This window comes from Schistocerca nitens, chromosome 1, assembly GCF_023898315.1.
Source record: "Schistocerca nitens isolate TAMUIC-IGC-003100 chromosome 1, iqSchNite1.1, whole genome shotgun sequence".
NCBI lineage: Eukaryota > Metazoa > Arthropoda > Insecta > Orthoptera > Acrididae > Schistocerca > Schistocerca nitens.
The window spans coordinates 1,176,480,381-1,176,624,559 of NC_064614.1; the positions used below are offsets into that span (position 1 = coordinate 1,176,480,381).

General features: G+C 41.7%; 1 protein-coding gene across 1 annotated transcript; it reads right to left on the reverse strand.

Moving 5' to 3' along the window:
- Positions 1-28,995: 28,995 nt before the first annotated feature.
- LOC126238990 (GTPase Era, mitochondrial) lies at positions 28,996-77,932 on the reverse strand. The gene is made up of 6 exons (XM_049947826.1): positions 77,429-77,932; positions 76,526-76,650; positions 66,955-67,129; positions 39,181-39,393; positions 38,772-38,952; positions 28,996-29,193 (listed from the first exon to the last, which is right to left on the reverse strand). Exons 1-6 carry the CDS (start codon positions 77,675-77,677, stop codon positions 29,018-29,020), a joined length of 1,119 nt encoding a protein of 372 aa, XP_049803783.1. The 5' UTR covers positions 77,678-77,932; the 3' UTR covers positions 28,996-29,017.
- Between the last annotated feature and the right edge of the window lie 66,247 nt (positions 77,933-144,179).

A 144,179-nucleotide genomic window follows, 5' to 3' on the forward strand; every position in this document is an offset into this window, starting at 1 on the left:
GAAAAAATTCCAGTTTGTAGAGAAATATCAACAAACATTTTGACCAAATTTGCCATTAATATCTGTAACACATCCCAAGAAAAAAATTCTCAAAGAACATGCTTTTTTCGGGCCAAAGATAGTAAATCTCCCCTTAAGGCGACAAAGACGCCACTATCAATACCGCACTGAGATTGGACGAGGTCGTATAATACGGCTACGAGAAGCTAGATGTTACTTCAACGAAGGTTGCCCAGAAAGTTATAAACCGCATTTTTTTCTTCAACAATTCTTTAATGAACGTAATGAGAATTACACACACGAAAGAATGGTGTTTTATCTACACACCCTATTTTTCCAAGTAATCTCCATCCCGTTCTATGGCCTTGCTCCAGCACGAAACAAGGGCGTATATGTCCTGTCGGTATCAATCCTTGTCCTGGTGGCGGAGCCACTGCTTCACTGTATGAACTTCCTTTGCTGACGGACAGATGACATCATCAGCTCGCTGCAACATGTCAGGTGTGACAGCCGTGGATGGTCTCCCCGACCGCTGCAAATCGTGGAGCTCCGCCGAACCGCCTTCTGATGACCTCACCCTCCTTGCCCAGCGACTAACTGTACTTCTGTCGACAGTAGATGCTCCATAGACTTTGCACGAGCGTTCGTGAATACTCCCCACAGTTTCTTTCTCTGCGGTGAGAAATGCAACGACGGCACATTGCTTGTAACGTACATCACCCACATACATTACTTTCAAACTGTCCTACAGCTACGCTATCTGTCGGAAGCGACGGAAACTTGTCTCACTCAGGAGACTTCAAATAATACATACAATCGCACCAAAAAGTATTGGCACAGTTACATTTTAGTGGTTGTAGGTTAAACGAAACATATATTTCAGAACAGAACTCAGACATGCACCACCTTACATTACATAGGTTACAAATATGTCCAAATCACCTGTCCGTAAAGTAACATACAGTGTTATGAAAATAAACATCGCTCTTCTGCATCCAAAAAAGTATTGGCACACGTGTATGAATCAGTGTGTTCGTTTTCTTCATTGATGTTCACCTTCTAATAGCTAGTGTGCATCCCTTTAGCATCTATAACAGCACGTAAATGCCTAGGAATGCTTTGTATTAAATTCCGGGTGATATCAGGGGTAATTTTCGACCATTCCTCCAGGAGCACTTTCTCCAAGTCGTTTTTACTGGACGGACGCCTTTTTCTGACTTGTGTGTCAAGGTGAGCCCAGAGGTTCTCAATGGGGTTCAAATTAGGGTTGTGAGGTGGTGTTAGAACCCTACTGGGGGCATTGTACAGTAACCACTCCCGGGTTTTCATGGCGGTATGTTTTGTCTCGTTGTCTTGCTGGAAATGAAACTCCCCAGTAAGGCCCAATGTCTGTGCACTAGCGTGTAAATTACCTCGCAAGACGTCGATGTATCTCATATGATCCATTGCACCGTGAATTACAGCTACATTTCCAACGCCGGACGCCGCCATACAGCCCCAGACCATGATACCGCCCCCACCGTGTTTGACTGTGGGATGCATGTGTTTGATGTCGATGTGCGTGTTCAGCTTGCGCCAAACTTTCTTTCTTGCATCAAATCCGAACACATTGAACTTCGATTCGTCGCTAAATATCACAGTGTTCCAAACCTCCATCGGCTTGCTGATGTAGTCCTTGGCAAACTGCAGGCGTTTCTGCCGGTTATTTCCGATATGTATGGCTTTTTCCTGTGAGAACGTCCATGCATGTCAGCCTCCTTCAGCACATTTCGTATAGTTTGAACACTAACCGTCTTGTCGGACGTTGTCTGAGCAACCTCAGCAATAGTTGCTACACTTGTAGCAGGTTTGCCGGCCGCGGTGGCCAAGCGGTTCTAGGCGCTTCAGTCCGGAACCGCGCGACTGCTACAGTCGCAGGTTCGAATCCTGCCTCGGGCATGGATGTGGGTGATGTCCTTAGGTTAGTTAGGTTTAAGTAGTTCTAAGTTCTAGGGGACTGATGACCTCAGATGTTAAGTCCCATAGTGCTCAGAGCCATTTGAACCTTTTTTTTTATTTTTTTTTTTTTTTTTAGCAGGTTTCTTCCGAGCAAGTGCGATGGTGCGGCAACGCTCTGGGGTTGTAGGCACTTTTGGACGTCCAGGAAGACACTTATCCACTGTTGTTCCAGTCTCTTTATATTTATGAATGATGGCTCGTACCGTGGTGTAGCTAAGAGACACCTCTGCTCCGATTTGTCGATAGCTTCTCCCTTGTGAATGGAGCAATACCAATCTCTCACGCAACACCACTGAATGTTCCTTCTTCTGTGGCTCCATGCTGACCACTATCGCGCAATACAGCAACACACTAGCGACTGGGCCGTCAACAACACGCATTGTCTACTGCGTCAGCAGATGGCATTCCGGTACCTGAAAACCCAGCAATATACCGAGAAGCCACGCTCTGTGCCAACACTTTTTATGTGCAGAGGAGATACAGGTTAGCCTTGACACTGCATTTCTTTGTTAATGGTAGGCACTGTGGGCAGAATTGTAATGTCTGGTATGTGAGGTAGCACGTACATGTGCTGTGTACCGGAAGGTTCGGCGTTTGTAACCAACAACGATAAATACGCAAGTGTGCCAATACTTTTTGGTGCGATTGTACGTAACGTTTGGCATTCATAACATTGCTATCGGCTGAGAAAAAAAAATGCGGTGCATTACTTCCTGGGCTACCTTCGTATGATACTGCAGGGCTGGCCGGTGTGGCCGAGCGGTTCTGGGCGCTACAGTCTGGAACCGCGTGACCGCAGGTTCGAATCCTGCCTCGGGCATGGATGTGTGTGATGTCCTTAGATTAGTTAGGTTTAAGTAGTTCTAAGTTCTAGGGGACTGATGACCACAGATGTTAAGTTCCATAGTGCTCAGAGCCATTTGAACCATTTGATACTGCAGGAAAACTTGGCAGGAATGTAGACACTGCACATGATTGTTGGCAGCGGTGTTAACGAGAATGTACAGTCGCAAGATGACCGGGCTCCAGAGCCCAGACGGCTACGTTGCATATCGAGTGGGAAGACCATCGTGTTCGGCGTATCGCTCTGGCGCATCGTACTGCGTCTGCAGCAGCAATTTGAGCAGCAGTTGGCACCACAGTGACACAGCGAACTGATACAAATAGATTACTTCAAGGACAGCTCCGAGTCATACGCCCTGTAGCGTATATTCCACTAACTTCAAACCACAGCCGTTCGCGACCTCACTAGCGTCGAGCGAGAGCTCATAGGAGGGCAGGATGAAGGTCTGCTGTGTTTTCTAATGAAACCTGGTTCTGCTGCGGTGCCAGTGATGGCCGAGTGTTGGTAATCAGGAGGCCAGTTAAGGTCCTTCAAGCAACCTGTAGGTGTGCTAGACACACTGGACCTACACCTGGAGCTATGGTCTGCGCTGCGATTTCATATGACAGCAGGAGCACTTTGGCGGTTATCCCACGTAGCGTGACTACAGATTTGTTCGTCAGTCTGGTGACTCGACGTACTGTGCTGTCATTCATGAACAGCATTCCAGCAGTATAACGCTCACCCACACAACCGCTGTTGTAACCCAACATGCTCTACAGAGTGTCGACATGTTGCCTTGCCCTGATCATTCTTCAGATCTTGTCTCCAATCGAGCACATACGAGGTGTGGCTAGAAAAAAACCGGACTAGTACTGGTGAAACAATAAAACGAATGCAATAAGGCTGAAAGTCGCGTGGCCTGTCACGTGACTCTCGCTCCGCCTACTGCTCGAGTTTCATCTGCCTCCTGCACTCAGTCTGCCCGTGGCGTCTGTTTTAAGTAGTTGACGTTTTGTCTGTGCGTCGGAAAATGTCGAGTGTACAGAAAGAACAGCGTGTTAACATCAAATTTTGTTTCAAACTAGGAAAATCTGCAAGTGAAACGTTTGTAATGTTACAACAAGTGTACGGCGATGATTGTTTATCGCGAACACAAGTGTTTGAGTGGTTTAAACGATTTAAAGATGGCCGCGAAGACACCAGTGATGACACTCGCACTGGCAGACCATTGTCAGCAAAAACTGATGCAAACATTGAAAAAATCGGTAAACTTGTTCGACAAGATCGCCGTTTAACAATCAGAGCAGTGTCTGAGTTAACAGGAGTTGACAAGGAAAGTGTTAGGCAGATTCTTCATGAAAGTTTCAACATGAACAAAGTGTGTTCAAAAATGGTTCCAAAGTGTCTCACAATTGAACAGAAGGAACGCCGAAGAATGATTTGTTCTGACATCCTGGAAAACATTGAAAGTGATCCCACCTTCTTACAAAATGTTATTACTTGCGATGAATCGTGGTTTTTTACTTACGATCCCGAAACTAAACGCCAATCGATGCATTGGGAAAACTCCTGGTTCTCCACGACAAAAAAAAGCACGAATGTCAAAATCGAAATTCAAGGCAATGATAATTGTTTTTTTTTTTATTTTTTTTTTATTTTTATTTTTTTTTTTTTTTTTTTTTTTTGACATCAAAGGGATTGTGCACATTGATTGGGTACCAGAGGGACAAACAGTGAATCAGCGTTACTACATTAGCGTCCTGGCTACCCTACGTGAGCGAGTACGCAGAAAACGGAACGATTTGTGGAGAAAAAAGTCATGGATCCTTCACCAAGACAATGCCCCAGCTCACAGTGCGTTGTCAGTGAAGACGTTTTTGGCAAAACACAACATTCCCATCTTAGATCATCCACCCTACTCACCTGATTTGGCCCCCTGTGACTTTTTTCTTTTCCCTAAAGTCAAGTCAGCTTTGAAAGGAACTAGATTTGAGACTGTTGAAGCAATAAAAGAAAAAGCGACGGAAGTAATGTATGGACTTACCGAAAATGATCTGCAGCATTGCTATGAACAGTGGAAAATTCGTATGGAGCGGTGTAGAGACCGAGGAGGAGAGTACATTGAAGGAGATAACATGAAATTGTAAATAATCGTAAATAAATGTTTTTTCCAGCATCAGTCCGGTTTTTTTCTAGCCGCACCTCGTATGGGACATCTTCGGACGACAACTCCAGCGTCATCCACAACCAACATTAACCGTCCCTGCATTGACTGACCAAGTACAACAGGCATGGAACTCCATCCCCATAAACTGGTATCCGGCACCTGCGGAACTCAAACGCATGCACGTTTGCATTCAACAGTCTGGCTGTTACACCAGTTATTAATGTGCTAGCATTTCACTGTTGCAATGGCTTATCTCGCGCTTACATTAGCTTGTGACCTTGCAATGTTAATTTTGTGTTGGCAGAAGAGCCAACTCCGTGTTACGAGTGGAGGCCGAAATGCACGCGTTTTAGCTCACGCAGGCTGGCGTGAGGAGGGAAGAACTATACTGACATGAGACCTGGAACATGAGAAGGAATGAGAATTCAGAAAGCGGACATAATTAGTTTGATACTTAACTTTAATCCATTAATGATGAACGTCGCTCTTGACGGTACATGAGTCACAATATTATCTGTTCAGAATTCATTCTTGAAGATAGTTCTTATAGTAACTGAATATGGCGCCTTGCTAGGTCGTAGCAAATGACGTAGCTGAAGGCTATGCTAAACTGTCGTCTCTGCAAATTAGAGCGTATGTAGACAGTGTACCATCGCTAGCAAAGTCGGCTGTACAACTGGGGCGAGTGCTAGGGAATCTCTCTAGACTAGAACTACCGTGTGGCGGCGCTCGGTCTGCAATCACTGATAGTGGCGACACGCGGGTCCGACGTATACTAACGGACCGCGGCCGATTTAAAGGCTACCACCTAGCAAGTGTGGTGTCTGGCGGCGACACCACAGTTAACCACTTAAATACGTAACCTAGACCAATGTATTCCAGAAATTTCATTACTCTACATTGTTTAATTTTTGGTGTTGCGATTTGTTTTCCGCCGTATGCTAACAAGGGGAGGCCGCGACGTTTGGAACGCGGATTTACTGCAAACTTCGTACACTCGTAGTACTCCGTGAGGACAATAAAATGTGTAAGCAGTAGGGTATACTTCTCAAGCGTTATTGACAAAATCGCAAGATAATTTTCGTCGTCAAATAGATACCTGTGCGTGGCCATTTTTACGATGAAGCGGCGGCAAGCTGAGTGGTTGGCGTTCAAGCCCCGTGATCGATGTATCGAATGGACTTTTATTAAATTTACAATGTTATTTGGCAGTCTACAAATTTTTATAATCACAAATAATATAATATTCATAACTAGCTACTAGTAAAGGACCAAACGCATGAAGTGATACTGAAAATGTATGCTTGTCCGTGTGTTCAAAATTGTTCGTATTTAATCAAAAGAGAACGAGAAATTGCTTCTCGTGGAGACGCTATTAAAATACACTCGATACTGCATGACCAATCATCAGCGACTATATTTAAGGAAATGCTGCGTTATGCATGGTTTGCTTCCAAATTATCGGCTGAAAGAGAGGTTTTTGAAAATGTTAACGAGGTTTGTTTTTCCACGGAAAACCTCAAAAGACCTTGCGTATGCGGAAACATAGGATTTATTCAATGCAGCTGGTGCCGTTTAACTTTATGTTTTCCATTTTTTTTTTTTTTTTTTACGAAAAATACCATCCTGCAACTTGTACTCGTAATGGCGAAAGCTACGATTAATTGTACTTCTTTCGAAAGCCGTCTGTGCCGGTCAAAACTTGCAGGTAACAAGTCGTTTCGGGCTCCTTCCAGGTGTGGGGGACTTTTCAAATCACGGACAAGCATACATTTTCAGTATCACTTCATGCGTTTGGTCGATTACTAGTCGATAGTTATGAATATTATATTATTTGTGATATAGATTGTCAAATAACATTGTAAATTTAATAAAAATTCATCCGATTACACATATTTTTCCCTTTATATCAATTGTAATATAAATAGTAAAGAAAATGACTGTGTTGAAAATTAAAAAAAACTGACGAACGGGATTCGATCCAGCGACCTAGCGATTAAGGGGCTTGAACGCTAACCACTTTTTTATTTTCTTTAAAATCTCATTTTGTCCGCTTTAAGTTCGTTGCATCTGCTCGTGGCGGACGTCATAACACATCCGTTGATGTTCGTTGTTGATCGATTAACTCAGTTTTTTTTTTTTATTACAGAGGGCACGTAACCCTCCGACCGAACACGCTGAGCTACCGTGCCGGATCCACTCGGTTGCCGCCCCTTCCTCGTACAAATAGCCACGCATATATATAATGCTTGAGAAGTACGCGCTACTGCTTACACATTTTGTTGTCCTCACGGAATACTACGAGTGTGTGAAGTTTGCAGTAAATCTGCGTTCCAAACGTCGTGGCCTCCCCTTGTAAGATAAGCTTGTGTAAATATGGGTATATTTTCTTTCATTCTAACTCTTCACCTCACTTCCCACCCACGAGCAGCCGCCACAGACATCACAGACATTACTCTGAGAAAGTAGCGTCCTACAGCTGGAGCCTGGTTGGATGACGCCGTGGTTGGAGGCGATTGTGACGTCAGAGCGGCACCTGACGATGATGACACAGCGCAATCTGTCTTCGCGTACGGCGTCCTAGTTGCCGCAGCTTTCTCTCACAGCGCACCTTCTGCTAAGTCATAGACTCGACGTGCGCGTGTTTTGCCCCCTGTATATATACGAGCGCTCCGTTTGTTCCTACAATTTTTTTGTGCTAGACAGCCAGAACCCATATATGAAACGAGTTTTTTCGTTCTTGTAATACAAGAACAGAACCGTCCTTTTCGTGCCAATTTTTGTGTACTCCTCTGCCTCCTTCCATCAATATACGACTGGGACATAAAATACCTGTACCTATAACGTGTCAGTCTTACATAGTTATAAGTGGAAAGGTGTACTCTAGGACCTGCCCCGTAACAACATACAAGGTCTTCGTTTCAACTGAAGACATTGAAATATCTCGAAAACCACACATCGGATCCAAAAAAAAAAAAAAAAAAAAATGTGATTTCAATTTGCTTGTCTCGGAGGTGGACGTCCAATGATACCACATTCGACCTCCACTCCCAACGCGTGCGTGGGTGGCGGGGGACGACTTTGAAATCTTCAATGGGAACCCCCATTATTTATTGCAGATTACGATTCTACGGCAAAATCCACGTGCGTTTTGACTGAAGCATTTGCTTCGTTACGGCACACAAGGCGCTGTAATCAGAGGAATAGAAACAGTAATTTACGACATGCTACTCAATGGCCTTTAAATATCCAGTGGCACGTGAGACCGCACCACTATGCTGCGAGGGTAGGACAGGGCAGTATTTCTTAACTTCTAATCGGAAATCCCATTCGCAGCGTTGTATTCCTGCGACATATCGTACAGTGGACCATTCGACGCGCCACCGTGGCCGTACAGCGAGCTGTGAGCTCACGTATCGTGCAGGCGTAGAATGGATAGCGCCTCTAAACATTGCAATACTTGCGCAGTGTTTATCACGTGCGTACCTATCCATCACTTGGAGAACAGAGGTGGAAGTGGACGATGAATGTTTCAAACACACAAGAAAAATTTGGAATGATCCTGATTTACGTACAATGTAGAAGAAATGTTGAGACTGCTGCTGCCTTTTATGCCGAGTTTTCTCCAGAGAAAGTTCGCTCTCGTTCGTTCTTTTACAAGTTTGTGAGCGCCTTTATATCTGATGGCTGCCTACAGACCGGCAAAATGAAACGAAGCAAACGTGTTACAGAAGAAGCAAATAATATAGTTGTACTAGCGGAGTGGAACACAACCCACGGATGAGCGTCCGGCAATTACACCGTGATTCTAGTATGTCCGTAGGTCGTATTGTCACAGTACTGCATAGTCGCATCATCCATACAACGTGCATCAAGAACTTCATGGCGCCGATTTCCATAACCGGGTAGTGTTTTACGAATGGGCACGTCAACAAATGCAAATGACACCACGTTATTTGCCGAGGTACTACACTACTGGCCATTAAAATTGCTACACCAAGAAGAAATGCAGATGATAAACGGGTATTCATTGGACAAATATATTATACTGGAACTGACATGTGATAACATTTTCACGCAATTTGGGTGTATAGATCCTGAGGAATCAGTACCCAGAACAACCATCTCTGACCGTAATAACGGGCTTGATACGCCTGGGCATTGAGTCAGAGCTCGGATGGCGACTACAGGTACAGCAGCCCATGCAGCTTCAACACGATACCACAGTTCATCAAGAGTCGGCCGCCGCTTCCCACGCAAGCGGCGGGGAGGAGGTTCAAGTGTGGAACCATTGGGTGTCCCCCTCTGAGACAATCAAATTGAAATAATAACTTATTTTGATCCGATGTGTAGTTTTCGAGATATTTCGATGTCTTCAATTACAATGAACACCCTGTACGATCAATTACATTGCCCAATAAAAAAATTAATGTTTAGTTCACTTCATGAGTGAAATCATAATAATTTTGGTTCGAGAAAAACGAATATGACATAGAAAAACTTTTATAAGCTCTAGTTTCAATGATGCACAGTAGCTGCAAGTATTTTAACAGATTGACAGAAAACTTGATAGGTCTGAAGAGAATTGCATGATTATTTTATGAAATTGTTCCCTTTTGGCTTCTTCTCGTGTAGCATCCTGTCAATATAAATCAAATCGGTGAGGGGAATTTCGTACGGTCACCTTGTGGGCACAACTTAGATCAGGTTTTCCCAACCTGCGTGTCGCGATGATTCACTTCTTTGCGCTAAGGAAGAAAAACCTCTTGCGAGCTGAGCCTACCCCCTATTCTCCCAACCAAACATGCTGTTCGATTATTTATTATTAGTTACTTTGGAGCAATGAACTGCCGAATGTGTCGCGAAATTTTCTTCTATCTACATCTAGATGCTTACTCCAAGTCACCTAACGGTGTGTAGCGTAGTGTACTTCTGGTTCAACTGTAATTTTCTTCCTTCTCCCTTTCATTTCCGTCTGGAGCGGTGATCAGTTCTAAAATTTTACGTGCTGGAACGCACCTCTTCAACCCCTCTCCCAGAGATAAAAATCAAAAGTTCCTATTTTTGAAAACTCGTGATAAAATTTACAGTGACAAATCATTTTTTGTCAAAATATTGTTCTGAAATTCAGGATTTCAAAACATAATTTCGTATGGTCAAAACACTAAAATCACAAGATATAATATATATATAAAAGGTGCTACAGCCTGTGTCCATAGCAGTACGAGCAGCGTCACTTTGCCCCCTAGTTTCGCTCGGTACAAATCGGCAGTCGGCACTAGTCGGTAGTCTTCGTAGCTATGACGTCACGTTTTCACCTGCTGCCAGCAGCGACGTTCAAATCGCTGAGGTTGCTGGCAGACGTAAGCAATATGCGATGACTGCACACTTTTACGTGGCCCCTGAGCGGAAGGTGCTGGGACCAGAAGCTTGCTATCGGTTCGTTGTACATTGGCTGCTGAGACAAGCTCCGCCCCTCCCAGAGCAGCCAGCTTATAGTGTATACAAGAAACGAACATGTAATGGGTTAGCCGGCCGGGGTGGCCTAGCGGTTCTAGGTGCTGCAGTCTGGAACCGCGCGACCGCTACGGTCGCAGGTTCGAATCCTGCCTCGGGATGGGTGTGTGTGATGTCCTTAGGTTAGTTAGGTTTAAGTAGTTCTAAGTTCTAGGGGACAAAGATGACCTCAGAAGTTAAGTCCCATAGTGCTCAGAGCCATTTGAACCATTTGTAATGGGTTACTGCGTTGCAGAATGACAAGAAAGTTGATGGCGAGTAGCTAGAAGGAACAGCTGCTGCCTATCCGCTCATTTTTGTAAATAATATTAGCAATCAGTATGCACAACACCGCACGCGGATCACACCCATTTTCACAACGTTTACTGTTACGGCGCACAGTACTGTAACGTAGCTAAGGTGGGCAACGAACGGAAACATTCTGGAACGGCAGGAAGTCAGCGGACTTCCGCTGACCACAAGGGTCCAAGTGAAAGTGTGAGAACAATCGGAGACCATTTGCAGCCATTCATGGATTTCATGTTCTCAGACGATGACGTCATGTCGTTGGGCCACAATTATTCGCGACTGGTTTGAAAAACATTCCGGACAATTCGAGCGAATGATTTGGCCACCCTTATCGCCCGACACGAATGCCATCGAACACTTACGGGACACAATCGAGAGGTTGGTTCGTGCACAAAATCATGCACCAGCAACACTTTCGCAATTATGGACAACTGCAGAGGTAGCACAGCTCAATTTTTCTGCAGGGGGCGTCGAATGACTTGTGGTTCCCATGTCGTGTGAAGTTACTGCATTACGCCGCGCAAAAGAAGGTCTGACACGGTAATATAAGATTAGTTATACCCATGGCAAAAGCAATGTATGTAAAATATGCTGCATCAGCAGTCTCATCAGTTAATCAGATACATAATGTGGAACATACTATTGGCTGCTAACTTAATGCTATAAAGAACATTGCCATAAAAACTACAGTTAAAACAAGACGATTCTGCAGCATCCAACAAAGATGCAATTGTGATGTAGGCGACTTGGTATAATCGATATATACCACAACGCCAAGGATTTTACATCTTTGATGTAACTGGCACTGTAATAGTATTAAGGTTGTCCATAGAGGGCACAGCTATCACACATCGTAATTCACTGTTTTTATTCAAAATATAAATAAGTTGTAGACACAACTACTATCTGTTAATCAGATATTTAAATGAATCAATTTTATGTTATTAGTGTATTTCCTACTTTTATACTTTGACGATGGCGTCATATTATGAACGCTGATTGGCAGTTATGAAGTAGTGTGACAGGAAGTAGGCGGAGCCTCTGCATATTTAAGCTCGTGCTCAGCACTCATAACCATCAGTTGACTGCACAGCAGCAAGGGGAGCTCCACCTACCAGCCCAAAGGAGCCAATGGGTATAACTAATTTTATTTTATTTTGTTAAAAATTTTGACATCATTAGACTTTTTCATTCATTTAAAGATTGGTATCTAGTATTTCTTAAAATTTATTCACAGGTCTGAAGATGGTTTTATAAAAAAAAAACCGAAACCGGTTACTCATTAAAACAGACATAACGTGATCAAGACTGAACTTTAATCTAAATATAACAATTAATTGATCACTGTATTCCAGAAATGTTTACCAAAATAGGAATTATCCTATGACTTCTGTCATCTTATTGTATGTTGTCCAAATCTTCTACGAATGAACGGTATAGTTATTTCAACAGTAACCTTCTCCTTGATACACAAAGCCTCTCTTGTGGCGTTTGTCACTGGGGTTTGTGCACACCGTAATGCTCTCGCGCTTACTAACCGACCCCGTCACAACGCGTGCCGCTGTTCGTTGGATTTTCTTTCTCTCTTCTTTTAATCCTACTTGGTAAGGGTCCCATATAATACACAGAATTTACTCCTAGATACTTCATGGTTGTTGCGACGGAAGGAGGGGGAGGGAGATTGAGAGAGAGAGAGAGAGAGAGAGAGAGAGAGAGAGAGAGAGAGAGAGAGAGGAATTATTGTGACTCTACAACTGTTGACATTGAAAGTAATTTATAATGAATTAGCTGCAGTTTATAATTTATGGGCGTCTATTTCCCATGATGACATTTGATGATATTTGGTATTCCGTCTTCAGATGTTTACATTTATTTACATGGCTTGAATGTTGTTTCTTCACTAGCATTCTGCAACGGATGTTTTCAGGACAGCTCTTGTAAAACGTCGTAAGCAAAGAAACAACGTTCACGACGCGTAAATGAATTAAACACGTGAAGGCGGGGTGAGAGTTAAATGGATGCACGCTCAAAAATGTGTTTTGAGACATAATTCGCTGGCGTGGTGAGTTGGGAGGGGTGCCATTGATATCGGCGCGTTGCCGCAAAAATGTTGATAGGACCACATAGTTTTGCCTTTATGCGCTATGAGCGCTGTTATCGCATAACGTGAGAGGCGGCCCGCGAGCTTAATTTTAATATTAATAATTAAGTAGCCTGTAATCAGATCCGCAGTCACCAGAGGTAGGCTATGCCTGTACTAGATCATTTACATGTATTGTAAACAGTAATAGCCTTGTACCACTTCCTCATGGTGCTCCAGGATCGTCTGCCAATTTCACCATAGTGAAAATAAAGTATTTGATTCCCTTCAGGGGCGCCGACTTATAAAAAATATTGGGGGGCCCATACTGGGGGCCTTGCCCCGGAAAATTTTCTAAATTTTAGATGAAAAATAGTGAGTTTTAAAGTTTTTTAAAAGCATTTTAGAGTCACATGATCAACGTTAGAACCCCGAAAAATAGACTCTCGATAACTCGACACTCCGGGAAACTCGACCAGTCTCACACATTTTTTGGCTTTGAAAAAAGAAACAAAACATAAAATGGTTCAAATGGCTCTGAGTACTATGAATCTTAACTTCTGAGGTCATCAGTCGCCTAGAACTTAGAACTAATTAAACCTAACTAACCTAAGGACATCACACACATCCATGCCCGAGCCAGGATTCGAACCTGCGACCGTAGCGGTCACACGGTTCCAGACTGAAGCGCCTAGAACCGCAAGGCCACATCGGCCCGCCAACAAAACATAAACATGCACAGTATTTTCGTAAAAAGCTATTTTAATTTACAGTAATAATCTAGCTTACAGGCTACTGAACCATGAACCTTGCCATTGGTGGGGAGGCTTGCGTGCCTCAGCGATACAGATAGCCGTACCGTAGGTGCAACCACAACGGAGGGGTATCTGTTGAGAGGCCAGACAAACGTGTGATTCCTGAAGAGGGGCAGCAGCCTTTTCAGTAATTGCAGGGGCAACAGTCTGGATGATTGACTGATCTGGCCCTGTAACAATAACCAAAACGGCCTTGCTGTTTTGGTACTGCGAACGGCTGAAAGCAAGGGGAAACTACAGTCGTAATTTTTCCCGAGGGCATGCAGCTTTACTGTATGATTAAATGATGATGGCGTCCTCTTGGGTAAAATATTCCGGAGGTAAAATAGTCCCCCATTCGGATCTCCGGGCGGGGACTACTCAAGAGGACGTCGTTATCAGGAGAAAGAAAACTGGCATTCTACGGATCGGAGCGTGGAATGTCAGATCCCTTAATCGGGCAGGTAGGTTAGAAAATTTAAAAAGGGATATGGATAGGTTAAAGTTAGATATAGTGGGAATTAGCGAAGTTCGGTGGCAGGAGGAACAAGACTTTTGGTCAGGCGAGTACAGGATTATAAATACAAAATAAAATAGGGGTAATGCAGGAGTAGGTTTAATAATGAATAAAAAAAATAGGAGCGCGGGTAAGCTACTACAAACAGCATAGTGAACGCATTATTGTGGGCAAGATAGATACGAAGCCCACACCTGCTACAGTAGTACAAGTTTATATGCCAACTAGCTCTGCAGATGATGAAGAAATTGAGGAAATGTATGATGAGATAAAAGAAATTATTCAGGTAGTGAAGGGAGACGAGAATTTAATAGTCATGGGTGACTGGAATTCGACAGTAGGAAAAGGAAGAGAAGGAAACGTAGTAGGTGAATACGGATTGGGGCTAAGAAATGAAAGAGGAAGCCGCCTGGTAGAATTTTGCACAGAGCATAACTTAATCATAGCTAACAATTGGTTCAAGAATCATGAAAAAAGGTTGTATACATGGAAGAACCCTGGAGATTCTAAAAGGTTTCAGATAGATTATATAATGGTAAGACAGAGATTTAGGAACCAGATTTTAAATTGTAAGACATTTCCAGGGGCAGATGTGGACTCTGACCACAATCTATTGGTTATGAACTGTAGATTAAAACTGAAGAAACTGCAAAAAGGTGGGAATTTAAGGAGATGGGACCTGGATAAACTTAAAGAACTGGAGGTTGTACAGAGTTTCAGGCAGAGCATAAGGCAACAATTGACAGGAATGGGGGAAAGAAATACAGTAGAAGAAGAATGGGTAGCTTTGAGAAATGAAATAGTGAAGGCAGCAGAGGATCAAGTAGGTAAAAAGACGAGGTCTAGTAGAAATCCTTGGGTAACAGAAGAGATAATGAATTTACTTGATGAAAGGAGAAAATACAAAAATGCAGTAAGTGAAGCAGGCAAAAAGGAATACAAATGTCTCAAAAATGAGATCGACAGGAAGTGCAAAATGGCTAAGCAGGGATGGCTAGAGGACAAATGTAAGGATGTAGAGGCTTATCTCAAGAGGGGTAAGATAGATACTGCCTACAGGAAAATTAAAGAGACCTTTGGAGAAAAGAGAACCACTTGCATGAATATCAAGAGCTCAAATGGAAACCCAGATTTAAGGAAAGAAGGGAAAGCAGAAAGGTAGAAGGAGTATATAGAGGGTCTATACAAGGGCCATACAAGGGCAATATTATGGAAATGGAAGAGAATGTACATGAAGATGATATGGGAGATACGATACTGCGTGAAGAGTTTGGCAGAGCACTGAAAGACCTGAGTCGAAACAAGGCCCCGGGAGTAGACAACATTCCATTAGAACTACTGACAGCCTTGGGAGAGCCAGGCCTAACAAAACTCTACCATCTGGTGAGTAAGATGTATGAGACAGGCGAAATTCCCTCAGACTTCAAGAAGAATGTAGTAATTCCAATCCCAAAGAAAGCAGGTGTTGACAGATGTGAAAACTACCAAACTATCAGTTTAATAAGTCGCAGCTGCAAAATACTAACGCAAATTCTTTACAGACGAATGGAAAAACTGGTAGAAGCTGGCCTCGGGGAAGATCAGTTTGGATTCCGTAGAAAAGTTGGAACACATGAGGCAATACTGACTCTACGACTTATCTTAAAAGAAAGATTAAGGAAAGACAAACCTACGTTTATAGCATTTGTAGACTTAGAGAAAGCTTTTGACAATGTTGACTGGAATACTCTCTTTCAAATTCTGATGGTGGCGGGGGTAAAATACAGGGAGCGAAAGGCTATTTACAATTTGTACAGAAACCAGATGGCAGTTATAAGAGTCGAGGGGCATGAAAGGGAAGCAGTGGTTGGGAAGGGAGTGAGACAGGGTTGTAGCCTCTCCCCGATGATATTCAATCTGTATATTGAGGAAGCAGTAAAGGAAACAAAAGAAAAGTTCAGAGTAGGTATTAAAATCCATGGAGAAGAAATAAAAAGTTTGAGGTTCACCGATGACATTGTAATTCTGTCAGAGACCACAGAGGACATGGAAGAGCAGTTGAACGGAATGGACAGCATCTTGAAAGAGGGTATAAGATGAACATCAACAAAAGCAAAACAAGGATAATGGAATGTAGTCGAATTAAATCGGGTGATGCTGAGGGAATTAGATTAGGAAATGAGACACTTAAAGTAGTAAAGGAGTTTTGCTATTTAGGGAGTAAAATAACTGATGATGGTCGAAGTAGAGAGGATATAAAATGTAAACTGGCAATGGCAAGGAAAGCGTTTCTGAAGAAGAGAAATTTGTTAACATCGAGTATTGATTTAAGTGTCAGGAAGTCGTTTCTGAAAGTATTTGTATGGAGTGTAGCCATGTATGGAAGTGAAGCATGGTCGATAAATAGTTTAGACAAGAAGAGATTAGAAGCTTTCGAAATGTGGTGCTACAGAAGAAGATTAGATGTGTAGATCACATAACTAATGAGGAGGTATTGAATAGAATTGGGGAGAAGTGGAGTTTGTGGCACAACTTGACAAGAAGAAGGGATCGGTTGGTAGGACATGTTCTGAGGCATGAAGGGATCACCAATTTAGCATTGGAGGGCAGTGTGGAGGGTAAAAATTGTAGAGGGAGACCAAGAGATGAATACACTAAGCAGATTCAGAAGGATGTAGGCTGCAGTAGGTACTAGGAGATGAAGAAACTTGCACAGGATAGGGTAGCATGGAGAGCTGCATCAAACCAGTCTCAGGACTGAAGACCACAATAACAACAACAACAACAACATAGGCTACTACAGAGCAGTGAATACACAGCTCTGAAAAGATTGAAATTATATTTAAATAAATCCTAAACTATCATTAAAAGAATAAAAGATAAAATATTGTCGCACAGTAATAGCACTTTGATTGATAAGTGAAATTCAAGCTTACTCTGAATACGGCTCATGGTTCATTAAGTAAAAACAATATCTCAAAGTTAATTCTTTAATACAGTTAATAAATTTAATACACTGTGCCTAATACTTTCAGTCAAAAAGTATGTAAATAGCGGGTTTCAATTGGGTCTTACACCCTAAAAATATTTAAGTATTTGAAAATAACTAATACAGTACTATATTAATATACAGTAGTAATACAGTACTAAACTAGTACTAATATTTCGAAACTGAAAATTTAACATTATGAAGGGGTATTTAATTCTCTATTTTATAAGAATTTTTAATATTGCTCTAAATGCCATTATTAGGGCTAGAGTGTCTTTAGAAAAGTGCAAATGTCGACCGCCTGACTGGATTACTGAATATGAAGTCGTGGATGTCTGGTCGGATATTCAATTCATCCTAAACACCTCGGTGGGCATGAAGAACAACCAAGTTGTTCAATCGCTTCTGTCCCATTGTTGACCGGAGATATGACGTCTAGGGCGCTAAATGACCTTTCTGCTGTTGCTGTCGTGATTGGAACTACTTGGAGAAGCTTAATGCACTTCACTACTTCACATATCTCCAACTGCAGGCTCTTGTGTAATGTACTTTCTTACATCCCGCAAGTTTTTGAGCCTAGTTGTTTTTTATTAGCAAACTTATGCAAGTGTAAGTGCAGTCTCTCAATGTCTAGGTCATTTTTGAAAAAGTAATTTGATTTTTCCAAATTTGTTTCACCTCTGTTTACTAAAAGCAAGCACTATTGTTCAAAGCAAACCGCTCAGTAATGCAAGATTGCAACGTTTCACATACTTCAGTGTAAATAGCTGTGTAGTACTCCTGTGGGAGTTTGAAAGTGTGTGGTGAGCTGGCTTCATTGTTTTCATACTTCTTTGGTATACTTCAATTCCGAGGAAGCGAAGGATTATCAACTTGTGAAGGTTTTTCTTTTAAACACAATTACCGAAAGTGTTCAAAACTATCTCGCCTTCCATTCAACATACAAATCAAGCCCTCATATATTTTTTCCAGATCAGCAACACTTAGATGAGGGCATTGAATTTTTTTCATTGACACCCTCTGCTGGGTTCATTGCATGGCAATAAAGACGTAAAAAGAAATAAGTCTTGAATTGTAACCCATTTGGTAACAAATTTATCCATAGCAAACTTAATTCACAATATACTAAGAGACTAAAGTAAACGAATAAAATATAGTCATACAAAATAGTCCACTAGACACTGGCCCGCTGGCGGCAGAGTTTACCCGAAGGTTCGTGCACCGGGACAAATTCTAAGTGTGTCTGCAGCACCGTAGCACTTTCATGATTCACATCACTCGTTTTCAGATAACCTGCTTACTATCGTAATAATTATTTGTTTTAACTCATCATTGAATGTATTTTAAAAGGTAACTATCGTCAAACAAGGAAAATAAAAAATTCCGACATAATTTTGTGATTCTACAAAGACATAATATAACTAATCCCTGCATGTGGGATTGTATGGTCAAGACTCAATATCAAGTGTGGGCATAAAATGATAAATGGATCATTCTGCCGCCCACCAATCTCATTTCCTGATGTAACCAAAAACTTTAGAGAAAATCTCAGTTCACTTGTACGTAAGTTCCACAGTTGTACTGTAATCATCGTTGTAGACTTTAATTATCCAACAATTAATTGGGAAAATTACAATTTTCTTAGTGGTAGACATGATGACATCCTGGTATAAATTACTAAATGCCTTCTCTGAAAGCTAACTGGAACATATAGTTATGGACCCCACTCATGATGGAAATATATTGGATCTAATGGCAACAAACGGACCTGACATCTTTATGTCCACATTGTGTCTCAATGAGGAACTTGATACTTTCAGCACAGGGCAGGAGTGTGTAGAGGAACTATGGCTCAAGTTTAAAAGAATAGTTGACCATGCACTGAATAGATATGTACCCAGTAGAACAGTTAATAAGGTGATGGAACCTCCATGGTATACAGCCACTGCATAATAAGTTTAAAACAAAGCGTAAGGCTGTGGATAGGGATCCTGAATAAAATACGTTTGGCTGTCAAGAGAGTTGTCACCTTCAGTGACTACCATAGCAGAATACTGTCAAGTGACATTTCACAAAACCCAAAGAAATTCTGGTCGTTTGTAAAGGCTGTTAGTGGCACCGAAGTTAATGTCCAGTCCCTAGCGAATGATATAGGAACTGAAATGGAGGGTAACAAAGCAAAAGCTGAAATGATTACCTCCATTCTCAAATATTCCTTTACAAAGGAAAACACAGGGGAAATGCCCCAATGTAATCCTCATACCACTGGAAATATGAATGAAATAAGTATTAGTGTCAGTGGTGTTGAGAAACAGTTGAAATCATCAAAACTGAATAAAGCTCCGGGGCCCATTGGAATCCCTGTCAGATTATGTACTGAATTTGTGGCTGATTTAGCTCCTGTTCTAACTATGAACTATTGTATACCCATCAAACAAAAAAACATGCTCAGTTCTTGGAAGAGAGCACAAGTTACACCAGTCTGCAAAAAGGGTAGTTGAAGTGGTCCACAAAACCACTGCCCAATATCCTCAACATATATTTTTTGTAGAATCTTAGAATGTATTCTGAGCTCAAATGGAATGAGATATCATGAACAGAAGGACTGCCTCAGTGGCAACCAGCATGTATTCTAAAAACATCGATCATGTGAAACTGAACTTGCAATTTTCTCGCATGACATATGGAAAGATTTGGATCAAAGCAGTTAGTTAGATGCAGTATTTGTTGATCCCGAAAAGCATTTGACTCAGTACCACACCTACGTCTATTGTTGAAAGTATGATCATATGCGGTATCCAGTGAAATTTGTGACTGGACTGAGGACTTTTTGCTAGGGAGCATGCAGCATGTTATCTTGGATGGAGAGTCATCATGAGATGTAGAAGTTCATGTGTGACCCAGGGAAGTGTGCTGGCACCCTTGCTGTTCTTGTTGTATATCAATGACCTTGCAGGCAATATTAATAGTAACCTCAGGCTTTTTGCAGATGATTCAGTTATCTGTAATGAAGTACTGTCTGACAGAAGCTGCATAAATATTCAGACAGATCCCAATAAGATTTCAAAGTGGTGTAAAGATTGCCAGCTTGCTTTAAATGTTCAGAAATGTAAAACTGCACACTCCACAAAACGAAAAAACGTGATATCCTATGACTATAATATGAATGAATTACTGTAGTAATTAGACAACTCATATAAATAGCTGGGTGTAACACTTTGTAGGGATATGAAATGGAATGATCACGTGAGTTCAGTCATTGGTAAATCAGGTGACAGACGACCATTTATTGGTAGAACAACGGGTAAGTGCAATCAGTCTAAAAAGAAGATTGCTTACAAATCAGTTGTGAAACTGGTCCTAGAACATTGCTGAAGTGTGTGGGACCTGTGCCAGATAGGACTAACGGGGATATTGAATTTATACAGAGAAGGTCAGCGCAAATGGTCTCAGGTTTGTTTGTTACAGGAACAGAAGTGGAAGACTCTTGAAAGCAGATGTAAACTATCCTGGGAAAGTCTATTAACAAAGTTTCAAGAATAAAGAATAACTCTTGGAATATACTACAACCCCATACATATTACTTACATAGGAATCGTGATAATAAGATTGGAATAATTACTGCAGGCACAGAGGCACTCAAACAGTCATTCTTCCTGCACTCCATACATGAATGAAACAGGAAGAAACTCTTAATAACTGGTACAATAGGGTGTATCCCCTGCCATGCACTTCATGGCGGTCTGCAGAGAAGAGATTTAGATGGAGACGTAGATGTACATATACAAGCAACATTCTCTTTAGAGATGATGTTCAAAGTGACCACTTTGCATTTGAAAATACTTCACCACTCACAGAATCATACTTTCTTTGACTTTACACAGCACACCTCCATCCACCATTGCCGAAGCAGCATGCTTGCACACTATTAGGTCATGTACCTTCATGGATGGAGTACTATAAACATGTTTCTTTAAGTGTCCCCACAAATAAAAATCTAGGGGATTATGGTCTGGTTAACATAGATGCCAGAACATTGAACCTCCACAACAATCTATTTCTGTAGAAATGCTTCATTTAATCAGTTACACATATTCATTCCAAAGTGTGCAGTGCACCATGATAATGAAACCATAGCTGTCACTGAATACCAGGTGGAAAGTTTTCTAATGTGCCAGGCAAAGTACTACAAACAATGTATGATACAGGGATACATTCAACTTGTCCAGCAATAGGTAATGGCCCAAAAACACTCCTACCCTGATTCCAGCCCATAGGTTTATGCCAAAGTGTGCCTGAAAGCCGTGTTCATTGGTGACATATGGGTTGTGTTCTGATCAATAATAGCTGTTCTGGAGGTTGAAAATACCTTCACATGTGAAGCTAGGTTCATCAGTCCATTTCACATTATTTATAAAATGTTTGTTATCTTCCACTTGGTACAAAAGCCATCCACAAAACCTTACTCAATGCAGATGGTGTTGAGTTAACGTATATTGATATGGATGCAGTTCTTCACCATACAACATTTCAATGAGTCTTTGAGATACCTGGAATGGCCTTGCAATATCACAGGTACTTTGCCGAGGTGATTGGTGAACAGCTTCAAGCAAGGCGACCTCAGTTTATGGAGTATGTCTAGTGCTTGAACAACTTCTGTCCATTACTTGTGCATGAACATTACGAGTTTCCTAAGATATTGTTCCAAGTGACAAAAGATATTCTTATGGGGATGGCACCTTTGATGGTACCGAGCAGCATACACATGAGCAGGATCTATACAGATAGAACTAAGTGGGGGATTGCCAGTCTTTCACCTTCTGGAAGAAGGTTGGTTGTGAACATTATAAAGGAGAGAGGTCCTGCTACTTATGCTTATCAACAAGCAGACAACTCTGTCATGAGTGCTTTCCATTTTATTTCTCATGAAGCGTTGTTATGGCTCATGAAGAAATACACAGATTAAAATGCCCAAAAAGTCCTAAAAGTGATTGGACTGTGTCTCTTGAGGAACTGGAAAAACTGATTACCATCATATATGTTCAGCTCCATACTTGGGGATCTACAGTCATCAAAGATATTACGACAAGGAGAGATTTCAGGAGCTTCTCAGGTTTCTCCATGTTGTTGTTGTTGTGGTCTTCAGTCCTGAGACTGGTTTGATGCAGCTCTCCATGCTACTCTATCCTGTGCAAGCATCTTCATCTCCCAGTACCTACTGCAACCTACATCCTTCTGAATCTGCTTAGTGTATTGATCTCTTGATGCCTCAAAACATGTCCTACCAACCGATCCCTTCTTCTAGTCAAGTTGTGCCACAAACTTCTCTTCTCCCCAATCCTATTCAATACCTCCTCATTAGTTACGTGATCTACCCACCTTATCTTCAGCAGTCTTCTGTAGCACCACATTTCGAAAGCTTCTATTCTCTTCTTGTCCAAACTAGTTATCGTCCATGTTTCACTTCCATACATGGCTACACTCCATACAAATACTTTCAGAAACGACTTCCTGGCACTTAAATCTATACTCGATGTTAACAAATTTCTCTTCTTCAGAAACGATTTCCTTGCCATTGCCAGTCTACATTTTATATCCTCTCTACTTCGACCATCATCAGTTATTTTACTCCCTACTACTCCCTTACTACTTTAAGTGTCTCATTTCCTAATCTAATCCCCTCAGCATCACCCGATTTAATTTGACTGCATTCCATTATCCTCGTTTTGCTTTTGTTGATGTTCATCTTATATCCTCTTTTCAAGACACTGTCCATTCCGTTCAACTGCTCTTCCAAGTCCTTTGCTGTCTCTGACAGAATTACAATGTCATTGGCAAACCTCAAAGTTTTTACTTCTTCTCCATGAATTTTAATACCTACTCCGAATTTTTCTTTTGTTTCCTTTACTGCTTGCTCAATATACCGATTGAATAACATCGGGGATAGGCTACAACCCTGTCTCACTCCCTTCCCAACCACTGCTTCTCTTTCATACCCCTCGACTCTTATAACTGCCATCTGGTTTCTGTACAAATTGTAAATAGCCTTTCGCTCCCTGTATTTTACCCCTGCCACCTTCAGAATTTGAAAGAGAGTATTCCAGTTAACGTTGTCAAAAGCTTTCTCTAAGTCTACAAATTCTCCATTTCAGTACAAAATCAATCCAAGCTTAATAACTGCTAGCCAACAATTCACTCTCATATCTGAAATTTAGGTAACATTCATGGAAAACTATGTTCTTTCTTATCCCCCTGCAGAAAATACAACCACAGATGAGCAACTGCTACCGAGTAAAAAAAAGGTGTAGTTCACTATATTCATACCCATCAAACCCGACAAATAAGGTCTCAAGTACTGGATTTTTGCCGATGTATAAACAAAGTATATACACGGTGATTAAAAAACATGTTTACAAACTGACAAGGCACATCAGGCATGCAACAAGGATAAGTAATTACATAAGAACTGATGGTCACAAAGGCCATATGGCACTACTAACACATTACAGGACATGCACAAAGTTTTGTCCAGATACATCAAGATATGCCTGACATTGATGCTGCATTGAATGACACACTCTCTCAAAGTTACCTGGTGTATCTCGAAGACATCCTGCTGCTGCAATAATTCTGCCCACTAGGTCCTCTGGTGATGTAACAGGTGTTTCATACACAAGGACCTTCAGATAACCCCAAAGGAAAAAATGGATTAGGGATTGAATGGGTGATCTTGGTGGCCAGGCAACTGTTCCACTGCAGCCAATCCAGTGGCTGGGAAATGTTGCCTGTAGATGTGTCCTCACTTGTCTGCTGAAATGCTTGCGGGCTTCGTCATGTTGAAATGGAATGTGATAATGAATAGGCATGGGAACATCATTCAGCATGTCCAGCAGAACCTTACACAGGAATAAGAGATACGCGTGACCATCAAGTCGGTCCAGGAGAATGTACAGGCCAGTTAAACAGCATGCAATGATGCCAGCCTACACATTCAGTTAAATTTGCATTGTGAGGCATGCATACATTTAGCACGTGGCTTCAAATCCACCTATATATGCATGTTGTGAACATTCATCACATCCTTGAGTGAGAACACAGACTCATCAGCAAAGAGGACACTCACTGTGAAGCTTCAATCTGCAGCAGATTCCTGCAGAAACCACCGTGCAAATCCCAAGTGCTTTTTGCAATCTCTCAGTTGCAATGCCTGGACATGTTGTAAATAAAAACTGCAGTCCTTTGTCGTATACAGTGTGCCAGATGGAGGGTTGGGACTATCACTTGCACACGGTACACTTCGTGTACTTGTTGATGGCATTCGCTGCACCCTTTCAAGAACACTTTCTTATGCCACAATTTTCCGTGTTGTTCATTGATGACCAACATCCATCTTGTGCACATGGAATGAGCCAGTTTCACACAATTGATGACGCAGGGTGGTGAATAATGTGTGGCATAGCGCCTTTCTATTGGGATATTTCCCAAGATACAACTGCGTGGCTTCTCGTCCTTTGCAACTGGACATTCTAGTGGCTTGATAGACCCCTGCACCATTATGGTATGTTGTAAACAATTGCCACATATCATGTGAGACAGCATTATGAGTAGATGGCAGAGTTTGAAAGAGACCTTACTGCATGTCACCATTTGGCCAGATGGTCAAAATGTGTAATATCTAGATTCATGGAGCATTTGGATGTGAGAGTGGCCCAATGTTGGACTTAAGGGAAACATGGGGGCAGGCAACTCGTGGCCAAGGTACTGGTTGACCACACGTCTGACCACCACACAGCAAGACCTCCATACTGTCAACAAAGCACGCTATAGCCCATTCACATCTGCACCTGTCATCCAAGAAATAATGGACTCCGAGTCTCTATGAACTTTGTGTGTGATACTGAACTACTCCCGTAGCCAGGAATATCCTAGACCTGCCCCTGATACAATATGTGTGGGGAATCTTGGACACTAAGTCCATACCAGTGCCAGCATCCGTAATATCAAGGACCAGTTACAACAGTTGCATGCCACACTGCCTCAGAAGAGGATACAATGGCCCTTAAGTTATCTTCTCTAACAGAATCAGCACGTGCATCCAGGCCAGAGGAGGTGCAACATCATACTAATAAGTGGTCTCATAGTGTCAAGTTCTTTGTAAATTTGACTTGATTTTATAATCACTGATATAACAACACACACTCTTAATCTGTGACATGTAATTTTGTTGCCCCCCTTCTGGCCGTTTCACTTTTTTTCACGCATGTGTGTGTATTTCAAGATGATCTTTCTTCATGTAGTTTTGTTACTTAGTAACATACAAAAGTTCAATTTTATTTGGCATAGAAAATGCATGTAAATGCAAACATGAATATTAAATGATCCTTCTGATTATCTCTTCCTTTTCAAATAGGTATTCTCATTGCATTTCAGAAGGAAGGCTTTCATAAACCAGTTTATTTCATTTCATAGGGTTGTTAATGGGGAAAATGCCAGATTGCATCATAGATCTGAGCCTCCTGGCTCAGATGTTAGTTCCAAGATTGAGGGATGGCAAGGGATTATCACACCCAATAGAACTATGCCTAGTAAAGCACTGCAGGTGTTCAACACAACCTTCCATCTGACAACTGCTTTACATTTTATGAAGTAAACATTTTTTCCACAGAGCTGAGCCATTGTTCACTTTTAAGCACATCTTGTTACATCAAGTTTGCTAATAAAGGAAGTTCATAAATGAAGGTCTCCCTCAAAGAAAATTGTATATCACATTTTTGGCAATACAGAGTTTTCACTGGGATAAATAGGTACATCACACAAGACATGCTACCATGGCAACAGATGTCTTTCTGTTTACAAGTTGAACTATTTGTAGATGTAAAGTTGGCCATCCTGGAAGAACGTTGTATATCAATGAAAACAGCGCATGTAGCTGAAGTAAGTTTCACTCCAAAGGATATTGTATAGTTAAATAAAAGAATAGAAATGAAAGGAAAATGATCAAACTGGAAACAGAATGTCAAGAAAAATAAGAGGAACAGTGGAAAATCTCACACTTGCACATTTGGTAAAGATGTGCATGAAAAAACTACATTAAATGTGGCAAGTGCAAGAATGCTGTGTGTCATTATAATGTAAAATCTGTGTGCTAGCATAATTTGTTTGGTCTGGTCACTGGTTTGGGCAAAACACCAAAGGACAATGACACTTTCGAACAACTACCTTGTTTTGGCAGGGTATTTTACAATGGTACAGCAAATGTTTATTGTCTTGAAACATAGTTTTTTGCCCTGGGGCAGTACTTTTGCATTAGTCCAAAAAAAAAAAAAAAAGAAGAGTAATTGATGTCTTGATTACCTATGAATGGAGGTAAGTAATATCTGAAGCTTGTTTAAGTACACCTTTCATTACAAAGGAAATGATCCAGAACAACTTTCTTGCCGTCAGTGCTCTTGAAGAAACTGGAAGTGTGACCCAGACTTGAAAATTTCTATTTACTTGGTTGAATATCAATGCAGATAACCCAAATTCAGTGTACCTGCATCTTAGTTATAATGTCATTCATTTCTGTATATGTCACTCTCTACTAAAAACAAAAGAGAAAGATCAACCTCTAGTTAACATATCTGTACTTGTTATGAGGTTTCCTACATCTTTGTAACTACTCTGCAATTCACTCTTAAGTGCCTGCCAGAAGGTTCACTGAAACAATTTCACATTAGTTCTCTACTGTTTCACTACCTAACAGTGCATGGGAGAAACGAACACACAAATCTTCCTGTGCAAGCTCTGATATCTCTTATTTTATTACAATGGCCATTTCTCTCTATGTAGATGGGTGGCAACAAAATATTTTTCATACGAAGAACATTAGAGATTTAATGAAATTTCAAAGATCTCGTCACAACAAAAAATGCCTTTGTTTTAATGGTTGCCATCCCTACTCGCCTATCATACCTGTGACAGTCTCCTCCATATTTCAAGCTAATACAAAACAAGTTGCCCTTCTTTGAACTTTTTCAATGTCTCCCATCAATCCTAAATTCCTCTGTCACATAAAGACCTTCTTCCTCCAGCAGAGAACAGTTCAATTTATTCGTCCTGTGTTTAACTTTTTCTTTGTTACTGTTTCTTGTCCAGTATGGTACTGGTTTTTTTGCTTGAGGGTTAATCAAATAAATAATTGTATTATTTCAATATTTAAGATAAAATATTCTGTCACTACTTTCCATTATTTTTGTCACTGTAAGAGAAAAATCATATTTTTTATATGCAACGTTATTCCATAAAGTACTTTTACCGGCTCTGCAACATTCTTACAGGGTGACAATTGTGAATAGTTTTCACAGGATTGCTGCCAGACTTCGTGTAAAGTCCACAATATTTCCTCGGAGCAACTGTCAAACATCTTCAGGTGGTTGAACCTTGCTGGTGTGTATGTACCTAGCCACCAGTGAGGTTCAACCACCTGAAGACTATTTAGAACATATCCACTGGGAAAGCCTGAAGAGTCACAACAGAGTGACAATTATTGAACTTCATGAAAAAAAAAAAAAAAAAACACACACACACACACACACACACATTAGTTACGAACTACAGTGTGCACACACTTTATTCAACATGTAAACATCACTACAGATATTTGGATTTAGGTTATGACATATTCGACATGCCTGCCATCATTGGTGATGTGGCACAGATGAATAGTGAAATTCTCATGACCTGCTGAAGTGTTGGAACATCTGTGCTGTCCATGACCTCCTGAATGCCTGTTATCAGCTCAGCAATGGTTTTGGGGTTATTGCTGTACACCTTGTCTTTAACATAGCCCCACAAAATGGAGTTGCATGTGCTCAGATCTAGAGAATATGTCAGCCAACCAAGGCCAATACCAGTGGCCTCTGGGTACCCCAGAGCCAGAACGGCCCCCTGTAGTGCTCTGCCAGGACATCAAACACTCTCCTGCTCTATCTTGCATGAACCACATCTTTCCAAAATCAGAGTCACTTTGGATAATGGAGATGAAATCATCTTCCAAAACATTTATATAGCAATCAGTAGTCAACGTGCCATCAAGGAATATTGCACTGACTATTCCATGATTGGACATTGCACATCACACAGTCACCCCTTGAGGGTGAAGAGACTGCTCAGTAATGAAATGCAGATTCTCAGTCCCCCACATGTGCCACTTTTGCTTACTGACAAACCTATCCAAATGAAAGTGGGCTTCATCACTCAATCAAATCATACAGCACATACTAATTCCCGTCATGCCCTGAGGACAACCATGCAGTTTGAATGCCCTAATGCAAACCATTCAGAAGTTATCAAGATTGTATTTCATATAGTTCAATAACTGTCACCCTGCACATGGAAAGCTACATAAAAATTAAGATAACTTTCTAAATATAGTAAAATATACTAAATACTAGTTGCTGTTCTATAACACATACTATATTACCTGATCATACATAATAAAATATACAAAATAAAATATATAAATATATAGTACCAATGGAAAGCAACAATTATTTTTACTTCCTGAAAAACTATGAAATTGTGATATACAACCTTCTATCAGGGAGTTCTTGAAATTACAACCTAACTATGGTTTTGCATCATTATTTTGCACTGCTGCCTAGCAGAGAGAGTCCACAATAACAATACTTGTCTAACAAAAATATTCTCAGAGTAGCTACTGAAAAATATTTTAGTGGTAGGTCTGAGAGATGATTGGGTATAGAAACTGATTTGGTTTTAAAAATTATTCTAGTTTCTCCATCCTCACTTTACAGCTACAGTTGTCACAAAATAAATGAAAGTAGTAGAGGACAAAGTTTTGTAAACGACTCAATACATTTATTTCTTTGGAGATGATACAGCAATTTTAAGGTGAACACTTCGATGAAATGCATTTCTCAAGTCCACTTCTGCTTCCCTTGCAACCATCTGGATTTTTCTTCCTTTAGTTCCAATAACAAGCTTCTGAATTCGAGCTGTTGGGCAATATACTCCCACTACTGCTGTTATCAAATCTAAAACACAGAAAGTAGTTATTCTGTACATTGTTGTGACTGCCTGGGTTATCACTTAACTTATAGGTACACAACTTCTACTACAAAAGAAATAAGAGTGCTCACATTACTAATGAACTATTTCTAATACTGCATTAGTGCATAAATGTCTCCTTGTGCTGTTACACACTTCATCAAAATCAGTCACGTCAGTTGCAGTGGACATATTCTTGGGCTCTACTGACAAAAAAGAAATGATACATATATTGCAAATTTCTGCATTTATTGAATATATTCAGTTAGTGGTAGTACCTGACTTCAAAACAGAGTCCAATCTGTAATTATACAGTTCTGCATTCACTCCTTCCACTGATTAGACCATTTATGTGACTAGTTTTTATTTTGTTAATGGTGAGCTGGAGCACTGTCAGTTTGTTCAAAAAATGGCTCTGAGCACTATGGGACTCAACTGCTGAGGTCATTAGTCCCATAGAACTTAGAACTAGTTAAACCTAACTAACCTAAGGACATCACAAACATCCATGCCCGAGGCAGGATTCGAACCTGCGACCGTAGCGGTCTTGCGGTTCCAGACTGCAGCGCCTTTAACCGCACGGCCACTTCGGCCGGCTGTCAGTTTGTCTTCTGTCAGGGTGAAAGAACAAGTATGTAGTATACTCCTTGTCCTCAGTAAACTGATTGTCCGCTGCCACTAAATTGATAAACTCTGATGGAATCGTAAGGACACAATTCAAGATTGAAAAACTCTAATATGCGACTACAAATAGTTTCATAGCAGTACACATTCTTTTCTGTCACATGAATGTATTACTGCTCATAAAATTTCACAAAACAGTTTTATAGTGTATACAAAGTTTCAGGTTGGATGCTGCATAAAGAAAACTTATACTAAATAAAAAATGTTTAATAGGTTTTAGATTAATTTATTTTGAAATTTACAATACAGAATAACTGACTTAATTTATTTCAATATTAACTATGCGGAATTGATCATTGTATTATATTTTGATATTGGACATGTCGCCGCAGCAGACTCAAAAGCAAGAGGTGTTCTATGCACCCACCCACCATATCCTACTCCTGTCCTCTTATAGACATACAGTATCATACCCTATAAGAGGAACTGATGTATATCAACACTGCTGCAACTTCTTCACTGCCTTTTATGTGGGTGTAACCAGCAAGCAACTGACCACCTGAATGACTGCTAAACTGTGGCCACTTACATAGCTGACTTACTAGGTACCATCTGCCCCCCCCCTCCCCCCACCGCCGCAAAAAAAAAAAAAAAAATAAATAATAATAATAAAAATAATAAAAATAATAAAAATAATAAAAATAATAAAAAAAAAACGGCTTCTTTGTACTGCTTAAGCGCTTAGATGGAAAAACAGAACTCATCCACTGATCCCACAAACCTCCTGGCCTCGACCTTTGAGATCTCTTGTCTCACATACTCTTCCACTACTATTCATTCTCCATTACACACACACACACACACACACACACTCTCTCTCTCTCTCTCTCTCTCTCTCTCTCTCTCTCTCTCTCTCTCTCTCTCTCTCTCTCTCTGTTCACTCCTCAGTTGCTCTTTTCCTCTCTTCTGCATTTCCATCCAACCCACTAATCCACTTAAATCAAACACCACACAGTGCCACATTCCAATTCAGTTCGCTTACTGCCACCCATCACCCTCCTTTCCATCCACACATCCCATTCCGTCTCTGCCTCCTAGTTCCTAGCACCTACTCCTTCTGACACGGACTGGAGTAACAGCACAATGTATTTGTAGTGTTAAGTGGAAAGATAAAAAATCTACTCACCAAGCAGCCGCAGGAGAACATACATCATTCTCATCCTGTTCCCCTGGCACAGGGTTCTGGGTGACTTTTGAGGTCTACCCCTTTTCCTAAATCTCACCAGTCCCTTACCTCCACCCTTATTCTTCCCCTTCAACCCTTCTGGCAGAAGAAGGAGCTGCTGGCTCCAAAAGCTTGCAAACTTAAATACTTTTCATATGTGCGTGTTCTCCTGCCACTGCTTGGTGACACACTTTTTATCTATCCGCTTAAATTATATGTTCAAAAATTGATTATTTTCATATTAACAGGATCTTCCGTCGGTTCTTGGTAGAACAACATTATAATAAATGAAAAGCACCAGTTTGCTTTTTGTAGAACAAAAGCAAACTGGTGCTTTTCATTGATTATTTTCATTCATTTATTAGCCTGTGTATATTGTTTGTCTATTAACTCTCAGGAAGGACACTAGAAGATTAGAAACGTTTTCCGTCTTGTTTACAGGCCTGTCAACCACTCAATGCCTCAAATATAATTACATTAGCTCCTTCCATTATATTATTATTTATTATTATTATTATTAGTAGTAGTAGTAGTAGTAGTAGTAGTAGTAGTAGTAGTAGTAGTAGTAGTAGTAGTAGTAGTAGTAGTATACACAATGTGATCAAAAGCATACAGACAACCCCAAAACATACGTTTTTTCATATTAGATGCATTGTGCTGCCACCTACTGCCAGGTACTCCATATCAACGACCTCAGTAGTCACTAGACATAGTGAGAAAGCAGAATGGGGCACTCCGCGGAATTCACAGGCTTCGAATGTGGTCAGGTGATTGGGTGTCACTTGTGTCATACATATGTATGCAAGATTTCCACACTCCTAAACATCCCTAGATCCACTGTTTCTGATGTGATAGTGAAGTGGAAACATGAAGGGACACATACAGCACAATGCGTACAGGCCGACCTCATTTGTTGACTGACAGAGACTGCCGACAGTTGAAGAGGCTCATAATGTGTAATAGGCAGACATCTAACCAGACCATCAGACAGGAATTCCAAACTGCATCAGGATCCACTGCAAGTACTATGACAGTTAGGTGGGAGGTGAGAAAAATTGGATTTCATAGTCGAGCAGCTGCTCATGAACCACACATCACATCGGTAAATGAGCAAACGACATCTCGCTTGGTGCAACGAGTGTAAACATTGGACAACTGAACTGTGGAGCAACGTGACAAATCATGGTACAAAACATGGCGATCCGATGGCAGGGCGTGTGTATGGCAAATGCCCGGTGAACGTCATTTGCCAGCGTGTGTAGTGCCAACAGTAAAATTCAAAGGAGGTGGTGTTATGGTGTGGTCGTGTTTTTCATGGATGGGGCTTGCACCCCTTGTTGTTTTGCATGGCACTGTCACAGCACAGGTCTACATTGATGTTTTAAGCACCTTCTTGCTTCCCACTGTTGAAGAGCAATTCGGAGAAGGCGATTGAAACTTTCAATATGATCAAGCACCTGTTCATAATGCACGGGCGTGGTGGAGTTGTTACATGAGTTGTTACATTACTGTTATTATAACAGCCTGCACAGAGTTCTGACCTGAATCCTATAGACCATCTTTGGGATGTTTTGGAACGCCGATTTCGTGCCAGGCCTCACTAACCGACATCAATACCTCTCCTCAGTGCAGCACTCCATGAAGAATGGGCTGCCATTCCCTAAGACACCTTCCAGCACCTGCTTGAACGTATGCCTGCGCACGAGTGGAAGCTGTCATCAAGGCTAAGGGTGGGCCAACACCATATTGAATTCCAGCATTACCGATGGAGGGTGCCACAAACTTGTAAGTCATTTTCAGCCAGGTGTACCGATACTTTTGATCACATAGTGTATTTACAGTTTTTACTGGTGTTCACTTCTTAGCATATTTTGTTAGTTCATGATATCACAATGTCAGTTACCCTAGAAAACAACAAAATTAACAGTTGGAAATATAAACAGGAAATCAGGAACATCGAACTGGGATGCTGTTACATGGGATGTTCTTTACAGTTGCATCAACATTAATAACATGCTTCAGCTGTAGCATATAACTCTAAAAAGCAGTTTGGTCTGGCGATGATGAAAGCATAACTGTTACAGATTAATGTCAGCAACGGAATATTACAGCAAACAATGTTCTGAACAGAAACAGCTCATGATTCATAGCTAATAGGGTGTCAGCCATTTTCTTGCACTATTGTTTGTGCAGACTAACAGTTCTTTTATCGGGCCCACAAGAAATAAAGGCCCTGCAATGAACTTATGACACACTAATTGCCTTGCCCCGCATACATCACAAATACCTGGCTACATCTGAGGTCAGGTGGGAAATCAGTATACGAATGAAAAGTAACCCACTAAAATCCTAACTTTGTCATGTGCTGAGCTTGGCTGTATTTAAACATGCACCTATGAAGTATTAGACTGCTGTGAAACTGTCACTCTCTCCCCACCAAAGACAGTCACTGAGACTTGCAAGAACTTTAATGTCACTGCTGTGGCGCATGCCACAGTATCTGTATATCTCATTGGCCCCACTCTTCTAAACATGACATGATGAATAAAGCACAAGAGAGGAGACTGGGCTATAGGTTGATAATGAGTCAGTCTCCTCAGAACATGAATGCAGCTGCCTTGCCATTACATTATAGCTGACATTTAGCATCTGCAGCAAACTGACACTTGTTTACTTTCCATGTGAGTCATATGAAATAATATTCTGTGTCAACTCACTTCAGGCAGGAAGCATATTCAACATAATATTTTTGTGGAACATTAATGCTGTGTGTTTAAATTTTTAACAAGTTCCTTAGGTGTGGATCACCAGGTACATCATTCTCCTCTTAAAATCAGTCATTCACGATGGGGACAATACAACAGCTAAAAAAACATTTGAGAGGAAAGACTTCTCAAATAATTTTGTAAGTTCCCACATGTGAACTCTCATCACATTATGTTCCTTGGTAGTACCACATGCTCTGTGTGTGATGAAGAAAACACCAGTTACATGTTTTCCATGTAGATATCAGTTATCTCTAGTAAGGTCTGGTTATGAAAAGGGGACTGACATCTCATGGGATCACACTGCAGAAAATAAGTGTGTTCTTTGCACTACAATGACGATGCTGTGACATGCTGTTTTGATCCTAACTTATCAGATGCAGTGTCCAGAATTTCAGACAAACAAGGATCCAGCACGTCCCAGAAAAAGACACACTATTGTTATTTACATAGTTGGAAATGAGATCCCAACTTCCCATAGCTTTAACTGCACTGTGGCAATGGAAGGAGGGAATACAATATTAGTGTTAATGTCCTATAATGCTGAGATCATTAAAGATGGCAAACACACTCAAATAGAATAAGAATGGGAAGAGAATCTGCTAACGTCTTTTTCAAAGAAAATATGCAAAAATTCTACTTTATTTGAGAAACAATGGACCATCTAGATATGGATGGATGGTTGAAATTTGAACCTCACTCTTCATAATCCAAGTCAGGTGCCCTAATCATTGACAAAATAAAGCTAAATTTTATGCATCATTGTAGTGCATCAATTGAGACAGGCAATGTCAACAATTACAACTTTGACAGTTACTGAGAGCTTAAAAAAACCTTACAACATATAACGACAACTATTGTCAATATAAAAAACTACTTATTCATTCTACATATGGTAGAGTATGCTAAATTGTCTTCTTTGACACAGGAAATTAATGAGTTCTTTGAGATAAACTGTAAGTCTCCACTCCATTTACGGTGATTGCCTGAACGCTTGATGCAAACCAGCGGTGAGGTACAATCAGTCCCAGTTTCATCTGAGAATTTACCAAATTTCTACAGGTGCATGCCGAGGTAGAATAGCCAAAGTGCTGGATTTGGCAGCAGCACATTGGGTTAGAGATTGCTCAGTAAAACTTTTGGGCCGAAAAACCATGTCTTGATGACATCTGGCTGCACTGCTGACTGTTCCTTCCAGTTATGTAGTAACTCATTAACTTATGCACCTCAAATTCGTAACTTCTCATTTTCCCATTCTTCCCTAAATTAATTAATGTCAATTGACACATGTCACAGCATGTTTACTTTATGAAGTGTGCTTTTCTGAGTCCATACAATACTCACCAAGATTATTTGTATTCAGTAACTGTGCCTGCTACCATTTCAATGATTGAAGTACCATATAACAGACTTCTGACACCAGCCTTTACAAATAACTTTAGTAAGAGGGATATGACACTCACTTAACCAGAACAAATAATATCCAATATAAATTTAAGTATTCTAGTGGTTATGATTAAATACCAACAATGTTAATTAAGAACAGTCCATAAGCTATTTATGTAATCAGTCATTACTCACTGGAAGACTTCTCACCTGGATAACATATGCTCGAGTAAAGTTTTTGTACAAGAAAATGGGCAAAGAAACACCAGAAATTGCTGATACACTAATGTTAACATGTTATAAATGATATAAAACAACTGAAAACCTGGTGTACTTTGCTCCCTTTTATTCCATATCAAATGGTATAACATTTGGGAGAACTCCTCAAGTCAAGATAAGTGTTCTGAATCCAAAAGCACGCAGTACAAATTCTTTGTGGATTGGATCCAGTAATGTCTCAGAGAAACACATTTAAAGAATATATCTGTACATTCATTCCTTGGTGAACTCTGCTGTAAGTAATAGGAGAGTTTTCTGCAAAGCAATGCTTCTGAATTTTTTACTCTGTTAGCTACATCAGTTGAGGTGTTACAAATCAGACATATTACTTGGTTGCCTCTTTTGCTTTGCTGACCCAAAGTGCAACCCTAAGCCACTAGAGGGCTCTGAATCGTAGTACGTAACCTGGCAGTGTGTAACTTAACTATGTCAGTGCATGAGAAGCAATATGCTGTAATCAAATTTCTATCCACAGGAAATCTGCCTCCAATTAAAATCCATAGAAGAATGAGTGTGTGCATGGTGATGATTATACTGACATGAGTAATGTGTGATGTTGGGTTCTTTACCCTCATAATGAAGGAAATAGTGGTGCCAACCTCAATGTGTGACAGAACATGGAGTGGATGACCACAGCAATTGATAAGACTGGTCAGAAATGGATTGATGAACTCATCAACGAAAATCATCAGATAACACAGGCACAGCTCTCAGGTAAGTGTGGCATATCACAAGAGCATGTACAGGCTATTGTTGCAGAACTGCAGTACAGAAAACTGTGTGCATGGTGGATATCTCGAATGCTCACCCCTGATCTGAAACAGAGGAGATTGGACATCTGTCAACAACTTCTTTTGTGTTTTAAGCATGAGGATGATGGACTCCTTAAAAACACAGAGACAGGTGATGAAAGCTAGGTTCACTATTTTAACTTCAAAATCAACAGAGCATCAATGGAGTTCTGCCACAAAGGATCACCAGTGCCAAAAAGGTTCATGATCAAGCCATCAGCAGGCAAAGTCATGTTCACAGTGTTCGGGAATAAGGTACGGTGTATTTGGAATTTGTGCCTAAGGACACCACCATAAACTCTGCAAGGTACTGTGAGACCTTCAGAAAACTGAAAGCACAAATTTGATGAGTTTGTCCACACATGGAGCACCCTCTCCTTCAACACAACGTCAAACCACATATGAGCGCTGCAACATATGCAACAATCTAACGCCTTGGGTTCACTGTCATCGATCATCTTCCATACAGTCCCGACTTGGCCCCATCCAATTTTTGTCTGTTTCCAAAACTTAAAGAACGCTTTTGAGAACTTCACTTTGACAGTGATGAAGTGGTGCAAGCAGATGTGAGGTAGTGGCTCCATCAACAAAGTCAAACATTCTACAAAAATGGTATCAACAAACTGATCCCTTGTTGGAAGAACATGTGTCTGTGACCATAGCGATTATGTTGAGAAACAAATGTGCAGACATGAAGAATGAAGATATAGAATGTTAATAAAGTTTGTTTTATTTGAAAAGCTTTATGAGTTTTCACATAAAAAATTGAAGGCATTTAAGTACGCCCTTGTATACACATTTCTTCAACCAACTGACAATAATAGGAAGGAGAACACTGTGCATAAAAGCAGTTACTTTGGTCAAAACAATTTTCTGTAATCAAGGAACATACAGTTTGCTAATTTTCTATCAACCATAAACAGTTTAACAACTAATAAAGTACAGTTTAAGAGAATCCTGAAGGTCTTACTAATCATCAAGTTTTTCTACTCTAATGACTTGTTTTTCAGCAAAGCAAACTGATGGATATCTTATCAATGTGGTGTGGTGGCTCAGTGATAAAGTGCCAGATAACAGAGTCAAAGGTCTCAGATTTAGTTGTTCACTTATCACTTCTTTCACCACTGGTGATATTTGTCAATGTGGTTTGGAGTCTACATTACAGAGTACGTCCCCTTACTGTGGCGTTCAAGCCAACCACTGGATTGTTGACGGCTTTCCCTTTTAATATTGCACAATGTGAGTGCAATGTAATATTTTACTTCTGCACATCTTAAGTGCAATAATATAATCAGTGTAGGAATTTGATGATGTCTGGCTAGGAATTATATTTCACACCTGCACATAAAATATTTTGCAATGTCCCACATCTTTGAGCACAACTTCACAAGGATCTAAGGAATAAATACTAATCCCAAATATTATGGCTCTTATGTGAAATCTGTATTATATATTACAGTTTTCTGATATGTTCCATATTTTAGAGGATCTTCTCACTATTGGTGCATGGGACAAAAACGGATCTAATCTAATTCATCATTCTATTCAAAGATCAATGAAGTTGCAGCATGAGAACAGCTCCTCAAAACTTTTTTACCCAAAATTATGGGAGTTGGGCTTTTTGAATTAGTGACTACCTATTTGGTTCTAAGATGGGCTCACGGCAGAGAAGCCCATACAGAAAGAGAACCCATTAATGAAAGAAAGTGTAATATAAATGGAATGGGACACGTGCATACAATTTATTCACTGATAAATATTTTCTCTACGGTCCCAATTAATTCCTCAGAATGTAAAGCACACTGAGCTTCAGAGATCATCTTTACCCCTTTCCTATAATTCTGATAATCTGGTTGGTTCCTTGTTCACAGCGATGTCTCACCAACAGACTTCACAACAGTTACTGAGACATGCACAGACTGTATTGTAACCAAGAAAGAGCATTGTCACTGGCTTTCACCTTGAAAGCCCGATATTTATTTAGGGCTGGCTAAACTTCATGAGGCATTTGCTACTTACCACCAGCTATAAACAAATGTAGTTAGAAGAATGTGTGAGAGTATCAACCTCTCTCAACAACTAAAGCCCAAATTCAACATACTGAAAACAAATGGAAAACTACAATGTTTTAATAATAATTATAGCATACATAGACTTTTTCTTTTTGTATGTGGTTTATACCATGTAGAAAATGGCGAGTTACTGAATATTTTCTATATTTCAAAATACTATATTACCTTATAATACAAAATTTTTTGTCTACCATACTGTATTAAAAATCTCACTCAAGCTTTCTTCTTGATGCATTGTAAGAGAAGCAAGCAGTTTTGTAACACAGAAAAAACTGGCAAACACACACACACACACACACACACACACACACACACACACACACACACACACACACACAAACCTGCATACACAATTACAAAATTACATAACTATTGATATGACAATAACAAATTCTTAGGGGTTTGTTTACATTGGCTTCTTACCAGAGTTACTGTCATCTAAATATTCCACTGTTGTTTTGAGATTATACGGAACTTCTTGAGGGAAGTGCTCAAGCAGTTTAGCTTTCACTGTCCGTGCTATTAATTTATTGGGCGAAACATCAGACATGTGTGAAGGTGCATACAGCCATTTTCCTGGTTTAGCTGCCATCAAAATATGGTCCTGCATAGATAAAATAATGAACTGATGTGAGAAGACTACCGAATTTTCATCTCTAAGGAATTACTACCAAGAAAATATAAAATATGTATACACTATTTTTCAAACAAATCATCTCTCTCTAAATTCAACTATTATGAACTCCACACGATATGTCCTGCAAGTGCATTCTCTCTGTCTCTGGTTTAACAATCCAAGAGATAAGAGCATAAACAGTCATTTTATATTTACCATAATTTTATCAACTCCGTCTCCACTAAGTGCTGAGACTATGAACACCTCACTGAAGTTTCCCCATCCTGATTTCTCTTTCACAATGTCTTTGACTCTAGTTTCAGAAAGTTGTTTGGTTTTCTTTGGATTCCTCGTCTCTTTCCTCAGATTGTAATCTGTCAGCACATTCACTAACTCCAGCAATTTTCGTTTGTTTTTCACAAGATCTACCTGAAATGTGTTGCAAAATGACAAAAAAAATGATAAATACGTCAGGGATATAACTTTATTTATGAAAGACCTCTAATTTCACATGTTGTAGTTGTGTATTTGCTATCACATATGCGAATAATGAAGTAATGTGTATAAAATATCATGCACTTTTAACTAATGCACTCATTATTTACAATCTGAACACTGCTTTATATTGTTGCAATATGAATAGAGAGCCAGAATCGTTGGAAATCTGTCACACACAAAACAGTACATCAAACACACAAGTGTTTAGCTGTATCTACTACCATACATGAAAGTCTAATTATAACGTGAAAGACAACGTTCTACTAAATGTGATTCATGTGTTTCATATCATTTGGGATTTGAACCTGAGTTTACCATCACAGGTCAGTCATCCTTTTGGGTTTTACTTGTTTCTTTCTTTCTTCCCCCCCCCCCCAAGAATCATTCCAACTGATAAGGTACAATTTCAGGGTATGTTTCTGCAAGTTATTAATAATCAATAATAAATATACACATATACCAAACTCACAAGGGTATGGTACAGTTGCATGTTTAATTTACCAGTGGGTAGATTGAGTAATAAGAACAGATTGAAAAAAAAATGGAAATGAAGTCCCATGCTTCTTTACAGAGTGTAGGGGAACGATGCGGGAGACCCGCACCGCCTTACTAGGCAAGGTCCTAATGGAGGTGGTTTGCCGTTGCCTTCCTCCGACCGTAATGGGGATGAATGATGATGATGAAGACGACACAACACCACCCAGTCATCTCGAGGCAGGAAAAATCCCTGACCCCGCCGGGAATCGAACCCGGGACCCCATGCTCGGGAAGCGAGAACGCTACCGCGAGACCACGAGGGGCGGACAAGAACAGATTACAGTTATTAATAAATGAAAAAATAATGTATATGCAAAAAACTTTGATTATGGTAACTAGTGTCAGAAAATAGATTTTTAGTCCATCACTGGTTCGCGTCAATAGGCCATGACATATGCCTGGGATGGCCAAGAATTTGATATGTGAGCAGTGTTGTTGTTCACATGCCATACCTCTCTCGCCTGGCTGCACACTTCCCCCACCACCATAACATGCCACACTATCTGAGCATGAGGAGTCGAAAGAGGGGAAAGTACGAAAGTTTAAAAAAAAAAAAACTTTCACACACATACTGATTGAAATATTTTATGATGTTTGTAACATCATTATGGAGACAAGGAAACTCTTCCAGAAGAAAACAATAAGGACACCCTGGGCAATTTTAATGTAAATGAATTTGTCTTTTAAATGTGAATTACAATACAGATCAATCGGTTCCATCTGCATATGTGCAGGGGCACCTCCAACTGAAACAGTCTCAAAAACAGATGTACATTTGGTAGTGTCCTCAAAATGTTTAAAAAACTATCCTTGTAACTTTTCAAGGCCACTATAAATTCTTCAATCCTCACATTTTCCTTAACGCCGGTCAGGTTAGGAAAATTGGTGGTGATTTTTATCAGAATTTGTTCTTTCCACAGCACAGTTTTCATTTTAAATTATCCCCAGAAAATCATGAATAAGTTGTTTCTCACCTTGAACTGTCTTACTGTGAAGAGTGTGTAGTCAAATCCACTTAAAATACAAGGTCTGCAATTCATTCCGAACATTCTAATTTTCTTTCCTGCTCTCCTTTTTCCTACATAAATTCAGCACTAGTGTGTTTTAAATAAAAAAAATTGTTCCAGGCATGTCCCTTGACTTAACCAACATACTTTGCACTAATATAATAATGTTTCCATACTCTCTATTCAATTCTATTGAAAACTGTTGCAACTGACAGTGGAATAATGCATGTGACTTGCAGCAAATTCAATATTTGTACCACTAAATTCATCGTATACTCCATACTTCCAAATTTAGCACAAAGTGCTTATGTTGTACAGAACAATGAACACCGTCGGTCAATCACTGTAATTTTTTGCTCTTTCATTGTCAATCAAATTTTTAAATTCTTTCTGCATACTGCTGTAATGTTGCTCCACAGCAAATCTGCCATGTCCATCGATTATGCAACCAATATATGGTACTGAGAATTCTTGTCCTTCTATTCTGTCATTCTCAAGCATTTTTAAAGTTGTGACAGCAGATTGCTAGATTGTCTCTTTTGTGCAAACAGCCACTGCACTTGTTAATTTCTATTATACCACAAACAAACAGAAAAGGGCAAGCAGAGCTGACATGGCGATTCTGCCACATTGGTATGGAAGAAGAACATAAGCTACACTATGTGGGGGGAGGGGGAAATATAGACCCCTAAGTGTGTGAAGTAGGGAATGGAATTTCTTTTTTTACATCAGACTATGTTAAAAATTATTTTAAAATTGTTGTATAATGTCCAAACTGTATGATGTATATTTGCTCCAGTAGCACGATGCATAGATGCATGCTTGTAGTCTTTCGAGAATTTCTGCCACTCGGCCTTCTACTGCCTCGAACACACAATATTTTAGATGTGAGAGTGGGATGCTAGAATCCTATCTACTGTGTGTCACATGTTTGTGTGTGCTAGTGTGAAATCAGTCGCGAGCAGAAGGTAGACGCAGCGGACAAATATCACTGACAAGTACTTGTTGGGCGGTCCATGAAAGTTCTAGTGAAAGTATATGGAAGAGCCATGGAACTTCTAGGTTATTCTGTGCTAATCATATCAGTGACCATTGTTATAAATAACAAGAACAATTGAGATTCTGAAATTAAAAAAAAAAAATACCTCTTATGGGCTTGCTGGAGGCAAGACATATTTTACGATTTGTCTGTAATAGTTATGGTTGTTAAGCCAACTCTTTGCTAAATGTACTTAAATCTGTTTCTAATGTGAGACGATACAAGTGACATACAAGAAGTCTAATGTTTAAGTGCGAAGTATGAATTTTGTTCTTTATGAAGCTCAAATATACCGATAGTTGTTGAAAAATATTCTTCGAGCACCTAATTATTTCGCAAGTAGAGAGAGAGTCTTTAAAATTCATGTAACTAGCATCATTCTTTGGAGAAGAAGTTTCTAGAGATTCCAGAAGCTGGCTATCCAGAGAAGAAGATCGGCTTTGTACACCAAGTAAGTCGACTCGTATAAGAGAAGTGGGAAGATGGCACAAACACTTCACACACTCTTAGTCGTCAAATCGTTAGATGCTCCTGCCCACTGTGCTCTGCATAGACTGCTTAGCAGTAATATGGTGTATGCTGCTGTGCCATGCACTGGGCCAGTGGAGCGGTACAGATGAATTGAAGATTGAAGGCAGTGGGGAGGGGGAGACCACACACATATCCATCCGCACATACACAGACACATGTGTGTGTGTGCGAGTGTATACCTGTCCTTTTTTCCCCCTAAGGTAAGTCTTTCCGCTCTCGGGATTGGAATGACTCCTTACCCTCTTCCTTAAAACCCACATCCTTTCGTCTTCCCCTCTCCTTCCCTCTTCCCTGATGAAGCAACCGTTGGTTGCGAAAGCTTGAATTTTGTGTGTATATTTGTGTTTGTTTGTGTGTCTATCAACCTGCCAGCACTTTCGTTTGGTAAGTCACATCATCTTTGTTTTAAGATAGATTATATTATTATTATTATTATTATTATTATTATTTTTTGACACTTGTAAGGGGTCCGCAGGCCTTTACTACTAAGTTTGCGCTCACACAGGTCGACAGGGCAACTATCGAGTAGTGTGTGTGCAGGTCGTGAGAGCTAGAGGGGATTCACCGGAGTGCCGAGTGCGGCTTGGGTAGATTCCCGCGAGGCGGGAAGAATTGGGCGGAGAGCAGGGTGGAGAGTGCCGAGTCAGGGTGTGGTAGGTTCCCGCGAGGCGGGCAGAGCTGTGCAGAAGCCAGCAGTTGAATTAATGTAAATTACCGGCAAAGGGAGTGGCCATCGCCGGGGTTTAACCCCTTTGTGTTAGTATTATACGAGAAAGTGAGAAGGTTTAATTATAGAGTGATTTCAGTGATATTAAGTGCTGTTATTGAACTCCCGCGTCTACCGCGCCGGCATTACTTGGATTACAGTGATTGGATGTTGCGTGTGACGATTAAGAATAACTAAAGAAACCTGTGCTGAGATTAGCCGTCATTTACAGTGTATTGACGAAGGCAGTGGCTGTCTCCTTATTTTGTGCTTTTGCTAAGAATATAGATCTTGTTTGTGAAACTGTGTTGTGTCCTTCTTACCACTAAACAGTACTTATTACAGTATTTGCGAAGGACAATACGGAATGTAACATCCCCTGAGCAGTCCAATCCGATTGCCAGCCCATTAGGTACACGGTCACATTAATCAATTATCTAAATTTGGGCTGCTATTCAGATCCCGAACGAGCGGGAACAATAAAATAAATAAAAGGGCCTGTTACACCCTTGGCTTACCGTGAAAGGACAAGTGCAATCTTCGGACGAGTCGTAATGAACAATAGATAATTTACCGTGCTTAAAGCAAGAAAATATTTTGCAACGTTAAAATCGCGATAAGGAACAGTGCATTTTTTGAACAATACGAAGTAATAATATCTTACGATAGTGACTAAACTGTTTTTCTTGCCATATTAAATAGAACAATAGTGTCAACAAACTGTTGTAAAGTGCAAATGCAAAAATTCGCGCGAAAAACTGTGAAAAGTGGACGCTAAAGAAAGACACGTGTGAACAGTAAAATAGTGAGACGAGTCAAGATTTCGTCACAAAAGTTGTTAGAAAGGTGTTTAGTGATAATATGTTGACGGAAATTGCTTTTTGAACCGTGAAAATCGGACGGTTTCGTGTGGACCCATAAACTGGTATGCTGACGATAACGTATTGTGGCGACGCAATTAGTGAGTGACGTCATGCAGAGCCACGTAGCAGTTGCACCAAAGAGCTTCGATCCGCGAGGTGATTTCACACGACACCACGGCGAGGGACGCGACTTCGAGATACCGAGCGCAGTCCCGACATCTAGCGGCCGAACTACAAACTACGCCCGCCTACAGCGCCACGGAGCGACGCAACTTCGAGACAACGAGCGCAGTTCCGGCATCTAGCGGCCGAACTACGAACTACGCCCGCCTGCAGCGCCACGGAACGGCCGACGGGGAACTACGTCGCCTTGCAGCTGATCTTCAACTTCACGCGAGCTCCAGCGGCGGCACAGCCACACCCACCTCAAACGTCGAAACATCGCGACTCGCGGTAACGTCGGTTGGTGAGTGAAGACGACGGGTTAACATAACAGTAAATTGCAGCGTGCAGTATTCGCGATAAATAAACAGTTTTTAAATGATATTTACATTAGAAAAAGTGCTCAATTGCAGTAATTTCCGAAAATTTGCGAAACATACTCGGAAGTATAGCATGCCTATTTATGCACACTGCACTGGATAAATGATAATTGTTTTGATGAATTTGCATTTATAGATTTTGTGAGTGTTATGATTATCTTGTTTAAAACATTTTTACATAAACTGTGTATGTGGAAATTGTTACTGGAAATTTAGGTTTTTGGGAGCTGTTATGTTCAGTACTCAGGCGTGTTGTATCATTTTGGGAATTAACTGAAAGGATTGCAGGTACTGTTTGATTAGTTTCATGGTAATTAGGAGTGTTTTGGGTTATTGGAGATTATTTTGTATTACTTGCCTGGGCATTAAATATAAACCAAACATGTCTTCTGAAGATAAGCAGGTCTGTGAGGCAGTAGTTGAAAGGAAAGGGATAGGACAGGAAGACAGAGATGATTCAGGAATCAGTGATTGTGGACTGTCATTAGGAAGCCCATCAGCACATTCAACTAACTACCCTGAAACACCGGGACAAGCGATGAGAGCCAGGCCAGTTTCAGAGGACGCTGATAGGTGGTCAATGTTGGTAGACTTGATAAAGAAGAGTTCACAAGAAACAAGAGAATCGTTAGAAAAGCGTTTACAAGAAACTAACGCATCGTTAGAAAAGAATTCACAAGAAACTAGAGAAAGGGGAGAAATACTCCGAAAATCACTAAAGGAAGATTTACAAGAGATCAAAACATCACAAATGAAGATGGAATATAATTTGAAGAAGGAAATGCAGGAGTTGCAAGAACGACTGAAGATGGACATCGACGAGAGAGAAAAGAAGCTACAGAAGAGCATAGACCAAGTCCAGGGAGACGTGGAAAAGGTGGAAGGAAAGTTAACAAAAAAGATAGAAGACGATATTGAAGAAACGAAAGCCGAATTGGGAGAAAGGATCACTGAGGTGACGCAGATGCAGAAACAATGCAACGAGGCGGTTAAGGGGATAGGAGATAGGCAAAACCAACTAGCTGTCAATCTGAGAAATGCTATAGCCGTACAACGAGAAGAGGATAACAAGAGGGTTGAAATGGAGGTCAAGCAGTTACAACAAGGAGTGCAGCAATTAGAAAGCAAGACAGAAGAAATTGATAGACGAATTAGCAATGCCACCTTAGCCGTTGGGGGAGGTAAGGTCGTTACATTGATGAGCAGTGATAATCGGTGCATCCAAAGTAATACAGGGCAGAAATTTAGACCGAAAGGAGGGTTGCACCCAATGATATTTATGAAATGGCTAAAAGGAGTTTTCCCAGCACATCTTAAGGACTCAGACAAGATTCAATTTGCAATAGATAGAATGGAAGGTGAGGCCTTCACTTGGGGAGTCAGGAAGAAGGAAGGGACTACTAGTTATGACCAGTTTGAAGAGGAATTCTTGAAGAAATACTGGTCCACAAGTCATCAATGTGCAGCAATTGAGGACCTACTCCATCGCAAATCACTTAGTACATGGAGGGGAACATTGAGAGAGTTTGCCGAACACTTGTGGGAATTGAACGAGACCTTGGAACAACCCCTGAGTGATAACGTAATGATATCTGCGATAAAAAGAAGATTGAATCAGAGAATGCAAGAAACTGTATCTGGGAGCCTAATTAAAAATAGGGAGGCCTTGATGGAGATACTGGAACAGTTGGAATCTGTTCGATCACAGGGACACAATCAACCTAATGATCAAAACCGAGGGGGAGGTAATGACCCAAGGAATCATTTCGGTAATTCGTCTAATTATAGAGGAAGAGGTGGCAGTCATAGATACAGGAACCAGGGTGGTGAACGTCAATGGAGAAATGATTGGAGAAGGAATGAAGAACCAAGAGATCATGAGAGAAGATGGGATAGGCGACTGAATGACACGGTGCATATAGAAGAGGAGGAGAGACCGGAAAACTGAATGACACTCCAGATGAGGTCCGATCGGGAGTGAGAACTACGAGGACCAGAATAAACCTACTAAGACACGATGATGGTGGAGACCTCAGAGAAGATCTACTGGAGGAAAGAAGTGGGATTCCCAAAGAACCCAGGTTACCCATGATAGGGATCAAATTATGTGGACTGAATATCGAGGCATTAGTGTATACAGGAAGTGAAGCATGTGCAATATCCAAAAGGTTATATGAACAGATACTAAAAGCGAATGTTAACTTGCCTAGTTTCCCAGTGAGTGGAGTGAGAATTGTGAACGCATTGGGTGCAAAGAGTAAACCTATAAAAGAACAAGTGTTAATTACATTCGAAATAGAGGGAGAAGAATACGAAGCAACGTTTTTGGTAGTGGCTGGATTGAATACATCGATTATTTTAGGGATAGATTGGTTGAATGAAGTTGATGCAGTAGTGAGTTTTGATGAAGGTACTATCAAAGTCAAAGGAAGAAAGGGCGAAGAAAAGAGGTTGAAATTTGCTGAGGGGAGTGCAATCGAAGAAAAGGAAGAATTCAGAAGAATAAATTTATGTCACGAAGAGGAACCCACCACGGGATATGGGGAAGAGGAACCAGGAGCAGAAGTGTTGATATACCTTGAGGGACTAGCACGAGAGGATAGACATAAAGAGGACAAGATCAGAAAAAAATTGGAGGAGATGACGCAACTAGATGAGAGGACTAAGAAGAAATTAGCTACAGTATTATACAGGCATTGTAAAGTATTTTCTCAACGGCCAGGTATCATGCAAGGAGTGGAGTGTAAGTTAAAGATAAAGAACCATAAACCGTTCAATATAAAACAGTATCCCATTCCCCAGGCGAAACGAAGAGCAGTAGATGAAGAAATACAGAGGATGATGGGCCTTGGGGTTATACAGCGGGCCAATAGTCAATACAACAACCCCCTATTTGTGGTTGATAAGAAGGATGGAAAAGTAAGGATAGTTTTGGATGCCCGGACGGTGAACAAAATCATCGAACCGGAGAGGGACAAACCAGAAACTATAGAAGAACTGATTCAAAAATTCCGAGGAGCAAAGGTGCTTAGTAGTATCGATTTGACTGCTGGGTACTGGCAGATACCGTTGGCCACAGAGTCTCGCCAGTATACAGCATTTACTTATGGAGGAAGATGCTATCAATTTAGGGTGTTGCCATTTGGACTTAATGTGTCAGTGTCTGAGTTTATAAGAGCAATGGATAAGATACTAGGCGAGGAGTTACTTAAGAAAGTCACTGTCTACGTGGATGACCTTTTGATAGCAAGCGAATCATGGGAAGAACATTTGGATAGACTGGATGCAATCTTGGCAGCTTTTGAAACCGCAGGGGTAACTGTAAACCTGGACAAGTCGGAATTTGGCAAATCAAAGATAAAATTTCTGGGCCATATAATAACCGAGGAGGGTATCTATCCTGATCCTAGTAAAATGGAGGCTATTAAAAATTTTCCGGCTCCCCATAGTAAGAAACAGTTGCGAGCATTCTTTGGGGTTTGCGAGTTTTATAGAAAGTTTGTCAAAGGACCTATGCTTAATGCCCCGAATATGAGGGAATTGACCAAGACGAGGATGCGTGGCATTGGAGTGCAGAGTGCCAAACCGAGTTTGAGAATATTAAGGAAGCACTATATAATGCAGATATATTGTACCACCCAGATTTTTCCAAGGAGTTTTATTTAGGGGCAGACAGCTCTGACTATGGACTAGGAATACATTTGTACCAAATAGAGAGGAGCGGAAATGGTGAGAGTGTGAGAACAACAGCGTTCGGTAGCAGAAGTTTAAATGCTTGGGAGAGAAAATATTCGATTACTGAAAGGGAAGCATTGGCAATTGTGTGGGGATTTAAACGTTTCCGGTATTATTTGGCCGGGAGGCATGTGAAAGTCGTGACTGACCACAAGGCCCTTACATTTCTGACTACAAGCAAATTGAGGCATAGCAGACTAACGCGATGGGCCCTAGCATTACAAGACTATGACTTCGAGATAATTTACGAACCAGGAGCAACACATATAATACCTGATGCTTTGTCAAGATTACCAGCTGACTCAAGAGGAATGTTGGTGGACAGGCCGGAAGGAGAAGGGGTTAGAATTAACCTGATGAAGGGAGTACAGTATGAAGAATTCATAAGGAAGTTCCTAAGGAATGTGCGTAGGGAACAGAACGAGGACGAGAAATTAAAGACAATTAAAAACAAATACAGGTGTGCAGGAGAGGAAAGAATTCGCACATTTTATTATATTCACAATGGGATACTTTATAAAAGAAACAAGGAGAGTGAGGAGAACTGAAAACTCTGTGTGCCTGAGCATGTGGTAGAAAAATTAATTTGGTATACGCACTATAGCAATGCGCATTATGGACCGAAGAAGTGTCTGGAAAAGTTGAAGTTGGATTGTGCTTTCAACAACATGGGAAGGCGTATACGTAAAATACTGAGTACATGTGACACCTGTCAGAAATCTAAGACAACCACAGTACAGCACAAAGGATATATGCATCCAATTGTACCAACAGCAATTAAGGACATAGTTGCAGTGGATCTATTTGGGCCACTTCCTGCCTCACGAGGGAATTACACACAAATCTTAGTAGCAGAAGAATTGGTTTCCAAGTACATAAAATTTTACCCGTTGAAGAAAGCTACTAGTAGAGCCATCATTAACCAATTCGAGAAAGACTATTTTCAAAAGGTGTGTATACCTAAACGAATATTGAGTGACAATGGGTCACAGTTCAGGTCAAAGGAATGGACAGAAATGCTAAGCGAGCACGGAATAGAGCAAATTGCCATTTCTAGGTATAGGCCAGCTTCTAACCCAGCGGAACGAACAATGAAGGAATTGAACCGTTTATGCCGAACCTACTGTCATAGGAAGCATGGTTCATGGAAAGAATATCTGGAAGAATTTGAGCGGGTTAGGAATCACCTCCCACATGATTCTACAGGGTTTGCACCATGTGAAGTGTTGCTCAATCAGGAACCCGATAGTATTTTTCGTGAGTTGGTAGTCTACCCACCAGGAAGTTCATTGACCTGGGAAAGGAAATTGGAGCTGGTGGAATTAAGTATGAAGGAGAAGGCTAGGAAAAGACAGGAAAGACACAACAAACTAGTGAAACCAATAACTTACCGAGTGGGAGATCTGGTATCAGTAAAGGTTCATGCTAGATCAAAGAAAATAAACTCTGAAATACATAAGTTTAACCATGTTTATAAAGGACCATACAGAATTATAAAAATTGGTCATCCTAACACTGTGGAGTTGGAATATGCACGGACAAAGAGAGTGCATGGTAAAGAGCATGTGGAAAACATAAAAAGGTACTACTCACACGAGAACCGAAATAACCAAGATGAGGAAGAGGAACTCGATTAGGGCAAATGTATGAACTGAGAGTGTCTAAGCTCCTTGAAGTAGTGTGTAGGACATGATTAGAACAATTAGCTGTAAAATGGACATTTGAAAGAGGGAAGGGTTTATTTACATTTGTGCTTTGTGATGTATTACAATTAGAGTTGCATATTTCATGTCAAAGACTATCTAAGGATGGATATAAAACCTGTAATAGCTAAATGGTAGTGTAGAATTCATATATTCTGTGTTTAGATAATAATTTTTGAATATATGTTGTGTGTTTTCATTTGATATTGGATTAGAGAGGACTATTGCTGGTTGAAAGGAAAAATTGTAATTTTGAACAATGCCATTTATGTGATGTAATAACCTTTTGTAAATTATTGTGGAGGCAGCCCACTACCGGAGTCCAGGACTATTTTAACAATTGTAAATTCATTAATTATTTGTATTGTATGTACTGTTCAAATGTAACCATGTTTTTAAATCCCTTGCCGATTCTTTTTCACCTGCGGTTCAAAAGAAGTTTTTGAGGGCGGGGATGTAAGGGGTCCGCAGGCCTTTACTACTAAGTTTGCGCTCACACAGGTCGACAGGGCAACTATCGAATAGTGTGTGTGCAGGTCGCGAGAGCTAGAGGGGATTCACCAGAGTGCCGAGTGCGGCTTGGGTAGATTCCCGCGAGGCGGGAAGAACTGGGCGGAGAGCAGGGTGGAGAGTGCCGAGTCAGGGTGTGGTAGGTTCCCGCGAGGCGGGCAGAGCTGTGCAGAAGCCAGCAGTTGAATTAATGTAAATTACTGGCAAAGGGAGTGGCCATCGCCGGGGTTTAACCCCTTTGTGTTAGTATTATACGAGAAAGTGAGAAGGTTTAATTATAGAGTGATTTCAGTGATATTAAGTGCCGTTATTGAACTCCCGCGTCTACCGCGCCGGCATTACTTGGATTACAGTGATTGGATGTTGCGTGTAACGATTAAGAATAACTAAAGAAACCTGTGCTGAGATTAGCCGTCATTTACAGTGTATTGACGAAGGCAGTGGCTGTCTCCTTATTTTGTGCTTTTGCTAATAATATAGATCTTGTTTGTGAAACTGTGTTGTGTCCTTCTTACCACTAAACAGTACTTATTACAGTATTTGCGAAGGACAATACGGAATGTAACATCCCCTGAGCAGTCCAATCCGATTGCCAGCCCATTAGGTACACGGTCACATTAATCAATTATCTAAATTTGGGCTGCTATTCAGATCCCGAACGAGCGGGAACAATAAAATAAATAAAAGGGCCTGTTACACACTCTAGATGTAAAAGCAGCAGCAGTCTATGACAACAATCATTAAATTTAAATTCAGCCAATTCCCATAAACTGAGCCTAGCAAGGTGTCGGTTAGCAAGTAGACACTGAGTTCTAAAGCACTCTTTACTCACCTTTATTGTGACAGTGAAATGACATCAAAAAGGAAGAAGTTGGTAGTCTCTGTGGACCAAAAGGTAGACGCACTGCATACAATGGAGCAAGGAAAACTGTTATTTGATGCTGAATCATTTGTAAAAAGTAAAGTTTACAGACTGCTCAGACACAGGTGTTACAAAGTAAATGACAGGCTGCAAAATGACAATTATGCTGGCTACAGTATGATTTATGATGAAGAAATTATCACTGTTTGTTCTTCTGCAGACAACAGTGATAGTGGTGATGGATTAGTTTACAAGGCTGGTGCTCAGTCTGAAGATATTATAACACACACAGAGACAACCATGCAGTTGGGCAAAATAAGTTTATTTGGAATGCCAGGTGGAAACTACTGCAGATGAACTATTGCTAGTGAAACACCTACATGATCATGTTGCACATAAACAACATATGAATCTATCTCAAAGAAAACTTAATGATTACGTAAGTGTACAAAATTCAGGTGTTTTGACTTTCTGGATTATTCAAGATTTTGAATTATCGAGATGATCCACAATCCCATCTAGTGCAGATAAACAATTTTCCCCAGCACCTAGCAAAAACAGAAAAGATAACACATATGTCCCAATTCAAATGACACCAAGCATTCTACAGCACATGCGACATCTGAATAAGTAAAACATATGTGTATATGTAAAAAGCACATCAACAATGTCTACATATCCTGTGAAGAACACAGCAAAGAATGAACATTTTACTAGTATGAGTGATATAGGTTTTCGTAACTTTATTTCAAAGCATCTTCAGCAGTCACTGTAACAATTTGGTTTTCTTACAAATTTGTTTGTCAAGATCATCAACAGTTCTCATGTTTTACATTACTACCTTGAAAAAGTATTTACATTATAATTATTACTCGTGACTTTTTTGTGTCCTCCTTCTTTCATAGTGTTCTTCCACACATAGGTGCTCAATTTTTTGAACATTGCACTTCATAGACACTGAATATATTTTTGTTTCCATGTTGTCTAGACACAATTACACCAATACTCTGCAAGTCCCCTGATGACGTGTGGTGGAGAGTACTTCTGATCCCACCTTCTCTGTTCCATTTGCGATTGGCATATGGGAAGAATTACTGTCGGTAAGCTTCTGCATTAGCTCTAATTTCTCCAACTTTCTCACTGTCTTCATTTCACGAGCTGTATGTCTCTTGCAGCATCTGCCACTTAAGTTTGTTGAGCATCTCTGTAACACACTTGTGCGACTCAATGATCCTTTAGTAATTAAAACTTCCGGGCTAAGAGGCCGTGGTCCAATAGTAGAAACACTTCTCCCAGACGTTTCGTTGCCAGCTGCGGGCAACATTCTCTGAGGTGAGTCTACGACTGGCTGCTAGGCCGTGGAGGTCCTGTTTATATAGAGCGCATAGAGGGCGCCACCACTCGTCACGTGTTGTCAACAGTAAAACTATCTCTGGCTGGCGTCATTACTCTCGATCGAAGGTAATCGATTGTCACATCTTTGGTACAGAGTCGTTAGCCATATCTTATCTAGCTTCAAGCCTTCTTCTTTCCTGTTAAAATTATTGTGGTGTTTAATATTATTATTATAATTATTATTATGCACATATGTATAGAGAGGCTGTAGAGATTTTTAAACACCACAATAATTTTAACAGGAAAGAAGAAGGCTTGAAGCTAGATAAGATATGGCGATCGACTCTGTACCAAAGATGTGACAATCGATTACCTTCGATCGAGAGTAATGACGCCAGCCAGAGATAGTTTTACTGTTGACAACACGTGACGAGTGGTGGCGCCCTCTACGCGCTCCATATAAACAGGACCTCCACGGCCTAGCAGCCAGTCGTAGACTCACCTCAGATGATGTTGCCCGCAGCTGGCAATGAAACGTCAGGGAGAAGTATTTCTACTATTGGACCACGGCCTCTTAGCCCGGAAGTTTTAATTACTGAAGACGCCGGCCGTGAAAGCCTACACGCTATGATCAATGATCCTTTGATGCAATGCTCCAGTCTGCACTGGACCTTCTCTTCTATCAGTCCTACCATGTAAAGTGCTTCTTTTGATGTTACCTGATTAAAGAAACTGCAGAAAAAGATATCTGGAAGGACTCACAAGCTGATGACTTTTGTCACACAAAGAAAAACAAAAACAGATTTCTAGAACCTAGCAGGCTAAAACAGATTACAAAGGAGATGTTGAGCTACGGGTTGGACATTCTTGGACTTGGTGGGGTTGTAAGTCCAACCACAAGGTGAAATATTACATTCCATCCTGGATTTTCCATACTGAGCACAGAAATGGGGTTGCACTTTTGTTAACTCATCAGCTGCGGGTGACATGGAGGTGTGTATTCAACTCTTTCCAGACAATGTCCCAGGGCTTGCAATTATCATGTTTGATGTAATTTTTGCTCTGTTTGGGTGGAAGTCAAGATTTTCCCACTCAATACTTTCTTGTTGCTCTGAAACATTGTAGGCTGCTACTTTCCCATCAATCTTTTACTGTTGTTCTGGAATATGGAGGTCGCTATTTTCCTGCCTGAAACATTGGGAGTCACATTTTTTGCATTCCCTAGTCTTGCTAACATACAGGTACTTACTTCTTATGGCAACAATTTTGTATACATAACCCCAGACTTGTGTATGGAACCGTGCTTTAACAAATAAAACACTCAGAAAATTTATCATTAAGTTTATTCTACTTTTATAAAACTGAATGCAATTTTCATGTTTCCCACATTATATTTAAGTTAAATGCTAGTTAAAAATCAACTCTTAAGTAAGTTTCTGGTTTTCTTGCTACATACCTATAATTCTATCATCCCAATCATTCTAATTATCGAATGATAATGACCTGTGATTTTGGACAGGAAAATCAGAAAATCATCTGCAGTTAGAGATTTAATCTAAAGAAACAAAAAGGAGCCTTATGGAATGGGAACCAGTTTCAGAAAGACTACTGACAGCACACTTCAACATTAGATGTTACAAACATTTGTAACATCACAGTTATGCAAAGCTATGCTCCTACAAAAACCTCAGATGCTGAACAGAAAAATAAAAATCAGTTTTACCCCACAAAAGAACTAATAAACCACATCAAAAACACATGTGTTCTGGATAAAGCTACGCTGAGATCAATTGATTTATTCAAAGAAACAATCAAGATAATAGAACACGAACTAAATACTAACAATCAACTGTAACTATCTCAGAGATAAGCTCATTTTTACAACTTATTACTGACAAAAACTGTTTTTAATTTAACAAAGAAGACTACTTACAACAGGAAGAATTGCCAATGGGATCCTCCATTGCAGGAAAGTTAGCAAATATCTTCATGAACAAAACAGAAGAAAGCATATTTCAGAAAACAGTACTTAGAAATTTCAATTTAATGCAGTGGTGTAGGTACACAGATGACACCGTATGCTTGGTAGATGAACCAGAAACGAAAACAGAACAGATACACAAAGATATTCACACTAAACAAAAACATAAAATTCACTCTAGAGAAAGAACAAGCAGGGCAAATCACCTACCTAAACATATCTGTGACAAAGAAAAATAACCGATGTTCACTCAGTATTTAGAGGAAAAATACCAGAACAGACACATTACATCAGTCGTCAAACCACCCACAGTCCCAAACAAGCAGCTCTCAGATACATACTCCACAGATTAAACAGAGCACCACAGTTTAAAGAGCTGGACATAACAAATCAGACAACAAATAACAATGGGTAAAAAGAATCTCTAGTTACAAAATAAATTAAGAAAATCCAGAAAGACATAAAAATAAAATGAGCTAAATAAGTAACGCAAAACATAACTAAAATTCAGGGACCCACAACACTCAGCGCATGCGCACCCCCCCCCCCCCCCCACACACAAAACTAACATCACTAAAACACAATAAGGCACAGCACAAAACCTTAACAGCCAGGCTGGTACACACACACATATGGAAACAAGCTAACATGTAGAATTGGTAATGTCTTTAAGAAACAACGCATAGAAAGAGTTTACCAAAGTAGTATCAATACAGAAAGTTTAAGGTAGGAAGATAACACTGGCATACATTTAAAAAATCTGGCTTTTATCAACTTAAGTGAAACAAAAAAAATCTGGCTTTTATCAACTTAAGTGTAACTGCTGTGATGCGCTATACTTAGGACAGACCAAAAGAACATTTCAAATAAGACAAAAAGGACATAAAAGAGCATGGAAATATGGCATTTGCAAACACTTCTGACAAGAAAGCCACCATGAAATGTTCTAAAAATTGAGCACTTATGTGTGGAAGCTCATAAGAATGAAGTAGGAAGCAAGAAAACATGAGTAACAATTGTAATCTAATACTGTTTAACAATAGTAGTGGAAAACATGACAATTCCTTATGGTTTTGACAAACAAATCTGAAACAAAACAAAATTGTTACAGTGCCCACTGAAGATGCTTTGAAATAAAGTGAAACATATATGATCTAAATAAGACTTTCATTAGTCACAAAATATGGTATATAACCAGTCTTACTTGTATAATGGTGACAGTAAAAAAAGGAGGCCTAAAAACAAAAAAGAAAACATATAAATGAATATTTTATTCAACACAACATGACATTAAGCCTTTTTCTCTAAAAATGCTAATTCTATTTCTTGTTGTTCAAAAAGCAGTTATTTAGAACTGCAAGGCCCCAAAATGTCATTGAAATCATTATCTTTTTCCCCTAGAAAGGGAATAAAGTTGCATAATTTTAATGCAGCCATAGGTTTTACATCTGGGTTAAATTGAACTATCCTGAGTATTTGCATGACATGTTATCACACTAACAGATTTGTATGTAATCATGTAACTAATTCATAAAAATGTGAAAAACAGTTATATAAGACTTAAAGTAACTGCATGTCAAATAACTAAAATGTAAAAACCGTTATAACAAAAAACAAAAGAAATATATCACAAAAAATGATAAGTCTATTACGAAAGCTGATGTAAGACATGCATTTCAAACAAATAACATGATGTTGGTGAAGTTTAGATACAAAACTGTAAACAAATATAACATATTTTCAAACTTTGAAATATCCGAAACATATTGTAACTGCTGTGAGGGATATTATACAGGCCACAATGGACAAACCAAATTCAGATATGTAAACACATATTCAGAACAAAACAGTCTTTGGTGCTTATATGGCTACATATATCCTGTGACTGGTACAAGAAGAAATATAAAAATAGGGAACTTCTACAAATTAATGTTATAGGAAAGTTCTGCTACAATGTAAGTGATTTTGGATTAACTGAGACCACTCACCAAAAAATAGAAATGTTGCGTTGCCAAGAGGCAGACACTAAAGAAAGAAAACTTGCTAGCTTTCAGAGTAATCCTTTTTTGAGCTAGACATGATGCTGGCTGGAAGAACAGTGCCAGTGCTGCATTTTGACTGGTGGGCTACATTTTGATGGGGATTGTGTCAGGTGGGTGGGAAGAGGGAGAGAGAGGTGTGATGCAGGGAGAGGGATTGGGGATGGATGGCTCAGAGGGAGGCAGCCAGTTTTCCGACTAGGGTTGCAGAGGGAGGGGTGGCAGGTACATGGGCTACACATGTGATGCACAACTGTCAGATCCAGTGAGGAGTGGTGCATGCTGAAACTGATGTGGGGGAAGTGAATGGTGAGGAGGTGACAGGACAGGGAAAGGGGAAACTGTTTGGTGGTGGGCTAGAGATAGTGGGTTACTGGAGACTGAGGCCAGGACGATTACAGGAATGAAGGAAGTGCTGCAAGGATAACTCCCATTTGCATAGTTCAGAGAATCTGGTGGTGGAGTGGAGGATCCGAATGGCCCAGGTTGTGAAGCAGCCACTGAAATTGACCATCTTGCACTCAGCTGCACGTTGTGCCACTGGGTAGTAAACTTTGTTCTCAGCGACAGTTTGGTGGTGGCTGTTCATACTGGTGGACAGCTGGCTGGTGGTCATACTGACATAAAACACTGTGAAGTGTTTCGTGGTATGTGACATTGATGCTTTCACAGTTGGTCCAGCTTTTGATGGGGTAGTATAAGCCTGTGACAGGACTGGAGTCGGAAATGCTAGGTGAGTGGCTTGGGCACGTCTTTCACCTTGGTCTACCACAGGGTTACGATCCCTGTGGCAATGGGTTGGAAATGGGAGTTGCATAGGGGTGTACTAGAATGCTGTGTAGATTGGGTAGGCGATGTAACACCACATCAGTGGGGTACGGAGGATCTGGGTTGGGGTGTTCCTCATTTCAGAGTGTGATGAGAGATAATCAGAGCCCTGGTGAAATGACATGGTTCAATTTTTCCAGTTCAGAGTGATATTTGGTGATGAGGGAGGCACACCTTTGTAGTTGATTCTTGCGGGTGGTGGGAGGACTGGAGGTGTGTGCAAATATGGCATGGGAAATTGTTTGTGGGTTAGTTTCGGAGTGGAAGTGTCTGTCTGTGAAGCCCTTCATGAGACCTTCAGCATACTGGGCAAGGAAGTTCTCATCACTGTAGATATGTCATCCATCAGTGACTAGGCTGCATCAGAGGGATTTTTTGGCATGGAAGAGCTGGCAGCAAACAAAATGTAGGTACTGTTGATGGTTATCATACTGGGCAAGGAAGTTCTCATCAATGTAGATATGTCATCCATGGGTGGCTAGGCTGCATAAGAGGGATTTTTTGGTGAGGAAGGAGTGGCAGCTGTTGAAATGTAGGTACTGTTGATGATTAGTGTGGGCAGAGGTGTAGAAGGAGCCATCCAGGAAGGCGGAATGTTGGGTTCAGGAGGACCTGGTGAAGTGGATGGAAGAGAACGTATTGAGGTTTTGAAGGAATGAGGATAGGGTGTCTTTCAGCTACATCTACATGGGTACTCTGCAATTGCCTGACAGAGGGTTCATCGAATGACCTTCACAATAATTCTGCATTATTTCAATCCCGAACAGTATGCAGAAAAAATGAACACCTATATCTTTCTGTGAGAGCTCTGATTTCCCTTATTTTATTCTGACAATTGTTTCTCCCCATGTAGGCTGGTGTCAACAAAATATTTTCGCCTTCAGAGAAGAAAGCTGGTAATTGAAATTTCATGAGAAGATTCCACCACAGCGAAAAACGTCTTTGTTTTAATGATGCGCATTTCAAATTGTGTATCACATCAGTGACACACTCTCCCCTATTTCGTGATATACTAAACGTGCTTCTATTCTCTGAACATTCTCGATTTGGTCTATTAATCCTATCTGATAAGGATCCCAGACCACACAGCAGTACTCCAAAAAAGGACAGATAAGCATAGTGTAGGCAGTCTCTGTTACATTTTATAATTGTTATGCCAATAAAATGCAGTCTTTGGTTTGCATTCCCCACAACATTTTCTATGCATTCTTTCCAATTTAAGTTGTTTGTAAGTGTAATTCCTAGGCATTTAGTTCAATTTACGGTCTTTAGATTTGATTTATCATGTAATAGAAGTTTAATGGATTGCTTTCAGTACTCATGTGAATGACCTCACACTTTTCATTATTTAGGGTCAACTGACAATTTTCAAATCATAGATATATCTTGTCTAATGGATATTGCAATTTGTTTTGATCTTCTGATGACTTTACAAGATAATAAACAACAGCATCATCCGCAAACAACCTAAGACAGCTGCTCAGATTGTCTCCTAAATCATTTATATACATAAGGAACAGCAGAGGGACTATAACAGTCCCTTGGGGGATGCCAGAATTCACTTCTGTTTTGCTCAATAACTTTCCGTGAATTGCTACAAACTGTGATGTCTCTGATGGGAAGTCAAAAATCAAGTCACATGACTGAGACGATATATTCCATAGAAGGCAATTGCACTACAATCCACTTGTTTGGTACAGTGTCAAAGGCCTTCTGGAAATCTAGAAATATGGAATCAATCTGAAATTCTTTGGCAACACCACTCAACACTTTGTCTGAGTAAAGAGCTAGTTGTGTTTCACGAGAACAATGTTTTCTAAATCTGTGTCGACTGTGTGTCAATAGACCATTCTCTTCAAGGTAATTCATAATGTTCAAACACAATATAAGTTCCAAAATCCTGCTGCATATTGACATTAATGATAAGAGCCTGTAATTTAGTGTGGATTACTCCTACGACCTTTCTTGAATATTGGGGTGACATGCAGCTTTCCAGTCTTTGGGTACGGATCTTACATTGAGGGAGCTGTTGTATATGATTGTTAAGCATGGAATTATTGCATCAGCGTAGTCTGAAAGGAAACTAATTGGTAGACAGTCTGGACCGGAAGACTTGCTTTTATTAAGTGATTTAAGTTGATTCTCTACTCCGAGGATATTTACTTCTACGTTACTCATGTTGCCAGCTGTTCTTGATTTGAATTCTGGAATATTTACTTTATCTTCTTTTGTGAAGGAATTTTGGAAGTTTGTATTTAGCAGCTCTGCTTTTTCAGCACTGTTGTTGACAGTATTTCCATTCCTATCGCACAGAGAGGACACTGACTGTGTCTTGCCGCTAGCATATTTTACATGCAACCACAATCTCTTTGGATTTTCTGCGAGGTTTTGAGACAAATTTTCATTGTGGAAACTATTATAAGTATCTTGCACTGAAATCTGCACTAAATTTTGAGTTACTGTAAAAGACTGCCAATCTTGGAGATTTCGCATTTGTTTAAATTTGGCATGCTATTTTTGTTGTTTCTGCAACAGTGTTCCGACCTGTTTTGTGTACCACAGGGGATCAGCTCCATCATTTGCTAATTTATTTGGTATAAATCTCTCAATCACATCTTAGATATGAGAGATGAGGTTTTGGTCAACTGGTTAGAGGTGGTGCTCAAAAATTCGTTCAGCTGGAGCACAACAGACAACTACAATGGGGCATCCAGGGTTGTTGGGTTTGTGGATTTTGAGGATCATGTAGAAGATGGGTATGCAGGGCATCACTGAGGTCAGCAGGGAGGTGGACTTGGGGCAGAGGTTTTGGGAAAACCATATGGATTTCAGTAGGGACTGGAGATTATGTTGGACATCTGGGAGAGGATCACTATGGCAGAGCTTGTAGATGGAGGAGTCAGACAGTTGGCAGAGGCCTTATGTCAGGAAGTCTTTATGATTCATGACAGTGGTGGAGCCTTTGTCTGCAGGGAAGATGATTAGACCAGGATCTGTTGTGAAGTCATGCATCACTGGTCTTTCTTCGGCTAAAAGGTTAGTGTTCTTAGGATGGCACCTGGAAAAGGATGATGAGACCAAGTTGGAGGTAATTGATTCCTGGAAGGTGACTGGGGGGTAGTTAGGTGGGAGAGGGGGAGGATACAGCTGGATGATAATATGAATGGAAAGAGGAAAGGTCCCATATTGGGATCAGGTTGGTTTAGGTCGGAGGGATTGTAGGCAAAGAAATGTTTCCACTGTAGGGACTGACAGAAAGAGAGTCTGTCATTGACAATTCCAACATGGCAAAACTTGGATGTGGTGCCTGAAGGTCCTTCATCAGGCTTTGATTATTTTCCATCATACTCTGAAATGAGGGACATCCTACTCAAGATCCTTCTCACCCCACTCAAGATCCTTCTCACCCCTCCTATGTCATGTTCTGGCACCTACCCAGTCTACCAACATACTTGTCCATCCCTATGCCACTCCTATTCCCAACCCCTTGCCACAGGGATCACGCTCCAGTGGTAGACCAAGGTGCGAGACCTGCCCAGTCCACTAACCCAGCACTTTCTACTCCTATCCTACCTCCTCAGAAGCTGGGCCACCTGTGAAAGCAGCCGTGTCACATACCAACTCTGCTGCAAACACTGCACCGATTTTTATATCAGTATGATTACCAACCAGCTGTTCGCCAGGATGAATGGCCACCACCAAACTGATGCCGACGACAAAGTTGACCACCCAGTGGCACAACATGCAGCTGAGCACAACATGCTCAATTTCAATGGCTGCTTCACAGTCTGGGCCATCCGGATCCTTGCCTCCATTACTAGCTTCTCCAAACTATGCAGATGGGAGTTATTCTAGTTATCCTCGCAATACATCCTTCACTTCCATAACCATACTGGCCTCAAACTCAGGTAACACACTGTCCCCATGCCTTCCATCCAACAGTTTCTTTTTCCTCCATCCTGCCACCCCCTCCTATTCATATCCCAACATTACCTTCGGAATGCAACACTCAACACCAGCTCCAACAACTGTGTATCACGTGTCAAGCCCATGTACCTACCAACCGTCCTTCCCACATTCCTAGTCAACAAACTGCCTGTCTCCCTCTGAACTGTGAGCCACCAACCTCACACCTCTCTCGTTCTACCTATCTAACCCAACATAGCCCTCACAACAACCACCTCCAACAGCTGAAATGCAGCACTGTCACTGTTTGTCCAGCCAGCACCATGTAGAGGCATGTGTGTGTGTGTGTGTGTGTGTGTGTGTGTGTGTGTGTGTGTGTGTGTGTGTTTAGCTATAACTTCTATTTCGTACAAAAGATTCTTGGGTGAAACTTCAGGCATCGTTGTCAAATCCTCACAATACTTCACTGCCACAACTGACCCAACATCTTCACATACAATGAACACAGCCGCCTCCTATATCTACCAGTGTAAAAGGAAAATGCACAGGTGTGATGGTGCCATATTTGGTAGCCAACAGCAAAGTATTTCTGATAGGTAGAGGAGAGGACTCACACACACACACACACACACACACACACACACACACACACCCAAAGGCTGTAATTTCTCTTGTGCCCTGCCACCAGGCCACCCCAGCAGCTTCTGTCAGTAGCCATAAGTCAAGATACGCAACCATGTGAGCCAGTCTCTCTGCTGTTGCCATCACCAGTATTAGCATGATGTGCTAAGCTGGAAGCCTCAATCACTGCCGAGTTGTGAATCAAATGCTTGTTTCATTACACTGTCCAAGTATGAAGACATCAATGAGAGAATTTTAGTACCTCTGTAGTCAAAGTTGTGCCCTGCACTGAGATAATGTTCAGTAATGGTAGACTTTTCTGATTGTTCCAGACGTGTGTCGTCAATGTTCAATGCATCTATCTTCCACAGTGTGACAAGTCTGTCCAATGTATGACTTTCCATAGTCACAGAGAATGTCGTAAATGCTTGGCCTTCTCAAACTAAGAGTGTCCTTTTTCAAGTCTAATACTTTTGCAAGTTTTGTTGGTAGATGGAAGCTGCATTTCACTTCATGTTTCTTCAGTAATCTCACTGTTTTTGAAGTTACACTACTGACATAAGTCAAGACAATCATTCCTCCTGTTCTTCACTTTCTTCTAGCTCTTCACATTGTCTGACATGCACCAGACATAACCCATGCCAAATCTCCTGTTCGGAATACCCATTTTGCAGGAATATAGTAAAGAGATAGCAGAGTTCTTCAGATAAGTTTTCTAAATCTGATATGGCTCGTCCTCTGCAGAACAACATCCTAAGCACGCCACTTCATTGTGAAGAATGGCTGGTGGCCTCCAAGTATAACACCACGTGTGTTCATTTACAATATGCAGAATGATCCAAGGTGCCGAATTACCATTCCTGAACATGGTGTGGAAAAGTTTCTACAACACTACAAATGCTTACAGTCCCACTGACATGTAACACATTGAGGTAAAATAAATAAAAAATTAAAAAAAAACCTGACATGTAAAGCAAACCTCAGGTACACTTCCAACGATTTTATCAAACTTTGTACACATACAACTTACTATCTGGAAAGAAACACTATATACTCATAGCATTTCTATGGACAGGGACGGGGGTAGAGGAAAGAAAGAGGGGTGACATATAGGGAATACTCTGAACAGCCTAGAGAAATTTCAACCAGATTCAGTATATATATCTTAATAACTAGGAAAAGGTATTGAAATTCTTTATTGGACACATGTAATTAATTCTGGTGGATTTTTCTAAGAAGGCCTGCATTCTCGTTATGGTTGGTTGATTTGGGGGCAGAAACCAAATAGCAAGGTCATCAGTCCTATCAGATTAGGGAAGGATGGGGAAGGAAGTTGGCCGTGCCCTTTCAAAGGGTCCATTCCGGCATTTGCCTGAAGCGATTTAATGAAATCATGGAAAACCACCGGCCGGAGTGGCCGAGTGGTTCTAGGCACTATCGCGCTACGGTCGCAGGTTCGAATCCTGCCTCGGGCATGGATGTGTGTGATGTCCTTAGGTTGGTTAGATTTAAGTAGTTCTAAGTTCTAGGGGCTGATGACCTCAGAAGTTAAGTCCCATAGTGCTCAAAGCCATTTGGACCACGGAAAACCTACACCAGGATGGCCGGTCACAGATTTGAACCATTGTCCTCTCGAATGCAAATCCAGTGTGCTTACCACTGAGGCACCTCGCTTGTTGCATTCTCGATTGCAATCAGGAAAACACAGTGGCAGTCTATGGAGTAAGATTGCAATGTCTCCCTCGTAGGCAACTCTATGTTGCTTGCTCAAGAGTGGGTTCACCCAATAATTTATTTATTCTTGCACTAGATGGGCATTCTGTTAGTAAAAGCGTGAATGGCCTTTCAGACCATGATGCACAAATTTTAACACTAAAAGGCTTTTGTACTCAAACCAATGTCATATTTAATTACAAACTATGTAGGAAAGTTAATCCAACAGCAATAGAAAGTTTTTTAAATCTTGTCAAGGAACAAGAGTGGCAAGATGTTTATAGTGCCGATAATATAGATGATAAATACAATGCTTTCCATAACACATTTCTCATGCTCTTTGAGAGTTGCTTTCCATTAGAACATTCTAAACGGGGTACTAACAGTAATGGACAGCCCGGATGGTTGACTAGTGGGATACGGATATCATTTAGAACAAAGCAGAAATTATATCAAAATGTTAGAAGTAGTCACAATCAAGCTACAGTAGCCCATTACAAACAGTATTGTAAGGTGCTTAAAACAGTTATTAGCAAGGCAAAGAGTATGTGGTATGCAAATAGAGTAGCAAATTCACAGGATAAAATTAAAACCATATGGTCAGTTGTGAAGGAAGTGTCTGGTCAGCAGCACAAGGTCGACGATATACAGTCAGTTCACAGTAAAAATATTTCTGTTACTGATAAATCAGATATATGTACAGTATTTAACAATCATTTTCTGAGCATTACTGGTGAATTAAGTAAAAATTTAGTTTCTACAGGAAATCATATAACTTTCTTGGCAAATGCCTTTCTGAGACTGATGTCTATAATACTCCTCTATGATACAGACAAGAGGGAGATTGAGTCAATAATTAAGTCACTGAAGACTACGGACTCTCATGGTTATGATGGAGTGTCTAGCAGAATATTAAAGTACTGTGCTGCAATTGTTAGCCCTATATTTAGCCATATTTGTAATTTTTCCTTTAGGAATGGTCAGTTTCCTGAGCGATTAAACTACTCAGTAGTAAAGCCGCTTTATAAAAAGGGAGAAAGGGATAATGTAGATAATTTTAGACCTATTTCTATGTCATCAGTATTTACAAAAGTTATTGAAAAGGCTGTGTATGTAAGGTTAATTGATCATTTTATATCACACGATTTGCTATCAAATGTACAGTTCGGCCTTAGAAGTCGTTTAACAACTGAAAATGCTATATTCTCTTTTCTCTGTGAGGTACTGGGTGGACTAAACAAAAAGTTTCGAACACTTGGCATATTTTGATTTAACTAAGGCATTTGACTGTGTTGATCACAAAATATTGCAACAGAAGTTGGACCATTGCGGAACACGGGGAGTAGTTCACAATTGGTTCACCTCCTACTTTAGCAACAGCCAGCAAAAGGTCATTATTCACAATGTTGATAACGGCTGTGATGTGGGATCTGAATGGGGTACTGTCAAATGGGGGGGGTGCCCCAGGGATCAGTGTTGGGGCCGCTCCTGTTCCTTATTTATATAAATGACATGCCCTCTAGTATTACGGGTAACTCTAAAATATTTCTGTTTGCTGATGACACTAGCTTGATATTAAAGGATGTTGTGTGCAAGATTGACTTGGTTTCAAATAGTGCAGTACATGACCTCAGTTCATGGCTTGTAGAAAATAAACTAACGTTAAATCACAATAAGACTCAGTTTTTACAGTTTCTAACACACAATTCAACAAAACCTGACATTTTAATCTCACAGAACGGGCATATGATTTGTGAAACTAAACAGTTCAAATTTCTAGGTGTTCAGATAGATTGTAAGCTGTCGTGGAAAGCCCACGTTCAGGATCTTGTTCAAAGACTTAATACTGCCATTTTTACTATTCGAATGGTATCAAAAGTGAGTGATACTTCGACACATAAATTATTCTATTTTGCTTATTTTCATTCACTTATGTCGTATGGTATTATACTTTGGGGTAACTCTTCCGATTTTACAAGGATATTTTTGGCTCAGAAACGGGCGGTTTGGGCAATAAGTAGTGTGAGTTCACGAACCTCTTGTCGACCTCTGTTCACGAGTCTGGGTATTTTGACATTGGCCCCTCAATATGTATATTCCTTACTGTCGTTTCTTGTTACCAGTATTAGTTTATTCCCAAGAATAAGCAGCTTTCACTCGGTTAATACTCGGCAGAAATCAAACCTGCATTTGGATTGGACTTCCTTAACTCTTGTGCAAAAAGGTGTGCACTATACTGCTGCATCCATTTTCAATAAGCTGCCACTCGAATTCAAAAATCTTAACAGTAATCCACGCTCTTTCAAATCGAAACTGAAGAGTTTCCTCATGGGTCACTCCTTCTACTCTGTCAAGGAGTTTCTTGAAAAATTAAGCTGATTCTTATTGTATTGCTGATAGTGTTTACTTAAACTTATGGACTGACTTTTTTCAGGTTCATGAACATTTATTTTTATCTGTTATTACTTTTATGTTGTAAGTTCATGTACTGACACGTTCCATGACCTTGGAGATTTGCTCCTCAATTTGGTCCTATGGAACGTGACGTGTAAATAAATAAATAAACCTGGAGTGGAAACTAAAAACACTGTATATAATCTTGTGTTAAATTCATAATACAACGGACTTGTAAAAGGTATACTGTACATAATATTTTTACCTTTGAAAACACTTAAATAAACTAAGTCTGGTTTAACACTATACAAGGTTTCACCCCCTTTGCTATTTAATATATGACTTGGATAAACAGGTAACCAAATGATGACTTGATGACTGTAACCAAACAATGACTCATAACCAGCTAGCAAATTAAAGAGAGATAGAAGGGGGGGGGGGGACATACAGGAATTTTAAAACAACTTCAGTGTTTCTGATCCTCTTTTAAAGTGTTGTTTAGTGGTCCTGGAGTCCGTGCAGTATAAAAAACATTGTGGATGAGTGACAACTCTGTAGTTATGAAAGTAAAACCTTTTTTCCATAATTTGTCTTATTACATTGCAATTTGAAAGAAATTTGTTTCAAATGAGCTTCTTACCTTATTAAGAACCAAAAACGACGATTTCTCGGGATATAGCTCAAGTAATCGCAATACTTTGGCATCTAGGGATCCAGATGTCCAACGGTTGCTAACATCATGTATGACTCCAAGTAAGTCTGCCTCCATTAATGCAAGTTCACTATCTTGTAGAAATGACTCTTCTAAATTGAACCTGCAAATAACAGAAAAGTATAGCTGTTAGTGTGACCCTTTATCATCCTTCCTTCTCTCTCCTTTTTTTCCACTTTGCTACTGGGGAAGGGGTTGAGGAGGGGGAGGGAATAATTAAATATGGTATAGATCCTTCTCTCCCTGTCTTCTAATCTTTTCATTTGAAAATAGTTATGGTTACATATTTCCAGCACTTTGCATCTTTAGAATTTCTTGCTTCATCTCTAGATGACTCACTGACATTCAGTTGTTCTTGCTTGCACTGTATGTATCACTTCACAATACTTGTGATGTGGTCAGCAGCTGATATTAGTGGCAATTGTCTTGATAGTCATATATGGCTCTCCCAACATTAGACAATGGTGGTGCTACATGCGCACAATGTTTAGAGGCAGCACGGATGGCTTCTGGTTCACGTGCCATGAGTGTTCTGTGGCCTATACAGAGGCAATGGCTCTGGCTTTTCAGTAGTTAAACTTTGTATCTGAGGATGGAGGCCAGTAGAAAAGTCAATATATCACATCAAATTGATTTAAGGGTCTGGCTGTAAACCCAACAAACATACTTGAATCACTATGTTGGAAAAGTCTATGCAGTCATACGGAAGATTTTATTTTCATACCTTGAATAAAAATTAAAACTGAAGCCCAACACGTAAGAATGTTCGTTACAAATGGCTCCTCTCCCACTCCCTTGTAACATGGTATAGGATCTTTGACAAACAGGTACAAATGAAAGGGGCAGGTGGAGGACAATGAAACAAGCAAATAATCCTAATAAACAAAGGCCCAGAGACCACATTACTGCATATGTGAACACCTTATAAGAGTCATCGAGGATCAAAACTGCAGATATGAGGACAAATACTTTACAGCATTTTTTCTACATAGTCACCACTCATGTAAAGGCAGGCTTCAGCACATCACCTCATCAATGCCCATACACATTTAAAAATGCCAGGCATGTTCTGAATGCACTGACAACCACCCACAAAGAATTGCCAGAGTTCATTGATGCTATCAACAGGACTGGAAAACACCAAAGACACTAAATACTCACATGCAAAAAAAATTCAATGGGTTCAAGTCGGGGAACATGGGAGGCCATGGTAACGATGAAGCATGACCAATACATTTTTTGACGAAGATTTGTGCCACATGAAAGAGTGCTCGTGCAGCATTATGATGCATCCCGTATACACCATTTCACCATTAGGAAGAACATACAAATAGTCAATTAGCTTGTGTTACAGTAAATAATTACCAGACATCACAGACATAGATTACCAAAAGCTGCCACAATGTAACATTAATGCTGTTCTAGGACACTTCTTCCATGTAATCTGGATCCAACTTGTGCATTACATATGACATAAATAATGTTTGGCATAAAATTAATGATGCTATAAGTGTTCCTCTTTGAAATATTTACAAGTACACAATGCAATGCTTATTATATTGAGAGGTGTAGCACGTTAACATAGTTTAAAGTTATTATTTGTTAACAAACATTTGATAAATGAACTGTTTGTCTGTTATTTGACAGCATGTAAGATGTAATAGCAATTTGTAACTTGACTTCATTTGGCTTACCAATGTGGAGGAAATAACCTGCAGACAATTTCACAAAATTCATTTAAGTAATTATGGGAAAAATTTGTAACTTAAGGAATTTATCAAGAACATGACAGACAGTTCCACCGAAATATGGTCACAGTTGGCTCCTACATTATAAATAGGCTACACTGAATGTGAATAACAAGGTCCAACTGCAGTAAATGAAAATCAAAGCCAAGAGCAAGCCTATCGTACCAAGCAGAGTAAAAAGTTTTACAATATTTTTATAGAGTAAAAAGTTTTACAATATTTTTATATACATACATCAGAATAACGAACTTGTGGACAGATTAGATTAGATTCAATTTTCATTCCATAGACCCAAAACTTACGACGATTCTCATTGGTGTGGAACAAGTCAGAAAGTATAACAGAAGAAAACATAAAACATTTGAATATAATACTCACTACCCTGATCATTTGTCAAGAGTGTGTCAAAATAGGTGAATACATTACAGTAAACTGGAACTGCTAATATTTACAGAATTAATACTCTGTCAGAATGAAACATGTTGCGCATATTTAATAAATTTATCATACACAAAATACCTACTCCTTACAGTTGTGACCAAGTGCTGTCAAAACTGAAAGGTAACAGACATTTTTACCTGAGCTGATCTAACAGCCCCTTAATATGTTCATCTATGGAGTAGAAGGAGTTGCCTATCAAAATGTTTTCAAACTCTGTTTAAACTGTGCTTTATCTGAAACCAGATTTTTAATTATTGCTGGCAATTTATTGAAAATGTGTCTGCCTGAATACTGGACCAATTTTTGGACCAAGGTAGGTAATTTTAGGTCTTTATGTAGATTGTTCTTATTCCTAATGTTGATACGACGTATTGAGCTATTTGTTGGAAATAGAGATACATTACTTGCAACAAACTTCATTAAGGAATAAATATACTGAGAAGCAGTGGTTAGAATACAAAGTTCCTTGAACAGGTTTCTACATGATGTTCTCGAATTTACACCACAAATGAGTTTTATTAGATGCTTTTGCACACCAAAAGGTTTTGCTCGGTTTGACAAGTTACCCCAGAATATGATCCCATATGACATAATAGAATGAAAGTAGGCAAAGTATGCACATTTTTTTATATTTATATCTCCCACAGCTGACATTATTCTTACTGCAAATACAGACTTGTTTAGCTGCTTCAGTAACTCTACGGTATGCCCTTCCAAACTTAATTTATTATCGAGTTGTAGTCCCAGGCGCTTCAGTCTGGAACTGCGCGACCGCTACAGTCGCAGGTATGAATCCTGCCTCGGGCATGGATGTGTGTGATGTCCTTAGATTAGTTATGTTTAAGTAGTTCTAAGTTCTAGGAGACTGATGACCTCCGATGTTAAGTCCCATAGTGCTCAGAGCCATTTGAGCCATTTGTAGTCCCAGAAATTTAACACTGTCAACCTACTCGATTGCATATCTTCATATGTTATACAGATGCTGGAATGAAATTTCTTAAAGGTTCCGAACTAAATATAGTGGGTCTTTTCAAAGTTTAATGACAGTGAATTAGCTTTAAACCATTTATTAATTTGATTAGCAGCTGTTTATAAATTTGTACTTGACTTTCTACTTATTGCAATGTTTGTATAATCTGCAAACAAAACAAACTCAGCATCTGGCAATATAACAGATGAGTGGTAATTAATGTACACCAGACAAAGCAACATACCCAAGATGGAACCTCGAGGGACACCACATACAACTAATTCCCAATCAGATGAGGACTGCTTCCTGCACAGGTATTTCACAACAATATCTTTTGTTTCCTGTTAATATACAAGACTCAAACCATTTCGTAGCACTATCGGTAACACCATAATATTCCAATTTACTTAAGAGAATGCTGTGATTCACACAGTCAAAGACTCTTGACAGGTCATAGAAAATACCAGCAGCCTCTAATTTGTTATCTAATGAATTAAGTACATTCTCACTGTACATGTAAATAGCTTTCCCTATACCGGTACCCTTAAGAAACCCAACCTGTGACTTGGACGATATATTATTTGCAGTCAGATGCTTAAGGAGACACATGAACACCGCCTTTCAAATATTTTTGAAAACGCTGGCAAAAGTGAAACTGGTTGATAGTTTAATCCTATCTCTTTATCCCTCTTCTTGTAAAGAGGCTTAACTTCCGCATATTTTAGCCAGTCTGGAAATGTTCCGCTGACAAGAGACTGATAACCAAATAAGTTAAGGCAGAAGTCAACTCGGATGAGCACTGTTTAATTCACTGATATGTTATCATGACCACCAGAATACTTTGATTTTAAGGATTTTATGATGGATTTGCATAACGGACTTGCCTATAGAGTTTTTATTATCTGCAGCATATACTTCTACCAGTGGGTTTATAGCCCATTTTGAGAAATCATTTCTGGCCACACAGAACCTTAAATTCCACACCTGGTTGATGTTTACTTATGATATCATTACAATCTGGACTCAGAGTGAGGATATCCTGGCCCTATGTGGTTCTGTGAGCCAGTTTCCTGCATGTTGACCTCCACTCACAAATGTATCTATTTAGAGTGCATAAAAATTTCCAAACACCCCCAATACCTCTGCTTCAACATTTGACAACTATTGAACACTGAAAAGTCCCTCCTATACAGCCTGCTCACCCATAAACACAGCAGTTTCAGTGACAAATATACCCTCTGCAAGTGAGTTTGAGGTCTTGCTGAGGTATTTGCAGACTTAAATTACACGCCCGCCTCTGTTCAGAAACATGTCCTCCGTGACGTAGCTTATGCATACCTAACACTCTCCAAACATCTGTTGATCAGCCACAAGAAAGCATCCTCTTTATAAGTACCATTCACGACTAAACAACTAAATCCCGTTCTCCACCATGGCTTCGACTACATACCGTTTTGCACTAAAATAAAAAAAAACCTCCCCTACAATCCTTCTGACTCCTTTGCAAGTTTGTACACTGTTTCCAAATACCTGCCCCGTGGGTCATATTCCTGTGGGAGTTACAGGTGCAACACCAGGTCCATACAAGTGCTCATTACCTATTCCAGCCCTGACACTGGCTTTTCCTAACTGATTGAAGGTAGGGCTACCTTAGGTATGCAGTTACATTATACATCAATTCTTCTGTAACCACTGCATAACATTCTATATGGGCATGACTATGGACAAACTGCCTAGATGAGTAGCCACAGCCATACTGCATATTAAGGTGGATTGGACCTTCCACTTCTTGAGTGTGGTGCACAACACGCGCGTGTTGAGTGAAATGTTTTGTATTGAGATCATCTGAGCCTTGGTGCTGGATGTGTGAAGTCAATGGCAGTGTTTGTAGTTCCAAACGTAAACTTTAGAAGTTTTTTCAGTTAGTTGTCAAAATTTTTTTTTTTTTTTTTTTTTTTTTTGTTTTTTTTTTTTTTTTTGTTTAGCTGTTTGGCATTTTTGTTAGGTGTTACTGGTTCGCTGTTAGTGGTGTGGTAAGATGTTTAATTTATTTGTGGCTTCTGTTGTTAGCTATGGATGTTGTTGTTGTTGTTGTGGTCTTCAGTCCTGAGACTGGTTTGATGCAGCTCTCCATGCTACTCTATCCTGTGAAAGCTTCTTCATCTCCCAGTACCTACTGCAACCTACGTCCTTCTGAATCTGCTTAGAGTATTCATCTCTTGGCCTCCCTCTATGATTTTTACCCTCCACACTGCCCTCCAATGCTAAATTTGTGATCCCTTAATGCCTCAGAACATGTCCTACCAACCGGTCCCTTCTTCTTGTCAAGTTGTGCCACAAACTCCTCTTCTCCCCAATTCTATTCAATACCTCCTCATTAGTTATGTGATCTACCCATCTAATCTTCAGCATTCTTCTGTAGCACCACATTTCGAAAGCTTCTATTCTCTTCCTGTCCAAACTATTTATCGTCCATGTTTCACTTCCATACATGGCTACACTCCATACAAATACTTTCAGAAACGACTTCCTGACACTTAAATCTATACTCGATGTTAGCAAATTTCTCTACTTCAGAAACGCTTTCCTTGCCATTGCCAGTTTACATTTTATATCCTCTCTACTTCGACCATCATCAGTTATTTTGCTCCCCAAATAGCAAAACTCCTTTACTAGTTTAAGTGTCTCATTTCCTAATCTAATTCCCTCAGCATCACCCGACTTAATTCGACTACATTCCATTATCCTCGTTTTGCTTTTGTTGATGTTCATCTTGTATCCTCCTTTCATGACACTGTCCATACCATTCAATTGCTCTTCCAAATCCTTTGCTGTCTCTGACAGAATCACAATGTCATCGGCGAACCTAAGTTTTTATTTCTTCTCCATGGATTTTAATACCTACTCCAAATTTTTCTTTTGTTTCCTTTACTGCTTCCTCAATATACAGATTGAATAACATTGGGGAGAGGCTACAGCCCTGTCTCACTCCCTTCCCAACCGCTGCTTCTCTTTCATGCCCCTCGACTCTTATAACTGCCACCTGGTTTCTGTACAAACTGTAAATAGCCTTTCGCTCCCTGTATTTTACCCCTGCCACCTTCAGAATTTGAAAGAGAGTATTCCAGTTAACGTTGTCAAAAGCTTTCTCCAAGTCTACAAATGCTAGAAACGTAGGTTTGCCTTTCCTTAATGTAGCTTCTAAGATAAGTCGTAAGGTCAGTATTGCCTCACGTGTTCGAATATTTCTATGGAATACAAACTGATCTTCCCCAAGGTTGGCTTCTACTAGTTTTTCCATTCGTCTGTAAAGAATTCGTGTTAGTATTTTGCAGCTGTGACTTATTAAACTGATAGTTCGGTAATTTTCACATCTGTCAACACCTGCTTTCTTTGGGATTGGAATTATTATATTCTTCTTGAAGTCTGACGGTATTTCGCCTGTCTCATACATCTTGCTCACCAGATGGTAGAGTTTTGTCAGGGCTGGCTCTCCCAAGGCAATCAGTAGTTCCAATGGAATGTTGTCTACTCCTAGGGCCTTGTTTCAGCTTAGGTCTTTCAGTACTCTGTCATACTCTTCACACATCATATATCCCATTTCATCTTTATCTACATCCTCTTCCATTTCCATAATATTGTCCTCACGTACATCACCCTTGTACAGACCCTCTATACACTCCGTCCACCTTTCTGCTTTCTCTTCTTTGCTTAGAACTGGGTTTCCATTTGAGCTCTTGATATTCATACAAGTGGTTCTCTTTTCTCCAAAGGTCTCTTTAATTTTCCTGTAGGCAGTATCTATCTTACCCCTAGTGAGATAAGCCTCTACATCCTTACATTTGTCCTCTAGCCATTCCTGCTTAGCCATTTTGCACTTCCTGTCAATCTCATTTTTGAGACGTTTGTATTCCTTTTTTCCTGCTTCATTTACTGCATTTTTATATTTTCTCCTTTCATCAACTAAATTCAATATTTCTTCTGTTACCCAAGGATTTCTACTAGCCCTCGTCTTTTTACCTGCTTGATCCTCTGCTGCCTTCACTACTTCATCCCTCAGAGTTACCCATTCTTCTTCTACTGTATTTCTTTCCCCCATTTGTGACAATTGTTCCCTTATGCTCTCCCTGAAACTCTGTACAACCTCTGGTTTAATCAGTTTGTCCAGATTCCATCCCCTTAAATTCCCACCTTTTTGCAGTTTCTTCAGTTTTAATCTACAGCTCATAACTAATAGATTGTGGCCAGAGTCCACATCTGTCCCTGGAAATGTCTTACCTGGTTCCTAAATCTCTGTCTTACCATTATATAATCTATCTGATACCTTCTAGTATTTCCAGGATTCTTCCATGTGTACAACGTTCTTTTATGGTTCTTGAACCAAGTGTTAGCTATGATTAAGTTATGCTCTGTGCAAAATTCTACCAGACGGCTTCCTCTTTCATTTCTTTCCCCCAATCCATATTCACATACTATGTTTCCTTCTCTCCCTTTTCCTACTCTCGAATTCCAGTCACCCATGACTATTAAATTTTCGTCTCCCTTCACTACCTGAATAATTTCTTTTCTCTCATCATACATTTCTTCAATTTCTTCATCATCTGCAGAGCTAGTTGGCAAATAAACTTGTACTACTGTAGTAGGCGTGGGCTTCGTGTCTATCTTGGCCACAATAATGCGTTTACTGTGCTGTTTGTACTAGCTTACCCGCACTCCTATTTTTTTATTCATTATTAAACCTACTCCTGCATTACCCCTATTTGATTTTGTATTTATAACCCTGTATTCACCTGACCAAAAGTCTTGTTCCTCCTGCCACCGAACTTCACTAATTCCCACTATATCTAACTTTAACCTATCCATTTCCCTTTTTAAATTTTCTAACCTACCTGCCCGATTAAGGGATCTAACATTCCATGCTCCGATCCGCAGAACGCGTTTTCTTTCTGCTGATAACGACATCCTCCTGAGTATTCCCCACCCGGAGATCCGAATGGGGGACTATTTTACCTCCGGAATATTTTACCCAAGAGGACGCCATCATCATTTAATCATACAGTAAAGCTGCATGCCCTCGGGAAAAATTACGGCTGTAGTTTCCCCTTGCTTTCAGCAGTTCGCAGTACCAGCACAGAAAGGCTGTTTTGGTTAGTGTTACAAGGCCAGATCAGTCAATCATCCAGACTATTGCCCCTGCAACTACTGAAAAGGCTGCTGCCCCACTTCAGGAACCACACGTTTGTCTGGCCTCTCAACAGATACCCCTCCATTGTGGTTGTACCTACAGTACGGCCATCTGTATCGCTGAGGCACGCAAGCATCCCCACCAACGGCAAGGTCCATGGTTCATGGGGGGGATATGGTTCATGGGGATGGATATGAGAATGAACTATAGCAGTGCTAGGTCGTGGTTGGAAATTGGGGAGGACATGTTGTCCGTCATTAAATTCATCCAATTAGCCTACTTCAAATGATTGCTGAGATTGTGAGAGAAATGACTGATTCCAATTTTCATAGTTGTAGTTGCTGGTTTTTGTTAGTGTCAGCTGTGGTTGACCTATATAAGTCAAGGGAAGTGTCAAATTCCTGTACATTTTTTTGGTGTAGTGGAATGTTGTAATTTTTTTTTTATTTTTGTTATTTTGTGTGTTGAGGGATCATGGTGTGTTGTTTTTGCTATTATATCTAGAGCTCGTCCCCACCCTGAACACCCCCCCCCCCCCAGGTTTCCCACGGTTGTCCCATTAGTTTGATTGTATATTTGGAGGGAGATGTTATTGCCATATTTATATGTATTTTTGTGTTAGTTGCCGTGTGCATTTAATGACATCATAGGAGCAATATTGTAGAGCTTAGAATAGCCATTTCCGCCATATTGATTACATAATGATTCAAAGCAGGCAGGTGGAATCGAACACTTCTGTAATCCCTAAAATTCTTTCCATGACTTATTCTCTGTTCCCATCAACCCCTAATGTCAATCTGCATAGTTCCTTATCCACATCAACCTCCTACCTCCCCGCCCCCTTTCTCTATTTCTACTACTGGGTTCTGTCTTCCCCCTTGTAGTTTCCTAGCCTGCCCCAATATGTTCTACCCTGGCACCCACTTTACTACACCCCTCCCCCCATGTCCAACACTCAGCCCTCTCTTTCCTCATCTTCCAATCCCTCACCAACTACACAAGCCACGGCTGTTGATTGATACTCCAGTTAAGCTCCACTATCAGGAGACAGCAGTGGTGTTCTCTCTCTCTCTCTTTCCCTGTGTGTGTGTTACTTAATGTTCTATTAGCATAACGTTTCTTTTAGCATTATTATTCATGCAGAAACACACTAACCTTTGCATCTCTGTAGCTGTAACCAATCCAGGTGTATCAAGAAATATTATTTGAGTGGTGTCTTGAATTGATACAGCCCGAGCACGACATCTTGTTGTGTGCACTTTCTTGGATACAGGACACAGCTGCATGGAAAAAATGTATTTAAAAAAAATTCATACAACGCTACAAAAAGTACTGACTGCTGAGTGTAACATTATATATTTTTGGTTTCATCCATTAATGCTCCCTTTGAACAAACAAAAATAAGCCTTATTAAGTTTTTAAATTGCAACAGGATCCACATCCAAAACCATTTTCCTGAATAACAATCTGCTGCACTGGCCGATGCTGGTTGTGTTAGAAAATTCTTTTATTTTGCATTCATCACTACTTTGCAGCGATTGTCTTCACAACTCTAGTAGCTGTGAAGCATTTGATTGCCCAGCCTCAGCAGATTAATCTCAAAATTGACTTGGAATCTTTTACTTCTGTATAATTACAGTTAACTGACTACTAGTTATTCGATTCAATGTCTGTCACAGTTTGATCCATACAATGGTTAACAATAAAAAATACCTAAAGTCACGGTAAAATAAAAATAATGATAAAAGAAACAAAAATTTTACAGCTTTATGCTCAGAGTCGGATTGGGTAAGATAAAGAGTGAAGAATGATCAGCTGCATGTAACAATAACAAAGTGAGTACCTCAGTTTTAACACTTAAACTCGAAGCAAAATGAATTTAAAATACAAAGATGTGCTTGTTCTATTGCCTATCAAGGTAATTTTAGCGAAATGACCAAAAATGCAAGCTAACTGCGAGAAGACAAAACAGAAAACAAATAACATCATTGATCACTTTCGAATTAATTCTGGAAAGACAAACTCTACGACTCGATAATTAGCACCGGTAAAACTTACCATTCTGCCAGTCAACTGATTGATTAAACTGCTTTTACCAGCATTGGGTGCACCGATAATAGCAACTTTCACTAATTTCGTTTCTTCACACTTGTCGTGTGAAGAATCTTCTAAATGTCTTGACTCTTGAAACACTGTAGTCGAAGCCGCAGCATTTTCAGAAAACTGTCTTTTAACACTTTGCGTTAACTTAAATACCGTTTTTAAGGCACGAGTTAGCCTTGCACAATTTACTTGTCCGCTTAACATTGCAATAACTTTTGCACACTATAAAAATTCCCAAGTTTTCGACGTGGAAACTATAAAATCTCACTCGTTTCTCAGTAATAAATGTTGCCACCAACATAACCCACACATTTTCTTTGATAATACTATGTTTCTGCTTTTCCACGCTACCATGTTTACAAACAAAACAAAGGTGTATAACAATAACAGTCGCGACACTCCGTCATAGAGTAAATATCTCTGGAGTGAGCATTGCGTTCTGCGCATGTTGTCAACATTAAACCACAGTCTAACATAAGACTGTGATTAAACCAGGACTGTCACGTGTTTTCGGGACTTCGCTGTGCCTGTGTGCTTTCCGCAGCGTTTGAAGTTTATAATATCAAGAGTTTTTGTTGTGTTTCACCGTTTGTTGATAGTGTAATAGCGATGGTGAATTACTGTTGTTGCTACGGATGCAAAGAAAAATATGTGAAAGGAGGGCTAGTAACTTTTCATTGGATACATACCATATATCTCTAATTATAGTTATCATATTAGTAAGACACACGGTATATGTTTAAAAATGTCCAGACGCATTATAATTAAGGCTTGATTCTGTAGACCTATTTTTCTACGATTTTATGACTATATAATAGATATTACGGCTCGTACAAAAGCTTACAAACAATCGCGTCCTCTCGTAAATTTGCTAGTGGAAGAGGAAAGGGAATGGTTAGTTGTTTCAGCAAATACTATCCTCCATGCATTTATGAGTGACTTGTCGATTGTGTATACAGTTTACTCGGTCTACTATTTGTTTAATAAACTGGAAGCAAGTACGTAAAATGCGTTAAATAAATACTTCAAAGTGTCACCAATAAGAAAAATTGTGCTTTAGATTGCAAAAACGAGAAAATAAATACACAGAAATAGCAGAAAAAAGGACGAATTAGAAGGGATATAATCGCTAATGTGTGGCAAATTCGGTGTTTTTCGGACACTTGCAAAAATGTGCGTCAGGCTCGGTAATACTATAGAGTGCCTTATCATACCGAAAACTACCAAAAATCGAGTGCATCTGAGCTGTGACACCTATTGCAAAGAAGCAGAATGCAATATCACTTTCCCTTAAAAGTTACGTAGCTGGTTTATTCCCATAATCAAATGGATACTGTTAAAATGTCTGCGCAACATATATAAATAATCCACGACACGTACGAAAAGAATCCGTCTGTATTAGGGATGTAGTGACATTCTAAATATACAGGGCGCTATACGGACAAACACACGTCGTCCCGAGATCACGTGACCAGGCCGGCAATATGTGTTGACAACACGAAATCTGTTCTGCGCATGTGAATGCTCACTCCAGAGATGTTTACCCTATGCACTCCGTATCCTTTTCGTTAACCGCAGCAACAGCAGCGCCCAAAGCGGTCAGCAAGCTACACTTCTGAATACGTTACTGGATGAGTACGAATACTAACGTTTACATTGATCTGTAACATAGCTTTCACGACAGGTAATCTGTATAGTGACATAAAAATCGACAATAACTACAAAATGACACCAAGTTTTTAGGTTCCTAAGTACCCTGGAAGGTACGATACTGTACATTACAGGACAGGCTATTTACGATTATCTTGTCATGGACACAGTTATTTACCGAAAAATGTCGTTTACCTTTAATAATAAAAACACCGGAAGATATGACCTTTTACAGAAAGACATTGTACATCTACCCAAGAAAATGTAGATTTGTTCACTGCACTTTCAGCTAAATCAGTGGTTTTGGGACATAGAAATCCTATATGGAATGTAATATCTATAATATGTAATGTATGAAATAAGCCACCACAGCTGTAGCTTTAGTGGAAATGCCACACTTAGTTAATTAGGTAGTTACCATCATGTTACACGGATCATTTTGCATGATAAATTGTCGTGACGTTGAACGAGTCATTTTACATTCATATTTCAAATTAATTTTTACATCTATTTGTAATTTAAACATCACCATATAATTTTTCCCCCGAAATGAGAACAAGATATACAGATTGATTTAGAAATTCCTACCCACCACCATTTACAAATTACAACCATAGAAATTCTTCCTCAGAATAGAAGGAACTCTCTAAGACAAACTTTTTCAATTTATTTTCAAATAAATCGTCAGAAGCAATAAAACTGTTTCCCAACACAGAAGAAACAAATTCCACAATTGTTGCTAAATTTGAGCCATAAACGGCAAGACTCGTGAATACATCCACTTTTGAAGCAGAAGTAATTCCGTTTACAAAATTATTTGTCTATTAGAAAGCTGAGAGAAGTGTAAGAATGGGCGAATCACTAGACCCCACAAAACATGTTTCAATGTCAAGGATAGTGCCTCTGATAATAACAACAGACAATGGAAATATAGGCTTCACGTGCTTGAAATAATTGTTTACATTCTCTTGCTTTCAGCGGAGTAAGCTGAAACGACTCACATATTCAGAAGTATTTTTTTGTGCATTAGTTATAGCTTAGGTAAATGAATCAGTGTGATTCGGTTGCTTTTGCATGTATTTCACGATAATTTATGTCTCTTGGTAATTTACTAACACATGGAATGCACAGTTAATAACTATTTCGTTGATTAAGTAGAAAATAGTTAAAACGAACATTATCCTTATGACACTTGTGACTGACTACTTTCTCACCGCTTGGAGCGCTAGTGTCGCTCTAGCTGTCAAAAGGTAACAACTTTCGCGCCTGAAAATGTCATGGCTGGGTTTTTTAGACTGTGGTATTACAGGCCATATATGACCAATGTGTTGTATTGCTCTGTAGCGACTGCCACTCCCGTCGACTGCTGTGACTGCACACGTTAGTTCTGTTTGCTCCGTCCATAGATACTATTGTGTCGGGAATTCAGTGACTGCACGGCAACAAATGAATGGCGTAAACCGCTAAGTTTGAATCCGCCACTTGGAGTGCTGAATAATGTTGTTGCCTATTCCTTGGAGTTATAACTATTGTTTTTATGTTTATTCTGTTTCTTGGTTACTGTTTTTGTTGTTTACAAGTTTCCCGTAGCAACTGTGCTTCTTTTCCTGTAATACCAAGTAATAAGCCGTTCAAGTATATTCTCAGTGCATGTTTGAATATTTATTTAGTACCGGTAGCTCTATACAACGAAAATATACCCATCAGCTCGTTGCTCATTAAATGTAGCAAGATTGCCAACAGTATAAAAGTACTGCGTGTCTCTGTGGAATACCATAAACTCGGTAGTTAAAAAAGAAAAAACCTTTATAAATTGTAAACAGGAGTTACTGAAGCTAAAAGAATTTGTATCCAGCCAGCAAGTAACAATCTAAAACAGCGAAACTTGAATGCCTAAAGGCTTTTGAAGTGCTTTCCGAAGTGGATTCAATGAGCACGATGGTAAAAGTCAAAAAATTGGACAGGCTTCTCAAAAAGTAAAGAAGCCATTGGTCGTTGAAACTAGAAAAAACACGAAAAATACTTTCCGAAAAGATATGTGGTTAAAATATCGAAAACAAGTGCACAAAACAGTTATGACATGAATAACTTTGCAATCTATGAAACGGGATTTCAACAAAGTTGGAAAGTGAGAAAAATTTATAATATGCAGAACATAAAAACAATACTAGTCAGAAGAGATGCAAAACTCCAAATCCCCAAATTAAAAAATATATATAAAAACAAAAAAATGAAATATGAAGGAATCTGTTAGTTGGCTGTCACAGCCATGAAATTTCTGCAACACTGATGAAAATGTGTATTTTCGACATGTCTGGTTTTGTAAAGACAGGGGCTCCATTAAGTGAAATAACGAACTTGATAAAATTAACTGAAGTTCTATTTTGAAAAAGGGCCATTTTGTCATGTTGCTGGGAAGATCACACGATATTTGTAGAAATGAGATGTACAAGACCACCTCAAAAGAAGTAAGGAAAGGTTTGCATAATTTTACTTATACACATGTACTCATTGTAACTATATCACATCACCATTATTTACCATCCTGGTCATGTGTGAACTACCATCTGAGGGTTGGATCATTCATTTCCAGCGACCTCTAACTAGACTGGCTTAGGTTCCCCCTGATGCTAGATCAGTATTTGCTATCTACCCACCCCCTGTGCTATGTACGCTGTTAGAAGCTATGTTCCTACACTTTGTGAACCGTACACGTTGTCCATCTACTTTATTTTGTCCGCAAGAATTCTTCTGTTTTTGTTAATCAGCGTCCTTGGATTACTCCATTGTGCGTTTTTGATCATCGGCCATTCGCAACCTCTCCTCGCCTTGTAGATCGTTGTCACAGTTGCCTCACCCTCGCCTGTTGCTGTTGTCACGACCACATGGTCATGGACATCGGTCCTGTCATCCCTGCCATCTGGGAGACATTTCATTGATGGTCACTTGTTCATCATCCACAACTTTGCCTCAGCCTGTCATCTTCAGCAGTGCTTCAGTGACCATCCACATTTCTCAATGCCGATCACTGTCATCTGTCATCATGGATCATCCCACCATGCCATTTGTCTATACTTCGCTATCTAATGCTGCCCCTGTTAGTAAATGGAGCATGTCCTCTCAGTCACAACCCCACATCTATTCTCCCCTACTGAAAAATCGTCTCTCACCCCAACCACAACACATACGTCTCTCCCCACATCTCCATTCAATTTCTCTTTCAGCTGGGACTCTCCAGCCACCACATCTACCGTTTTCATGTTTGTAGCAACTCACAGAGCAACAGTAGAAATGTGTAACGTCACGATCATTCCATCGGTTGCATCACACCAACCAACACAAACCATGCTCAAAGACCTGCACTACTCATAGATAAAACTCAACAACAATCTGTCCCACCACCCCACATCCCACAACCATTCTTTCATCCAACAGCAATTAAAAAACCAGCAAAACGCCAAACCAGTGACACTTCTCCCAGAAACACACCCTAAAAACCCCAAACCTGTTGTAACAAAACTCCTCCCTCTGTAACATCTTCCCTGCCATTCATACCATCACCCTCTCCAGCCTGAATCCAAATTCCTCAAATCCAAACACATGACTCTGGAAGTTAAAAAGTATATCCCCAACCTCTATACCCAACACATCATGCTGAGGAAGGCCTCAATCCCCGTACCTCAACTTCTGTATGGGCCTCCTCTCCAAAATAACCTACATTACCTTTGATCTAAAAACAGCACTTGCATCTCACACTAACACACTCCAGGCCAAAAACCCAAACCTATCCATCACCCTCCCACCCTCATTGCTGTAATCACAAAGGTGGACCTCAAGAATACTGATGAGGAAGTGGAATCTGAATTGAACATCCAGCCAACTGGAGAAGTCCACAAAGCCGTACTCATCAATAACAATCTTAATCTCACTTACCTCATCTGTTATTTACCGAATCTGCCTCCACCATAGATCGTCTCTTTAACGAGGGGGGCCTGATATATCACTGCCACCAAAAAATTGAACATTCTGAATCCCATCCTCAATCTTGCCACTGCCAGAAATGTCTCTGCTACAATGATCTCACTGCCGACTGCAACAACCCACCCAATAGTCCTCACTGTGAAGCCTTTCATTTTCTTCAACAATGCCCTAACCTTGCTTCCCCTTCTATCTACAATCACTCCCAGCCCACCTCTTCTGCAAAATGCTGAGCCCCGACCAACTAAACCTGAGCTCACAGTCCTGATCCATCTGAATTGATAATCCTATCTATATCAACAATTCTATCCCCTGCCCCTCCCCCCTCCCGAAAATTGCTCTGAAGAAGTTATAAATTTCAAGATGATTGTATCCACACACCCTCCAATAAATCCCCACTGCTGTTCACTCCATCTTCCAGCTCTACACCCAAGCTTCTACTCCCCACCCACCTTGATCCCCAGTTTAAACCTCCTCTATTCCTCACACATAGAAACCACGCCTATTCCTTGTCTTGGCACAACAGCACTCCACTGTATAACTCCATAACATCTGTTCCTTCACTACAAACAAACCCCTTCTTATTATACCCTTTTATTTTAGCCTTTTGTTGGGAGTATTCCAGTCTCTGTCTTGCCCTATAGTTTTTACCCTCTACAGCTCCTTCTACTACCATTGAGGTTATTCCCTAATGTCTCAACACATGTCCTTCATCCTGTTCCTTCTTTTTGTCAGTGTTTGCCTTTTGTTCCTTTCTTTGCTCATTCTGCTGGGAACTTCCTCATTCCTTACCTTATTTGTCCACCGACTTTTCAACATTTTCCTGTAGGACCATATCTCAAACGCTCCAGTCTTCTTCTGTTTTAGTTTTCCCACTCTCCATGATTCACTGCCATGCAATGCTGTACTCCATGCATACTTTCTGAAAAATTTCTTCCACAAATTAAGGTTTGATACTAGTAGACTTCTCTTGGCTAGGAATGCCTTTTTGCTTGTGCTAGTCAGCTTATTATGTCCTCCTTGCCCGATCCATCATGGATTAATTTGCTGCCCAGGTAGCAGAATTCTTTAACTTCATCTACTTCCTCAGATATGATGTTAAAAAGTTGCTCGCTGTTCTCATTTCTGCTACTTCTCATTACTTTCGTCTTTCTTCAGTTTATTCTCAGTTCATATTCTGTACTTATTAGATTGTTCATCCTATTCAACAGATTATATTATTATTCTTTCTTCACACTCAATGAGGATAGCAATGTCATCAGCGAATTTTGTCATCGATATCCTTTCACCTTGAACTGTAATCCCAGTCTTGAACCTTTCTTTTATTTCTGCCATTGCTTCTTTGATGTGTAAATTGAACAATAGGGGTGAAAGATTGAATCCATGTCTTACATCATTTTCAGCTCCTTATTCTTCGTCTTCCAATCATATTGTTGCCTCTTCTTCTTGTACATACTGTGTATTACCTGTCTTTCCCTACAGCTTTCTCCTATTTTTCTCGAAATTTTGAACATGTTGCACCTTCTCAAATTGTCAAACCCTTTTCGTAGGTTGCCAAATTATATGAGCATGTCCTGATTTTTCTTCTGTCTTGCTTCTGTTATCAAGCACGACGTCAAAACTGCCTCTCTGGCGCGTTTACCTCTGCTAAAGTCAAACTGATCATTGCCTAACATATCCTCAATTTTCTTTTTCTTTCTTCTGTATATTATCTCTGTTAGTAACTTGGATGCATGAACTGTTAGCTGATTGTGCGATAGTTCTTGCACTTATCTGCTCTTGCCATCTCCAGAATTGTGTGGATGATCTTTTTTCTGAAAATCTGATGGTACATCGCCAGTCTCATAGATTCTACTTCTCAGGTTTAATAGTCATATGATTGCCTCCCCAAGCAATGATTTTAGAAATTATCAACCCCATCTGCCTTATTTCATTTTATGTCTTTCTGAGCTCTTTTTAATTCTGGTTCTAATACTGAATCCCCTATGCTTCATTATCGACTCCAATTTTTTTCTTCTGTCATGTTATCAGACCTCCTAGAGGCCTTCAGTGTACTCTTTCTGCCTACCCACTTTCTCCTTTGCATTTAAGAATTGAATTCTCATTACACTATAAATGTCAGCAATTTTGCGTTTAATTTCACCAAAGGTTGTTTTGACATTTCTACATGCTACGTCAGTACTCTCGATGATTATTTCTTGTTCGATTTCTTCACATCTTTCCTGAACCCATTTCGCCTTGGCTGCCCTGCGCTTCCCACTTATTTCATTTGTAAGGGATTTATATTGATTTATTCCTTTCTTTCTATGAACTTTTTTCTTTCCTTTTTTGATGATCAGTTGGAGTATTTCTTCTGCTAACCAAGGTTTCTTGACAGTTACCTTCCTTGTGCCTATGTTTGTCTGCCCAGCATCTGTGATGGCCCTTTTTAGAGAAGACCACTCCTCTTCAACTAAACTGCCTACTCTCTTTCTTATTGCAATATCAACATCCTTAGTGAATGCCAAACATGACTCGCTATTCCTCAGTACTTCAGTATCCCATTTCCTCCACACTGATTCGTCTGGACGATTCTATTAAACTTCAGTCCACTCTCCATCATTACTAATTTGTGATTTGAGTCTATGCCTGCACCTGGATATACCTTACAATCCAATATCTGATTTCAGAATCTCTGTCCGACCATAATGTAATCCAGTTGGAATTTTCCTGTGTGTCCAGATCTTTACCAAGTTTAACTCCTCCTCTTAGGACTGCTGAACAGCGTAGTCGCTATTACCATCTGAAATTTACTGCAGAACTCTATTAATTCTTTCTTCTGTCTCATTCCTACTGCCAAACCCATATCCCCCCCCCCCCATAACGCTTTCTTCTGTTCCATCCCCCGCAGCTATGTTCCAATCCCCCATTATTATTAGATTTTCATTTCCACTTATGTGCTGAATTACTCGTTCAACATCCTCATATACTTTCTGTGTCTCATCATCTCCTGCTTGTCATGTTAGCATGTATATCTGAAATATCATTGATAGCATTGGTTTACTACCAAATCTGATTAGAACATCCCTGTCACTAAACTTTTCTCAGTACAAAATCCCTGCATTCTTTTTAAATGAGACCTTCCTCCAAACTTATCATATCATCCGCCTCTCTCTCTATATTCTACACTGCACAGATAATCCCTGGCCAGTGGTGATGCTGTAATCGCCCACCAAATCACATCCCTAGTCGATCACAACTCTTATATAATAATCTCGCAGAACACCTTATTCTTATCTCTTCTTCAAAACCTTAACCTTACCTATACCACCCATCCCCTATGACTTTTTCACCAATATCGACCATATCTTTTCCACCTGTGTTGTTGCCACTGCCCTTCACATCCACAGCAGATCTCCTGCAGAACTCTAGCGGTGAGCTTAGTTTACAGACCTCCTCCAAAGGGATATTATCAGATACCATCTTAGCTTCTCCCAACTTTCTTTGACTACTCACTGCAGCAGTCCTAGATCCAATTGGAAGTCACCACCTACCTGTTCTTCTCAGCATCCTCATCCCAGTGCACTCTATTCCAATCTTCATCCTACAGTTATACACAACTACTCCTGTACCAACTGGAATGCCTACCAGGAATCCATAGATATCCAAATATGAAGCTAACTTTCCAGCAACTTCATAATATTATTCATGTCGTGTCCTACATGCAACAGACTTTGTCAGATATAATATTCATCCACATTCCTACTAAGACCATATATTTTCATCACTCCCCCCCCCCCCAAAAAACACACAAGCCATACTCCTCTTCTGAGAAACTGCTCCTTCCTACTGAGTAGTGATTGGCATATACTCATAAACCACTGGACAATACAAAAACACACCAAGAACTTATCCAATGTTAATAAAATAGCTTGGCTGGTGCCAGACATGCCTCAGACTCAGCTCTACCCGCCCCGTTAACTCTTCCAAGTATTAGAAAGCATTCCATTGACTTGATAGCAGTAATACTCTCCCTCACTACCTGGTCCTCCATAACAACCAGAGAAAAGCCGAGCACTATGTATCATTTCTCCTTGACCTCTTCTCTGTTCCTGATGACCCTGATTTTGACTACTTATTATTCCCTACAGTCCATGAATGCACACATACTTCTGCTCCATCCCTGGCTCCCAGGTTCCACTATTTGGACAACAAAACACAAATGGAAATAAATACACTTACTACAGCACATGGAATAAAACAATCCCTTCACGAAAAGTGCGATACTTTTTCTGGTCACCACTGCATTACCTATCAACACCTAAAAGTATGCCCCATCTCCTTTCTCGCCACCCTTGCATCCCTTTAAAACACAATCTTCTCCACAGGCTACTATCCGTAACTGTGAAAAACTCCCAAAATCCTGCCTTTTCCCAAACTGCACAAACCCCCTATCAATATTTTCTCTTACCACTCAGTAAGCCTCACCTGAGTATTAAGCAAGGTCTTTGAATCCATCCTTTCCTAACACATCCATCAACACCTGAGCCAACGCCACCACCCCCTATTAACCAGTGTGGCAGTCCCTCCAAATCCTTGAATTTCATGTGCTTTGCCTTGCTTCACCCCCTCCTGCCTCCACCACATTGATCCTCTGCCATCTCATCGAATTCCTACGCCACCTCATCGATGTCAAACACCTCCTCATATACTACAGCATCTCCAGTGGATTCCAAATAAATCCATCGCTCTCCCTCTGATCACAAATCCCGATATGCTGCCATACTTTTACAAACATGTACCACCATCCCTACACCAGGACACAGTATCCTATCCTTATGCAACTTCAACCAGTTCTCTCACCCAGACAATGAAACCCACCTGATAATGATATGTCCTGCAACTATAATTCCCCACCCATTCCACCCTGCATCAGGGCCCCTCCTCCTATCCTTTTTCCATCTCCATCTCTACCCACCCCTTTCCCCTCTCCTTATCATGGCCCTGCCCACCCACCAAACCAATCTTATCTATCCAAATTCCCACTATCCATTCATTTTCATAGACATCTTCCAATAGCCTTGTCTTTACTCTTACCCCTGTCCTCTCTACACAACATCCATTGTTTTCCTCCCCTGAAAACATTTTTCCGGAAGTGCACTCCAGCTTTTTAGTGAAGGTGCTCTCCCCCCTTGTAGTGTATATCACTGTCCTTATCAGCATGTTTTAATTATCTATTTACATGTTCTTTTATCTTTACTTGTCAGTCTTTTGGATTTTAATTTTTTTACGAAACACAGAAAAACGGTGTTGTGTATTATGTAATTAATGTTATTTAGTTCGTCTTCTTAAGATTTTAAAAATGTTTTAATTTTGCATCCTTAAATTACGTTGCTGTGTCTTCATTTATACCGTAATTCTCTTGGCTGATTAGTTATATGTGAAGATGTGTATAAGGGAAGAAGTGGCAAACAAGCATAAAGTAGGTCTACAAAGTGTTTTGTGTAAGTTGCAAGGACATCATTCAGTCCGTGCCATCCCCATGGCGTTATTGTGAAACTTTACGAAACTAGTGTGACTATATAAAAACAATCGTAATAACTAAAATATTGATAAAAGTCATAAAGACGATGTGTTGTGATTATTGCAGTGAAATATTTGAAAACAATATAGAAAAAGAACAATGAAAATTACTATTAATAAGAAAACTATGTATTTCAAGGATAATCTGTGAACAAATATAAAAATTAATAGACAGTCGTCTAACGAGGAAGAAAGAGAAAAAACTAACTACTCTTAATTTTGTTCTTGATTGTAGAAGGACGACACTGACGATTCGTGATGAGAATGGCACGTGTTTGTTACTAATACTGTAAGATAAACATTCTTATGATAATAAACGTTAATTCTATACATGTGTTAACTTGTGTTTTCCTTTCAATAATGTAGGGAAAAGCATCCCATAATCATTACTGAACAATTTGCAATTTTCATATACTGATCTGATTTTGTTTCAAAGACGCCATTACGGGCAAGCAAATAATCTTAAGTTTTTCATTACGCCACACGGCTTAAAATAGGAACTCACTCGCTGCTTAAGTGTTTCATTTGAAAGTGAATTAATATTTCATTGCAGAAACAGTTTTTGTGTTAGCCTGGACCAGTCAGCACGGATCAGGTCTCAGACAATTCACTACATAAAAAATAATTGTAATTTAGATGTAAATAGAAAATATCTTGCAAATAATTTTAATCAGTTCTATAGCAAGATTTCAATGCGAACCTCACAGAAAGTCCAGAGTCTCTCCTCATTAACAGAACAATGAAGCTGGTCGGATTTTAATGTGTGCGACATTTAGCTTTGCTACATTTCATGTCTAATACATTAAACACAAATATGCTAGACTGCTTACTCGCAGTTGAAAAGAAATTAACATTACTCGCACAACAATCAAAGCCTTTCACGTAACTGTCAAGATTTTGGTGCACTTTAACACAGCGTTTCAGCTTCCTGTTGCAGAGCGGCACATCGCATCTGCAAACGACGAAAGGTACGTGAAACATAATATTCTAATAACAACAGGCCCCCAGAAATCTAAAGTGTCTGGGGCCAAGGCGCTCAAGAAAAAGATAATTTCTTCTTATTGAAAATAGTAAAGCTCCATTAAGGTGGCTTTAATGGTGTTGCACTTTCTAATTTGCAACCTTTCATATCAGAGAACACATTACGTTTAATAGAATTGAGTATGCTGCATTTACAACTGTATTTACCATTGATACTGAGAATAAGTCATCTTAATTATTTCTTGTACTACACGAACATTGACAATAACATCATACAATTCGGATATTAGTACAAGAAGCAAATTAACACGTGGTTTAAACCGAAAAGGACAGAAGCAAGCAATCAGATCTTAAGTCAAGTGCTAATTTCTATGTAGCTTAAACCAAAAAGACAGGGATGAATGAAACATAGCTTTTACGAGCTCCAGAAGGAAATTCACCTATTGATGGTCACCAGCAAGCAGAAGCCACACGCAAAATGTTTTTTGGGGTGAAGAGCAGCTATAATAAAGTGGAAATTGGAAACATCCACTGAAGAAAGGTAGAATCCCACATCTAGTGAACTAACAAGCCAAAAGGAAAACGCCAGGATTACCATTCCTGGAAGAATCAAGATTTTTTCCCACCAGAGACACTAGTGCAAAAATGTAAGGTAAGAGGTCAAGCAATAAATAATATATTGCCTGTTCCTAATTTCAAGTTGCTCCATCAAAATGTTCAGTCTCTGACCAATGAATTACTGAGATGGTCTTAATGTTAAAGGATCTGAATGCTATTTTTGTCCTATGCTTTACAAAGAAATTGACTTAATCAGGATATTTTAGAGCTGACATACCTCCCCCAACTCAAACTTACAATCATTTTTTGTAGGGAAATATTAAATCTTGTGTGTATGATAGATGCAGAGAAAATACAGAATTCGACAGTGTAACTGAATATAATAATATGACCAGTGAAAAAGATACAGAACTCTCTACAGTTGAATTACCAAAGCAAAATGCAATTGTTGTTTGGAGGTCACCATATGGATAAAAAAAGTATTAAATCACATGGCGAAACTTTTGGAAAAAATTGACTCTCCCAAGAAAACATAATCACACGCTGTGACTTGACTACTGATTCCTCGACATCTGAGCAATTTCTAAGACGGTACTACAGATTTACTACAGCCATTCAGCGTAAGAAGCACTCACAAATAAGTACACATTTAATGAACCGAAAATAAATTAATTGTTTGACAACGAGCTCAGAGAAGTTGTTTTGTCTGTTAACATAAGAGAACTGAACAGGAAATTCTGGGGAGGTATAGGCTACTCTGCCTGTAAACTGAGAAGCGAGCATAGCTCATGTTGAGGGAAGTTGCCTTTCCCAGAAAAACACTACAGCTGCCAGCAGGGTTACTAAGAATCAGTTTGCCCTCTAGCAGTGTAGAAACAGTATACTGAGACTTACTTAGATTCTGTCCATATGTATTCTTGGGTAAGCATTATTAGCAACTCATATCTGTGATCCATATAGTGTTAACGCACTTGTGGAAAATAAACGTGTTCTTGATATGTCTGTGCACTGCATCGCCTGTGATTCGTAAGGCACTTGCTGGATGGATCAGTATAACTTTGTGAAACACCACGCAGTTGCTTCTTGTGACGTAGTAGGGTTGAGAAAGATGGGAATCGCCAGATCGCTCTTCAGTTTGCAGACATATGGAGAAGGGAAGTGCATGACCACAACATGGCAACGTGCGTTGCCTCACTTTTTACTCTTCCCCCGCCCCCCCCCCCCCCCCTCACCCCTACTGCCAACCCTGTTACGCTACCAGAACAAAATTTATCCCTCAATACGATTTTACTGCACTCAGTTGTGGCACGCACACACTCAATATTTGTTCTTAACCCACTTGATTTAACAGTAAACATTAATTTTATTCAAATAAAACACCATTTTTAACTATCTAATAATTTCCCATCCCCTTTAACATGAAACTATTAGACCTAAAAAAATTGATAGAACCTTTTCTGTGGGAAATTTAATGTAGTTTAATCTTCTGTAGGGAAGCATTTTCGCTTTAAGACACTGTTTTTGGTTAATGAAGAAAAACATAAAAATGGGATCTTCAGAAACTCTGCCACCCTCACCCTCACACCGCCCAGTCAGAATTTTTATTATGTTGTTCCTGCCACTGCAGGCTACTACTGTACAAACATTTGTTACTAGACGAACTTTTTCCCCTGTTTGACTGTTTGTGGTCTTCGTTCCCTGGGCTACAGAACTGATTAAGATAACGATAAACTAACTGATCCCAGATAAGTGGCTAGTGCTTTCAACCATTATTTAACGAATATAGCACAGTGGCTGATGAATGTACAACATGACAAGCAGCCAGTGAGAGGGCGCAGTCTGGTAACAATTGTGCAAATATATTATTCACGTAGCTGGAAACATCCGAGGAACTATCTAAATAAATATTGAATCGATACTGATAAAATAACAGATGCTACAGTAAAAGCTAATGCAGCATTTATTGTACTTTCACTAGCAGACATAGTAAATTCACCACTGCAGAGTGATGTATCTCCAAATAGATTAAAAACTGCTAAAGTAACACCTCTGCGTGAAAAGTGTTCCAAATGTGAAACTGCTAATTATAGGTCAGTTTTTGATTTGCCAGGTTTCAACAAAACTATGTAAAAATGTTACTTAGAAGATTAACAGCTTTGTTAAATGAAGAATGCTAGTAAATTACTCACAGTACAGGTTCAGATTTGGAAAGCCAACTCAGTCAGCAACTTTTGTCTTTTTAAATGAAACGTTAACAGTTGCAGGTGATAAACAATGTGGGCCTATAATGTCTTTTTTATTTTTTTGATCTTAGAGAATCTTTTGATGTTACTGATAACGACTTTCTCTGGCATAAATTAAATAATTACAGAATTAGAGGCCAGTCAATAATTTAGAAGGCGATGGAAAACGCAACAATGCTTTCTTCTGTTTCAGGATTGCCAGCAAACATGGCGTTATCGTTTGAACAACGGAAATGGGTGCTGAAGCGTTACTAGAAAACAGAGAATGTGAGTGCGATAGGCCGACATTGGAGAGTTGAATCTGGAACACCACCACCGACATAAGTAACAATTACAAGAATCAGAGATAAGTTTGAAGTCGGAGGAATGGTGCACGATATGAAGAAGGGACGCATCGGAAGAAAGAGAAGTTCAACAGACAATGAGAATGTTGATGTAGTAATCCAGGCATACACACGATCTCCAAAGAAATCTGTGAGGCAATACTCTCGTGAGACTGAAATCTGCAGAAGCAGTGTTCATAAAATTTTGCGGTCTCAGAACTTAAAGCCTTACATTCCAAGACTTCTCCATGGTCTTAACGAGGGTGATCCTGATGGGCGAAGAGAATTTTGTGAGTGGTTCATTAACAGATGTGAAGAAGTGCAACGTTTCCAAGATCGAATTCTTTGGTCAGATGAAGCGACGGTTTAACTTGATGGAACAATTAACCGCCGTAATTGCGTGTTCGTAACCGAGCAAAGGCATGTTAATCTACCAGGAGTAACAGTCTGGTGTGGTCTGTCTTTTAGACGGTTAATCGGGCCATACTTCTTTGACAACACTGTCACGAGTGACTTGTACTTGAAAATGATAACCTCTGGTCTTAGCGTTGTGTTTGGAAATGAAGATTATTACTTTCAACAGGATGGGGCGCCACCTCACTTTCACCTGGATGTGAGGGCATTTCACAATCGTACATTCCCTGCCATATGGATAGGACAAAGAGGGAGTATGGAGTATCCCGCTTGATCTCCAGATTTAACTCCTCTAGACTTCTTTCTGTGGATGATCGTAGAGAGCAAATTGAGCAAATCTGTGACGCTATTCCATTGGAAACTATAAAGATGCATGTCGCTCTGTCGTAAGTCGTTGTCGACGGTGTATTGCGATGTACGGACACCAGTTTGAACATTTACCACCTGAAGTCGGACCATGAGGCACCTAACACCACTAAAATTGTATTTCTAACCCCTTTTATTTAATAGATGTTCAGTTTCAAAGAGTGTATAGATTAGTTTGGGACACCCTGAATACTGTTAGAATTTTGAATTCAAATACAAGGTGCTTGTTGGTGGTGACAAAGTACCATGTAAATATAAAGTCACTACTGATGTACGAAATTATCTTTGGGGGAATTCCACAATTTATAAAAAAATATTTAAAGTACGGTACAGGAAAAGATTACCAGAATAAAGCAAGCTAAATGCAGGGATTCTGGTAGAACCCTTCTAAAAGTCTGAAAATACTGCTTCAGCCTTGTTTGTATATTGTTGCACCCCAGAATAATATTCTGGGCAGCTGTTAAAGAAATTGTTTGAGTTTTTCCATAGCAACGCCAAAGGCAGAGCAGAATGGCTCGTCTGTTGACGTATGACGCTGTTTGTTATAGGAGTGAGCACTAGGAGAAGGTATGGAGAAGTGCGCCAAATTCATGATTACTACACTACCAACTTAATGCAGGAGCAAAAAGGAGGAATTTCTTTCTGACTGGTCCTCGTACACACACTATCTGATCAAAAATAACCAGGCACTCATATGTAATGCAGAACTGACCACAAGGTGCCATGAGAAGCGGACTCACCAGTATAAAAGGAGGCGAGGAGTATTGCATTGTCAGCAGAAATGGAATAACAGCAAACTCCGTCGGTCAGGAACGCTGTCACTTAGAATGTGGACTAGTCATTGGATGTCACGTGAGTGACAAATACATCAGGGACATTTCAACCCTTCTAAAGCGGCCCAAGTCGACTGCTGGTGACGTGACTGTGAAACAGAAACGCGAAGGAACAATCACAGCTAAAACGAGGCCAAGAAGACTTCATTTACTGATGGACAGGGATTGTCGATCATTACAGCGGGTTGTTGTAAAAAAATCGCTTGAAATGAGCAGAAGGAACCACTCGTGAGTTCCAGTGTGCTACGATTACTGCAGGTGGCACAATGACTGTATGTACAGAATTAAAAAGAATGGGGTAAAATGGTCGAGCAGCTCCTCATAAACCACACATTTCTGTAGTCAGAGCTAAGGGACTCTCGAGGTGGTGTAAGGAGCGACACTGTTGGACAGTAGATGAATATCCATTGTTAATCCGATGGAATGGCTTGCATTTGGTAAATACCTGTAGAACGCTGCTTGCCATCATGTGTAGCGGTCCAAATGGCTCTAAGCACTATGGGACTTTACATCTGAGGTCATCAGTCCCCTAGAACTTAGAACCACTTAAGGACTTCACAAACATTGATGCCCGAGGCAGGATTCTAACCTGCGACTGACTGAAGCCCCTAGAACCGCTCGGCCACACCGGCAGGTGGAGACCTCTGTCTTGCTCTCCTCGCACCTGGGTGCCAGCGCCCATAGCTTTGCCATTGCCACGCGACGACAAGCCAGTGCAGATGCCATGGCTCGTGCTGGAGCCGCCCGCAGTGAGAGCATCGCTGCGGCGACCTGATGACCATATGGACCAGGTGCCTTCAACTGTGATAGGGTACAGTGACGCCGTCCACCGCCGTAGAACACTATGCACTTCCTGGTTTCCAGTCATTGTTGCCAGTTGGGTGCCCTGACCCGATGGAGAGTGGCTTCTCCCATTGTTGCTGAAGCACAGACACCTCATGTTGACGTGCATCCTAGAGCAGGTTTCCAGGCGTTTCCTGTCTCCCCTCAGTCCAAATGACAGGGTGCGGGTGGTCATGTCTCGCCTGTAGTCAGGCTCCCCACCTCCTCAACTACGTCAGCATGGGGTCCTCCACCCAGAGGTCGCAAGCCACATTCAACGGCTGTTCGCAGATTTGCGGAGAAGGAATGTGGTATCAACGTTCGTACCACACTTGTCAGGGGTTGCAGATATCGACCACGGTCCGTAATAGATATCGCTGGACCCGCTAGTCGCGACTAGCGCTGCTCCGTGGCTTGTGACAAGTATCCAGTGAGCCAACCATGAAGTGTGGGGGAGGGTGTAATCGTTTGGTGGTGTGAGAGTGTCTTTCGTGGTTACTGTGTATGGGTCTCTTATTGGGTTTAAGAAGGCGCTAAATTCTCAAGGATATGAGCGCATTTTTCAGCAATGTGCACTGCATATAGCAGACGAACAGTTGGGAGACGATTACTGTTTGTATCAGCCTGACATCATACACTACCACAAATCAGCATCTGTGAGGCAATAGGTTGTGGACAATAACATTCCTCCAATGGACTGGCCTGCCCAGAGTCTCGACCTGAGCTCCATGGAACACATTTGGGACGAGTTAGAATGTCGACTTCGTTCCAGAAGACAGTGTTCGACATCACTACCTTTTCTGGTTTTGGCTCTTGAGGAAGACTCGGCTGCCGGCACTCCACAGACATTCAGACACGTAACTGTGACCTCGGCGGAGCTGAAGCCGTCATAAAGGTGAAGGGTGGACACGGCCCATGCTAATGTCCATTAACAGAAGTCCTAATACCTTTCATCAGATAGTGTATATTAATCTGCAATAGATTACCATGCCTTTTGTGGGGTCTTGCCCACCCATCGCTAATAGGGTGCCTAAGCGATGCAGTGTTCTCCGAATGCTATACAACAATTCAAACAAATAACATTAGTAGTTTTATTTAGACAAGGGTGACTCAAATGAAAACCTTAAATTTGTAATAACAAATCGTAATTTCGCGCCGTTATCCTATAAGCTGGTAAGCGTGCTACAAACAGCGTGCAGATTGGCCTGTAGGTGGCAGAACAGTGCAGATGCACACACACCGTCGCAGTATCAGTATAAAGATGGCTGCACCACTTGCGACGTGCACCAGGGAAGAAAAGCGTCCTGTTATTCGGTTTTTGCGTAGTGAAGGTGTGAAGCCTATTGAAATTCATCGACGAATGAAGGTTCAGTACGCTGATGCATGTTTGTCACAGCAGCAAGTCTACGAATGGAGTGGGAAGTTCGCAAATGATGTGACTTCAGTGGAAGATGCTCCTCGTCCAGGTCAGGCACATTAGTTGCCGGCCGCGGTGGTCTAGCGGTTCTAGGCGCGCAGTCCGGCACCGCGCGACTGCTACGGTCGCAGGTTCGAATCCTGCCTCGGGCATGGATGTGTGTGATGTCCTTAGGTTAGTTAGGTTTAAGTAGCTCTAAGTTCTAGGGGACTGATGACCACAGATGTTAAGTCCCATAGTGCTCAGAGCCATTTCAACCATTTCACATTAGTTGTGGCTCCACAGAACATTGCAGCAGATGAAGCCACAGTGAAGGAAAACTGCCGAGTGACACTGAATGACATTGCAGCATGTTTACAGATTAGTCACGGGTCAGCACACCACATTGTGCATGATGTGCTCCAGTTTCACAAAGTGTCTGCAAGATGGGTGCGACGGCAGCTGACTCCTGAAATGAGAGAACTACGTGTTGCTGCTTGTGAAGAACTTCTTCGGCGCTTTTAACGAGAAGGTGATAGCTTCCTTGCAATAATCGTTACTGGGGACGAAATCTGGGTTCACTTCCACCATTCCGCATCACTAAAACCGAAGAAGTTTCGAACAGAACCATCAGCAGGGAAGGCTATGCTGACTCTCTTTTGGGACGAAAAAGGCGTCATTTTGGAGCATTACATGCCTAGAATGGCTACAGGGACCACTGTCACCAGTGCATCAGACACAGATCTCCTAAAAAATCATCTGAGGCCTGCAATCAAATCAAAGCGACGTGGATTGCTGTCAGCAGGCATCCTTTTGCAACATGACAATGTAAGGCCCGACACTGCCCGTACAACAGTTGCAACAATCACTGACCTGCATTTTGAGTGTCTACCTCATCCACCATACTCACCAGACCTTGTCCCAAGTGATTTCCATATATTTGGACCACTCAAAGACGCAATGGGAGGAAAGAAGTTCCGTTCTGATGAAGAGGTACGCCACGCGGTGCGTGAGTGGTTGTGCGGACTACAAAAATAATTTTTTTCTAAAGAAATTTATCTACTTAGTTAGAGCTGGAGGACTTGCATTGAGCATGGGGGAGATTACGTTAAAATGTTGATACAGCTTTGTACCACTTCTGCACAATAAATAATATTTAAAAAATATTTAAGGTTTTCATTTGACTCACCCTCGCAAACGAGGGGCGACAGGCAGTACAATTTAGAGTCCCTGATATGTGAACTGTTCAGGCAAGTTGACACTCGTCACTGATAACTAACGTCCGCGATCTGGTGCCGATCTGAGCGAACGAGCCTAGCAGGAGCAACGCTTATATTTCCTTCTTCCAGGTGTCGCCCTCGGCGCGGCGCGGTCCAATTCCGCGCACCATTGGCCGCCGTCTCCTCACCGCCTTCTCTGCTCTTGCGTTCTGCATCTTCGTTCCGGCGCTTGTGAGTACACCAGAGCACTTTCGTCTGTCTAAGTAGAGTGGCGCTGGTCATGGTTCAGTTTGAGCATACTTTACAGAAGTAGCTAGCTATGGTTGCTTCCGTCTGTTGATGTATAGCTCGGTCGTTCCACATCCTTGAAGGCTCTGCTTTGTGATGGGAATGATTGATAAATGAACGGAGCACTCAAGGAAATGGACTGATAAACGTGGCTCTGGCTGCAGTAAATACCGGTGCTTGTCCTCGGCCAGCCAGTACAAAAGAACTGCATCCAAAACAGTTTCTAGGGCACTGCCTGACAGGTACCAGGGTACCCCAGCACTTGTCATAGCATAGAATGGGAAACTGTGTGAGACACTGAGAACACTGCAAGGGGCGGCACTGTGCAGGGTCTTGATGTAGGCCCCTGAAGCAAGACAACTTGGAATGGTATCTGTTATATCACATTGTTACATATCTTGTACGAAGAATAGATACTGCTCTAGCGCTAACTTCTTCCTCGAATGTCTCCGTATTTCCTCTGTGGCATTCGATCATATACTTTCTCTAGAACTACAAAGAACATACGTACCTAGTTATCCTCTCGATGTTTTCCGTAAGCTAGCGGGGTGCAATATAACATATGTTGTTCCTTTTCTTTTGAATAAAGGTGCCCAACACTATGTAATAGCCTAGTTACAAAGTTTCAAGAACCAGTTTTAAATGAAGAAACTAGAGATATTATTGATCCCCCTACCGAGAAGATAAGATTAGATTAACTACAAGACTCGCGGGGAAAATGTCAGCAGTCATTGTTTCCGCGCTCCATACACAATTGAATAGGGATGAAACCGTAACTTGTGGTACCATGCTAAGTACTCTCTACCATGCAGTTCGCAGTGGACTGCAGAGAATGTATTTAGATGGAGATGTACAGGGGGTCGAAGGTAATATGGACACACCACCATGCCTAATACAGTGCAGATACTTGCTGCCATTGAAAATAGCTTCCAGTCGTCTTAGTATTGATAATTACAGGTCTTATATGGTTATCAAGGGAAGCTTATGTCACTTTTCCTGTAAAACAGTGACGAGCCCAGGTAACGATGATGGTAATGGGTAGCGATCACGCAAGATTCTCTCTCAAGCAGATCGCAAAGGCTCAGGAATAGTGCAAAGTTGGAAATTTGTGGTAAGTTCCTATGGGACCAAACTGCTGAGGTCATCGGTCCCTAGGCTTACACACTACTTAATCCAACTTAAACTAACTTACGATAAAGGCAACACACAAACCCATGACCGAGGGAGGACTCGAACCTCCGACTGGGGGAGCCGCGCGAACCGTGACAAGGCGCCTAGGACCGCGCGGCCACCCCACGTGGCTAAAAAAGAACAGCGTTCTGGTGACTGTCGTGTCCAGGGGAAATGCTACATTTCATCCTTGTGCTGAAAAAACCAGACGTGGACGATGCGAGCTGTGTGAAGAGGGGCCTGTCATGATAGAACACAGCATCCCCATTGTACGAGGGTAATCCCAAAGGTAAGGTCTATTTCTTTAGATAGACCAGTTTATTTCTACAATGGTTTACATCAGTTTACAGCTTGAACATTTAGCTATTTTTCGACATTATCACCATTTCTGTCGACGCATTTTTGTACACGCTGTGGCAATTTTTGTATGCTCATGTTTTACCAGCTCGCCGCCATGCTGTTCAGAATGTTGTGAACCTCTTCTTTCACGTCGTCGTCGGAGCTGAATCGCTGCGACCACAATTAACGCTGACAGGTACTGTGAGACTCTGAAAAAACTCAAACGGGCAGTTCAGAACCGGAGAAGAGGAAGGTTGAACAAGGGCGTACACATTCTCCATGACAATGCTCGCCCACACATCGCTCGGCAAACCGTTGCTCTCCTGCAACAGTTTCAGTGGAACATAATGACCCAGCCACCTTATAGTCCTGACTAGGCGCCCAGTGACTATCATCTGTTCCCTAGGTTTAAAGAGCATTTGGCCGGAAAGTGATTCAGCTCCGACGACGAGGTGAAAGAAGAGGTTCATAACTTTCTGAACAGCAAGGCGGCGATATGGTGTGACATGGGCACACAGAAACTGCCACAGCGTCTACAAAATTGTGATAATGTCGAAAAATAGCTAAATGTTCAAGCTATAAACTGGTGTAAACCATTGTAGAAATAAATAGGTCTATGTACTTATAAAAAAATAGGAGACCTTACTTTTGGGATTACCCTCGTACCATGGGATATACCTGATCAGCCAAAATGTTCTCATAATCATTGTCATTAATGTGACCTTCCAGAGCACCCATTAGACCCAAGGAATATCAAGATACTGCTGCCCAAATCATCACTAAACACCTGCCATGATTCACTCTTGGATCTTAAACTCGGCCGGAAGTTGGAAACAGTGTGCAACAAGACTCACCGTAACAAATTAATTGTTCCATTGCTCCATAGTCCAGGTTTTAAGGCTTCCGCACCACGTTCTGCTGTTAAGGACATTTGCATCGCTGATAAATAGTTTTGGAATTCCACTCGCCCTGCAGTCCCTGCTGATGGTACTCCCTTCGTGTTGTTTTCGTGCTGACAAGGTTCGCGTGTACATCAGAGCTGCAGAGACTTTTGCAGCTGTCGTCCTCTTTATTTTTCGTCACACTCCTTTTTAATAACCGTCCGTCGTTATCACTCAATACACACTTTCGTCCGCGCTGTGACTAAGCGGATGACGTTTTTCTGCTTTCTGTGCACGCGGTTTAAATGTTCGATACGGTGCCTCTTGAAACACCATGCACTTCGACTACCTTGGTTACCGAAGCACCCAACAACAATTTGCCCACTTTCGAATTCACGTAGCCCCGACATAATTCCCTCACAATTACACAAAACGCTGTTCTCAACACGACTGATACTTGAATCGTATTGAGGACATTGTACAGGGACCGTCCGTGACCAAATACAGCAGCGCAACCTGTAGGCTTTGCTAGCATCAGCATTTATGTCCAAGCACCCATTTCTCGCGGAGTTTTCATATTTTTGTACAACTTCCGTAGATGTAGAGGTATAATACCAAACTGTTGCTCTGATGTTCCGTCTCTGAACTGCTTTTTCACGATCTTTTCCCATACTTTCATGGTATGTGAGAGTTCGCACAGTCTTGTGTGTCACCATTCTGTTCGTAAATGGGCACATCTGCACATGGAATCCTCTATTCTTTAAAGAACAATCTCATCGAGTTCCACTGTAAGTTTATTCCTGTCACAGACAGACACTTCCAAGATTCTTCGTATATTTCATCTGGACCATCTGTCTTACTTGTTATGTTTGAGGCGGAACTATGGGCCTCAAGTCACACAATTTGACTCTTAGTCTGATCACGAGGTGTGGTCATTAATTGCACGCGTTGATCGCGTAGGCTGACGTGAGGATCAATGAACTATACTTGACGGGATGCATCTGGAACATCTTAGGTGATTAGAAAGTTAGTAGACAGGAATACAATTAAATACTTAGCTTTAATTCAGCATCAGCGGTGAACGTCGATGTTGACTTTGTACAATAATTTGTACAAGTGCAGTTATAGACTGAACTGCGAATACTTCTTTACAATTCTGATTGCTTCACACATATACATCAATTGTCATTGCATAAACTGTGTGTGGCGCCTGGCTAGGTCGTAGCTACTGACTTAGCTGAAGGCTATGCTAACTAGCATCTCTGCAAATGATATCTCTGAAGCTATAACAAGTGAACCATTCCTATTAAAGTCGGCCGTAGAACTGGCCAGTGCGCTAGCTTAACTCGTAAGACCAGCCGAGTGGCGGCGCTCGGTCTGCTAGCGTCGACAGTGGCGACTCGCGGGTCCGATGTGTACTGACGGACCGCGGTCGATTTAAAGCCTACAACCTAGCCAGTGTGGTGCCTTGCGGTGACACCATATTACTAATGTTTACTTTTATTCAAGAGTGTTGTCTCTTCTTTCCATGATACATCTAACGCAATGTTTGGACGGCTGTCACCTTCTTCAGAGAAGTCTGTTTGTTTCTTTCCGTCATAAGTTTCCGAAAATACATTTTTCATTGTTTCTTTCTATTACTCCCCACCTCGAAGTACGAATCCAACTTTCTTTCCTTACTTGCACAATTTAGTTGCAGTCCTTGGTTCGCCTTCTTTGCTCTTAGTGCAGGACTTCGAAAAAAGGTTGTAGTCCCATCTGTTGTATCTAGATTTTTATGGACTTCATTCCAGGCAACTGCCTCCACTTTTCTAGCTACTCTTCTTACATAAAATTTGGGTTGTTCTGAAATCCGCTTTATGCAAACACTTCATTTCTTTTTATTCATTAAGACATGTTTCGGCAACTGCACTCCTGGAAATGGAAAAAAGAACACATTGACACCGGTGTGTCAGACCCACCATACTTGCTCCGGACACTGCGAGAGGGCTGTACAAGCAATGATCACACGCACGGCACAGCGGACACACCAGGAACCGCGGTGTTGGCCGTCGAATGGCGCTAGCTGCGCAGCATTTGTGCACCGCCGCCGTCAGTGTCAGCCAGTTTGCCGTGGCATACGGAGCTCCATCGCAGTCTTTAACACTGGTAGCATGCCGCGACAACGTGGACGTGAACCGTATGTGCAGTTGACGGACTTTGAGCGAGGGCGTATAGTGGGCATGCGGGAGGCCGGGTGGACGTACCGACGAATTGCTCAACACGTGGGGCGTGAGGTCTCCACAGTACATCGATGTTGTCGCCAGTGGTCGGCGGAAGGTGCACGTGCCCGTCGACCTGGGACCGGACCGCAGCGACGCACGGATGCACGCCAAGACCGTAGGATCCTACGCAGTGCCGTAGGGGACCGCACCGCCACTTCCCAGCAAATTAGGGACACTGTTGCTCCTGGGGTATCGGAGAGGACCATTAGCAACCGTCTCCATGAAGCTGGGCTACGGTCCCGCACACCGTTAGGCCGTCTTCCGCTCACGCCCCAACATCGTGCAGCCCGCCTCCAGTGGTGTCGCGACAGGCGTGAATGGAGGGACGAATGGAGACGTGTCGTCTTCAGCGATGAGAGTCGCTTCTGTCTTGGTGCCAATGATGGTCGTATGCGTGTTTGGCGCCGTGCAGGTGAGCGCCACAATCAGGACTGCATACGACCGAGGCACACAGGGCCAACACCCGGCATCACGGTGTGGGGAGCGATCTCCTACACTGGCCGTACACCACTGGTGATCGTCGAGGGGACACTGAATAGTGCACGGTACATCCAAACCGTCATCGAACCCATCGTTCTACCATTCCTAGACCGGCAAGGGAACTTGCTGTTCCAACAGGACAATGCACGTCCGCATGTATCCCGTGCCACCCAACGTGCTCTAGAAGGTGTAAGTCAACTACCCTGGCCAGCAAGATCTCCGGATCTGTCCCCCATTGAGCATGTTTGGGACTGGATGAAGCGTCGTCTCACGCGGTCTGCACGTCCAGCACGAACGCTGGTCCAACTGAGGCGCCAGGTGGAAATGGCATGGCAAGCCGTTCCACAGGACTACATCCAGCATCTCTACGATCGTCTCCATGGGAGAATAGCAGCCTGCATTGCTGCGAAAGGTGGATATACACTGTACTAGTGCCGACATTGTGCATGCTCTGTTGCCTGTGTCTATGTGCCTGTGGTTCTGTCAGTGTGATCATGTGATGTATCTGACCCCAGGAATGTGTCAATAAAGTTTCCCCTTCCTGGGACAATGAATTCACGGTGTTCTTATTTCAATTTCCAGGAGTGTATGTGATATCTTCTGTGGATAAAATTTATTTCAGTAAAGTGTGATATGGAATTTATAATCATTTATCTATTGTAGGGCTAGAACTTATAGCATATGCATTTCGTCTATCTATAATAACGCAGTTTCACTACCAATGTAATTTTCAGGTGAGCGATCGAAACAAACCAAACAAAATGAACATGTTTTAGCTCTACAGTAGATAAATGATTATAAACGTTGTTTTACACTTTATTGGAATAACTATGAACCACAGAAGGTATCATATGGGTGTCAAAACATGTCTGAGTGAATAAAAATAAATAAACAGTGTTTGCATAAGATGAATTTCAAAACAACGCAAATTTTAAATCGCAAACAGGGAAAAATACCAAGAGGAGCTTGAAACCTGAGTAACATAATTCTCTTCGTACCTGTTTGTTGGCTATAAGGTATAGTTCGTTGTTCTGGGATCAACTTTTTCTACAGGTAAAGAATCATATTTGATTTCCCCACCTTCAAATGAGGAGTAGTGTTTCCCTTTCATTTCGCTTTTACGTATTTCTTGTGAAGTAGCTTTTCTTTCCTCCCGGTTTTTTCTTTTTTTCTTTTTGCAAGGTTTTACATCTCTTTCTCAGCTATAGTTTCAGTGACGACAGAATGATCACGACAGGGACACAGAGAGAAGAAGAAACCGTCCATGTTGGCCAAAGCCACGAACACATACAATCGGATGCTCAAACCGTGGTTTAAGCCGTGCGCTCCGTCATTACGAGACCACGATCACGGATGTATATGCCTTCGCTCTGTGGCATGTTTGTAATAAACCGTTTTTATTGATAAATGCACTTAGAGCTCTGACTTGACCTTCTCCCGCACTTCTTTCTTCTCTGCTGGGGTTGTGAAATCAAGATAAGTGTCGCCCGCGATGTCGCGCATGGAGCAGATTGCGTTACTTAACTGCCAGCAATACTGGGAGCTATGTTAATAATCGTGTTATGTTAGTATGCATTTTATATGTACACTTATTTCAATTTAGGCACTGAATACTTGTGTCTCTGTTGTTCCTATTCCTTTCGTTTTACTTCTTAAATTTGTGGCGCCAGAACAGTTAACTCGATTCGACTACCCTGCAAAATTTTACACAGAACGTCGAACACCTTTTTTAATCGTATATTTGTATCGGTATTCATATTTGTGCCACAACACGATTGTTAATCGTTGATGTTGTCGTACTGTTCTTTCATTTTTTCCTTTAAATTGTCAAAACCTATTATGCAATATTTTACATGCATGCATGCCAATCAACAACTTAGAAAGTCGTTTGTTAAACTTGTATTTGTATGGTTTTTGTCATCAATTTATGTTTTGTTCTACATTTCAGTTATTTACCTTTTAACTGGACACAAGTCCGTTAGCTGCTGAAAACCAAATAAAGAATCAAGAAACTAGAAACAAACTTTGCGTTCAAATCCAGTATGACGACAACTTACAACCAGTGAGCGCTGATATGGGTCTCTGTCCTCAAGTGCATAGCCTTACGCTAAGGTGTTGACGAAATCTTACGTAACATAGTTTGTCGTTGTGCCATCTATCTCTTTCTATTCCCTCCGCCGTGTATTGGAATGTTAGGAATCTCAATGTCACTGCTGTGTTTTTCATCCGATATAACTTTTTGGTTGCCGTTAGGTGCTGGTTGTTGAAGGTCAAGAATTTGTTGTGTGACGGATGAAGCTTTCGTTTTCAACTGTGATAAATAATTTCCGGTGGCCGGGGTGGCCGAGCGGTTCTAGGCGCTACAGTCTGGAACCGCGCTGCTGCTACGGTCGCAGGTTCGAATCCTGCCTCGGGCATGGATGTGTGTGATGTCCTTAGGTTACTTAGGTTTAAGTAGTTCTGAGTTCTAGAGGACTGAGTCCCATAGTGCTCAGAGCCATTTGAAACAATTTCCACAAACACTATAGGTTCTCTTTCCCTTGTCACCGAGCGGGGTGACACGGTGATTTAGACACTAGAGTCGTATTCGGAAGAATCGTGGTTTAAATTCCCGCACACCAGCGCAGAGTTAAGGTTTCCAAAGTTTATCTACGAGGGGTCATTCCTACAGAATGCTGCACTATTTTATAACGTGCCCATCGAGTACGTTCTGTCAATCGTTCAATTCCTCCGCGTTAGAAATCCACTAATTCGTCACGGATGTGCTATTATATCTCCATTGTCACGAAGCCATTCGAGAATCACTGAAGTCCTCATTGTTGGAAAATATCTTTCCTTCCAGATGTTCTTTCAGCTTGTCGAAAAGATGGAAATGTTCATGGCGTGTAAGACACGTCGTTGCGGGCTTGGTCACATTGTTGGCATCGCTTCACTACGGCTGGACGACTCATTATTTGGTCTGTATACCACTCGAGTTTCACGATAAATTTGTGCGCAATTTGGATTTTTTGCCCACAATTACTTACATTCTATTTATTTTTAGTATCTCTTGTTAGTTTCAAAGGCGATGCTTATCATTAACACAAGTAAAATATTTATCTCCCTCGGCTCTGGAGCTCCCCTGCAAATGAGTCTATTGTATTGTTATGTCTACAAATGCGCAAGCTTACTGAGGCATCTTCCATACAAACTCAAGTAATTCTTGATTCTGGGTGCCAGGCTAGTTACTACGAGTCATTTAAAAGATGCTACCGTGTACACACAGTTCTGAAAAAGAGAAAATACTAGTAAAATGGGGCATAAGTCAATGAAGAACTGACGTTGACAAGTACACATACTGGAGAAATGAAAATAAGTGTAAACAAAGAGAGAAACGCTATACGAGTGGCTGAGAAAGCAAAAATCTCCCAGGGCGTGTTACCTGGGTAACGGTAAAGACACGTCTTTTACGGAACCTAAATGTCTGTGGGTGAATGGCAGTCGATTCTTCCTCAAGAACCTAAACCAGTGGTCGGCAAATCGAGGCTCTCTGTCATCTTGAAAGTGGCTCTTCTACAGAATAGCACGTGTGGACGCTCACGTACAGTGTGAATGAAACACGTTACCTACGCAAAGAACTAGATTTTCGGCTTGGGCGAGTCTGTTTGCAATAAGTGACGTTAGGTAGTGGTGTACGTGACAGATTGCTTGCTTCCTCTCGGTGCCACTCGCAACGCTTTTCCTGCTTGCGAGAGTGTCTTCGAAAATAGGGGATGTATAGTGCTTTTAAGTCCTACACGTGAGATAATTTTTAACGTGCTGAATTTCATGCAGTGCAAAGAAGCGGAAGAAATACCTATTCCCGTGAATATTGTGGTACTGTTTCTCGTGAAGTGTGGAAAAATAGGTGAGATGAGGAAAAAGAAGATAATTATATTAATAATGAATCATTTGGAAGCGATTTAATCATTACTACGAATCGGAAATAAGTTCAACAGACCGTGATAGGGACAAATATAAGGGGCCTTAAAAAAGAAACGAGCTGGAGTCTGGAATGCGCAAACCGATGACAGCAGGGTAATATCGTAGCGTGTGTAACGAGATGTGGTTCCGACCAGAGCGTGGAAGTTCACAGCCCGTTACTAGAGGGCACGCATGCACGTCATGTGGCTATACATAGCTGTTGGTGTTGTTGTCTTCAGTCCAGAGACTGGTTTGATACAGCTCTCCATGCTACTCTATCCTGTGCAAGCTTCTTCATCTCCCAGTACCTACTGCAACCTACATCCTTCTGAGTCTGCTTAGTGTATTCATCTATTGGTCTCCCTCTACGATTTTTACGCTCCACGCTGCCCTTCAATACTAAATTGGTGATCCCTTGATACCTCAGAACATGTCCTACCAACCGATCCCTTCTTATAGTCAAGGTGTGCCACAAATTTCTCTTCTCCCAAATTCTATTCAATACCTCCTCATTAGTTATGTGATCTACCCATCTAATCTTCAGCATTCTTCTGTAGCACCATATTTCGAAAGCTTCTATTCTCTTCATGTCCAAACTATTCGTCGTCCACGTTTCACTTTCATACAAGGCCACACTCCATACAAATACTTCCAGAATGACTTCCTGACAGTTAAATCTATTCTCGATGTTTACAAATTTCTCTTCTTCAGAAACGCTTTCCTTGCCATTGCCAGTCTACATTATATATCCTCTCTACTTTGACCATCATCAGTTATTTTGCTCCCCAAATAGCAAAACTCATTTACTACTTTAAGCGTCCCACTTCTTAATCTAACACCCTCAGCATAACCCGATTTAATTCGACTACATTCCATTATCCTCGTTTGCTTTTGTTGATGTTCATCTTACATCCTCCTTTCAAGACACTGTCCATTCCGTTCAGCTGCTCTTCCAGGTCCTTTGCTGTCTCTGACAGAAGTACAATGACATCGGTGAACCTCAAAATTTTGTTTCTTCTCCGCGGATTTTAATTCCTACTACGAATTTTTCTTTTGTTTCCTTTACTGCCTGCTCAATATACAGATTGAATAACATTGGCGAGAGACTACAACCCTGTCTCACTCCCTTCCCTTTCGTGCCCCTCGACTCTTATAACTGCCATCTGGTTTCTGTACAAATTGTAAATAGCCTTTCGCTCCCTGTATTTTACCCCTGCCACCTTCAGAATTTGAAAGAGAGTATTTTAAAGCTTTCTCTAAGTCTACAAATGCTAGAAATGTAGGTTTGCCTTTCATTAATCTATTTTCTAAGATAAATCGTAAGGTCAGTATTGCCTCACGATTTCCAACATTTTTACGGAATCCAAACTGATCTTCCCCGATGTCGGCTTCTACCAGTTTTTCCATTCGTCTGTAAAGAATTCGTGTTAGTATTTTGCAGCAGTGGCTTATTAAACTGATAGTTCGGTAATTTTCACATCTGTCAACATATGTTTTCTTTGGGATTGGAATTACTATATTCTTCTTGAAGTCTGAGGGTATTTCGCCTGTCTCATACATCTTGCTCATCAGACGGTAGAGTTTTGTCAGGACTGGCTCTTCCAAGGCTATCAGTAGTTCTAATGGAATGTTGTCTACTCCTAGGGCCTTGTTTCAGCTTAGGTCTTTCAGTACTCTGTCAAACTCTTCACACATCATATATCCCATTTCATCTTTATCTACATCCTCTTCCATTTCCATAATATAGTCCCCACGTACATCACCCTTGTACAGACCCTCTATATACTCCGCCCACCTTTCTGCTTTCTCTTCTTTGGTTAGAACTGGGTTTCCATTTGAGCTCTTGATATTCATACAAGTGGTTCTCTTTTCTCCAAAGGTCTCTTTAATTTTCCTGTAGGCAGTATCTACAGGGTGTTTCAAAAATGACCGGTATATTTGAAACGGCAATAAAAACTAAACGAGCAGCGATAGAAATACACCGTTTGTTGCAATATTCTTGGGACAACAGTACATTTTCAGGCAGACAAACTTTCGAAATTACAGTAGTTACAATTTTCAACAACAGATGGCGCTTTGGTCTGGGACTCTCTATAGTACGATATTTTCCACATATCCACCATGCGTAGCAATAATATGGCGTAGTCTCTGAATGAAATTACCCGAAACCTTTGACAACGCGTCTGGCGGAATGGCTTCACATGCAGATGAGATGTACTGCTTCAGCTGTTCAATTGTTTCTGGATTCTGGCGGTACACCTGGTCTTTCAAGTGTCCCCACAGAAAGAAGTCACAGGGGTTCATGTCTGGCGAATAGGGAGGCCAATCCACGCCGCCTCCTGTATGTTTCGGATAGCCCAAAGCAATCACACGATCATCGAAATATTCATTCAGGAAATTAAAGACGTCGGCCGTGCGATGTGGCCGGGCACCATCTTGCATAAACCACGAGGTGTTCGCAGTGTCGTCTAAGGCAGTTTGTACCGCCACAAATTCACGAAGAATGTCCAGATAGCGTGATGCAGTAATCGTTTCGGATCTGAAAAATGGGCCAATGATTCCTTTGGAAGACATGGCGGCCCAGACCAGTACTTTTTGAGGATGCAGGGACGATGGGACTGCAACATGGGGCTTTTCGGTTCCCCATATGCGCCAGTTCTGTTTATTGACGAAGCTGTCCAGGTAAAAATAAGCTTCGTCAGTAAACCAAATGCTGCCCACATGCATATCGCCGTCATCAATCCTGTGCACTATATCGTTAGCGAATGTCTCTCGTGCAGCAATGGTAGCGGCGCTGAGGGGTTGCCGCGTTTGAATTTTGTATGGATAGAGGTGTAAACTCTGGCGCATGAGACGATACGTGGACGTTGGCGTCATTTGGACCGCAGCTGCAACACGGCGAACGGAAACCCGAGGCCGCTGTTGGATCACCTGCTGCACTAGCTGCGCGTTGCCCTCTGTGGTTGCCGTACGCGGTCGCCCTACCTTTCCAGCACGTTCATCCGTCACGTTCCCAGTCCGTTGAAATTTTTCAAACAGATCCTTTATTGTATCGCTTTTCGGCCCTTTGGTTACATTAAACCTCCGTTGAAAACTTCGTCTTGTTGCAACAACACTGTGTTCTAGGTGGTGGAATTCCAACACCAGAAAAATCCTCTGTTCTAAGGAATAAACCATGTTGTCTACAGCACACTTGCACGTTGTGAACAGCACACGCTTACAGCAGAAAGACGACGTACAGAATGGCGCACCCACAGACTGCGTTGTCTTCTATATCTTTCACATCACTTGCAGCGCCATCTGTTGTTGAAAATTGTAACTACTGTAATTTCGAAAGTTTGTCTGCCTGAAAATGTACTGTTGTCCCAAGCATATTGCAACAAACGGTGTATTTCTATCGCTGCTCGTTTAGTTTTTATTGCCGTTTCAAATATACCGGTCAATTTTGAAACACCCTGTATCTTACCCCTAGTGAGATATGCCTCTAAATCCTTACATTTGTCCTCTAGCCATCCCTCCTTAGCCATTTTGCACTTCCTGACGATCACATTTTTGAGACCTTTGTATTCCTTTTTTCCTGCTTCATTTACTGCATTTTTATATTTTCTCGGTCTAAGGCGCTGCAGTCATGGACTGTGCGGCTGGTCCCTGCGGAGGTTCGAGTCCTCCCTCGGGCATGGGTGTGTGTGTTTGTCCTTAGGATAATTTAGGTTAAGTGGTGTGTAAGCTTTGGGACTGATAACCTTAGCAGTTAAGTCCCATAAGATGTCACACACATTTGAACATTTGAACATATTTTCTCCTTTCATCAATTAAATTCAATATATTTTCTGTTACCCAAGGATTTCTACTAATCCTCATCTTTTTACCTACTTGATCCTCTGCTGCCTTCACTACTTCATCCCTCAAAGCTACCAATTCTTCTTCTACTGTATTTCTTTCCCCCATTCCTGTCAGTCGTTCCCTAATGCTCTCCTTGAAACTCTCTACAATCTCTGGTTCTGTCAGTTTATCTAGGTCCGATCTTCTTAAATTCCCACCTTTTTGCAGTTTTTTCAGTTTTACTACACAGTACATAACCAAAAGATTGTGGTCAGAGTCCACATCTACCCCTGGAAATGTCTTACAATTTAAAACCTGGTTCCTAAACCTCAGTCCTTCCATTATATAATAGATCTGAAATCTTCGAGTATCTCCAGGCCTCTTCCATGTATACAACCTTCTTTTATGATTCTTGAACCAAGTGTTAGCTATAATTAGGTTATGTTCTGTGCAAAATTCTACCAGGCGGCTTCCTATTTCATTTATTACCCCATTCCATATTCACCTACTACGTTTCCTTCTCTTCCTTTTCCTACTATCGAATTCCAGTCACCCATGACTATTAAATTTTCGCCTCCCTTCACTATATGAATAATTTCTTTTATCTCATCCTACATTTCATCAATCTCTTCGTCATCTGCTGAGCTGGTTGGCATATAAACTTGTGCTACTGTGGTAGCCGTGGGCCTCGTGTCTATCTTGGCCACAATAATGCGTTCACTATGCTGTTTGTAGTACCTTACCTGCACTACTATTTTTTTATTCATTATTATACCTACTCCTGCATTACCCCTATTTGATTTTGTATTTATAAACCTGTATTCACCTGACCAGAAGTCTTGTTCCTCCTGCCACCGAACTTCACTCTTTCCCACTATATCTAACTTTAACCTATCCATTTCCCTTTTAAAATTTTCTAACCTACCTGCCCAATTAAGGGATCTGACATTCCACGCTCCGATCCATAGAACACCAGTTTTCTTTCTCCTGATAACGATGTCCTCCTGAGTAGTCTCCGCCCGGAGATCCAAATGGGGGACTATTTTACCTCCGGAATATTTTACCCAAGAGGACGCCATCATCATTTAACCATACAGAATAGCTTCATGCCCTCGGGGAAAATTACAGCTGTAGTTTCCCCTTGCTTTCATCCGTTTGCAGTACCAGCACAGCAAGATCGTTTTGGTTAGTGTTACAAGGCCAGATCAGTCAATCATACAGACTGTTGCCCCTGCAATTGCTGAAAAGTCTGCTGCCCCTCTTCAGGAACCATACTTGTCTGGCCTCTCAACAGATACCCCTCTGTTGTGGTGCACCTACAGAACGGTTATCTACATTGCTGAGGCAAGCAAGCCTCCCCACCAGTGGCAAGGTCCATGGTTCATGGGGGGGATACAGAGCTAGCAGCAGCATACATCAATCGTCCAACAGTGCCAGTCACATTGCAAACAGTGACATAGACGCGTCAAAAGAAGAGCAAAGAGGTGTTGTTCGTTTTCTGACAGCGGAAGGAGTAGGAGGAACGGACATTCATCGACAAATGTCGCAAGTGTATACCTAACACCGCATCTCCCTTGCAGTGGTCAAGGCGTGCCACAAGCGCTTCAGGGAAAGACAGCTGTCGTTACCCGATGATGCGCGGTATGGAGCACCACACTGCCGGTGACATCATCCAGCTGGGGGATGCACTCATTACCCAGGAACGCCGAGTTATAGTGAAAGCCATAGCCGCTGTGGTCAGATTGACCATCGTAAGTGTTCACATCATCTTGAAGGAACGACTGCACATGCGCAAAGTGTGTGCCCATTGGGTGCCCCACAGTCTTCAACCACAGCAGGAAGCATATCGAATGGCCCACTGTCTTGCTCATCTGCAGTGCTATGCTCAGGAAGGGACCACGTTCCTGGCACAAGTGGTGGCCAGAGTTGAGTCATGGTGTCATCACTTCGAACCAGAATCAAAACGACAAAGTCTTCAATGGAAGCATCCACGGTCACCACCACCAAAAAAAGCCAAGGCCATCCACACGAGTGCAAGAAAGGTTATGCTGATGTTCTTCTTTGACCCCTTCCGATTCACTTCCTGCAGCATGGGACGACAGTGAATGCCCAGCATTACTTGCAGATCTTGACCACCTTTCGCCAAGCGATCAAATCAAAACAACCAGACAATCTCTCCCGTGGGGTCATTCTGCTCCACAAAAATGCAGTGCCCCATACAGCCAACACAGTCGCGGCACTCCTGCAGAAATTCAAATGGCCACCATCCATACAATCTGAACCTCTCTCCCTGTGATTTGGCCATTTTAGTTCCCTTAAAAAGCCTCTGAGAGGCAAACGAATCACCTCAGACAACGACATCCAGTTGTACGTGCGGAACTGGTTATCGCAGCCCCGGGAATTTTATTAGACAGCCATTCACCGCCTTGTGTCACAGTGGGACAACAAAGTGCCTCAACAGTCAGGGTTTCTGTAATTATGCCTCCAGCTCGTTTCTTTTCGAACGCCCCTTATGAATATAAGCTTGTGCAATAATAAATAAAAGTTTTTACATGCTTAGTTGGTGGTTGTGTCTTTATCTTTAGGTGAGGGCTCTGAAGCGAAGATATGTTCATTTTGAACACCTGGAATGGTATTCCTGACTCAAGTCAAATGAAAAACCTTTGCTGTTCTTTCCTTATTCGGATCGACGTATTCATGCAAACAATCATTTTCAAGTATGAACCTTGTGAAGAATAAACTCAGAAATGGTCTTATTACTGAGAACCTGGAATCTTACCTAAAATTACCCAAACTTTCCAACGAGACGCAAGGTCATACATTAGTATTTGTCAGTGACTGTCGGGATTTAATTTTATGGATACCTTACTATATAATTTTATCAATGAACAGCGTCGTGATTAGGTACAAGAGCAAGTTTTATTCAATGCATCTAGAGATTAACTAAGACTTGAAACTTTAAGTAAAGTTTTGTAAGTTAATTTTATGGAATGTTGTGGAATGAAAGAAGGTATAGTGCCGAATACTGAGAAAATTTATAACAATGTGTGTAGCTATATAGTTTAAGTTCGAAAAATTTGGCCCTCAAAAGAAATTTCCATCGTTGCACTGTTAATAAATGGTTCTTTTGAGTGATCAATTTGCCAAACACTGGTCTAAACCAGAGAAGGTAGTGATGTTGAATACTGGTGTCTGAAGTGAAGTTGAGTTCTAACTCAGCTCAAAGGTGTTCCATTGGGATTTTGGGCAGGCCAGGAGTGTTATTATCCACAAACTATTGCCTCACAGATACTGCCTTATGGCAAAGTGCACTGTCATACTGATACAAACAATCATCATTCCCGAACTTTTCCCCTGTTGTACGCAGTACACAATGCAGTAAAACCCGTTCAAGTCCTTCCACATTTAATGCTTTCTTAAGTGCAATAATGGGACCACACCCTAATCATGAACACCACCCGGAGACTGTATCACCACCTCTTCCATACTTCACTGTTGGCACAACACATGACGGCAGATAACGTTCTGCAGGCATTCGTCAAATCCAAACCCATTATTTGGACTGCCACAGGCTACAGCATGATTCATCGCTTCATATTACTTATAGAGAATTTTACCATAGGAAGCAAGGGAGACGATGTTGTTATGGGTGACTGGTATCCTCTTTCTACGACACAAATGTACACTTGGGTTAATAAGGTTCTTTATTTACATAACTGAATGTAGTTACTTACTTAACTGGAATAGAGTCCATGTGTTACGGTACAAGCTCATCAGGAATAGTCCTCTGGCAGACAATGTCGATAATCTATTACAAACTTTAGTCTCGCTGCTAGTCTCCATCTGGTTGCAATACAGTGTTGTAGCCTGAGTGAGTCAGCAAGCTGAGCCCGCACTGCAACTAACTGACAGATGCCAATTGGAGTGTGATTTAGTGAGGCCCACTAGTCAGCGGCGGCGGCCTAAATACTTGCTGCCGAGAGGGCGTTGGCAGTGTGTTGCTTGCAAGTCTGTCTCTGACCTCTCTCGTGATAGGTGCACTTGAACGAGTGACAACTATCGATCTTCGTGCAACATCTTTGCCGACCGGTATGCTGCCGACAGCCGATGCCAGCGCATTACTCATTTCCAATCATCCACTGTTCAGTGGCATCGCTCTTTCACCACCACAAATGGCGCTTAGCACTGAGTAGAGAAACGTGTGGCTTGTAAGCTGCTGCTCTACCATTGCACCTCATTCTTTTTAATTCCCTAGGCATAATAAATGTGGTAGTCTGACTCTGTTCTGCTGCCCGTATAGTTGGTAGTCGGGCTCAGCTGTACCAGGAATGTAATGCGTGAGCCTCAGTGCCCTTTGGGGGTCCATGGCTCGTCGGGCGCCTAGCCGAGCCTGGGTGTCAACATGGCTCAGAGCTGCAGGGAAGCAGTCAACTCAGGTAAGCCGGGAATGACTGGCCACATGCCAGCAGATTTGCTTTCTGAATCGTCTGCACTCCTTAGGTGGTGGTCATGGTGGCTACGATATCGGTGGATTCCGCCGACTACCAATGTTGGCCACAGGCGGCCGATCTTTTCAAATCAGTACGCCACTATGTGCGCAATCACACTACAACCGATCTTATCTCCCAAACGTACAGACTTCGGACGACAGATCGACCGACGTTCTCGCACACGAAATATGGAGCTTAAGAAACTGAGAAGTTTCGTCGAAGAAAGAGTGAATTTTTGGCATCTTGGGGATGAAAAAATCACAATTGGGATATGGTTTGAAATCTATGGACTGAACCACAGGTTCATTCGAAATCTCAAATAGACAAAATCTTTATTGGAAATTTCAGGCTTAGATTATAACCTCAAAAAATTAATTCTTCAAGTGAAAAAGGTGGCGTATCTTATATGCTTGTAGCTACTGTACTCGATCTTTTTTATTGCAAAATTTTGTACATGGCTGCACGTTCAGAGACCGTGAATAGTTACAACTGAAAGAAAAACAGCCCTCGGTCATTAATTTTTAACGAATTAACCGGGTTTCAACAGTGCTAGGAGTGTCTTCCTCAGAATTTAAGTCAAATAATGGTCTATAACATGGTCACCGAATTATGACTAAATACGTTTTCTTTCAATTGTGTCTTTTTTATTGTAAGTTGTCACTAACTCTCTACAAATCATTATTATTTCTGCTTATTGGCGTTTTAAACCAATAGGGTAGTAATTCTGTTAATATGAAGTGGTTTGCAAATATGGTATGTATTTCCACTTCTAAGTAAAGCACTCCATCTTCAGGCCACAAGTGGCACATCGGGACCATCCGACCGCCCTGTCATCCTTAGTTGACGATGTGGATAGGAGGGGCGTGTGGTCAGCACACTGCTCTCCCAGTCGTTATGATGGTTTTCTGTGACCGGAGCCGCTACTATTCGGTCCAATAGCTCCTCAATTGGCATCACGAGTCTGAGTACACCCCGAAAAATGGCAAGAGCGCATGGCGGCCTGGATGGTCACCCATCCAAGTACCGGCCACGCTCGACAGCGCTTAACTTTGGTGATCTCACAGGAACCGTTGTATGTACTGCGGCAAGGCCGTTGCCCTCCATTTTTAAGTGCTGTAGGTTGTCAGGGTATCCTACGCTACACTTTATGCTTGTCTTTCACTCGTGTGCTAAACGGCAGTCACTAAAGGTTGATTGACATACGTCTGTACAACTTTAAACAAATACAGCCAAACAGAGTGTTTATAACTTGTTTTTCAAGGTCACCACGAATTACTCTTGAATATGCAACAGAAAGTTTCTCCCATCATCTCATATATTCGCAAAATTTGTCTGATTATTCCGATAACGGAGGACAGGATGTACGAGTATAGTACTCGCCATATTCTTCACGAGATAGGATAGCTCATTGACATACATTCGGCGTTTCTTTAATAGCAGAAGCTGTTATGCAGCACTCGCATCCAGGCACAGAGGCCCTAAGAGGTTAAAATCTAGCCTACTTTATACACAGAATAGATTCTAACCTATCCTAACCTAACCTAACCTCGTTTGACGCTGCCAAAAACCGACGAAGAAGATCGGATGCACTAAGACCACGCTGTCGACCGATGTTATCGGGCAACCTCTGGCGACGCTGTCTGACGACCGTTGTCGGTGCCACTGTGAACGCAGCCTTAGAGAATAGAAAGGATTTGATATGCTAGGAACAGGGCATTCTTGATCCTTTGTAAAAATAACTCATATTGTAAAACAATGCAAGTAATACAGTAATGGGTAATACAATAATGACCATAGTACAAGCAAATTTTTATTGCTTTATATAGTTCATCCTTTCCTTTTTGCGCTTCTCTCCAAAGCCTCCATCGTTCTGAGCTCTTTTATCAATCTTGATCTCAAATTTTGCAGCTAAGTTTTGTTTATACTTTGGTCCACAGTTGGAATACTGTCTGGAAATGTTTCAACAATCTCTTCCTACACTCTACGTTCTTGGAACATTTTCTAGAAACAAGGACTTTTGTGGTATAGTTTTATAAATTTTTCGATGTGGTAAGTAGTCCATTCTATCGCCACACTCGAAGTAGCTTAACTAGCTGTCACACGAAAACCGCTGGAAAACCCAAGGACTTCATGAACGTGGCCTGGCCCTTCGCTGCAGAAATACACACGTGTGCGTCCAGCTAATGAGGCCAGATCGACTTTTCCGAGAGCTACAGCTGACGGCCTCAAGGTCGTGTCTCCATTAATGCACAAGCGAAAATCCGTCGGATATACCCCGCCCGTCCCTGCAGACAGTTCAGAGCACGGCACTGTGACGAGCCCCTTTTGGGTTATCGTTTATTATTATTATAATTATTATTGCAAGGTGGACAACTTTGATTTGCCGTTTTTCCCCAACATTTGAGGCTTTAATGAAACAAATTGGTTACGCATGTATCATTTAAAGTATTTTCCATCGCTGGCCACTACTTTCTCCCACCTTTCGGGCAGTGGACGAATCCCGCGTCGAAAATATTGTTCATCTTTTGAAGCGATCTACGAATCGATCCAATTTGTGACTTCTTCTTGAGGCCGGAAGTGTTAGTCAGCCAGGCCATGAGCCATTGATCTAAAGTCAGAGGGAGCAATGTATGGAGGACACGGCGGGAGGGGTAGGACTTCCACTTTAACGTTTCCAAGTACGTTTTGACCTCTTTTGCAAAGTGGGGTCGAGCGTTATCGTGCTGCAAAATCTCTTTATCGTGCCTCTTGCTGTATTGCGGCCGTTGTCTTTTAATGTTCTGCTCAAACGCATTAATTGCGTTCGATAACGAGCACCTGTGATTGTTTCACTTGGTTTTAACACCTCATAGTACACGACGCCGAGCTGGTCCCATTAAATGCAGAGCATGATCTTGGAGCCGTGAATATTCGGTTTAGCCGTCGACGTGGAAGCATGGCCGGGATATCCCCATGCGTTTTTGCGTTTAGGGTTATCGTAATGAACCCATTTTTCGTCCCGGGTCACAATGCGATGCAGAAATCCCTTCCGTTTTTGCCTCTGAAGCAACTGTTCACAAACACACAAACGCCGTTCAACGTCACTGGGTTTCAGCTCACACGGAACCCAAGTTCCTTCTTTCTGAGTCATGCCCATAGCTTTGAGACGTTTTGAAATGGCTTGCTGTGTCACTCTCACTAATCGTGCGAATTCTTCTTGAGTTCGACGCGAGTCTTCACTCAACAATGTCTCCAGTTCTGCATCTTCGAAAACATTCTCTCTTCCTCCACTATGCCGGTCTACGACGTTAAAATCACCGTTCTTGAAGCGTTGAAACCACTGACGACACGTTCTTTCACTAATAACGTCCTTACCATACGTACTTAAGAGCACTCGATGGAACTCAGCCGCTTTTTTCTCCATATCGAAACAAAACAGTAACACCTCCCGCAAATGACGAGAATTAGGATCGTAAACTGACATTTTCAATCAAGGATGACTTTATGATGCAGACACAAATCGACTAATGTTTGAATGAGGTTATGTTGACCGAGGTCCAAGTCAACTTCCTAATGTCTGCGATCCGTTTCTTTCGACAGCTACTTACCGTTGTCGCCACCTATCGGCAAACGGCGGAAACAAAGTTGTACACCTTGTATTATTATTATTATTATGTCAGAAAACATATCAAACTGCAAAGGTCCAAGGATTAAAAAAATGTGTAGAAGAGAAAAAAAAGTTTCCCTGAATCCGGAGAAGAGAACCGACACTCGCCTGAAGAAATCAAGAGACAGCGTGGTATGACAAAATTTTACGCAGGTATTCAGAATAAATCTGTAGGTTTTGCAGGGAGTAGTGTCTGTCTTAATTTACTAGCTTTCCGTGACGGCAGTACCAGTAGCCCGTTGCAATACTTGAATACATCCAAAGCTTCTCCCGACAGTCGGATCAATAGTATGGCGACCTTCCGGCGTCAGCAAAACCCATTCTCCTGGAAAAGTGTGTAACAACGTGCACAAGATGCTGGCGGCCGTTCAGCAACGTAGCAGGAGAAAGCTTTCTAGGCTTCCAGACACTGCCAGCAATAGGAGCACTACTAGTGCAAGTGACGTACTTCCTCAGCGATCAACAATTTCTCACTAAGAAAAAGAAATAGTAAACTAATACCGTGTTGCTACGATACCCCAAGTGTTGCAGGATATGGAGGATGGTGTGTGAGTACGTAAACTGATAGGTGAACAGACGCGTACTCTAAAAGGCATTATTTGATTCTAACTAAGCATTCATCCTGACGAGAGTTGCAGTGCGAAAATCGGTCCTGTGTGTTACACATACCCCGTCTGATATGAAGAAAAGTGCTACAGATGCACGGGACGAAACAGAAAGTAACACCAGCAAGTTAGTGATATTTACAAGCCATCTTTTATGGGTTAACATTTATTACCGACTCTGGGCAAAATGTGAAAAAAGGTACTACAAAACCATTGCCGCTTACTCCAAAATAACCACCCCATTAACACTGTTCTACGCCGCAACCTTGATTATAAATTGTTGCAGGAATGTTGTGCCGGTGTTCACCCATCTTATGAATCAACGAAAAATATCGTAACTAATTTAGAAAGGATTGCCCTTCCGAAAGGCTTAAGGTTATACCCTACAGTAGCACGTTGAGATTCGCCCCACTGCTTTGTGTCTCATTTTAAAATCCGTATTTATGCAGCACGAACAAATTGCTGAAGTTTGACGTGCATTCGGGAAAATTTTACTTGTTTTGGAACTGGGATTACCTGGTAGCGGACAAATTAATCCAGTTTATCGAAGTTTTTCAATAGGCAACCAAGGCTATGGAAGCTGACAGTGGTCCGATACTGCAGTTGCTTGTGCCATTGGTGTACCAGGTGTAAGAATACTGCGCTGACGAGGGAAACTGCCCATCGCTCACCCCTCACATTTAGTGGTAAAATGAACAGTGAACAGCCCATCAAAAACTGAATGCAGATCAAGCATGAAAACAGGAAGAAGGCGTACTGAAATGTGAAAAAGAAGCAAAATAAAAACTGTGAACGGTCCAAACTCAAGATGTGCAACGATCAGCAATTTTGATTAGTCAGGCCGTTCTCGTTGAGTGGCCAAGGTGCTGGACTGCGAAGAGGGAGATCTGTTGTCTCTCAATTTTTTTTTTCACAAAATTGTGAACTCAAAATCGTCCAATGGCGCTGAGCACTATGGGACTTAACAGTGGAGGTCATCAGTTCCTTAGAACTTAGAACTACTTAAACCTAACTAACCTAAGGACATCACACACATCCATGCCCGAGGCAGGATTCGAACCTGCGACCGTAGCGGTCGATCGGTTCTAGACTGAAGCGCCTAGAACCGCTCGGCCACACCGGCCAGCAAAATTGAGAACTGTCCGTCTGGTTATTGACATGCCTGTTCTCCTTCTGTAGTCTTGGCAGTTGTCATACTACTCACTAGTTGTAGAATGTGAGTCGTGTGATACGAATATACTACAGTCGCAAGCAAATGTGAGAGCAGGCGAGATACTGTATCGACCTCTCACAGAAATGAAAACAATAAATAAACAGGTGTGAACTATGTTACAACAAAGGAATTCAACAGTCAAAACTTTGAAAACGAAACCCAAGGGTCGTAATACATGGTACTTGTGTAGAATGACATAAAAGGAGGTCCCTTCGCTACGCCTTCGTTACGCCTCGCTGTTACAAACGGACATTACACGACACAGACACGGATTTGAATACAGCGAAGAGACACGTCAATGACGGGACGAACAGTTCATAATTCTGAGAGAAAAAAAAAAAGAAGAAATTTCCTTTAATTTACGTCTGTGGTCACAGCTTTTTGTTAACAGATTACCGGTTTCGGTCTATAATGACCATCATCAGATCTGTTTTATAAAAACAAAGTCCTGTTGTACTGCAGCCATAGTGGCATCATCAAGTGGCTGCAGTACATTAGGACATTGTTTTTATAAAACAGACCCGATGATGGTCTTTATAGACCGAAACTGGTAATCTTTTAACAAAAAGTTTGTGACCATAGACGTAAATTAAAGGAAACTTATTGTGTATACGGGTCATTGTTTTATTCACAACAACGTCGCACCTTGTGAAAAAAAAAATTGACGCACGGGGGAGATCTGAGCATGGATCTCCCCCTTCGCAGTCCAATACCGTGACCCAAACAACCACCTAATCCTCTCTGTTTATACTCACTCGAGCTTAGAGCGTTCACTGTTTCTATTTTGCTTCCTTTTTCACAATTCAGTACACCTTCATCCTGTTTTCATCCTTGATTTGTGTTCAATTTTTGACGGGCTGTCCTCCGCGCCAAAAAAATGGTTCAAATGGCTCTGAGCACTATGGGACTTAGCAGCGGAGGTCATCAGTCCCCTAGAACTTAGAAATACTTAAACCTAACTAACCTAAGGACATCATACACATCCATGCCCGAGGCAGGATTCGAACCTGCGACCATAGCGGTAGTGCAGTTCCACACTGAAGCACCTAGAACCGTTCGGCCACTCCGGCGGGCCCTCTTCGCCATCTTACCACTAAATCTGAGGGGGCTGCGACGAGGTGTTTCCGTTGTGAGAACGTGGCTGATAGTGAGGCAAGCAAGCACTCCCATCATGTAAAACGACGCACTTATAAACAAACAAAATTTATAGTGTGGTTAAGTACTTTAAACACCCCGAACTGTATAAGACTCGTATTTAAAGAAGAAAGCGTGCTTCAGTGCTGTCAAACATTTGTGGAAAACAGCATCGCTGAAAGCAAGCGCTCGAAATCTTTTGAGCGAAAAAATGGAAACAATGCCAGTGTATTTGACTGCATTATTTGTAGTACCACAGGCGCGTCATCTGAAGCAGGCCTCGATAACTAAGGGAGAGGAAGATTATGCCGCAACACCTTCGAGATGTACTACACATCAAGGTAAACGCAAGGTTAATTAGGTATGCTAAGTAAATATTTTATCAGTAATTACGTCCTCAATGTTTGATCGTGTAATAGTGAAAAGACGTAAACTAATGTGAACGATGCACCAAATGTATTAGCAGCTACGCTATATAACATATTAGTCATCCATTCAGGCATAAGAGGGCGAGTCAAATGAAAACCTTAAATATTTTTTTAAATATTATTTATTGTGCAGAACTGGTACAAAGCTGTATCACTTTTCAACATAATTTCCCCCACGCTCAATACAAGTCCTCCAGCGCTTACAAAGTGCATAAATTCCTTTAGAAAAGAAATTCTTTTGGTAGTCCATGCAACCACTCATGCACCGCGTGGCGTACCTCTTCATCAGAACGGAACTTCTTTCCTCCCATTGCATCTTTGAGTGGTCCAAACATATGAAAATCACTTGGAGCAAAGTCTTCTTCGGGTTTGGTGATGAGGAATGGCGCCATTCCTTGCTCGCTCTCTTCGTTTCCGGTTGGTGGAAGTGAACCCAGGTTTCGTTCTCAGTGGATGAGGAAGACGCTCAAAATGCAGGTCTGTGATTGTTGCAACTGTTGTACGGGCAGTGTGGGGCCTTGCATTGTCATGTTGCAAAAGGACACCTGCTGACAGCAATCCACGTCGCTTTGATTTGATTGCAGGCCGCAGATGATTTTTTAGGAGATCTGTGTCTGATGCACTGGTGACAGTGGTCCCTCTAGGCATGTAATGCTCCAAAATGACGCCTTTTTCGTCCCAAAAGTGAATCAGCATAACCTTCCCTGCTGATGGTGAGAGGCACCCACATGCCTTGCTCATACTGTGGCATCAAGCAGTCAGGCCTGCAAGATGAGTGGTCCGCCAAGCGAGTGGATTCTTTCTTAATTTATCGAGTAACATGAACTCTCGTATCTTACTATTTAGTTACAAATTATCCTCCTGTATGAATAATACGCAACGGAAACGCATATCTGACTATCAGTGATTTACAGAACTCTGACTGTACACTACGCATTGGCAATACCACATTTTCTTTTTGTCTTTTATTTAACGGCTTTTATTAACACGTGGCCATCCCACTGAATATGAATGGCGCACACATTATAAATTCGGGACATTATGGCAACATACAATTTGAAGGAAAAGTCTACCAATCTCTTTCTTTTCACTATCTGATTTATTCCGATAAATTCTCTAACCTAAACACACAAATTCTATAACCTACAACAATAACACATGAGAAATTCCGCCCAGTGGGCATGGCTTTACATTAGTGAATCTCTATATTATGGTCTCGTAATTTATTTAACTCTACAGTGCACTTTCTGGATAGGCTGGTGGATCTTTTATTATACCTCACACTTCGACTCTCACAATCATCACGAAACTTTCCTCCAGATCGAGCGATACAGAAGGAACAAGCATAACCCACAAATCTTTTGAAACTACCTTGCTACTCCCCCATGCAAACCACACATACCCAAATTACATGACATACACCACACAACAATATGAAATACTAAACACTAAATAGTCACAACATTATCACTTTCAGCTTTCCCACTTCAATCAATATTTATCCCAGTTTCACACGACACTGCCCCACTTTGTAATTCTACTTTCCTACTGTGAACTCTGGAGATAAATGCACGTCTTCCTGTGCAATGCAAGCCAAGTGGCGTTGCTGGATAGACGGCCGACTCACCTTGATTCTCTCTCAGAGTTTAAATCTAGCGTCACACGGAATCATATCATGCAGTTTAATATTAAGCACACACGCGAGTCCTCAACTGATACCATGGACGAGTACTTCTCTTTGTCCTTTGTCTCATACACAGATTGAGACTCACACAGTACTCACCACGTGGAAGTACTCGTCTCTAATTTCAAGTCCTGCACACGTAATTTCTTAAATATTTCAACTTATGATACACACGCTATTTCTTAAATATTTCAACTTATTGTACACACGCTAGTAATTCAGCTTAACTTAAGCACACGGAAGTATCTCAACTTATAGCTACACGTGGTTTCATTGTGACCGTTGGCCACTTCCGAAGATTACTACAATCCCCTTAATATTACCTGCCTGACATTTAATTCTCCCCACAAAAGTTCCTGAGATAGAGAAATTATTAATTCAAACTACTCTTAAATATTCCACATGCATACCATGCCTCCACTCTTTCGTCATTACGGAGCACAACAAAAACCAGGTCTTGACAGCAGAAGATCCAGCGGCAGAGTGCTGAAATATGGCCGTTCTGTAGGTCATCTCGCACCTCTGTCGAGGTGGGGGAAGCACCTTGCCACCGTATTGGTCAACGACATTTCAGGCGCTCAAAGCTCTGGTAAATTTCATGTCTTTGGTCCCACCAAAGGTGGCCAAAGGATCGACTCAAAGATGATCATATATTCACATTCACTATCTGTGGTTAGCAGACGACCATACATTCATTCATTTCACAGATCTCACCAAACTGGATGTAGGGATTTACTTTGTGGGAGTGCACATGCGATCAATTAAATAAATAAATTGTCATTCTTTCCCACACTGGTATCCGGCTTCGCTGTATTAATTGAAATTGAGTTACTTTACAAAAAAAAGTGTCGTTCTGACAAAAATAATGAAGTATTTCGTACCTATTTTCAATGTCGGGCGGTACTGTACCCTTTCAATGGTTCTGTTCGAAACTTCTTTGGTTTTGGTGATGAGGAATGGCGCCATTCCTTGCTCGCTCTCTTCGTTTCCGGTTGGTGGAAGTGAACCCAGGTTTCGTTCTCAGTAACGATTCTTGCAAGGAAGCCATCACCTTCTCGTTCAAAGCGCCGAAGAAGTTCTTCACAAGAATCAACACGTCGTTCTCTCATTTCAGGAGTCAGCTGCCGTGGCACCCATCTTGCAGACACTTTGTGAAACTGGAGCACATCATGCACAATGTGGTGTGCTGACCTATGACTAATCTGTAAATATGGTGCAATGTCATTGAGTGTCACTCGGCGGTTTTCCTTCACTATGGCTTCAACTGTTGCATTGTTCTGTGGCGTCACAACTCGTTGTGTCTGACCTGGACGAGGAGCATCTTCCACTGAAGTCACACCATTTGCGAACTTCCTACTCCATTCGTAGACTTGCTGCTGTGACAAACATGCATCAGCGTACTGAACCTTCATTCGTCGATGAATTTCAATAGGCTTCACACCTTCACTACGCAAAAACCGAATAACAGGACGCTTTTCTTCCCTGGTGCACGTCGCAAGTGGTGCAGCCATCTGTATACTGATACTGCGACGGTATGTGTGCATCTGCACTATGCTGCCACCTACAGGCCATTCTGCACGCTGTTTGTAGCACGCTTACCACCTTACAGGAAAACGGAGCGAAATTTCGATTTGTTATTACAAATTTAAGGTTTTCATTTGACTCAACCTCGTATTATTTGCAGAGTGTCATACAGAGAACGAAGCCTCAGCATCGACTCCTTCAACATATGCAAAGAGTATGTTTGCTTCGTGAGCGGAGGGGGCGGAAACTGTCGATGAAGTCTCTATGGATCTGTTGACAGGAAAACAAGATGAGGGACAGTAGCTGCTGGCGTGGTATGAGTCAAGAGAACGACTTATCCCAGAAAGTCGCAAGTGGCACGAGAAGTTCTATGTACACCTCTACCGAGAGGGTCTTAAGCGGAGCAGGGCTTGTCATTATGGTTAAACGTTATGGAATATCTACAGAAAATGTGAATGACCTGCTTATAGAGACTGCAATACATTGTAAGTTTCAGATATACCAGGTTGTTGTTGTTGTTGTGGTCTTCAGTCCTGAGACTGGTTTGATGCAGCTCTCAACGCTACTCTATCCTGTGCAAGCTGCTTCATCTCCCAGTAACAACTGCAACCTAAATCCTTCTGAACCTGCTTAGTGTATTCGTCTCTTGGTCTCCCTCTACGATTTTTACCCTCCACGCTGCCCTCCAATACTATATTGGTGATCCCTTGATGCCTCAGAACATGTCCTACCAACCGATCCCTTCTACTAGTCAAGTTGTGCCACAAATTTCTCTTCTCCCCAATCCTATTCAATACCTCCTCATTAGTTATGTGATCTACCCATCTAATCTTCAGCATTCTTCTGTAGCACCACATTTCAAAAGTTTCTATTCTCTTCTTGTCCAAACTATTTATTGTCCATGTTTCACTTCCATACATGGCTACACTCCATACAAATACTTTCACAAACGACTTCCTGACATTTAAATCTATACTCGATGTTAACAAATGTCTCTTCTTCATAACCGCTTTCCTTCCCATTGCGAGTCTACATTTTATATCCTCTCTACTTCGACCATCATCAGTTATTTTGCTCCCCAAATAGCAAAACTCCTTTACTACTTTAAGTGTCTCATTTCCTAATCTAATTCCCTCAGCATCACCCGACTTAATTCGACTACATTGCATTATCCTCGTTTTACTTTTGTTGATGTTCATCTTATATCCTCCTTTCAAGACATTATCCATTCCGTTCAACTGCCCTTCCAAGTCCTTTGCTGTCTCTGACAGAATTACAATGTCATCGGCGAACCTCAAAGTTTTTATTTCCTCTCCATGGATTTTAATACCTACTCCGAATTTTTATTTTGTTTCCTTCACTGCTTGCTCAATATACAGATTGAATAACATTGGGGAGAGGCTACAACCCTGTCTCACTCCCTTCCCAATCACTGCTTCCCTTTCATGTCCCTCGACTCTTATAACTGCCATCTGGTTTCTGTACAAGTTGTAAATAGCCTTTCGCTCCCTGTATTTTACCCCTGCCACCTTTAGAATTTGAAAGAGAGTATTCCAGTCAACATTGTCAAAAGCTTTCTCTAAGTCTACAAATGCTAGAAACGTAGGTTTGCCTTTCCTTAATGTAGCTTCTAAGATAAGTCGTAGGGTCAATATTGCCTCACGTGTTCCTATATTTCTACGGAATCCAAACTGATCTTCCCCGAGGTCGGCTTCTACTAGTTTTTCCATTCGTCTCTAAAGAATTCGTGTTAGTATTTTGCAGTCCTGACTTATTAAACTGATAGTTCCATAATTTTCACATCTCTCAACACCTGCTTTCTTTGGGATTGGAATAATTATATTCTTCTTGAAGTCTGAGGGTATTTCGCCTGTTTCATATATCTTGCTCACCAGATGGTAGAGTTTTGTCAGGACTGGCTCTCCCAAGGCTGTCAGTAGTTCTAATGGAATGTTGTCTACTCCCGGCGCCTTGTTTCGACTCGGGTCTCTCAGTGCTCTGTCAAACTCTTCACGCAGTATCATATCTCCCATTTCATCTTCATATACATCCTCTTCCATTTCCATAATATTGTCCTCAAGTACATCGCCCTTGTATAGACCCTCTATATACTCCATCCACCTTTCTGCTTTCCCTTCTTTGCTTAGAACTGGGTTTCCATCTGAGCTCTTGATATTCATACAAGTGGTTCTCTTTTCTCCAAAGGTCTCTTTAATATTCCTGTAGGGAGTATCTATCTTACCCCAGGTGAGACAAGCCTCTACGTCCTTACATTTGTCCTCTAGCCATCCCTGCTTAGCCATTTTGCACTTCCTGTCAATCTCATTTTTGAGACGTTTGTATTCCTTTTTACCTGCTTCATTTACTGCATTTTTATATTTTCTCCTTTGATCAATTAAGTTCAATATTTCTTCTGTTATCCAAGGATTTCTACTAGCCCTCGTCTTTTTACCTACTTTATCCTCTGCTGCCTTAACTACTTCATCCCTCAAAGCTACCCATTCTTCTTCTACTGTATTTCTTTCCCCCATTCCTGTCAATTGTTCCCTTACGCTCTCCTTGAAACTCTGTACAACCTCTGGTTCTTTCAGTTTATCCAGGTCCCATCTCCTTAAATTCCCACCTTTTTGCAGTTTCTTCAGTTTTAATCTACAGTTCATAACCAATAGATTGTGGTCAGATTCCACATCTGGCCCTGGAAACGTCTTACAATTTAAAACCTGGTTCCTAAATCTCTGTCTTACCATTATATAATCTATCTGAAACCTGTCAGTATCGCCAGGCTTCTTCCATGTATACAACCTTCTTTCATGATTCTTGAACCAAGTGTTAGCTATGATTAAGTTGTGCTCTGTGCAAAATTCTACCAAACGGCTTCCTCTTTCATTACTTCCCCCCAATTCATATTCACCTACTACGTTTCCTTCTCTTCCTTTTCCTACTACCAAATTCCAGTCACCCATGACTATTAAATTTTCGTCTCCCTTCACTATCTGAATAATTTCTTTTATTTCATCATACATTTCTTCAATTTCTTCGTCATCTGCAGAGCTAGTTGGCATATAAACTTGTACTACTGTGGTAGGCGTGGGCTTCGTGTCTATCTTGGCCACAATAATGCGTCCACTATGCTGTTTGTAGTAGCTTACCCGCACTCCTATTTTTTTATTCATTATTAAACCTACTCCTGCATTCCCCCGTTTTGATTTTGTACACTCCTGGATATTGAAATAAGAACACCGTGAATTCATTGTCCCAGGAAGGGGAAACTTTATTGACACATTCCTGGGGTCAGATACATCACATGATCACACTGACAGAACCACAGGCACATAGACACAGGCAACAGAGCATGCACAATGTCGGCACTAGTACAGTGTATATCCACCTTTCGCAGCAATGCAGGCTGCTATTCTCCCATGGAGACGATCGTAGAGATGCTGGATGTAGTCCTGTGGAACGGCTTGCCATGCCGTTTCCACCTGGCGCCTCAGTTGGACCAGCGTTCGTGCTGGACGTGCAGACCGCGTGAGACGACGCTTCATCCAGTCCCAAACATGCTCAATGGGGGACAGATCCGGAGATCTTGCTGGCCAGGGTAGTTGACTTACACCTTCTAGAGCACGTTGGGTGGCACGGGATACATGCGGACGTGCATTGTCCTGTTGGAACAGCAAGTTCCCTTGCCGGTCTAGGAATGGTAGAACGATGGGTTCGATGACGGTTTGGATGTACCGTGCACTATTCAGTGTCCCCTCGACGATCACCAGTGGTGTACGGCCAGTGTAGGAGATCGCTCCCCACACCATGATGCCGGGTGTTGGCCCTGTGTGCCTCGGTCGTATGCAGTCCTGATTGTGGCGCTCACCTGCACGGCGCCAAACACGCATACGACCATCATTGGCACCAAGGCAGAAGCGACTCTCATCGCTGAAGACGACACGTCTCCATTCGTCCCTCCATTCACGCCTGTCGCGACACCACTGGAGGCGGGCTGCACGATGTTGGGGCGTGAGCGGAAGACAGCCTAACGGTGTGCGGGACCGTAGCCCAGCTTCATGGAGACGGTTGCGAATGGTCCTCGCCGATACCCCAGGAGCAACAGTGTCCCTAATTTGCCGGGAAGTGGCGGTGCGGTCCCCTACGGCACTGCGTAGGATCCTACGGTCTTGGCGTGCATCCGTACGTCGCTGCGGTCCGGTCCCAGGTCGACGGGCACGTGCACCTTCCGCCGACCACTGGCGACAACATCGATGTACTGTGGAGACCTCACGCCCCACGTGTTGAGCAATTCGGCGGTACGTCCACCCGGCCTCCCGCATGCCCACTATACGCCCTCGCTCAAAGTCCGTCAACTGCACATACGGTTCACGTCCACGCTGGGCTACGGTCCCGCACACCGTTAGGCCGTCTTCCGCTCACGCCCCAACATCGTGCAGCCCGCCTCCAGTGGTGTCGCGACAGGCGTGAATGGAGGGACGAATGGAGACGTGTCGTCTTCAGCGATGAGAGTCGCTTCTGTGTTGGTGCCAATGATGGTCGTATGCGTGTTTGGCGCCGTGCAGGTGAGCGCCACAATCAGGACTGCATACGACCGAGGCACACAGGGCCAACACCCGGCATCATGGTGTGGGGAGCGATCTCCTACACTGGCCGTACACCACTGGTGATCGTCGAGGGGACACTGAATAGTGCACGGTACATCCAAACCGTCATCGAACCCATCGTTCTACCATTCCTAGACCGGCAAGGGAACTTGGTGTTCCAACAGGACAATGCACGTCCGCATGTATCCCGTGCCACCCAACGTGCTCTAGAAGGTGTAAGTCAACTACCCTGGCCAGCAAGATCTCCGGATCTGTCCCCCATTGAGCATGTTTGGGACTGGATGAAGCGTCGTCTCACGCGGTCTGCACGTCCAGCACGAACGCTGGTCCAACTGAGGCGCCAGGTGGAAATGGCATGGCAAGCCGTTCCACAGGACTACATCTAGCATCTCTACGATCGTCTCCATGGGAGAATAGCAGCCTGCATTGCTGCGAAAGGTGGATATACACTGTACTAGTGCCGACATTGTGCATGCTCTGTTGCCTGTGTCTATGTGCCTGTGGTTCTGTCAGTGTGATCATGGATGTATCTGACCCCAGGAATGTGTCAAAGTTTCCCCTTCCTGGGACAATGAATTCACGGTGTCCTTATTTCAATTTCCAGGAGTGTATTAAACTGGCTCTGAGAGCGTATTGTCGACTCTGCGCAACAATGTTTTATGTCCGCGAAACGTCTGTTGTGGTACACCGATTTTCTGCTACAGTCCTGAGAAGTAAAGCTTTGTAGTAATTTATCCATTTATCTTTCATAATAGCACGTTAAATATTGTGTCGTGAGCAACATACTCATTTTCTTATTCGTGTGTCCCGTAAGACGCGAGAAAAACGGTATATACATTTTTGGCAAAAGGTGACGGAAATATGACCTATTATATTAAAAGTTAGCTGCAATATGACCTATTACTAAAATTTGTTGAAATATGACTTTATATGCACAATCAAAATACATTTTTCGACACTAAAATGCCTAGATTTGTGAATAAATTGTTCTAAAATTCACCCTATAGTTCAGAAAAAAATATGACTTGCCATTAAAATCCAGGTCCTAGTGATCAGACGGGATGCTTACGTACGTGTCAGCTATCAGAGTCGTATCTAGACGTATCAGGGGTTCACTCCAACTGCACACGCCCCACATCATTACAGAGCTCCAGCACATTGAACAGTCCCCTGCTGACATGCAGGGTCCATGGATTCATGAGGTTGTCTCCGTACCCATACACGTCCGTCCGCTCAATACAATTTGAAACGAGACTCGTCCGACCAGGCAACAAGTTTTCATACATCAGCAGTCCAATGTCGGTGTGGACGGGCCCAGACGGTGCGTACGCTTTGTGTCGTGCGGTCATCAAGGGTACATGAGAGCACTTTAAGCTGTGAAAGCAGATTTCGATCATGTTTCGTTGAATGATTCGCACGCTGGCACTTGTTGATGGCCCAGCATTGAAATCTGCAACAATTTGCGGAAGGGCTGCACTTCTGTCACGTTGAACGATTCTCTTCAGTCATCGTTGGGCCCATTCTTGCTGGATCGTTTTCCGGCCGCAGCGATGTCGGAGATTTGATGTTTTACCGGATTCCTGATGTTCACGGGTACACTCGTGAAATGGTCGTACGGGAAAATCGCCATTTAATCGCTACGTCAGAGATGCTGTGTCCCATCGCTCGTATGACTATAACACCACGTTCGAACTCACTTAAATCTTGATAAGCTGCCACTGTAGCAGCAGTAACCGATCTAACAACTGCGCCAGACATTTTTGTCTTATATAGGTGTTGCCGACAGCAGCACCATATTCTGCCTTTTTACATATCTCTGTATTTGAATACGCATGCCTATACCAGTTTCTTTGGCGCTTCAGTGTAGAATCATCGTTGTCCTGTTGGCGGCAGGTTGCACCATAAACTTCAGTCCCTTTATACGGACGTAGGATTCCGCGGCCATTGTCAATTTGAATAAAATCCTTTTGGTCATTGGGCACGTTATTTACCATCAACATTTTTTTCGTAAGCTTTTTGCCCTGTTCTTCCTTCAACGGATTTACGAGAATTGACGTACAGCTATGCAGACTGGATCGCAGCACCCTAAACTGGTAGTTTGGTCTCATGTCTAGGAAGACTGTGGATTGCCCGCATTCCTTTGTCAAAGATACTTGTCAGTAACCAGATACCATACCTGTGGTAAATACGACGATTAAACTCCAGTTCCCTGCAGCAATTCTACCAGTACCTTTGGTAAGAGAAATTCGATAATATGTTTATCGCCTCAAGAATCAGAACTTCTCCTCTTCTTACTCATTGCTATTATTGTGTATTACGCTACACAAGCTCGGATTGGACAAGGGCGGGAAAAACACAAACGATAGTTTAAAGGAACCTTATCAACATCTACATCATACTTCGCAAGCCACCTAATGGTGCGTGGCGGAGGGTACTTTTCGTACCACTAACTGAACCCTCCAACCGTGTTCCATCCACTCGGGGACAGCGCGTGGGGAGAATGATTGTCGGTAAGCCTCCGTACTGGCTGCAATTTCTTGAATTTTCTCCTCATGGTCATTACGTGAGACATATGTCGGGGGAATTAATATGTTGTCCGACTCTTCCCGGAAAGTGCTCTCTCGAAAATTCAGTAGTATATGTCTCCGTGATGCACAACGCCTCTCTTGCAACCCCTGCCAGTGGAATTTGTTGAGCATCTCCGTAACGCTCTCGTGCCGACTAAACGATCCAGTGACGAAACGTGCCACTCTTCGTTGGATCTTGTCTATCTCTTCCGTTAGTCTTATCTGGTAGGCACCACTTCAAATGCAGCCATTTATGTTGCAGTGTTAACAGTAGCCTGTGCATGGCACGGAAATGCCACCGTCCAGCTGCTGCTAGGCTCTGACCAGTGGTGACGGAGGACAGAATTTTGCAGGGAGTTCATTACCGGTTGTGAGGTGCAAATATTTTTGGTTTACTTATTGTAGGATTGAAGACAACTGTGTAAGTTGAAATGACATGTTTAATGTCGCAATATTAGCACAAAAACACACGCTTTTACACAGTTTTCAGTGTGACAACAGTTGTCAGGATAACGCATCTCGTCAACATCAAAAAGTGAAATAATCCTAAACACAACAATATTAAATATTAACTCTCAGAACGTTAAATTATCCTAAACACGACAATATTAAAGTTTAACTAGAAGTTTCTTTACAAAATTGTTCCTACACTTCCGTTATGATGTTGGCCAGTTCTACGAAAATCGTCCGATTCCGGGTCAAAGTTCAGTGCTATTTTTAGGATGACAATCAAGTCTGCGGTGGATGGTTAGTTATGTGACAAATTGAGCAAAAGATTACCCAAGGTCGCTCGAGTTTACAGTGGACGCAAGCTGGTGATCTGCACGCGGTATTTACCTTAAGCTGCGCTGAGGTGTCGTCTGCTAGGCCGCTCTCTTCCGCTGGAATTCATATAAAACTAATTACACATTTGCTGAATTTTCCAGCAGCAACTTTCCCTATGTTTCTCGTTATGCGAGAGAACAGATACTCATCCCTAGTCTTAGAATGTGGCGATATACACGCACATGGTGGGAGCAGCATGCATATTATAATGCCCTCTCAGTTCTCGCAAGAGCAATTAACTAAATGGCTGGTTCGTTTCTCCACAGTTGGAGATAAACGACGCTACAGCTAATTTCTAGCGATGTTCACACAAATTACTCCTCTGTGTCGTACAGAGCGTTAAGCGCTCCATTCTGCACTTGACGCCAGTTCAGAGAAAAGTCCCCTTAAAATTTCCGTGTTGTCTTACTCATAGCCGAACTGTCTCCCCACCTGGGTTCTTTCATTCTTCATGTCACAGCTTTTTTCGACCAATAGGAGCGTTCCTCTCATTTTGTGGAAACTCTCTCTACCAATCACAAGGTCCCTATCATTAAATTGCGTTTTCTCCTTCCTAGCGCGTTTCCGCCAATCGGACGTTTTGTGCCCATTCCAGATACCTAAATGCGTACATTTACTTTCTCACGCGTGTACCACTTGCTGAACATGTGATCGAAAATGCGTCACTGGTCTTGTTTCGTATCCATTTGGAACTCCGAAACGCAGTTTCCTAAAAGATTTCTTTCTTGTCCTCCCTCAGATGGGCCATTCCAAACTAGAACGCCTCTCGATTGTTGTTTCACCTTCCGCTCAAACATGCATTATAGTAACGGTGTGTTAATTACCATTGATCGAGTGTCATCCCTTTTTGCATTATATGCTGATAGGTAAATTTGCTCATAACCACCGAATTAAGTTAAGTGTCATATTCACCTACCTGCTGCAATGTATAATGCTCTCATGTAAAGTGCGAATCTGACCTTCATTTATTCTGCCACCTTACACAGCTCGTGCAGATGTGAACTGGTTACGCTATGCTTAGTGCACAACACAGCGTTTCTCCCTTGTGGTGATCAGGCGTGGTCAGTCAGAGCCTTAAAGATGAGTATACGTGCCTGACATTTCCACGCAGTCCAACATCGGACCACTGTAACAACCGAATGCCCCACAAATCTGAGTACCGCGCTATTCGAGCAGCCAGCCACACAAAGATTCTTAATGAGACCCCTCTGCCGGATGCTAATAACGCTGTCTAACACAAGCACTTGACAACTTCGTATCCTTCACAGTGATCACTTAACATCTGGTGCTGTTTTCGTTCCCCTATATATCCTATCAGGCCTGGTAACAACACTAAACACGAACAACACTAATCCACCCAACTGACATTTCTATTTTTCACACAGAACTGTAATTCTAATAATCTACATACCCACCAACGGTGTGTACATGTAAGTTACAGTGAAATTCGACATCGGTTTTTGAGTTATTCCCAATTTTTTCTAGATATTTTTTATGGTTGAGAATTCGCCATACCACCGAGCCACGATCATTAGCGATTTGTCTGAAGAACACTCTGAACAATTCGATCTAATTATATCGTCCGACATAAATCCCGTCTCACTGAAAGTGAAGGACGCGTTGAATGCAAGGAACGGTCTAATGATTACAGAATGAGGAGTCACAGAAATGACATTAGCAATAAGCTTAATGTGGTGTCACAGCCAGACACCACACGTGCTAGGTGGTAGCTTAAATCGGCCGCGGTCCTGTAGTACATGTCGGACCCGCATGTCGCCACTGTGTGATCGCAGACCTAGCGCCACCACAAGGCAGGTCTCGAGAGACTGACTCGAACTCAGCCCAGTTGTACGGACGACAGAGCTAGCGACTAGACGTATGAAGCCTTTCTCTCTCATTAGCCGAGAGACAGAATAGCCTTCAGCTAAGTTAATGGCTACGAACTAGCAAGGCGCCATTAGCCTTACAGTGATTGTAATTAAAGTCTCCTTTGTGCGATGTACCACAATGATTGATTAAAGATAAGTATTATACCAGCTACGTACTTTTCTTCATAGCATTAATTACGTATCCTGTTCCAGTACTTCACACCCGTCTGCGTTAGTCTAGCGTGCCTTTTAAACCACCTCTATCTACAAGGTGTTGGCCCAGCTGCCGACACATCACATGGCGACGAGTCTACAAAGGATCTTGTGTTTTACTTTGCCCTAATTTCTTTGTGTCATGGCTTCGCCGCAATCTCCAGATGTACTGTCCGAATTTTATCGCTTGCAGAATCAGCAGACGCAGGCGTTATTGGATGCTCTTGGACAGCTCGTCCAGGTTCAACGTGCGCTGCACACCGATGCGGCCGCCGCCGCTTCATCGCTACCGCAGCCACAACATGCTGTTGCACCTCAATTCAGACCCTTTGATGCAACCCACGAGTCCTGGCAAGAGTGGTCCCGTCAATTCGCCTTCCACCTCGCCGCCTACAGAATTCAAGGTAATGAGCGGCAGCCGTTTTTGCTTTCTTGTGTCAGTGTGTCCACCTACCGAGTGATAGTGAAGTTGTTTCCCCGGCGCGACGTAGCAACTCTGTCCTACGAAGAACTTTTGTCTGCTTTAGATGCCTATTTCAAGGAAACAGTAAATGTCATTGCAAAAAGGTATACGTTCTTTCGTACAAAATGTACGGCCGGTCAGACTAATAGGGAGTGGGTTGCGACATTGCAAGGACTTAATAGGGATTGTGAATTTCAGTGTGAATGTGGCCTCCCTTATTCAGATGCCATTGCACAGAACGTTTCTGATGTTCGCATACGGGAACAGATTTTGAAACTAGTTAATCCCTCCCTTCAACAAGTGATAGACATATTGGATAGGCAAGACACACTTGACTTTGCTCAGGACTCATTTGCAACTTCGCCGGCAGTGTGTCACATTAACCGGCCCGCCGGACCCGCTGCACGGGACGCTCAGCGGCCCTCGCGCCCGTCAGCGCAGCGGCAGCCTAGCTCGCAAACACGTGCGCCGCGTAAGCAAGCTACTGCAGTGAAATCATGCCCGCGGTGTGCAACTAGACATTCGCGTGAAAATTGCCCGTCACGCCAAGCTATTTGCTTTTACTGTAATAAGAAAGGACATGTCCAAAGTGTTTGCCAGAAAAAGCTCAGATCAGACACTCACACCAATTCCAGGCCCTTTGCTTCGCGCCGGAATCAAACCAAGGAAACTCAGGCTTGTGAACCTTCGCCCATGGATATTCATGTAGTTCATGCCACCCCGTCCAGAGACAGTGTTCATTCTATAAAAAGTGTGCGTCGACGTCGACGGAAGTCCCGTCACGTCGCACGTGATTCTGTCCCAGTGTCTGTTCCAGTTGCACAACACAGTCGCTTTTGTCGTCAGCAGGACAATAAACTTTTTGTAGACTTAGACTTTGCAGGCAAAGTGATCCCATTCCAGCTCGATACCGGAGCTGCAGTTTCATTGCTCAATCACGACACGTACAACCAACTGGGCAAACCTCCGTTGCGTGCCGCAAATGTTCAGCTCAATAGTTACTCAGGCCAGAAAATACCAGTGTTAGGACAGTGCAGTCTTCTTGCAACATACAAGGGACAAACAAAACTTGTGTCATTTTACGTTCTTCGTTCTTCTACTGCAGTGAACTTGTTTGGTTTAGATTTATTTCAGTTGTTTAATTTGTCTATAGTAAATCAGGTCCTCTCAGTGATTCAGACTGTGCCTTCTGCCAGTGTTTCTAGTCTATGTGATGAATTTGCAGACATTTTTGCACTGGGCCTTGGTTGCGCTAAGAACTATGAAGCACATTTGGAACTAAAAGCCAACGCGCAACCGAAATTTTTCAGTGCGCGCAATGTTCCCCACGCATTGCGTGATGAGGTCGCAAGAACATTAACCGATTTAGAATTTCAAGGTGTCATTGAACGTGTGCAGGCTTCTCTCTGGGCCTCACCCTTAGTAATTTTGCCAAAACCTTCCGGAAAATTGAGACTTTGTGTGGACTTCAAAGCAACTGTGAATCCACAACTAGTAACTGCTACTTTTCCTTTACCCCGCCCGGAAGATCTTTTTGAAAAACTGTGCCCGGGAAAATATTTTTCAAAGTTGGACCTAGCAGACGCGTACTTGCAAATACCTGTGGACGAAGAATCCCAGCGTGTCTTGATGGTCAACACGCATCTTGGCTTGTATCGCTTCAAAAGACTGCCTTTCGGGTGTGCATCCGCCCCTGCATTGTTTCAGCAATATTTACAAACTATTTGTGCATCGGTCCCTACTGCTGCGAACTATCTGGACGATATTGTGATCTCCGGAACGACAGAAGCCGAACATTTGCAAAATCTCCGAACATTATTTCAGGTCTTGCGACAAAATGGTCTTCGCTTGAGGAAGGACAAATGTGTGTTTTTTGCTCGTGACTTGCCGTACCTGGGACATGTAATAAATGCCCAGGGCATTCATCCGAGTCCGGAGCACCTCCGTGCCATACAGGCCTTGCCGTCGCCACAGAACTTGACGCAACTACAGAGTGTGCTGGGTAAAATAAATTATTATCATAAATTTCTGCGCAATGCTTCTTCCATTTCAGCTCCGCTTCATCGCTTACGCCGTAAAGGTGTTCCGTTCGTCTGGACGACGGAATGCGAACGCGCCTTTCGCCAGTTGAAATCGGCGTTACTTTCAAATACTTGCCTTACGCCGTTCGATCCCCAGAAACCCCTTTTGTTGATGGTAGATGCATCGGATTTCGGGATCGGTGCTGTGCTTGCACACAAAGATGGATCGCATGATCGCCCTATTGCCTTTGCGTCAAAATTGCTCTCATCTGCGCAAAGAAATTATTCACAGATAGAGAAAGAGGCTTTAGCTCTCGTGTTTGGTGTTACTAAGTTTCACGATTTCTTGTATGGTCGTCACTTTACCATCATCACGGACCACAAACCTTTGACATCGCTTTTTCATCCGAACAAGCCGGTACCTCCGCGTACGGCGCAGAAATTCATTCGCTGGTCTCTTTTCCTCTCGCAGTACCGCTACGATATTTTGTATCGGTCCACTGCTAAGCACGGAAACGCTGATGCGTTGTCCTGTTTGCCTGTTGCTGAGGATAAAGCATTCGATTCTTCCGAACTTGCTTGCATGTTCATTGATGCGGAAACCGATGACGTGGTCGCATCGTTTCCGATTGATTTTCGTCGTGTCGCTACAGCCACAGCTGTTGACCCCGTCCTTGCTACTGTTTTGCGTTTTGTTGCTACGCAATGGCCCTTGTCCAAGTCACGGATTGAGGATCCGCTGGTTCGCCGATTTTTTGCTCACAAGGAGACTTTTTGTACGACGTGGTGTTTTGTTGTTGCGTTCTGATAATGATCAGTCCCGAGTCGTGGTCCCACGTTCGTTACAGTCCTCTGTCTTACGGCTTCTTCACCACGGACATTGGGGTATAGTGCGTACGAAACAACTTGCTCGTCAGCACTGTACTTGGTTCGGAATCGATGCTGCGATTACGAATATGTGCTCCTCTTGCGTGGCGTGTGCCGAACAACAATCCGCACCGCCGCGGAAATTCTTTACATGGCTGAAAGCCACTTCCCCTTGGCACCGCTTGCACATCGATTTTGCTGGTCCATTCTGGAATGCTCGTTGGCTGGTTGTGGTCGATGCTTTCAGTAATTTTCCTTTTGTTGTCCGGATGTCTTCCACGACGTCTTCTGCCACAATCCAAGCCTTGTCTGCTATCTTTTGCATTGAAGGTCTTCCGCAGACTATTGTTTCCGACAATGGACCACAATTCATGTCCGCAGAATTTCAGTCCTTCTGCAAGGCCAATGGTATTCAACATCTGACGTCCGCGCCGTTTTCGCCTCAGTCAAACGGTGCCGCGGAACGATTGGTCCGGACTTTCAAGTCACAGATGTTGAAATTGAAAGAGTCGCATTCTCGGGAGGACGCATTATTGCTCTTTTTGTCCTCGTATCGCTCTCAGCCCCGCGATGGTCGCTCGCCGGCTGAGTTGCTCCATGGTCGTTCTCATCGAACCTTGATGTCTTTGCTCCATCCGCCGCAGGTTCCTGTGCAGCGGCAGACTCCTGCTTTTGCTCCTGGCGACGTTGTCTTCTATCGCACCTATCGCGGTTCACGGCGTTGGCTCGCAGGGCGCATTCTTCGCTGCCTCGGCCGCGCGATGTATTTGGTTTTGGGGGCCTCTGGTGAGGTGCGTCGGCATCTCAATCAGCTGCGCCTCTGTCTTCGCCCGGGTTCTGCCGCTCCCCGTCTGCTTTCAGCGACGGAGCCGTCAGGTCAGCGCCCTGGGGACCCATCTACTGGCTCGCCTCATCCCCAGGTGTTACCGACGCTGCCTTCCATTTTGCCTCATGGCGTCGCGCCGCCACCGCAGCCGCCGCAGCCGCCTCCGGCGCCGCCCGCAGTGGACGCTTCGCTGCAGCCGCCACGCGCCTCCCTGGGTCACGCGCCGCCGATCGCTTCCCGTGACCAGCTGTCCTCCGCCATGGAACTCTTGCCCGCTCCGGACCAGATGTCGTCATCGCGCGTCGGATTCTCCGACCACATGGAGGTCGACCCTTCGGCCCCTCCTGTCTCTTTACGGGCGCATACACCGCATGTTGACGTGCACCCTGGACTAGGTTTTCAGGCGTTTCCTAGCTCCGCTCGGACCGAATGGCCGGGTGCAGATGGCACAGCCTCGCCTGTTGTTAGGCTCCCCACCTCATCGCATACGTCAACATGGGGTCCTCCCCACGGCGGGCGGAAGCCTTATCTCACCGGTCGCAGGTTCGAATCCTGCCTCAGGCATGGATGTGTGTGATGTCCTTAGGTTAGTTAGGTTTAAGTAGTTCTAAGTTCTAGGGGACTGATGACCACAGCAGTTGAGTCCCATAGTGCTCAGAGCCATTTGAACCATTTGAACCTTATCTCACGACCGTTCGCCGATTTGCGGGGGAGGAATGTGGTGTCACAGCCAGACACCACACGTGCTAGGTGGTAGCTTAAATCGGCCGCGGTCCTGTAGTACATGTCGGACCCGCGTGTCGCCACTGTGTGATCGCAAACCTAGCGCCACCACAAGGCAGGTCTCGAGAGACTGACTCGAACTCAGCCCAGTTGTACGGACGACAGAGCTAGCGACTAGACGTACGAAGCCTTTCTCTCTCATTAGCCGAGAGACAGAATAGCCTTCAGCTAAGTTAATGGCTACGAACTAGCAAGGCGCCATTAGCCTTACAGTGATTGTAATTAAAGTCTCCTTTGTGCGATGTACCACAATGATTGATTAAAGATAAGTATTATACCAGCTACGTACTTTTCTTCATAGCATTAATTACGTATCCTGTTCCAGTACTTCACGCCCATCTGCGTTAGTCTAGCGTGCCTTTTAAACCACCTCTATCTACAAGGTGTTGGCCCAGCTGCCGACACATCACTTAACATCAAAATTGAGGGTCACGAAGTAGAGGAAGTTAAAGAATTCTTGTACATTGGAAACAAAACTACACCCGAGGGACGAAGCAGGGACGACAAAAAAAGCAGACCAGCACAGGTGAATAGGTCATTCCTGGTCAAGAAAAGTCTACTGGTATCAAACATCGGCCGTAATATGACGAAGAAATTTCTGGAAATATACGTTCGGATCACAGCAATTAGAAATCAGTTGTTTTTTTCTCGATGACAGTGCAAAATATTGTAAACCACTAAACGGGCAGTTTTTTCCATGTATAAGGAAGATGATATTACACAAAATGTAAAAATTTCCTTAACTTCAAGATGACTTCTGTTCGCCTATGGAACTGCTTCGTATTAATTCCAATGATTTGACCCTGGACTGTTATTGCGAAAGGTAAGGAGCAATCTTATATTGATTGGCGACTCCATGGAGTGTTGTGTGCACAACGACCACATGTGTTAAATTAAAAGGAAGGTCAGCGTTAGCCGTAATATTGATGGCAATCATATATGTTTTCCCAATACGTCGTTTTATTTTTGTTACATTTAAACCAATCCATAATCACAATCACTGTTCCATATCATATCAAATAAAACACAAACCCAGATCGACTATGAAGAGATCAGTTTCATTGCCTTTCTCAAAACCACCATTTCCAAAGATCTTTACATGATGTTAACCGTTTCATCAACAAAACGAATCTGGCGCAAAAGGCGCCAAGCAATGGTAGTATAAACCACGTTAATTATTTTCAGAACGTTCTATGAGTCAATAAAATGCTAGTGTGACTTCTGATTTTATATTATTATTCAATTTTATTTAATCAGTGTTAATCAAGAGCTTAAATTCCTTTGAGATTTTATGAGAGTAAAAGGTTATATTAAAGCTTTTGCAGTATTCGAAATATTCTTAATGCCGTTAACTTCATGTTACAATAAAACATAGGACGAGTATCCGTAGTATTGCAGTTACAGTACAAACAGTAACACTTGTTTTCTCTAATATTAAAAATTATACGGAAAAATAATAAGATTTGATATAGTTTTGTTTTATTAGCATTTGCTGACACATATTTGCAAGCTAATTTTCATAGCGTATCCTTACGGTAAACAAACATATAAATACATAAAATAAACATTCTATGTAGGACAAAATTTCAGCCGACAACTGAAAAACTATGAACATCCACAGTTATGAATTATATAACTTACGAATGAAAATGAAACCGAATCTAGCTAGAAATTAGGTGGTATCGCATACCTCGTTAACTCAGCAAACGTTCCGTCAGATCCTGACTTACTACACTGTAGATATAATAAATTAAGTATAATTAAAAATCTATAGCAAAACGTAGCAGATGAAGACAACAGAAAATGTGGAAAGAATAATTCAAGATACTTGGACAGAAACTGGTCTCAGCAGTAATTATCCTTACTATTTTCATCGTTAATAACGGTTGTTATGTGAGTAAGGAGTGGCGCTATTGGCAACACCAACACAGTGGCATAAATATGAAAAAGATTTCGAGCTGTTCCCTAATGGACATACTGTGGAATGTGTACAATGTGATCGGGCGGCAGACCAGAGAACCATTGACACAAGTCATGAGATAGCAATATGCCCATATATAAATGGCTGTATTATCGCGTGCTCAAGGAATAAAACGTATTGGCACATCTGTCATTTGTACTCAGATCATTCGTGTGAAAAAATTTTCGACTTCTGTACAGTCGCATAACGGGAACTAACAGACTATGAACAGAAAAATTGTAGTTGGAGCTATCGTATGGGATCTTCCACTTCGGAAATCGGCAGGGAATTCGATATTCCGCGATCCTCAGGGTCAAAAGTGTGTCGAGAATACTACATTTCAGGCATTACCACTCACCACAGGGAACGCAGTGGGCTATAGCAGTCACATAATGAGCGAGACCAGCGGCGTTTGCTTAGATTTATCAGTGATTACAGACATGCAATACTTCGTGAAATAACCGCAGAAATCAATGTGGTTCGTACGACGAAAGTAACAGTTAGGACAGTCACGAGTAGTGACTGCTGTATTGTGACGAGCCAGTTGCTCGGCCACCATTGACCAGACGTTTTCAATTGGTGAGAGGTCTGGATAATGTGCTGGCCAGGGCAGCAGTCGAACATTTTCTGTATCCAGAAAGGCCCGTACTCGAACTGCAACATGCGGTCGTGCATTATCCTGCTGAGGGCGATGTACTTGAGGACAATATTATGGAAATGGAAGAGGATGTAGATGAAGATGAAATGGGAGATAAGATACTGCGTGAAGAGTTTGACAGAGCACTGAAAGACCTGAGTCGAAACAAGGCCCCGGGAGTAGACAACATTCCATTAAAACTGCTGATGGCCTTGGGAGAGCCAGTCATGACAAAACTCTACCATCTGGTGAGCAAGATGTATGAGACAGGCGAAATACCCACAGACTTCAAGAAGAATACAATAATTCCAATCCCAAAGAAAGCAGGTGTTGACAGATGTGAAAATTACCGAACTATCAGTTTAATATGTCACAGCTGCAAAATACTAACGCGAATTCTTTACAGACGAATGGAAAAACTGGTAGAAGCGGACCTCGGGGAAGATCAGTTTGGATTCCGTAGAAATGTTGGAACACGTGAGGCAATACTAACCTTACGACTTATCTTAGAAGAAAGATTAAGAAAAGGCAAACTTACGTTTCTAGCATTTGTAGACTTAGAGAAAGCTTTTGACAATGTTGACTGGAATACTCTCTTTCAAATTCTGAAGGTGGCAGGGGTAAAATACAGGGAGCGAAAGGCTATTTACAATTTGTACAGAAACCAGATGGCAGTTATAAGAGTCGAGGGGCATGAAAGGGAAGCAGTGGTTGGGAAAGGAGTGAGACAGGGTTGTAGCCTCTCCCCGATGTTATTCAATCTGTATATTGAGCAAGCAGTAAAGGAAACAAAGGAAAAATTTGGAGTAGGTA

Bases quoted from the DNA above. Each gene is read 5' to 3' on its own strand.
- LOC126238990 (XM_049947826.1), bottom strand. From the start codon at position 77,677: ATGTTAAGCGGACAAGTAAATTGTGCAAGGCTAACTCGTGCCTTAAAA. The intron at 76,651-77,428 runs GTAAGTTTTACC...TTTTCCATGCAG, and splicing joins ATCAGTTGACTGGCAGAATG to CTGTGTCCTGTATCCAAGAA. The intron at 38,953-39,180 runs GTAAATATAAAA...TTATCTATGCAG, and splicing joins ACGGAGTTGATAAAATTATG to GACCATATTTTGATGGCAGC.